This window comes from Juglans regia, chromosome 9, assembly GCF_001411555.2.
Source record: "Juglans regia cultivar Chandler chromosome 9, Walnut 2.0, whole genome shotgun sequence".
Taxonomy (NCBI): domain Eukaryota; kingdom Viridiplantae; phylum Streptophyta; class Magnoliopsida; order Fagales; family Juglandaceae; genus Juglans; species Juglans regia.
This window is the reverse complement of record NC_049909.1, coordinates 18,390,458-18,512,353: the sequence shown is the minus strand read 5'-3', so window position 1 is coordinate 18,512,353 and position 121,896 is coordinate 18,390,458. Positions and strand designations below refer to the sequence as shown.

At 34.7% G+C, this 121,896-nt stretch overlaps 9 protein-coding genes and 1 long non-coding RNA gene across 20 annotated transcripts; 4 read left to right on the top strand and 6 right to left on the bottom strand.

The window, feature by feature from the left end:
• The first annotated feature begins 423 nt into the window (after window positions 1-423).
• On the top strand, window positions 424-3,487 carry LOC108993733. Of its 3 annotated transcripts, XR_001996564.2 has the most exons (5): window positions 424-841; window positions 1,818-1,958; window positions 2,342-2,424; window positions 2,802-3,026; window positions 3,304-3,487. It is a non-coding gene; the product is annotated as an uncharacterized LOC108993733 (long non-coding RNA). The 3 variants fall into 3 exon arrangements; XR_001996565.2 differs by lacking the exon at window positions 2,802-3,026 and having other exon boundaries at window positions 430-841; XR_001996563.2 differs by lacking the exon at window positions 3,304-3,487 and having other exon boundaries at window positions 432-841; window positions 2,802-3,234.
• Window positions 3,488-11,437: 7,950 nt separating this feature from the next.
• LOC118349446 (probable lysophospholipase BODYGUARD 3) lies at window positions 11,438-15,324 on the bottom strand. Its single transcript, XM_035693899.1, has 4 exons — window positions 14,400-15,324; window positions 13,969-14,297; window positions 13,635-13,834; window positions 11,438-11,907 (listed from the first exon to the last, which is right to left on the bottom strand). The coding sequence occupies exons 1-4, from the start codon at window positions 14,971-14,973 to the stop codon at window positions 11,583-11,585; spliced, it is 1,428 nt and encodes a 475-aa protein (XP_035549792.1). The 5' UTR covers window positions 14,974-15,324; the 3' UTR covers window positions 11,438-11,582.
• A 12,790-nt stretch (window positions 15,325-28,114) lies between these two features.
• LOC108993810 (beta-carotene isomerase D27, chloroplastic) lies at window positions 28,115-30,692 on the top strand. The gene is made up of 6 exons (XM_018968847.2): window positions 28,115-28,676; window positions 28,852-28,944; window positions 29,696-29,757; window positions 29,911-30,017; window positions 30,199-30,294; window positions 30,365-30,692. The coding sequence occupies exons 1-6, from the start codon at window positions 28,299-28,301 to the stop codon at window positions 30,412-30,414; spliced, it is 786 nt and encodes a 261-aa protein (XP_018824392.1). The 5' UTR covers window positions 28,115-28,298; the 3' UTR covers window positions 30,415-30,692.
• Window positions 30,693-32,333: 1,641 nt separating this feature from the next.
• LOC118349447 (uncharacterized protein At5g39865-like) lies at window positions 32,334-33,698 on the top strand. Its single transcript, XM_035693903.1, has one exon. It carries the CDS (start codon window positions 32,399-32,401, stop codon window positions 33,365-33,367), a length of 969 nt encoding a protein of 322 aa, XP_035549796.1. The 5' UTR covers window positions 32,334-32,398; the 3' UTR covers window positions 33,368-33,698.
• Window positions 33,699-45,126: 11,428 nt separating this feature from the next.
• Window positions 45,127-47,288, bottom strand: LOC118349445 (NAC domain-containing protein 43-like). The gene is made up of 3 exons (XM_035693888.1): window positions 46,903-47,288; window positions 46,501-46,769; window positions 45,127-46,167 (listed from the first exon to the last, which is right to left on the bottom strand). The coding sequence occupies exons 1-3, from the start codon at window positions 47,087-47,089 to the stop codon at window positions 45,370-45,372; spliced, it is 1,254 nt and encodes a 417-aa protein (XP_035549781.1). The 5' UTR covers window positions 47,090-47,288; the 3' UTR covers window positions 45,127-45,369.
• Window positions 47,289-60,824: 13,536 nt separating this feature from the next.
• LOC108993748 lies at window positions 60,825-61,439 on the bottom strand. The gene has a single exon (XM_018968760.2). The coding sequence runs from the start codon at window positions 61,437-61,439 to the stop codon at window positions 60,825-60,827; it is 615 nt and encodes a 204-aa protein (XP_018824305.1).
• A 2,323-nt stretch (window positions 61,440-63,762) lies between these two features.
• On the bottom strand, window positions 63,763-68,763 carry LOC108993783 (polyadenylate-binding protein-interacting protein 12-like). Of its 5 annotated transcripts, none has more exons than XM_018968807.2 (11): window positions 68,502-68,763; window positions 67,791-68,360; window positions 67,417-67,530; window positions 67,258-67,302; window positions 67,104-67,176; window positions 66,898-67,010; window positions 66,747-66,806; window positions 66,606-66,653; window positions 66,428-66,496; window positions 64,629-64,690; window positions 63,763-64,502 (listed from the first exon to the last, which is right to left on the bottom strand). In XM_018968807.2, the coding sequence occupies exons 2-11, from the start codon at window positions 68,325-68,327 to the stop codon at window positions 64,445-64,447; spliced, it is 1,179 nt and encodes a 392-aa protein (XP_018824352.1). In that variant the 5' UTR covers window positions 68,328-68,360; window positions 68,502-68,763; the 3' UTR covers window positions 63,763-64,444. The 5 variants fall into 5 exon arrangements, with proteins under 5 accessions (XP_018824352.1, XP_018824355.1, XP_018824353.1 ...); XM_018968810.2 differs by having other exon boundaries at window positions 67,417-67,524; window positions 68,502-68,736; XM_018968808.2 differs by having other exon boundaries at window positions 67,791-68,355; window positions 68,502-68,736.
• Window positions 68,764-79,041: 10,278 nt separating this feature from the next.
• LOC108993760 (ubiquitin carboxyl-terminal hydrolase 9-like) lies at window positions 79,042-87,737 on the top strand. Its single transcript, XM_018968773.2, has 14 exons — window positions 79,042-79,392; window positions 79,498-79,664; window positions 80,332-80,586; window positions 81,374-81,521; window positions 81,848-81,907; window positions 82,002-82,097; window positions 82,824-83,222; window positions 83,341-83,481; window positions 84,057-84,227; window positions 84,671-84,928; window positions 85,032-85,180; window positions 85,926-86,483; window positions 86,588-86,858; window positions 87,003-87,737. The coding sequence occupies exons 2-14, from the start codon at window positions 79,513-79,515 to the stop codon at window positions 87,165-87,167; spliced, it is 2,823 nt and encodes a 940-aa protein (XP_018824318.1). The 5' UTR covers window positions 79,042-79,392; window positions 79,498-79,512; the 3' UTR covers window positions 87,168-87,737.
• LOC108993761 (glucan endo-1,3-beta-glucosidase 11-like) lies at window positions 87,694-91,736 on the bottom strand. 2 transcript variants are annotated; one of them, XM_018968774.2, is made up of 3 exons: window positions 91,211-91,736; window positions 89,955-91,084; window positions 87,694-88,316 (listed from the first exon to the last, which is right to left on the bottom strand). In XM_018968774.2, the coding sequence occupies exons 1-3, from the start codon at window positions 91,263-91,265 to the stop codon at window positions 88,230-88,232; spliced, it is 1,272 nt and encodes a 423-aa protein (XP_018824319.2). In that variant the 5' UTR covers window positions 91,266-91,736; the 3' UTR covers window positions 87,694-88,229. The 2 variants fall into 2 exon arrangements, with proteins under 2 accessions (XP_018824319.2, XP_035550135.1); XM_035694242.1 differs by having other exon boundaries at window positions 89,955-91,116; window positions 91,211-91,600.
• Window positions 91,737-92,964: 1,228 nt separating this feature from the next.
• On the bottom strand, window positions 92,965-97,873 carry LOC108993773 (granule-bound starch synthase 1, chloroplastic/amyloplastic-like). 4 transcript variants are annotated; one of them, XM_018968790.2, is made up of 14 exons: window positions 97,746-97,873; window positions 96,722-97,094; window positions 96,504-96,584; window positions 96,113-96,211; window positions 95,921-96,010; window positions 95,318-95,381; window positions 95,129-95,229; window positions 94,921-95,030; window positions 94,519-94,762; window positions 94,256-94,432; window positions 93,972-94,163; window positions 93,776-93,862; window positions 93,530-93,658; window positions 92,965-93,375 (listed from the first exon to the last, which is right to left on the bottom strand). In XM_018968790.2, exons 2-14 carry the CDS (start codon window positions 97,076-97,078, stop codon window positions 93,259-93,261), a joined length of 1,848 nt encoding a protein of 615 aa, XP_018824335.1. In that variant the 5' UTR covers window positions 97,079-97,094; window positions 97,746-97,873; the 3' UTR covers window positions 92,965-93,258. The 4 variants fall into 4 exon arrangements, with proteins under 4 accessions (XP_018824335.1, XP_035549829.1, XP_018824339.1 ...); XM_035693936.1 differs by lacking the exon at window positions 97,746-97,873 and adding an exon at window positions 97,359-97,697; XM_018968794.2 differs by lacking the exon at window positions 97,746-97,873 and adding an exon at window positions 97,549-97,697.
• Between the last annotated feature and the right edge of the window lie 24,023 nt (window positions 97,874-121,896).

Below are 121,896 nucleotides of genomic sequence, written 5' to 3'. Positions count from 1 at the left end.
AAAGGTATAAAGTTAAGTGCTCATTCCTAATTAATTATGTCGTTTTTAAAGTGGTTGCTAATTTTCGATCTAATTGGTGCCGAACAGTTATTCAAACAGTTATTATAGTTTTTGTGGCACAATTATAGATTTTTGTGTCTAAATTCGAGCGACACAAGAAAGAAAACTTATTGTGACACAATTTGAAATTTTGCGTCTAAATTTGAGCGACGCAAAAAGAAGACATTTGTGCCCTTTCTAAAGTGGTCGCTAATTTTTTAACGCAATTGGCGTTCGATTATTCGAATAGTTATTACAATTTTTGCAGCACAATTATAAATTTTTGCATCTAAATTCGATCAATGTAAAAAAGAAACTTATTGTGACGTAATTTAAATTTTTTGCATGTATATTCAAGCGATGAGAAAAAAGACATTTGCGTCATTTTAGAATGGTCGCTAATTTTCGATGAAACTGATGCCAAACTGAAATGATGTGTTTCCATTCCCATTCTTTGATTTGAATTCCTTCGCCTAAAAACGCCTCCATCTCTCTTGTTTCCCACGCCGAACAGCCCCCCTGGTCTTGTCTCTCACCAGCTCTTCTCTTCCCCCCCCTCTCTCTCTCTCTCTCTCCCCTTTCGACCTCCTCGAACTGCCTTATGCTTCCCAGCCCCAGCCAATCCCATCACCCATAGCCCTCGAACCCTGAGGTTTGAAGAGCCAAAATTTCTTTCTTTTCCTGTTTTTCTGAAAAAAGACAAAGATGCCAAGACTCTCACAAGGAGGAGCTGCTTGAAGCCATTGCACATCTGGATCGCAAAGCATATGCCACTTTCGAAGACCAGCAAACAGTTGGTCAGGTTGGACTGAATTATTTTTCTACACTTACCCTTTAGTTTGATCTCTGGGTTCTAGATGGTTATAGGTTGCCACAAATCTAATGTATGACTTGAACTGTAAGATTTGTTGTTGAATATTTGCTCGGATTTCTGCTTCTAGTAAGGGCTATCTACTAAATTCTTGAGTTAAGGAATATAATTTGTTGAATAATTATTTATTTGTTAATTTATTTTCCACTTTTACCCCTTCACGAGTTTATGAACTCTGAGAATTTGATTTCCATGTTTTTGTTTGTTTGCCATTGCTCTTTATGCCTGGGAAAATTTCGGAAAGGTAAATGAGGTCATGTTTTTTTATGTATGGAAAATATATAATTTGCTTGGTTCTTTGTTGGCGCGGTCCAGAAATAATGGCATTAGATTATACCATCTGTTCTTTGCTCTGCAAGGCAATACATTGAAAAGCAGTTCTTTCTTTTTCTTTTTTCTTTTTTTTTTTTTTTTTTTAAGTTGGATGCATAGAAAAGCAGGATGAAGTAGCAGTGGATGCTGCTACCTTCTGCAAAAACAACAACATCAAAGATTTTTGCCCTGGTCAGTGTTCCCATTAAAGGGACAAAATCTTGTGCTAGTTTTTGTGAATTTTCAATCTAAACTTGTTAGCTAGAGGGCAGGGATAAACTCTATCCTGGAATTATATTAGCAAATACAGAAAGGGAAGCCAAATTTGACAATTTTCAAAATACACATCGCTACTAAGTGCTTACTTTTTAGACAGCTTATGTATCAAAATAGTATCAAAATGGTATTTACGTGTAAGATAACAATGAGTTTTGTGTAGTTATATTAACATGAGCATTTTTGGACAGGTAACGTTAATTTGATGTAACAAGTCATTTCGGAATTGCTCAGAAATGATTCTCTTTCTTTTACTTTGGTTTTGGATTTTAGTTTTCATTTTTGGTGTTGTTGAGAGATGCTTGGGTATGCGTTTCAGTTGACAGAAGACTGAGGAGAGACACTATTTTCAGCATTGAGAAGGGTAGGAGGGAGTGCTTTCAGTAACATGGCGGTTGGTTACAACAACATTGATGTCAATGCTGCTAACAAGTATGTTGTTGCTGTTGGAAACACTCCTGTAAGTTCTTTTCTTGTCTGCTTGTTTGTTTTGTGTCTATGTCGTGCATTTTAATTTTTGTGCACGTGTTCATTGAGATATCTGATATTTATAGATATTTTACCATGCTATTGCTGGTATTACAATTCTTAACATGCTGTGGACCATAGCACATATACCCATTTAATTAATTATGTTGAAGCACCTCCATACATGTACAGGTACTTATTTGCCTTGTTTTAATTGTATTTTGTTCATATATAGTTCAATTTTGGGTTTAGTGTACTGGGAAAAAAATAGGCAAATATTGATTTCGGTTTCATTGCTAATATGGTTAGTGTACTGATTTGATACGTTTCAGATGATCAAGAACAAAGCATGATTTGGCTTTCTTTTTCTGGTAGGTTTATTCGAAACCTGCTTAAAGGACAGACTGTTGGGGGTGATTCGAGTTGGTCACATTGGATCTGCTTATGCCAAAAGGATGGTAAATCCTTATTATTTGAACTTCAAATTGAAATTTCTTGAAACTTGATCTAATTTGACCAAGTTAAGTTGAATTTGTTCGGTGCCTAGCTAGACTACTTAGTGGATTCATTATCAATTACCTGATGATTGTTAGAATTGATTGGCTTCAGTTGTGGGGTCATAAACTTAAAAATTTTTAAGATATATGATACTATTTTCAGCTTTTAACGGAAAACTGCCAGCGTATCCTAGATTTGCAATCTATTATGTAACTCAACACCAAGACAAGTGATATAATTTATGTTTGAAGTGTAGGGAATAAAGCATCCCTATTCAACTCTGGATTAGTGTGTAATTTATTATGTTGATGAAAGTGTGTTTGCTCTAATGTCATAGGTTGAAGGATTCAAGATGCACCTAATTTACTATGATCTTTACCAGGCCACACGCCTAGAAAAGTTTGTGACAGGCATGTCAAAGTGAACCATTGATGTTAAAAAGTTATGTGCTTCTTTTTCTCAGAATGAAAAGAAAAGGAGAGGGAAAACTTGTGCACGAGTTTATGCTCTTTTTCTCAGAAGTGGTCAAGGAACTGCTCCTTGTGTATGAGTTTATGCAGAGGTGAAACTTGGATCATCATCTTTGTAGAAGTATAACTTTTAGGAGAAAATCGAGAAAATAAAATCACTTGTGCATGGATTATATGTAAATGAGATTTTTTGTTAGTTTTTAGTCTTTTGCCATGTATGCATATTTATGCTATCAAGTGTTTTATGCTTCCTAAGTTTAGATGAACATTTGATATACGTGTTTCTTGCCTTCCTCCTTTCATTTCCTCTTATATCTTGAGCATTTTTGTTTTATAATGATTTTAGGGTGACATCGAATATTTTTGCAGGAACCCGATACAAAGATTTCTGCTAGTATGTTTTACTTGCTAATGTATACTTAGAGGTTTTGTACTTTGATATACCTTGAGAAGTCTAAAGTTGTACACTTAGAATATAATGTAATTGTTCTATGGATTGTAATTTAATATATATAAGAGCTTTTATGAATTGTAATATAATGCAATTGCTTAGAATATAAAGCGAGTACTTTGAGTAATTGCTTTATGGAATGTAGTTTAATGTAAGACGTGTACTGTTTTAATGTATGTTTTTCAATACTATTTTTTATTTTGTAACATACTATTTCCAATATATGTTCGTTGGAAATGATTTTTTTTTTGTCACAAATATTTATTTATGTCAATATTAATTGACTTAACCAAAACAAATTAGTGTGACTTTCATGACAGAACATATTTCTTGTGGCGATATAATCGTTCCTTAAAATTATTTGCCACAAAAAATTGTATTATGAATGACATTTTTTCAATGAGAAAAAATTATCGAAAAAAATTCTACCGGTAATGATTCATTATGGTTAGTTTTTTTTTTGTGACCACATTCAAGACTATTTGTGGTGATATATCGCCGCAAAATAGGGATTTTCTTACCATTTAGAATGTCTTTTGCGTCGCTTCTAGCCTCCATTAGCGTTGACCAATTTTGAATTTTTGTGATAATATTTCATTTCGACGCAAAAAACTTTTGGGGACTCAGTAGTAACGACCATCTTGTGTCAATTTGTAAGTGATGTTAAAAAGTAATTGGGACGCTAATCATGCTTTTTACGACGATTTTAAGAGCTACAAAAAAGTTATTTTTCTTGTAACGAGCAGCTTCTAAGATGAATGAAAATTGGCAACAACATAATGTGAGATGTCGGACGTCCGAACTTAATAAAGTCATATGTATATTGAATTTTAGTAATTTAAGAGTGTAAATAATGTATCAATTTTGGAAATTTGATTTGAAAAAATATATGAAACACGTAGTAGTTATAATAAGAGAGTAGAGTCACTGGAAAGTAGTTCCAGTTTTGATTCTGGGTTTCACTTTCTAAACTAAAGACAGGTCAGTTTTGATTCTAAAAATTCTTCACCTGAAGTGACTTGACTGATCACCTGATCAACCCTCCAGTACCCCTAGCCTGCCTCATCACCCAAACATTTATTGCCTAGTAAATCCTCCAATCTACAATAACTGAATTTAGAAACTGGTAGCCGTGAGCTCATGTCCAGTGGCAGAAAGTCGTTCACTGCATAGTACTTACAAGTTTTCGGTGGCCGATTAATTGATGAGCCTTAATTGTTCGGTGGCCGATTAATTGACGTGCACTAATTTTTCTTAGTGACAATATGGCATTATCAGTTGTTAGCATGCATTCTATATCTTATCTTATATTCGTCCATCTTTTTTTTCTGTTTTTACCCTTGATTTTGTACAAGAAGAAGCAGGTCGTTGAATAACTTTTTTTCCATTTTTGCCCTGCAATTGGTATGTCTCTGCCATTTCTGTCCCTGATAACTTTTTTTCCATTTTTGTCCTTGCCAATCTTAGTCAATTTACGATTTTGTCCTCTTGTCTTTTTTTTGTTCTTCTCGAATTCCTGTGTTATTATTTGATCAAATTTGTAAATTTTTCTTCTACAGTTTTCTACAGCCTTCTCGATTTCATTTATTTTTTTCATCTTAAGCGTTTCCCACTGCCTCCACCGTTTTTCTCTTATCAGATTCTTTTTTTTTTTACATTACTTCCACCGCCTGCTTCTTTATATAAGAATTATCACTTCAAAACATATTTGGAAAAAAAAATACAAGTAAGAAATAAAATGAGAGAATGAAATAAAATTAATCACTTCAAAACATGTAGTAGATCTGTGCATCTATAGATACTCATTAAACTCAAAAAAACTTATACCGAAAAAAAATCTCAACAACCGACGAACTACCCATGTTCAGATCACATCTAAACAAATATCAAACATAGTAAAGTATGCTAAAACAACATAAAAGCATATATAAAAAATAAACCACAAGATAAGAAAAGTAAAGATTTATAAGCATCCAAAAACCAAAAACTTGCGACCAAAATAATGATCACAACAGCCCAGAGACATGAGTATCCTAAAACCAGAGAGGATCATATATAAAAAATAAATCAAAAGATAAGAAACACAGAGATAAAGATTTGTAAGCATTCGGAAAAAAAAAAAACTCCAACCAAAATAATCATCACAACATTTGAACGCATAAAATAAAATGGAAAAAGAAAAAATAAATGAACATGTCATAAATATAATCACAGATTTGTATGTGTTGACAAAAAAAAATTTAGTAACATGCACAGAGATAGGGAGGAAATAGATTAGGAAGAGCAAATCAACATAGAGAAGGCGAGAAAAAAAAAAATCAGACTTGAAACATGAGGCTTAGATTCGTAAGATTTAAAAATTTCTTTATAAAAAATCAAAAAACAAGAAGGAAAAAAGAGCTGGTGCTTTTTACAGATCTAAGCAATCGAAAAAATAAAATCAACCAAAAAAATCATCACAACTATCTAACGCACAAGAATAAAAGGAAAAAAGAAACAATAAATGAAGGAACCTCAGGTAAACTATAAATTATCAACTTCTTGCATTTTTTTATGTTATAGTTATGAATATTTTCCAGATAACATGTGTGATCTTTTTTATGATCAGAGAAAAAATGTTAAAATATAAACTCTCATTTTTCTTGTTCATTGTGAATTGACAGGTAGCCAAGTAAAAATTAATTTATTATCATATATGTAAATTTGTCGAATATTACCATCTATTACATTTCATAACTATATTTTTTTACCGTATTTTACAAAATCGTGTCTAAAGCCCAAAGAGAAAAAAGAAAAGTTAGCCCAATTTACCCAGGCCTGAAGTCAGCCATAAAGCCCAACCACCCAAACTACAAAACGACGCCATTTTCAGCATAAAGTCTAATACTTCTCATCCCATTTGAAGAACGGTGCCGTTTGATTAAAATAAAATCTTAATTCTACATTCACCATTATAACTAAATCGTTATTCACATCTTACTTCATTTCGTCTATTCCAAGAGCAAAGCTTGTTGAATTCTTGTGTGAATAAGGACAACGAAGATCAGGAGCAAAACTCATTCAGTTACTTTGATACCTAGGTTGGAATGCTCAATGATTATAAAAGTTTCCTGTATACATTTTAAAGTTGTGACTTGTTTCTTGTAAGTCGTTGTATTATAATTATAAATATTATACAAATCCTGTGTATAATATGTATTGTAAATAAGAAAAAAATTCAAGAAATATAGACATAAATCTGTCCATTTATGGTTAAAATTTTTATATTATGGTTATCAGTATTTTGTACATAACATATATGATTTTTTTATGATAAGAAATAAAATCTTAAAATATAGATGGAACTTTATCATTGATATTTAAAATTAAGAAATTGTGTGAATTTAAATTATCATTTTGTTGTTCATTGTGGATTGACAAGTAACCAATTTTTCATATTTTTTCAATTGGGCACACGTGCAATGCACATGTTTGCCCTTACTAGTGTGTGTATATATATGTCATTTAACTTAAAAGTGGCTATAAACGTAAACAGTAATGAACAATGCTACATAAATGAACAGTGCTACATTGATGAACAATGCTACATGAACAGTATGAACAGTGCAACATGCATCTGTGTCCCTCTCTGCATCCTCACAGCAAAATCACTACACAAATCACAAAATTACCACATAAATCACCACAAAAAGCAACACACAAATCACAAAATGACCACATAAATCACAAAATCACCTCGCACGGGGAGAAACCCCTGGGTGCAGAGGAAGAGAGGGTTACGGGCTTCGACTTGTTGCAAGGGGAGAGAGAGAGGTCTGTCGGGACGAGATCGGTGTAGGGAAGGTTGTCAATGACTGGGCTTGGTGGTGGCGCGGTAGCGACAGCCGGTGGAGCTAGGAAGAGCCGAGGAGAAGAGAGATTGAGAGGGAGAAGGGCGTGCAGCTGGAGGGAGCCAGGAGAGAGAGGGAGGAGGGAAAAATGAGGGGAAAAGTTAGGGTTTTTAATTTTAAATCTCAACCCTACATATTCAATCTCCAGATTTAATCCAACAGTGGAGGTTAAACTAACTTAAAATAGATAATTAAAATATAAATTCAACTTTAATTTATAAAATACTAATATTTTATCATTAAATAAAAGATAGAGTTTTGTTAAATATTTTTAAGAGAGTAAAATTATATAAATAATTAGAGTTTTTAATCTAATTTAAATCTCATAATATTCTTAATTAACTAAAATCATTTAGATAAAATGATTTTCTACCATTATAATATTTTTAGAGTTTTCAAAATAGAAGAGACTTACTTTAATGATGAAAACATATGAGAGCAATATAGAAATAAAAGATTCTGTATTTTTTCAGTGCTCTCTGGGTCATTGAGTATTGACAAGGGGTGTAACGGATCTAATCCGGTCTGGTCCGGTCTGGTTTTGAACAAAATCTAGGACCGAACCGGTATGTACCGATTTTTCATTTTTCAAAACTGATTACGCCCTGGTTACCTTCTTAAACCAGTTTTACCGGTTTCTGGTCCGGTCCGGTCCGTTTTTTCGATTTTTTTAAAATGTAAAAAATATATAATAAAATGTTACTTCTTATGATAAAATATTATTAATAATTTAATATATATATTATGTTTAAAGCATATGATCAATTAAATTTTCAGTTTTAAGATTAAACTTTTATTTTATAAATTATAATAATATTATCATATATATAATTATATTAATAACATATGATCAAACAAATTACAAATATTCATATTTAATATTAACATTTTATATTATAATTTATAATATGAAATTATTTCATATATCATATATAATTATATATTATATATAAAAATTTAATATATTATTATATATTATATATAAAACTTATATATATATATATAAATATTTTGTATAATATATAAAATTAAATTTTATATATATATATATTTTCCAACCGGTCCAGTTTAGTCCGGTCCGGTTCCAGAAACTACAGAACCGAAACCGGACTAGTTATGGCCGGTTTTCGTAGTATAGGAACCGGTTATGGACTGGACCGGTTCAAAACAGGACCAACCGGTCCGGTCTGATTCAGTCCGGTCCGATTTTCCAGTTTTCTGATTTAAATTTACACCCTTAAGTATCGTGGTTGAATTCTGCACAATTCATATATTTTGCTAAGAAAACTATTGTTAAAATATCCAAAATCTTTTAATTTTCATATTACTCATATTACTATAACGTTTTGTTATCATTATTTAAAATTTATTTTCCTGCTCTGTGCATTAAATTATTAACTAATTAATTAAAAAAATATTATTTTTACACATCATATTATTTTTTTAAGCACATCATTTTCAATTAGACAAATGGGCAAACGTGCTTTGCACGTTATATAACTGCTAGTATATATATATTAGTGGCCGATTCATTGATCATAGTAGACATCAATAATTCTCGGAGGCAAAAAAATTGATGTTTTTTTATTATACTAGGTCAAAGTAACGTGCAAAGCACGTTTGTCTAGTTAGATTAAACAGTTATTTTACAAAAATAGTATATTTTTTTTATAAATTTTGTAAAAATAGTTGATGGCATATATAGTTTAGAAGACATTGCTTCAACTTTTATACAAGTAATATAATTAATAGAATATTACAAATGAACTTTAACAAACAAATTAACTACTACAATTAGTACTTTAACAGGATGATTGAGTTTGCATCATCAAGATGATGGTATTTAATGGCATGTTTTGGGTCAAATGAGATTTATTTCTCTTTTTTCCTATATATTTTGGCTTTGTATTATATTTTGCTAGATAACTATATAACCTCGTTGAGGATATTTCACTGTTGTGGTTCTGTTTATAAAATTTCGATACTTATGATTACTAAGTTGTGAAATTTATAATTTAGATAGTAAGATACTCCAATAATTTTATCTCATTTTATTTTATTGCAGTGCTTTAACCAAACGATCTTCAAAATGGTATGAAAAACTTTGAAAAGATATAAATATATATTAAAATATTTAAAAGTTTTAATTAATAATATTTCATTTTAAATGTTCAAAGAAATATATTCTGCACCTTGAAATTAGCATTTTTTTAATTAGAGTTATATATATATTTTTTTATTTTTTATGCTTTCCATGCAAAGCCATTATGTACACGCACGCACAATATATATTAATGCACAACAAGCCATTAATAGAGTTATATATATTGGCATTAACTTTAACGGAAAAACAAAAACGTTAAAATAAGAAATTTTGTCTCATACACAATTTATATATATAGATAGATATAAATCGACTAATGATAGATATAATTATTTACAAAAAGGAAAAACCTAGCTATCTGCCATGAGGTAGCTTTACGATAAGCATTTGGATGTAACCGTCATTTATTGTTTCAAAATTGATAGTTCTATTATACTATCATGATTGCAAATTGGCATTACGTACAATTGTATTAGTCAAAATTAGAAGAGTAATGTTAGATATAAGTTGTCTTAAATAAACAAGGTACATATATGTATTTTATAAAAGTTAGATCTCACTAATAAATAATAAATTTTTTTACACCATTTTTAAGTGGGACCTACTTTTTTATAAGGGATTATATATAGTTTGTCTATTTAAGATTTATACAAATCATTTCTCTAATCAGAAACAAAACCATAACAGGTTTTTAAGACACAAGTTCAACCCAATGTTCATGATGTTAATCTTAATGACCATCATCAAATTAACAATTTTTTTTTTTTATAAGCAAGCATAATTTCATAGATAAATTAAGTGATTACAAGATACTAGATTCAATAAGATAGGAGTCCCTAACAATCATTCCGAAACAAACAAATGCAATACAAGAGAAATAAAAAAGAGGGATCTGGAATAAAAAATTTGGTTCCCACCGCCGCTTGAAGCAGTTGTATAGTTTGATAAATAGACTATCAAACTACGACTAAAAATCACAGTAGAATGTTAATGTGTGCTGCATTTTATTGGTCTGGATTTGCTGAATGAAACTTTCACGATTACTTTATCTTGATTCTTGGTTAGAGAAAGCAGGAACATAAGAAAGTAACAATCAGAAGATGAGTCGATATGCCGACATAGGACCGTCACTTGCTATGGAGGTGCTTGTGGTTCACGCGCCACTCTTGGAAAGAAGGTAATAGTCGAATATAAGAGATTCGAAACAGCTGATCCCAATGGTGCCGCGCATGACAACAGCAGACTCTCTGGCCTAGTGTAGCGACGCATGAGTTTCACGTGCGGTGTGAGCTGCCGCGTGTGAGACATACACACCACTCTTTTGGACAGTTTTCTTCCACCTTTTGACAGATAGGCAACTAAGGAGTTTACTGGTGGGATGCATGGCAATCGTAGGACGTCGATAGGCAACAGGCGCATCTTAATGCTATTAACAGAAAACTACAAAAAAATCGAAAAAAATTTATAGATAATTTCAATATTGGCCAAACAGAAAGAGAGAGGAAGTAGCTGAAGCTCCACCCGACTAGGCAGAAAGAAGGGATTTTAGATTACTTTGATAGTGAGAAAAAGAAAACTCTGGAGAGAGAAACGATAACATACGTCTCGAGTTTTTGTGAGGGCGCCCCATCATCAAATTAACAGCTGTAGTACAAGAATTTGACAACTCAAGTAATAATGGATAATATTTTTTCAATTCATGGGGACCAAAATGAGTCTGCACATTTAGAAAAGTTGAAGAAATTACAAACAACTATATATTATATATTTCATTTTCACTTAAATTGAATAGTATCCAATTAATATAAAATATGCGATCTTTAAATAATCTCCCTTATCGATCTTAGAAACACAATGATCACTAAAATATTTTATATTTTACCCTGAATGAAACAATATCTATTTGGAGCGAGAATAGAGAGCAACCTTATATGATCCTTTACATATCCACTTATATTCATGCATTGGATTTGGATGGAATTAACTAGGTCTGTTTGGATTTAGAGATGAGTTGAGATAATTTATAAATAGTAGAATAAAATATTATAGAATATTATTTTTTAATATTATTATTGTTTAGAAATTTAAAAAAGTTAAATTATTTATTATATTTTGTGTAAAAATTTAAAAATATTATAACGATGAGATGAGATAAGTTGATATGAATTTTGTATCCAAACGGGCTAGCTTTAAAGTCTTGATATTAATCACTTGACTTCCTCCATATTTCCTCCAGTTCTCTGGCAAAGGACTTTTGTCTTCCAACAACGATGGTAATATGGTCTTTCTTCTCGATCACTTTGACCCGGGCACGAGGGATTTTTGCTTGCAAATTGTAGCTGCATTCAACTGGAATAAGCTCATCGTCTTGTCCATGGAACACAGTAACGTCGCACTTGAGGTGTTCACGGACTGCATCCATGTATGCGTCAAGTTTGCTGGCGGTGCCGCAGAAGATGTTGTGCAGCGTATGCCATGCAGCGTTGTGCGTATGCAAGAAGAAACCCTCAAGCAAGAATGTCCTAATCCTGCGTAAAAGACAACATGAATAATAAGTAGATGTAGAAGAAGAGGCCGAGAAGAGAATAGTTAAGTTTATGATCATGCATGATGAAAGTAGATAAATGTCTTGTCCAAAGGATCAGGTTGGAATGAATTATATCGATCATGGCCAACAACGCGCGCGCGCACATTGAATGAAAATCCCGAGTAATTCAACATCAGTGACCCCATTGTCGGTTGTGACTAAAAAGACTGAACAATATTTGAGAAACATCTGCCCCTCGAAAAATTAAGATCCGGGCAATACTGTTTTCAGATTAAAAAATCTATTAATTATTTTTTTTTATCATTTTTTTCATCATTTTATAATGTGATATTAAATAATAAATTTATAAATAAAATATAATAAATAATTTATAATCATCTAATATTATATTTTATATGATGAGAATAATAAAAATAAAAATAAAAATGATAAGTTGTATTACTGTTTCAGATTTCCCTATATATCCCTTTCTACTTTAGAATACTAACGTACAGCAGGCACGTATACGTTGCACTTTCGGTGGAATATGATTAATTCATAAAGAAAATAGTATATCCTACTAATATTGGAAAACATCACATCAATACAATGTGATAAAATTAATGTGATCATTAATTCCAACTCATTTACAACCGAAATATATAAGAAAATTTTTATTTATAAGTCGGTGCGGATAAAGCATGCATCATGTTATAATTTAATGGGACTTTCCTTCATCAAAATACTGATTCCCTTAGTCAGTAAAAAGATATTGGGATTTGAGTTAAATACTCAATTGACCTTATAATCATGATACGATCGAAGAATATATATAAAAAAAAAAAAATAGTTGTAATTTTTTATTTGCATTCAAAATTCATCTTAATTTATCATTGTAATTTTTTTAAATTTTTATATAAAATATAATAAATAATTTAATTTTTATTTTATTATTTACAAACTATCTCAATCTATTTCAACACATCTCTATATCCCATCCACGAGAGCACTGAATGCGAAACGACCAAAGCCATCACTATCTATACAAGACTTTGGTATAATATTGGTACTACTAATCTGACCGCCACAATGTTGAACGACTGATAAAAAACTGAGCGTACTGGGACTTTTCTAATTATACCTTTTAAAAAGTCTTTTATAGCCCCGTTTGATACATATTTCTTTTTCGTCGAATATTGTACGTATTTTGAATTAATTGGGTTTCATGTGGATACACAATGGGGAAAAGAGAAAAAAAACTCATAATTTTGCATGACAAGTTAAAATTTTAATTCCAAAATTAAGCTAAGATCCGTACGTGATACATATTGTAATTATGGGAGTAATTAATTGTAAGGGGACGGAATCATAGAAGATAATTAATTTCATCCAAATTATATAATCATCATGAATATGGCCCACAACTTTATAGTATTAATTCATGACGATGATCATCTTCTAGTCTTTTCAATTTGATTTTTTTCTAGCTATATCATGATCAAACGGTGGAGGTTTTGTGTTTGAATTTTGAACCAAAAAAAAATATCCAAATAATAAAAAGAAGAAGAAAGTTGGTATAATTATATTACTCGTTAAAATCTTATATATACATGCAAATAAATATCAGGAAATTAAAACCTTGTAGGTCATGAAAAAGGGGTATATCCATTAATATGACATTTATAGTCTATGGTGGTAGATAATGGAGTTGATCAATTGCGTACGTACCTGTTTCTAGTGACGAGTTTGGTGAGAAATTCCCACAGTCGATGGTTCTTGCAAATGAGCAAACAAATCGTCCGGGAAATGTGCTCGTACCAGCATGCAATTGACGCTCCAAAAGCAATCGGCGGCCAGACACACCTCGGAGCTACCCTTCTCATCACATATTGCGTACTTTGTTCACCCTTTGGCACCGCATAATATGGCTGCATCATGTATGCGAGGTTATCTCAAAAAAACAGTCAAGCAAACAAAATAAAGCAATTATAAATATGCTGTGATGCTTGGTTTATATGAATATTGGTGGTGTAGATAGATTATTGGACAAAAGGAAACTTACTGGTGCGATAAGGGTTAGAGATTTAACATATCCAGGGTGCTTAACTGCGAGAGCCAGAGCCAAAATGCAACCTAAAGAATGAGCCACAATATGGAGGGATTTGACTTTGTTTGGTTCGAGAACGGACCGTTCAATCATGTCTAAATGCTCTCTGAGCGTGTAAAGGGAGTCTGTTGGCTTAGGACTCCTTCCAAACCCAAGCAGATCAATGGCAAACAAGCGATAAGTTGACTTGGCTGCACTTGAGAAATTTGGAAATAATGTTTCCGTCCAAAATGCCGAAGTTGAAATGAAGCCATGAATGAACAAGACATCTTCTCGTGCTTTGTCTGACGTATTCATAAATACATGAGTACAAGAGCATTTGAGCTTAAAATGTTTAAGGAGTTAGTAATAATAATAAATGAAGAAATTGGGTTCAAGTAACTAACCCTTGGGTCCTTCGGCTTGAACAAAAAGAGTTTCTTTGCTAGACGAGGTCCACGAAGTGCAAATTTTACAATTACAGTCGGACCACCTCGGAATGGGATGCAATTGCTGTCTTCCAAACTTTCCTTGTAGCATTTCAGCAATGGTGGAGTTAACCTTGAATGTTGAGCGCACCGTGCCGTTCTTGATCTTCTCACAAGATTGTACATTAAATGTCCTGTCCTCCTTGAACCGTTTGAGCTCGGATACAGTGAAGTTCGAGACCTCGGACACCAGAGAAGGACGTGTATAGAGTGTGTCTGAGATCTCGTCCAGTTGTAGTTTGCTGGAACAAAGGCAAACAATCTTGGATTCGTCTCGTTCGGAGACCAATAACATTTTGCCACTACTAGTGATGGCTTCTTTGCCGGAGCAGCAGTAACATGGCTTCCATTCGTCTTCAATGAAGAAATCAACTAACTTGTAAACAAAACAAAGAAGGAAATCAACAAGATCTAGCACAGAGAAGACAATGAAGCTCACAGCCTTGTTTGTAACTCTCCCAGTCAGTACTAAAACCGATTTGGTTTTGCCCATGACAGCAATAGAATATTTCACAAGTCCACGAAATACAGAACCCGATGGTGGAATAGCCGCCGGCCGAGAGAGGACCGGAGAGAGCGAGATTGAGGGAATCACAATGAAAATGTGAATAAGACACGCATTGGCTTTATAAGATTTCAGAGAATCATTGGAAGGTACGTACCAACAGGCTCAGTACTGTACATATATAACTAGTATCTCTCTCTCTCTGATCTCCTCTCTTGACAAGTAAATCCTATGCTACCAAAAGGAGAGAGTCAAGCTAATGAAAAGTAGTACTCCCATGCATGATGTTTCACGTCGTGTAAGGAAAACTTAAATATGAGAGAGAGAGATCAGAGAGTTTCTTTTCCTCTCTCTCCTGTAGGGAACGAGTGAAAGAGATGCATATATAAGAATATCGGGGGGTATTTCATTTAACATGGTTTGCTGGCAAAGCAAAAGGGTTAGGTGGTAGTTGAACCCCCAGAAGGAGAAACAAATTCTGCTCAGCAAGCATGTACGTAGCTTCTTCTTCCAATACAATCTAGTTTGTAGTTATAAAAGATACAGACGTTTCTTCTCTCTTCAAACCCAACAAAAGGAAATTAAGGACGGACCTAATTTCTTGCTCGTAAAAAAAATTAATACTATTTATCGAATTCTTATGTTATTTGTAATATGTGATATATTTATTATCATTAAATAATAATAAAAAATATATAATAAGTAATTATTTAATGATAATAAATATATTACTTCTTATTAAATAAAATAATAATTGCTGTATAAATTTTTTTTTTTTTATTTTTCTCGTCCACTACGTTAGCCGCCTATTCTTAATTAGCAGTACATAGCCTATTTATTGCAGCCCACGTTAGCTGGGGCTGGGCACATCAGTCCCATCTCCCTGTACACATAGTCAAGGTTTAAACTTACTAGAATTAATAATGCTGGCTACAAACTTAAGTGTACAAGCATGCTTGTATTTGTAAAAAGGTGAATTCTATTATAATAAAATGATTTTTATCAACACCTTTTTTTAATGTATGGTGCAGGGCAGAATTCTCTCTCTCTCTGTCTCTCTTCTTTTTTTTTTTTTTTTACGTAAAATTTATATATTTAAAATTTGTAAAAATCAAGTGAATAATAGTGCAAAGGTAATAAAAAATAAAAAAAATATATTAAATAATAATAAAATAATAATAGAATATTTTGAAAATACCTCAAATATTCTTAATATACAAATGAAAGATTGTAGTTGAGATAAACGTACACCGAATTCGATTCATAAGTGATGGGAAAGGAAAGATTGGCAGATGCTGGAGGTTTGGGATGGGGTAATTGCAATAAATCAAAGCATATATATCTAATATCATGTCTGAGGATAGAACACAATTTTGGCTGACATTATACATTCATGGTCTCATTCATTTTCATAAAATTTCTCAATTCATCTTATTTTATCTTATTTAATTATTATAATTTTTTTAAATTTACACAAAAAATAAAATAAATAATTCAAATTTTTGAAATTTCAAAACAAAATTAATATTAAAAACATATTTTATAATAATATTTTATTCAACTTTTAATTTTTAATTTATATCATATAATCTCATCTGCAAACAAAAAAACCTAAATTCCCATACACACCTTTTATTTTCTTTTTGGGTTTTTTTTTCAAATATGAATTAATCATTAATACGTTTGGATGACATGATTATTTTTTTGGATAAAGATGACATGATTTTGATGTGCAGTTTAAATGCAAATTAGCCTGAATTAATTAATTTGTTGGTTTATCGACAAAGTCTGCGCGCGTCAACAATATTTGAACTACCCACTAGAAATCCGTCACTGCACAGGCGCTATTTGGAAATTAAAATCTTATAATCTTACGTCTTGGTAATTGATTATGCAATATATTAATTAATTTCTAATGGCACCACATGACATTAATATTCTGATGCCATATATATATATATAGTATTTAATTTCTTCGTTTAAATATATATATACAAGACACTACTTTCGTGAAGTCATAAAATCACTAAAAATTTACAAAATGTGCTAATTTATTACTGAATCCTGCATGCCAAACAAATATTAAAAAATAAGTACGAGTAATACTACATACAGTCGTGAAGTGCGCAGGTATCGTGCAGTCGTTTTAAAAAAGAGTAGAATCTACTATTAAAAAATTAATTTCTTTTCATGTAGATTCTATATTTATTCATTTTTTTTAAAACGACTACACGACACTTACACACTCATGATTAAAAATATCATATTTCATATATATAAATATATATATACACGATAAGTATAAAAAGAGTTTATAACATCAACTGCATTGGGCCCTTTAAATTAATGTATTTTATATACTTTCCAATGTTCCCATCAAGCTTGCTGGCTCGATCATTCAGGAGCCCACCTAGATCATGAAGAATTCCTAATATTGCGGTTATGGGTCATATTTATGTCATAGACATAAGTGTCCTAGCCAGAAGACTTGCTCACATTTGTTCTTACCTGCTTTTGTCAGGACATCCGAATTGTCTTAATTATTTCTCAATTAGCCTGCATCCAATTTTAAATAAGTTAAATTTATATTTCCTAAAGTTTGAATTCTAGAGTTTAGAGTACAAGAAAAACCTGACACATAAAATGTCTTATAATATTTATAGTTATTTGAGTGAATATCTCGTGTAGCATTTAATATACTCAATAAATAAATTTGTTAATCATCATCTTTACACACTATACATCATATTTTATTTATTTATTTATTTTTAAATTTTTTTTATAATTTTATTCTTTCTAAATTTATTAAATTATTATACTCATCATCAATATATCACATATTTAATTAAAAAAAATACATTGTGTGATGTATGAAGATGATAAATATATTTTTTTTTCTCAATAAATGACACAATATCCACTTCATTTATGTACGTATCTCGCTTGCTCTAAATCTCAAAATAAATTTTATTTTTACAACCTCCTTGCATATATCTTGCCTAGTCTTTCTTTAACTTCATCTCGTTTAATTAGAGAATTTTCCGTCATCAACTCACCAGCTCTTTATCGCGCCCATTAATGGTGAAAATTTTATTAAAATTCTATATCTTAATTGGTTTAGACTAGTGCAAATATTATTATTTAATTAACTAGTTATAGTAAGACAACAATACTTCTAAATTTAGTCATAGTGGGATACAAATATTTTTAGATTTTATGATGACTAGAAATCTATAAATAACATTAATTAAAAGATTCTTACCTACAATATTATTGTACCTCTAGCTATCATGAGACATTTGGAGGTAAAATATTTAGGATGATCATTCTCGCATAATCAAATTAAATTCTTCATCAAATTGAGATAAATGGAGATATATTTTCTAATTGTTGTTACTATAATATCGTGTATCATAGAAAATCAAATACCCTTATATTTATTAATATTTCATGTTAAAATATTTAACAATCTCCTCTCGCATGCATAATGACATATGTTCTGTCTAGGTGTGACAGAATATATATATATATATCGTTGTTTGTAAGTATGTGCTAGCTGGGAATCCTAGGACTGATTTCCTTTACAAAATCATTTGATTTTCTTCTTAATTAAGAAGGCAATCTTCTCTCGAACCACTGGGTCCTTTGAATTAAGCAGCAAGCACCGGCCGTCCATATTTAACTTTCCCGACCACATTTAAAGCCCAACGGCAACGCGCGTTATATTTATAACAGACAAATTAGGTCGATTCTAGCTACGGTTTCCGATACAGGAAATAGAATTAGGAAGAATTAACTTCCAACAGAAGTCAACCCCCCCGTCCACACTCTGTTATCTTTTGCCAGCTCCTCCGAGTCTGATCTATAAGATAATAGAGTTGACCACTGCTCCCTCCCACCGCTATTTTATTCTGTTTTTCAACTTCCACCAACATATGAATTAAGAAACGGTAGCTAGCAGCTAGCTAGGTTGATGGTCCAGCTCCAGTTTTTGTTAATTTCAATCACCGTTTGTCTTGATAGAGCTGTCTCTGTGACAGATAACTAGATTCGAGTACCCAATACAATGTTTTAAAAACAACAGAAATCATAGTACCGAGTTCCTTTATGGTACGAAAGAAACGTTTCCACGTAAAAGTTAGATTAGTTTATTTTCACAACTCTTCACAATTTATTTTATTTAATTATTATAATTTTTTTAAATTTTTATATAAAATAAAATAAATAATTCAATTTATTTAAATTCTAAAAACAAAAATAACATTAAAAAAAATATTCTAATAATATTTTATTTAATTCTTAATTTTAATTTTAACCTATCTCATATTATCTGTAAAAATAAAAGAGACCTTAAACCACACAGGCCCTCAATATCGTATCTTTCTATCCTCCATTTGATACTCATTAGGTTTATGTTGGCGTACATGGGTTTCGGCCCAGTACATGATAAAACCTCGGCCTTGTTTTTACTTGGGCCTATCCTAGCTTACTCAATTGGATCTATACACACAATCTGTTGAGTCTTGAGGCCCAATTTCCGAAGGACATTGTTGAGCGCTAGACATTTTCCCTCAGTCCCGAATCCCTACCACCAAAAAACTATTCGGTGCTGCTACATCCACCGAGGGGTGCCACCGAGAACCAAATGGATAAATTCTTTTTTATTTTTTAAAAATATTTTTAAATTCTTTAAGCATTTTTTTAAAAATTAAAAAATTAATTAAAAATATTTCTTTAATTATTAAGTAAAAAAACAAACTAATCGTTGGCTTTTCTCGGTGATATTCCTAGGTGAGAATATCATTTTCCTTTTTGTCTTGTATGTGTGTTGTTATAAAAATGAATGAATGAGATAAATTTTTATGAGCTAATTAATAGATATCGAGAGTTCATTTTTAACATGATATATCTAGTAAAAGAATTTAAACTCAACTTATTATAGATACTCTTGTGAAAATGGCTTCAATTTTTCATATGGTCTGCTGAAAATAATATCTAATCAATAATTTGATTTAATACTAATTTATTATATAATTATCAAATCAACTTATTTGATTTTCATAATTATCAAATCAAAAGATTTGGTTTTCAAATATATTTACCTTATTCATCCCAACGTAATTTTCTATAAATAAGAATAAAAACTCTAATCAACTTCCGGTTCATAAAAATACACAACATACTTGAGCAAGAGAACCAGACCAGTCAACCACATCAGGGTCGAATGAAGCCCCTCCCTCAACCCGACACTTCCCTTTCTCCCCTCCTTCAAATCCCTTTGTCCCCCTCTTGAAATCCTCAGGAAAATCCTCCCAATGAACATGTTAGGGACATCGATCTAGTCCCTAAACATTAGGGGTCTGCGACTCGCCTTATCCTTGTGTTGATTGAATGTGTCCTGCTAACTTGTTTGGCCTTGAACCAATAATGGCAATGTATGGTTCCTAGATTGATAAATGTATGTTGTTAGTGGTGAAATGATGATGATGGTGAGTTTGGATGATCTAAGTGATGATTTGGTGTGTTTGATGCAATGTGAAACGGCTTAAAGGTTGTCCTTGATGTTGGCACCACTTGGATGGTGCTTAGGGTTGGTAAGGTGGAGTTAGACTAGGGTTTTGGATGGTTGCTAAGGAGGATTTCGAAATTGGGATGAGGTGGCTTAGGGTTGGTGTGCAGGATAAGTTGCTAGGGCTTGAAAAGATAATTGAATGAGTCTAGAGTTATTCTTTGAGTTTAGGGATTGGCTAAGGTAAGATGAGGAAAGTCTTTGATGGGATTGAGTGATTCTAAAGATGCTCCTATAATTAAGAGATTGGAAATGGAAGATAGGATTTGGATTATGGTAAGAGGATGGGGATCCTTGGTAGGATTTGGAAAGATGGAGATGAGTGAGCTACAAATCACGATTCCTAAATTGTAGGAATTAGTATAGGGATTGATTGGGTTTTGGTCTTGGAAATTGTTGACTTGAGTGATTCTAGGAAACGAGTGATTTGAGGGATTGAGTGATTTTAGTGATTGGATTTAGAAGATGAGACGAATAATCTTAAAAGGTAGAAATTACCTTACTGGACTCTAGGGTTTCGGCTAGGGCTTAGTTGGATGAGGGAATGCTAACTTTAGAAAGTGGGGATTATGGGAAATATAAGATTTGAAGGATGGGGGTATAAGATATGTTTGATAGACAAGAAAATGTAAGAAAATATATGAACGAGCAAAACAATATAAGAACAATAATGTATTTTTGAATAGAGAATAAAAAATATGCAAAAGATTGATAAATGGATTATATGAATAGATTGAATGGAAAATAAACAAGAAATTGATAAAATGAATCATGGGCATGGCTGGCGTGGCTGCTGGCATGGCCAAGGCAAGGTGCTTGGGCTTTGGGCTGCGCGGGGCTACTGCATGCCTTGGTCAAGTCCCTAAACACTATGTTGTCCACGCCTTGGGTTCTCCTTGTGTTGACCGAATGCCTAATCATCTCTTGCTTGGTTATTGCGCAATAATGGCGATGATGACAATTTTGGTGAAGTGAGGTTAAGTGTTTAGGTTTGGTTTGGTGTATGGGAATGATGGAATAGATGAAAAGTAAAGGAACTCCAATGCATGAAAGGGGCGCATGGCTATAATAGGGGCACTAGGGTTGGTGCCACTTTGGTGTATGGAATTAGGGTTTGGAGTATGGTATGGCTAGGGTTGGTGAGATCTTTAGGGATTGGCTTGATTGGATAATTGAGAGATTTAAGGGATGTTCCTAAAATCTAGGATCTCAACATGGGAAGTGTATGGCCGGTTATATGGATGGATATGGAATGAAATTAGTGTTCCTAAAGTTTAGGAACACTAATATGGTAAGTAGGGTTTCGGCTAGAGCAAGTAAAGTATGGAAAGAATGGTGGTAACCGAATATGGTAAGTGAATTTCGGCTAGGGCAAAATGGATGGAAGAAGGAATTTATGGAAAATATGAATAGTAAGACAAACACAAGTGTTGGTTGAAATATGGTGTATGGATGGATCAAATGAAGAAATGGAATGGATGAACACAATGAACACACTATGAACACTCAAGAACTTGAATGAACAAAAGATAAATAATCAACTATGATTCACGAATTGCACAAAGTTGAAAGAAAATCTCATACTTTGATAACTTGAATCACACATATTCAATGAATTGTAAGGTAGTGATCATCTTTTTGGGATTCACGAATTACACCCAAAATGCCCAAGTGCAAAGGCATCGAATTATGATCTCTTAAACAAATAATCTTCTTCTAAGGTAATTGCCAAAAGATGTAAAGAAAATGACCAAGGGTCCTATCTATAAAGGTTACAAAGCGGAAACTCCTAAAAGGTCCATTGGAAAATAATTAAATAACTAAAATAAGAAATAACTAAAAAACAATAAGATAGTAGTGGACGGGCCATAGTGACTCATGGCGGCACGGCATGGTGCAGTGCATGGCTTGTTGGTGGGCACGACATGAGGTCGTGCATGGCTGGTTGATGGGCATGGCAAGATGCCACGCATAGGCTTGCTGGATGGCACGGCAGGTCGCCGTGCATGGCCTGTTGATGGGCATGGCAGGGTGCCACGCATAGGCTTGCTGGATGGCATGACACAGTGCCATGCATGGCTACTGCATGGCCTATGAAGGTGGCCTGGGCGTTGATTCTACACGGCCCAGACTGGAGGCCTCGGCATTGGTGTTGCAAGGCATGGGTTGGAGCTATGCACTGGATGGCATGCCACTAACCTCACTAAGAGGGCTGCATGGTTGGTAGCTTGGTTGTCAGCCACAAAACATGAGATTTTGACAGAACACCCCCTCACGCCATCACCCCTCGGCAGAGCCATCGTCACCCTCATTTTCACTCCTTTCTCCCCTCCCTTATATCCCTTTCTCCCTTTCTCGAAACCCTCAAGAAAATCATCCCAGCGAACACCCTTATTTTTCATTACTCCTCCCGTCTTCACCCTTTCTATTAGGCGGTGAGATAAGATGAAGAACATGACGAAAATGAGGGCTCCAACGGGGAGTAAGTAGACGATCGTAGATGGGTGGAACTGTGAGGGCTTGTCCTTTTTTCCACGCATTTGTCATGAAAGATAAATTCAAGGCTTTTCCAAGAAATTTTGAAGCTTTAACGAAAAAGTAAGACAATTTTTAACCTGTCAAAAATAAAAGAGACCTTAAACCACACAGGCCCTCAATATCGTATCTTTCTATCCTCCATTTGATACTCATTAGGTTTATGTTGGCGTACATGGGTTTCGGCCCAGTACATGATAAAACCTCGGCCTTGTTTTTACTTGGGCCTATCCTAGCTTACTCAATTGGATCTATACACACGATCTGTTGAGTCTTGAGGCCCAATTTCCGAAGGACATTGTTGAGCGCTAGACATTTTCCCTCAGTCCCGAATCCCTACCACCAAAAAACTATTCGGTGCTGCTACATCCACCGAGGGGTGCCACCGAGAACCAAATGGATAAATTCTTTTTTATTTTTTAAAAATATTTTTAAATTCTTTAAGCATTTTTTTAAAAATTAAAAAATTAATTAAAAATATTTCTTTAATTATTAAGTAAAAAAACAAACTAATCGTTGGCTTTTCTCGGTGATATTCCTAGGTGAGAATATCATTTTCCTTTTTTTCTTGTATGTGTGTTGTTATAAAAATGAATGAATGAGATAAATTTTTATGAGCTAATTAATAGATATCGAGAGTTCATTTTTAACATGATATATCTAGTAAAAGAATTTAAACTCAACTTATTATAGATACTCTTGTGAAAATGGCTTCAATTTTACATATGGTCTGCTGAAAATAATATCTAATCAATAATTTGATTTAATACTAATTTGTTATATAATTATCAAATCAACTTATTTGATTTTCATAATTATCAAATCAAAAGATTTGGTTTTCAAATATATTTACCTTATTCATCCCAACGTAATTTTCTATAAATAAGAATAAAAACTCTACTCAACTTCCGGTTCATAAAAATACACAACATACTTGAGCAAGAGAACCAGACCAGTCAACCACATCAGGGTCGAATGAAGCCCCTCCTTCAACCCGACACTTCCCTTTCTCCCCTCCTTCAAATCCCTTTGTCCCCCTCTTGAAATCCTCAGGAAAATCCTCCCAATGAACATGTTAGGGACATCGATCTAGTCCCTAAACATTAGGGGTCTGCGACTCGCCTTATCCTTGTGTTGATTGAATGTGTCCTGCTAACTTGTTTGGCCTTGAACCAATAATGGCAATGTATGGTTCCTAGATTGATAAATGTATGTTGTTAGTGGTGAAATGATGATGATGGTGAGTTTGGATGATCTAAGTGATGATTTGGTGTGTTTGATGCAATGTGAAACGGCTTGAAGGTTGCCCTTGATGTTGGCACCACTTGGATGGTGCTTAGGGTTGGTAAGGTGGAGTTAGACTAGGGTTTTGGATGGTTGCTAAGGAGGATTTCGAAATTGGGATGAGGTGGCTTAGGGTTGGTGTGTAGGATAAGTTGCTAGGGCTTGAAAAGATAATTGAATGAGTCTAGAGTTATTCTTTGAGTTTAGGGATTGGCTAAGGTAAGATGAGGAAGGTCTTTGATGGGATTGAGTGATTCTAAAGATGCTCCTATAATTAAGAGATTGGAAATGGAAGATAGGATTTGGATTATGGTAAGAGGATGGAGATCCTTGGTAGGATTTGGAAAGATGGAGATGAGTGAGCTACAAATCACGATTCCTAAATTGTAGGAATTAGTATAGGGATTGATTGGGTTTTGGTCTTGGAAATTGTTGACTTGAGTGATTCTAGGAAACGAGTGATTTGAGGGATTGAGTGATTTTAGTGATTGGATTTAGAAGATGAGACGAATAATCTTAAAAGGTAGAAATTACCTTACTGGACTCTAGGGTTTCGGCTAGGGCTTAGTTGGATGAGGGAATGCTAACTTTAGAAAGTGGGGATTATGGGAAATATAAGATTTGAAGGATGGAGGTATAAGATATGTTTGATAGACAAGAAAATGTAAGAAAATATATGAACGAGCAAAACAATATAAGAACAATAATGTATTTTTGAATAGAGAATAAAAAATATGCAAAAGATTGATAAATGGATGATATGAATAGATTGAATGGAAAATAAACAAGAAATTGATAAAATGAATCATGGGCATGGTTGGCGTGGCTGCTGGCATGGCCAAGGCAAGGTGCTTGGGCTTTGGGCTGCGCGGGGCTACTGCATGCCTTGGTCAAGTCCCTAAACATTATGTTGTCCACGCCTTGGGTTCTCCTTGTGTTGACCGAATGCCTAATCATCTCTTGCTTGGTTATTGCGCAATAATGGCGATGATGACAATTTTGGTGAAGTGAGGTTAAGTGTTTAGGGTTGGTTTGGTGTATGGGAATGATGGAATAGATGAAAAGTAAAGGAACTCCAATGCATGAAAGGGGCGCATGGCTATAATAGGGGCACTAGGGTTGGTGCCACTTTGGTGTATGGAATTAGGGTTTGGAGTATGGTATGGCTAGGGTTGGTGAGATCTTTGGGGATTGGCTTGATTGGATAATTGAGAGATTTAAGGGATGTTCCTAAAATCTAGGATCTCAACATGGGAAGTGTATGGCCGGTTAAATGGATGGATATGGAATGAAATTAGTGTTCCTAAAGTTTAGGAACACTAATATGGTAAGTAGGGTTTCGGCTAGAGCAAGTAAAGTATGGAAAGAATGGTGGTAACCGAATATGGTAAGTGAATTTTGGCTAGGGCAAAATGGATGGAAGAAGGAATTTATGGAAAATATGGATAGTAAGACAAACACAAGTGTTGGTTGAAATATGGTGTATGGATGGATCAAATGAAGAAATGGAATGGATGAACACAATGAACAAACTATGAACACTCAAGAACTTGAATGAACAAAAGATAAATAATCAACTATGATTCACGAATTGCACAAAGTTGAAAGAAAATCTCATACTTTGATAACTTGAATCACACATATTCAATGAATTGTAAGGTAGTGATCATCTTTTTGGGATTCACGAATTACACCCAAAATGCCCAAGTGCAAAGGCACCGAATTATGATCTCCTAAACAAATAATCTTCTTCTAGGGTAATTGCCAAAAGATGTAAAAAAAATGACCAAGGGTCCTATCTATAAAGGTTACAAAGCGGAAACTCCTAAAAGGTCCATTGGAAAATAATTAAATAAATAAAATAAGAAATAACTAAAAAACAATAAGATAGTAGTGGACGGGCCATGGTGACTCATGGTGGCACGGCATGGTGCAGTGCATGGCTTGTTGGTGGGCACGACATGAGGTCGTGCATGGCTGGTTGATGGGCATGGCAAGATGCCACGCATAGGCTTGCTGGATGGCACGGCAGGTCGCCGTGCATGGCCTGTTGATGGGCATGGCAGGGTGCCACGCATAGGCTTGCTAGATGGCATGACACAGTGCCATGCATGGCTACTGCATGGCCTATGAAGGTGGCCTGGGCGTTGATTCTACACGGCCCAGACTGGAGGCCTGGGCATTGGTGTTGCAAAGCATGGGTTGGAACTATGCACTGGATGGCATGCCACTAACCTCACTAACAGGGCTGCATGGTTGGTGGCTTGGTTGTCAGCCACAAAACATGAGATTTTGACAGAACACCCCCTCACGCCATCACCCCTCGGCAGAGCCATCGTCACCCTCATTTTCACTCCTTTCTCCCCTCCCTTAGATCCCTTTCTCCCCTTCTCGAAACCCTCAAGAAAATCATCCCAGCTTATTTTTCATCACTCCTCCCGTCTTCACCTTTTCTATTAGGCGGTGAGATAAGATGAAGAACATGACGAAAATGAGGGCTCCAACGGGGAGTAAGTAGACGATTGTAGATGGGTGGAACTGTGAGGGCTTGTCCTTTTTTCCACGCATTTGCCATGAAAGATAAATTCAAGGGTTTTCCAAGAAATTTTGAAGCTTTAACGAAAAAGTAAGACAATTTTTTTTTTTCTGTTGTTTTTGTTTTCTCTAAGAGGTGTGGGTTGAGAGCTGTGGAGGTAACGAGGGAATGTGAAGCAGAAAACACGATTTTTCCCAGAAATCGTGGGATTTACAAGAAAGAGAGAGAGAGTATTCACATCAAAAAAATTATCTTTTTAACAATAAACCATATTTTTAAAAAAATGGGAGTGCGAATTTACCCATTGTAGCAATACTTCTTAGGAAAAATGTGGGATTAGATGATCTGCGATAAAGTGGGGGATGAGTGTTTTATTGCTTTTGCTAGCTGTGTCGGTGGAGCACACGGTGCGCCAGAAGTAGATAACCACCTGTAAAAGGGTTGGGGGTGATGACCACAAGGGGAGGGAATTCACTTGTTTTACAGTACTCTTTTGTGAATTTTCGGTCTCTTCTACGAAGTTAATTTTATCCACAAATTCAAATGAATTTACTTTTTCAAGTACTAGGTTGAAAAGAAGAAGGAAAAAAAAAGAAGGAATATACAAACCATTTTTTTTTTTTTATACAGAAAATAATACACATTAAGATGTCCTACAATTATCTATTCCCAATATTTTTAACACATGAGAAAATTTTACAATATTTAATGTCATGAATAGAATGAGTTTTAAAATCAAATATTTTATCTATTTCTTAGTTATATAGCAGATCTGATTCAGGATATTCTCGAAACTCTCAAGTGTAGGTTCATGTAAACCTCGAAGTTATATAAATTTTATAATATTTTTTGTGAGAACCTAAATAAAAGTCTGGAATGTCACCTCATATACTCTATACACCTCACGAGTTTGTAGTTAAAAAATAAAAAACGAAGCGTGGCATCTATTTTGGCCTTAGAACCATTGCAATATTGATGCTGAAATCACTAAATTAACAGTCCTGAATATGAGTGCATATGATGTATTTATATTCAACATGGATAAAGACGAATGGGGCCACTTAAGTCATTCCACAAATAGAAGGTCCAATAATTAAAAAAAAATGGGGGAACAAAAAAGAAGTGGATATAATCTCCTCCAAAGGTGGCATGTATGGTCATAATCTTTCCCATGGAAACAAAGCAAACTCAACCAACCATATGCTGGTTACCCTCCCTGGGGCTGTCCTTTACTGTTCCTGCTGGAACCCCAGAAGCTACATACAATTTTGAGGTTAATGAAAGTGGTCTATCTTCTTACTTCAATGTGGTCTTTGTACTTAAACTCTGTTGAGAGTGCCTAGACTCGTACTCCCATTTATTTGGAGAAAACCAATACAGGAAAAATCCATGGTGGTCCTAAGCTTCCAACCTGTCCAGTTCAGGCCTCCTCAACATCTTCCATTGCATAGACCAAGCGCCGGAAATGTCATCCGGTGTGGGATTGCAGAGCCATCGGGAGAGCCGGCTCCTTTAGGACAAAAAACACGGTACAATGATGGGTTCTTTGACAGGGCATTCATGACACTCTTTGCTCGGAAGATGGAGAAGTTTGCAGCTTCGGCTAAAGCTGGGACAGACACGAAGAAGAAAGGGTGGTGGAATCTTGACTACGAGAGCTTTGTGGATGTGTCTAAGAGAGTAATGCAGGGAAGGTCTCGTATGCAGCAGCAGCAAGTTGTTCGTGAGGTGCTCTTGTCTATGCTCCCTCCAGGTGCGCCTGCTCAGGTGGATAATGCATAAAAATTATAAGTTTGGTCTTTTACTCTTTTTTTAATTGTTTGATGGTTAATACTTGGAAGAGAGGGTGTCAGTCAGGGACATGGTTTGTTCTGGCCGTCCATACGATGTGTAAATCCAGGTTCTAATAAAAGAGGGATTAACAGAGTTGTTGTGTCTGCAGTTCAGAAAACTATTTCCTCCAACGAAGTGGGCTGCAGAATTCAATGCTGCATTGACAGTGCCCTTCTTCGACTGGTTAGTTGGGCCTTCTGAGGTAATTATGCTGCCAACTTTGAGTGCGCGAGCATTGATTTCTCTATATGTGCATGCAAAATCATATTTTTTGAAGATTAATTTTGTATATCAAGAAAAACTCCTATATTAGATTATGCATCTTTGAGCCAAATAATAAAAAAATATTATCCAATAATTTATTTCTTTTCTAAAATTATTTTTTTCTTTCGAATTTCTTTCCATTGGTGTCGAGAGAGAGAAAGAGCAAGAAGAAAGAAATGTTTTGAGAGAGAGTTTGTTTCCGTTGGTGTCGAGAGAGAGAGGGGGGAGAAGAGAGAAAAACGTAGTAAAATAAGATTTGAGGAGTGAACAGTACATCTTCAAATTTATAGAAACATTGTTCATAACTATGCAAATTTTTTTATATGTATAATCCAATGCAATCCAATTTAAGGTCATATTATGCAAATATATAGATACATATGTAGATGCATAATCCAATACTAGTCCTCTTTATCCATAGTTTTGAATGTTTTGCTCAGAGGCTCTCCTAATAAAGTTTACAATGTGAAAATTGGAAAGATTTCTGAGTACAATCGAATGTCTACTTTCTAGTTCTACAATCCAAGTTCATCTACTTTTAAACTTGACATTGGGCATTAAGGAGGCTTGCTTTTCATTTTTCAGTTATATCCAGCGCTACATAGACTTCTATAATCTTTCATTTTGTGATTTATATTCTGCTTCCTTGGTGTTCTTTACGTAATATTAGTTTGATGGGTATTAACTAGGTTATTGAAGTTGAGGTAAATGGGGTGAAGCAGAGGAGTGGAGTTCATATAAAGAAGTGCAGGTAAAATCTGGATGGTGCCAAGACCCTTTCGATCCTTTGCCTTCCAGCTATGGCAGCAGCATGATAAAGAAGATGATTTTATAGCTTACAACAAATTTCTAACAATGTTTGTTCCAATTTTTTATTTTTTATTTTTAATTTCCTCCCACCAAGGTATCTGGAGAACAGCGGGTGTGTAGGAATGTGTGTGAATATGTGCAAGATTCCTACTCAAGACTTCTTCACCAATGAATTTGGGCTTCCATTAACCATGATTCCAAGTATGTCTCTCACTCTCACTTCCTTGTTTTTATCATCTTTGATCCAAAGCTGACATCGTTTTGCTGTGTGACAAACTAAATTTTCCTCTGATTTCAAAATTAAAAACTACATTCTACATGTTGCACGAAATTTTCAGTCTGCAGATTCGTAATGGATCATCTTGTCTGTGTTCATCCTCAGATTTTGAAGATATGAGTTGTGATATGGTGTATGGCCAAGTTCCGCCCCCTTTTGAAGAAGATCCAGTGTCCAAACAACCTTGTTTTCCAGATATTTGTAAGTTTATAGAATTTCCATCACAATCAGCGGACATTTTTCTGTTTTCTAACCAACGCATCATTTGCAGGCTCCATGGCAAATCCCAGCTCCAATGTTTGTCATAAACTACAGGCTTGAGAAGAGACAGATATTCCACAACCCCCCCTCCCTTTTCCCTCATTTTGGAGCATTAGAGAGAAACAATGGGGTAAACCTGTGGCAGACTGTACATATATCAGATTCTCGCTTTCTGTCCAAGAAACAAGCGAGGAAGACATGAGACATACACTGTATTGAACCCTTTAATAATTTTTTTCATACTTGTGCTTTTATACATGGTAAACTTTATCCCTCTTGGATGCAAATTTTATGTTGAGGCATTTTGCAAAATTAGTCCATATCAGATGTTAATTATCCACTTTCACACTTCATCTCCTGTAGTTTACTAGCTGTCTAGCTTATTCTATTGAGGATTTATATATGGAGAAATGATACTTGAAGTCGTGAGTGTGTAAGCGCCGTGCAGTCGTTTTGAAAAAAGTGAATAAATATTAGACTCACATGAAAATAAATTAATTTTTTAATAATGGACTTCACTCTTTTTCAAAACGACTGTATTACGTTTATGCATTCCACGACTGTATGTAGTATTACTCTTATATCTGTCCCATGTAAGTTTGATTTAGAGAAAGTGGAAACTTTCCTCTTCCTGCCATTTTGGGTTAAGAAGATGTGAAAGTGCCTTAACGGGTACATTCCAAGGCGTGAAGTGAGAGATAAGGGATTTGATAATTGGAATTCAAAAATTCTATTCATAAGCCTCATACACCACGTACTATTTTTTTTGTGATTTTTATAATTTTTTTTCTCTTACCAAATATGTGATATATGGATGATGAGTAGAAGAATTCAATTGTTTTTAAAAAATTAAAACCAAAAACAAATTTAAAAAAAAACTTTAAAAAATAAAAAAATTGTGGTGTGTGGTATGTGGGCTTATGAATAGCAATGCTCATTGAAATTTTGAATAAAATTGACTTTTTTATTTTTTATTTGAGAAAAAATATTTACAATCTTAAATTGTGCAATCGTTTTGAAAAATGTGAATAAAACATGATATCTACATGAAAAAAATTAATTTTTTAATAGTAGACTTCACTTTTTTTCAAAGCGATTATACGATATTTGCGTACTTCATGATTGTTTGTAAAATTATTCTTTTTATTTTTATCATCTTGATATCCAGCTATTTTTTTTTATGGAATTTTCCCTATTGTATCTTCACCGCAATAAAGTTTAACATCCAAATTTGGGATGGATTGGTGTTGTTCCTCTATCTCTAGGACACCAAAATATCAAACTATGAACGAATAAAAGTATGAGAGAAAAAGCATATTAGCCCGTGATTACGAGATTTCGTGAGAGACATGCTTTCATTTATACAAAACATTTGCAACAAAAGTGCTTAAGAGTTGAATCCTAAAACGCTATTATCTTGAAGCATGTTTGGCGTCTAATTCACGGTCATGTCATAAATAAATGGCACCCAACTGACAAAACTCAACCCTCATGGTTCAATAGATCTGATCAGTCCGTTCCTACCTACATGGTTCAATACCACCAAGCGCAACAATACATCGAACAATTAGAGATGCCTCCCTCGCACGCTCAGTGACTCGCATGTGCTGCGGGCTTTGCCTCCCTCCCATCAAGGAAATGGATCGTCAAACTTTGGGCTTTGCCCTTTGAAATAAACCGCATTTGTGGCAACCCAAATTGGCAAATTCCACGCTACGCCTACATTCTCATTGAATTTGAATTAAATTTTAGCGCTCAAAGTTCGTGCCCAAAATCCCCGCAACGCACGGTTTGAAAATTGAATCAAAGAGTGAAGTAAAAAAAAAAAGGAACTGTTCATTTCCTCGTGGCACAAAAAAAGGGAAAAAATAAAACCATTATTTTACTCGTTAAAGGTAAATAGTAATAATTTACACTCCCAAAAGTGTCGCCTTGTATCAATCAAAGCCTTTTGTTCTCTCTCGCTCGCTCTTAAACAACTCTCGGTCTTTTGATTTTCAAAACTCAAAACCAGAAAACTCAAAGGACCCAGAAGAGAAGAGACATGGGCTGTGTGTCTTCCAATCTGCTCAACCACGACGACGACTTTACCCAACTCGGAAGCTCTGCACTGAGTCACCACATCGTTTCTCTCACCTCCACCACTTATGGCCTCCTTACTCTTGACCCCCCACCACCTCAATCAACCGCCAGCCCCCCACCAACAACCCCTTTAACCCCACCTTCTCGGTTCACCCTCGGCTCCGTCTTCTCCGAACCCAAGTCCCTTTGGTCTGATCCCAGGCCCCCGCTACTACGCTCTGGCCCAACTGAGGTCATCAACTCTTGGGAACTCATGGCCGGCCTCGAGTACACCGCTGACAGTTTCCGCTTCTTCAAAGACCTTAACAACGCCAACAAAGAGAACTCAAACCCTAATCGTAATCACCGTACCCACTCCGAGTCAAACAGTTTTCTTAAGCCTTTGAACGGCAACGTTCCAAGACCTTCTTCGGTCCTGGACAAGTTCGAGAGAATATGCCCACCCAACGGAGAGAACAGAGTGGTGATCTACACGACGACATTGCGAGGCGTGAGGAAGACTTTCGAGGCTTGCAATGCAGTGAGGGCTGTTATGGAAGGGTTCGGCGTGTTGATCTCCGAGCGAGATATATCCATGGACCGTGGATTCAGAGAACAACTGAGGGAGCTGATGAGAGGGAAAGTAGAAGCAATGGTGCCTCCGAGAGTGTTTGTGAAGGGGCGGTATGTGGGTGGAGCTGAGGAGGTGTTGAAAATAGTAGAGGAAGGGTGGCTTGGCGAGCTTCTTGAAGGGCTGCCCAAGAAAAGAGGTCCGGGTGTGTGTGAAGGGTGTGGGGACGTGAGGTTCTTGCCGTGTTTCCGATGCAGCGGGAGCTGTAAGATGGTGATGGTGGAGAAGGAGGAAGTGGGCCAAAGACAAGGAAGGACTGTTGTGGTGAGGTGTCTTGATTGTAATGAAAATGGCTTGGTGCTCTGCCCTATCTGTAGCTGATCTGTTTGGATCTTGTATCTAAATCAAATCTACTCAGAGTAAGATTTCCCAATTTCGCAGATTCTAGTTTTGGTGCTGAAACGATGATCTTATATGTTGTATCTTGGTTTATCTGTAAGGCAGAGTATGTTCAATATGATGTCGAATAATAGAAAATAAAGCACAGTTATTGACAGGGAAGAAGGCTGGACTGCTAGTGTATGCTGCAGTGTTATAACTTTTAGTTGATGATCTTAATTGCATTTCCAAGTAGGTCTGATTCCATTGTTGTAAGCTATATCTAGTCAGTAGACATGTATAAATTTATGCAATTGGAAAAGAATTCAGGATTAAAAGTTCAGCATGGCACCAAATATGATTGCTGTCGAGACTTTCTACAGAAATATTTCTCCTAGGATGAGATGGTGCGTAACAATGCTTTTGGAGAATGCGTAAACTGGAAAATCATGGGTGTTAATGCTGTGTTTTGCATGCCTTTGGGTCGGGTTTCAACAACTCGAGTCTTTGGACTTCTATCTACACACTTAAGCAAATACAGAAAATAGGAGGCCTTGGTAGTGGTTGGAGAGTCTTTGATACTAAAGTTAATATATTTCCTTAGTGGTGGCTGATGGGCCTATGTAGGTTTAGGGGGTAAGGGTGTCCTCGGGGAGATGTCAGGGCAACGAATCCCATCTGACTCTATTGTCTACTTTCTCCATGCGTAGGTCGCTTCGTGGATCGGTTTTGTTTATGAGCCGGATACTCTGCAAAGACCTACTGACTCCTTTTAGGAGAGGGTCATTGGCACCGGTCGATCTCTCTGACTTACTTCCAAGTGACCTCTTATGGGGGAAAAAAACCCTTACAATGGGTATGAGTAGTTGTTGGCTAGCCCTGATTATGAGAGGCAGATATGAAAATTTCAAGTTTTGGAATTATGCTATAAATGAGGTTGGTGATGAGGCCAATCCTGTTTGGAAAGGTCATTTTGGTGCATCAAGATTCAATAGTAGAATGCCCTGGTTGATTTCTTAACAACATAGACATAATTCTTTTTTTTTTATAAGTAAGAAATTTCATTGATCGAATAAAAGTAGGCAAAGTCTATGTACACAAAAAATATACAAAAGAGACACCTAGTTATATTCTAGAAAGCTGAAAAGATAGCAAAAACTCATGAACATTCCCTCCCTTTAAAATTATAATAGAAAGCCATTGAATCAAAGAAAGTACCAAAAAATTTCATAATTCTCCCATAGCTCTCTTCTTGTTGTTGAAGTACCTCTCATTTCTTTCCATCCCTATACACCACAATAAGCACAAAGGAGCCATCCTCCATGTTGCAGCTAGTTGAGGGCTATGATGATGCATATTCCAACATGTTAGGAGCTCCACCACACTTTTGAGCATAACCTAAGTCAATCCAGCTCTACTAAATATGCCATCTCATAACTCTCTTGTCACTTCGTAATGTAGAAAAAGACGGTCAATTGATTTACCATTGTTCTTACACATATAATATCACTCCATTACGATTATCCCCCAATTCCTTAAATTGACAATCGTCAAAATCTTTCATAAATCTGCTGTCCAAGTAAAAAACGAAACTTTGGGAGGCACAAGAACACTCCAAATACATCTCCATGGAAACACAATGGGCTGATAATTTGTCAGCATCATATAGAAAAATTAAAAAAAAACTTTTTTACTTCTCGAAGGTTTCCATATCATTTTATCGCTCTCATTACCTCATATACTCTTGGAATAAAGCAAGCTGAAAAAACCTGTTATCTCGTCAACTTTTCAATCCTGCACATTCTAGAAAAAATCATATTCCAATGCACTGTACCATTGGCTCGACACAGCACATCTGAATTAGCGACTTGCTAATTTTCAACCAATCTGAAAACACCTTGAAAAATAGAAAATTGAGCTCTCTCACCACACCATTCATCAAACAGAACCTAATTCTTGTGCCCTCTCCAACCTCAAAATTGATGTGTATTGCAAACACCTTCTACCCATTTCTAATAAATTTCCAAAGACTCACACCATAAGACCCCTATCCTCTTTGGAACAACAACCTCCCCAATCACAACCATACTTCTGGCCCACAACCATTCTCCACAATGAAGTCTCATCCGATTGGAATCTGCACAACCACTTTCTAATAGAGCTTTATTGGAAGTGATTAAGTTACACACCCCCCAAACCTCCCAACTCCTTCAGACTGGACATTTTTTGTCAGTTCACTAGATGAAAGTTATTTTTCTCGCCCATGCCACCCAACAAAAAGGCTCTAAATAATTTTTCAATCCTATTAGCCAGCTCCACAGATAAAGGAAATAAGAAAAAAAAGTACGTGTGAAGATTGGAAATTGTACTTTTTATGAGACTTAATATCTCTCATTTTGAGAGATAGAGCTTCTTCCAGCCTGACAACCTTTTCTCTACCTTCTTCACACACCATCCCAAATAGTTTTCGCTTTAAAATAAGCTCCCAATGGGAGTCTAAGGTATTTCATTAGAAAATCAGTCACTTTGCATCCCAACAACTAGGCTAGAAGGTTGATATTCACCACCTCCCCTACCAGGACCAATTCCTACTTGCCCAAGTTCACCTTAAGTCTCGAAACATCTTCAAAACACAATAGAACAGCCTTTAAAGTTTGAATCTGTCCGCTTTCAGCATCACAAAAATTAAAGTATCATCCACAAATAATAAATGAGAGATGGATAAAGCCTCATTATTAATGTTACCCACTGAAAAACCAGCGAGAAAAACCCTCCCCTAACAACAGCCTCTACCATATAACTCAGGGCCTCCATTACTACAACAAAGAGGAAAGGAGATAACAGGTCCTCTTGTCTCGAATTCTAAAAAAATCCACAAGGTTGGCCATTAACTAAATCAGAAAATCGAGCGGTCGAAACACAATATTTGATCCATCCACACCACCTATCCCTGAAGCCACATCTTCTCAATATATATAGCAAAAAATCCCAGCACATGTGATCGTAAACTTTTTCCATATCCAACTTGCAAAGAACTTCCGGAATGAACATAGGTGGAATTCTAATCTGTCATGAAAGCCTTGGATGAATGTGCCACTAGCATTACTGATCTCTCTCTCTCTTTCTCTCTCTCAATCTCATACACACACCCCACTGTTGAGAGAATCACCACTACGGGTGTAAATTGGTCGGTCCGGGGGGTAATCTTCTATCCATCATTTTTTCCAAACTGGATTGAACCGAACTGAACATCCAATGGGACTGGACTGAACATCCATAGGGACCGGACCGATAGCTATCAGTTTGTTTGGTTCGGCCCAATTATTTTTTATTTTTTCTCAAATAAATTAATAAAAAAATTATTTAAATTACTAGATTAAAATTAATTGAATTATTAATGTGGATTATGTAACTAACTCATTAAAAAAATAATTAATTATAATTATATTGATGATATTAATTGCTAATTTGTTACTAACTTAGAGTATATCAATGTATTATGATAGTTAATGCATAATGAGCTATATTAAACTTTTTACATTTTATATATTAAGCATAAATAATTGAATTATCCATAGTTCCCCGTCCATACATGCTTTATATTTACTTGCAACTTAGATATTTTACAAAATAATTACCTAATAACTTTAATTAGATCATAGATGTAGATGTTACTAATTAGTTAATAGGGAATTGGTGATATATTAGTTAATTATAATTTACAATAATATTTGTAATTGCTTTATATTTACTTACAATTTAGATATTTTACAAAAAAATTATCTAATAACTTTAATTAGATTATAGATGTAAATGTTAGTAATTAGCTAATGGTGAATTGGTGATAGATTAGTTAATTGATATCATACATTAGTTAATTACAATTTATAATAATATTTGTAATGGCTTTATATTTACTAGGGGTGGGTAGCGGGGCCCCGCACCCCGCTGCACCGCCTAGGCCAGCGGAGGCGGGGGACAGAAGGGCCTAAGCCCCTCCCCGATCTGCTTTTCCCCCACCCCGCTTAATTATTAAATTATAATTAAAATTAAAATTATATATATATAAAAGCTCATAAGTAAGTGAAATGATGCCGTTTTGTCTCTCTCTCTCAGACTCATACTCTCTCTGTCTCTCACTCTCTCGCACTCTCTTAGTCTGTCTCTCTTGATCTATTCTCTCTTTCTCTCTCGCATGACTGCAAGAGCACCATCGTTGTTTGCAACTTTGCTGCTCCAAACTCCAAAGGTAAGACTCCTAGACCTAGATTTTTTTTTTTTTAAAGTTTTGGATTGGACATTGGAGGAAGAATGTGTTGATTCAGAGATAGAGGATGAGAATGATTGTAAATTTGTGTGATGTGGATTATGTTTTGTGCATGTGTTTGAAATTGATGTCACCTCTGTCACTCCGTTTGAATTTGGGTGATGTTGCCCAGTATGGGGCGGGAGGGTAGATGGATTGACCCCCCCCACCCGCACCCCATTATTCGAGACGGAGTACCCTGCCCCAACATGCCGAGGGTGGGGGACAGGAGACGGGAGCGGGGTGGGGGCTACTCCGCCCTGTAAGGGGCGGGTAGCACCCCTAATATTTACTTACAACTTAGGTAGTTTACAAAAGTAACTTTAATTAGATCATAAATATAGATGTTAGTAATTAGTTAATGATGAATTGGTGATAGGTTAATTGATAATATACATTAGTTAATTAATACAATATTAATTTGTAATTACATATTTAAAATTTTATATTATTAATAGTGATAGGTTAGATGAAAATTACATAATTATTATATAAAATAATGTCTATAAAATATATTTAAAAATTAAAAATATATATTTTCCTATTCGGTTGGTCCGGAAAAACCCCACCCCGGGATTGGACCAAAAACTAAAAAAATGAAATTTCTTAGATCGAGACCAATCGGTCCCAACTTCGGGTCAGTTTGGTCTGAATCAAACCAGTATGTTTCTCCGATCTTGATAAACCAATTTATAGCCAATGTTTTAAATAATGTTTCAGTCGAGGCTATTTCGATACCAGTACCATTTTGGATATCGTTTCGGAATAGTCTATATATGAATAAATTATATATAAATATATATAAACTATAAATAGTCTGGTATGAATTGAGAGGTTAAAAAATGAGCTTGCAGTTTGAAGAAATGAAAAAAAAAAAGTAAAGGTCAAAATCTTTATATCGGCCAAAATCCGATATATTGGCCTGTACCGGCCGAAATTATGTCTGGTACGAAACAAGGGTCTTTTATGTACCGGCTACCCGTCCAATACAGCATATTTCGGCCAGACCAGCCGATACGAAACAAAATTCACAACTTTACTTACAGCCCTAATCACCACCCAATTTCACAAATATTGAGTATCCTCTGTTCACTACTCAATTATTGGTCTCTTTCCCATGCACACAAGCAGAGAAGTTAGCAAAGTCAAAACAAATGCAACACCACGATCTGTAATGGACAAGACAGGGGTTATTAATCAACCATCAGCTGCAAATTGCGCCCTATTCAAGAGTTAATGATATGGGTTTGCGTTTCGTGTATGTGGTCATATATAGAATAAGGGATGCATTTCCTGTATTATATTATAGAACCTGATGATAACTATTGCTATAAGAACCTAATAACTCTAATAGATCAGAATATTATTCTACGGTATAACCTTTATACAGGTTAATTCTTGAATAATAAGGCGACAATGGAATGTCAATGGAGAGCAAAACACTTTATGGTTAATTTATCGTGTATATCCTGAAATTTTATGTGAAATTGAAAAATATTTTTCATGAATAGCTCAATGAATATCTAGAGATTGGCTCAAGTGGTAAAGACTTTGATTTTAGTGGTATGCTCTCTCTAAGGTCCAATATTCGAATCTCATTTGATGCAAAAAATCACTAGGTACTATCAGATTGGGGGGTTTTACCGTTGAATTATCGGATGTGTACTTGTGAGAAATTTTTTGTAGAGAGCTTGTGCAGTCCCGAGATTAATCGAGACACTATCTCTAGATACCTGGCGTCAATAAAGAAATGAATAGCTTAATGTATATTATCTCCGATTGACATATGCTTGATACAACCAATAGAACATGATGGGCATTTCCATTCTGTTGGGCACTCTTTGACATCACCAAATAATTGATAAAGCTTCCCTACTAACCTAAAAGTAGCTCAATTCAATCTTCTGGATCTTGATAAATTGGTTGAAAGGAAGTTATCATATGGGCAGGTCAGTTCAATGGTTAACTCTTCCATTCATGTTCGAATATATTCCATTTCCTTGTTTGCTTTAATAATGGCTATATTGAACCTCCCAAATCTTTCTGCCATTGGTCCCAAAAGGACCCAAACATGTTTTGTTTTGTTGCCAACATTATTTCTAGGAGATAAAGACCTCTCTACCCTTTGATCGCCAGGACTTAAATCAAACCTAAAGTTAAACCATTATTGTAGGGGATGGGGTCCCTTTTACCTTATCATCTTGTCTTTTATTTAACAAAATAATTATTTTATTTTTTTCTTAATCCTAAGCGTGTGTTATCTACACTACTTATAAATATAATTTTTTATATAGAATTATTATATTTTCGAATCGGTGTGTAGAGTAACCTTATCGACACTATTTAAATCGTAAGATTTAAATGTAAAATTTATATAATCACATAATCATATTTATAGTCTATCAGACATAAAATAAAAAATAAATCATGAAATACATTATTATGGAAAAGAGATTTTTGTCCATTAAAAAAAAAAATATTCAAGTTCTCTCATCAATAAGAGATTATGACGAAATTCAACAAAGTTACAAAATTAACCTTCAAGAGTTGCAAATATTAGGATATTTATCCCAAAAACTCTCACATGGATCCATTTCTAAAAAGATGATACAGGTAAAGCATTGGGGTATTGGTCCAAATAAAAATGATTAACGAGATTGCTAAAAATCTTTGCTACTATTAGAATCTGAGTACCCAGAGATTAGCTTAGGATATGAAAACAGGGGAGTGTCCGTCAATCCATGGTTTGGACTTTGGACCTTCAGCTTTTGGGCCTACAACTGCAACAGGGATGATTACACTCTCTGACACCATCCCTTCCCTTCCCTTCTGTGTGGGCCCATAAAAACATATCTTGCTAGATCCACACTTTTGTCGCATTCGAGCCCGGTTTCATCCCATGAATATGCACGTATTTCAACGAACGTGTCATTGAATTGTGGAAGTTGTCGGGGTGGTATTTTGAGGCACGTTTGGAAGTTGAGTGGAATTTTCTACGAATGCTAACGAGTTATAAAGATGATAAAATGAATTTTATGAAATTTATTTAAAATAAATTTATATATATTTAAATATTAAGATAAGTTTATATGTATTTATAAAAAGTTGAAAAAGATTATGAATTTTATATATAAAAAGATATTAAGTTAAAAAAAGTTATAAATCCTACGTTAAAAAAGATTTTGAATTGAGATAAATTTGATTTGAGAGTTAAATTTTGAGATATTAGACTGAACTGTCTAAATTCCAAACGGAGGCCTTAAACAATTTTTCTCATTATAGAACAGTCCAAATAATGTATAAGATCATATTTCAACACTCAAATATAGTACGTATGCCGCCCTTAATCACATTGCTAATTGAGATTTGGATCCTCTAACTAAGTTGATTCTCTATTAATCTATATATATGTCTTGATATATTATTTTAGACTACTTAAATATTATGACGATAAATATAATTAATCATTGTTTTAACTATATTATTTCATAGTCGTCATTTGACATCAAAATGAATAGTAAAAAATTGAAAAATGATAGATAATTTTATAATAATTTAATATTACTTAGAGGAATCATAAAAAGACTAGTTAAAAAAAACGATAAATACTATTTTTTAAGACTAACAACTTATTATTTTATTATTTTTTCTGATATAAAGTAGATAACGTATTTGCCGGGTGAGAATTGATAGGCTGACACGACGAGTTCATGATACATCCTCCCGGGTCAAGTCAACGGTGGTTACTCCAATCAATTACATTCGAATGTCCCAAAAACAAAACAAAACAAATTAAGCACCCTTCAAATTATTACTATGGTGAACAATTTGTTGAACTTCCTCAATTAATCTATGCTATATATATATATATATATATATATATATATATGATTCATCCAATTCTTAATTAAGATTTTGTTTAGATAATGAGATGAGATGAAATATTAATTTTAAATGAAAGTTAAAAGTTAAATAAAATATTATTAGAATATTATTTTTTAATATTATTATTATTTTAAAATTTGAAAAAATTGAATTAATGTTTATTATATTTTGTGTGAAAATTAAGAAAAAATTTAATAATGAGATGAAACCGTTTTTGTATCTAAATGGCTCCGTGCAATAAGGAAACTGATTTATTTTCTGAAAAATAAATTAATAAGGCTAGAAAACTACACCATTAGAACACCGTGCTGACATGATAATTACTTGTAATAATTTTTGTTTCGTTCTTCTTTTTCATTTTTATGAATTGTTATTTAGAAAACTTTCTATTTTATTAGAAAAAAATAATTATTTGTGGTGAGTTATTTGTGATAAAAATAACTATATTTTGCGATGAAAATATTTTCATCTTAGTAATACTACTAAATAACTACTACAAATAATTAAGCGTTCCAGATATTAAATGGCTCACGGAGCATTTAATATAACGATAATAATCAAATCAAAGGTGGAAACTAAAAGGAAATAAGTAGTACGATCGTGCAACTAGGAATGCTGTATAACGTGTATTGCTATAAAAACTGTAGAAAGTCGGAAATTAAACACGTAAAAGCTTCGTTTGGTAGTTGTAGGGCACAAAAGAAACCGATTAAGCAGATTATATAATATGATGATCATAATCGTGATATTGGGGTGGATCGATGAATAATGAGAGACGTCACTGTTAATTAAAGTATAATAATTGATTGAAAGTACCCTCTCATATATATATGGGTCATCATCTTCAATTGCAATTAAGAGACACATTCATTCCGATTAAGAAAATTCATCTGTTTTTTTTTTTTTTGGTTACGTGCATCTGATCATGATCTACGTACGTACATGCTAGCTAGGCCAGCCAGCAGGTCATCGATCGATCGATCATCTTCCAGGTAGTTGCGAAACCTAACACATGAATATATTGGTCAAACTAGCATTAATCCTAAGCAAAATCAGCCTTTTTTTGGAGAAGTGACGTACACTTCATTTAGTTATAGCTTTCAAAGCTTTGACGGATAGAGGATGGATGGCACATCGATCGGGGACTGCCGCCAACTGTTCCCTTGGAGTCTTGGAGACATTTTTTCTTTGCTTAATTAAGTACTTAATTTGTCCCTATTTTTTCTTTTTCCTATTACCGAAGTATTTTCTACGATATATAAGGCTGCTTTTTGTCGAGTTCATCATGTATATATTGTTACCAACTCCGAAGGAAGCATAATTAATCACTTTCATAAGGTCTAAAATGACGGCAATGGAAGTCGAAGAAGTAGTGCGTGCCTGCTATATATCATGAGTGGCTTTAGATTACGTCGTTACGATCCTTGGGCCAATGCACTGATTTGGGAATTGACCAGTTTGATGAGATGATCCTCAGGTGGAGACCGCAAGGATTCCCTCCCAGGCCAACTTTTACACTAGTCCTTTAATTTTATAACACGTACGTACGCATACATACATACATATATATATATATATATATGTTTATGCTGTGTGCGCGCGTACACGTGATCCTCTCAAGATCAAAATCATGTTTGCAAGCATCCAATATTATATACATGCAGATATAAAGCTGGGAGACATTTGGGTGCCAAAAAAATGTACGACCAACTTCACGCAAAACCGATAAGAGAAGCTAGATCTAATTCATGCGAGCCTCCCGTCTAGAGAACGACCGGCCCGCCACCACATTGATCTCTTCCGGAAGCCATTTTAATTTGTCGCACAGGCCGCCCGGGGCGGATGATCACCTCCCTGTCAGTCCTCGTATGAACCGACTTGATCAACACTCGATCGGGACTATATATCTATGTATATATATAATTAACTTACCATTTTATATATCATGTGGGTTATTCATATTTTCGATTTGTACACGTGTACATTAACAGTACTACATGCAATGCGCCTCGACAGGCGTGGTTCTTGTGTGCTGCATGCAATGCTCTAACCTCGTACGTACGTAGTTTTTCAGTTTTGTATATAATATGTGTCCATTTTTTGCTACGAGTAATTTCATACTTTTTCCACCTAAAACATTACGCCAAAGTTTAACAATAATAGTTTCAATTCAGAAATACTAGAGGGTGAGCTTTGCAACAACTGATCATGCATGTCTGAATTGTCTCGAAAATAGCGTGGTGGAAATTAATATTACATGAGTTCAGGGCCTACCCGACAATTAGCAATTTCTCAATTTATATCATTTTTATTTCTCAATCCAATATTAATATATAGTTGCATTGGGTGTTTGTGAAATCTTCCTGATTTTACCATCGATCTGTACATAATATTTATTTCAATATATTCCTATCTAGACAAAAATATGTAGATTTTCGATCTATACTAGGCTACTTCATTATGTTATAGATTCCAAAGTTTGTGAATTGTTATATTGATCTTACATGACTTGCAGATATTTTGCGAAGTCCTACAATATTATATATCAAATGTATACCCAAGTAAAACCAGATCATTTGAATCTCCTTAATTCTCATCCGAAGAGAGATATATATACACGGCTTGCATAATATTTATTAAACATTAATTAATGGTAATCGAGAAATTTATGCAGACAACATCGAATTAATACATAATATTGTAGTACTGGTAATTAGTTTATGTATGTATTTGGACAACAACTCTTAAAAATTTAAATCCAGTAATTAGGACAGTACAATATTCATCAACAATAGTATTAATCTTGCTAGCAGCTTGGATTATATGGACGTGATTTGCATGGTTTGGAATTTTCGATTAATGTTGTGACCTAGTTAGTAAACTGATCGTGTGCATAGCTATGTTTTTCTTCCTATATACTTAATTATATATATATATATATATGATCTTGACTTAATTATAAAGAGGGGGAAGAAAAGAAGGGCGAAAATAATGAGATATTAATAAATCATTCAAAAAAGTACTCGTACTGATCCATTCAGCTTGGACTCTTCCCCTCCTTTCCCCCGGCAAAAGAGAAAAATATGCTATGTTTTTTTATGATTCTCGTGCTATATATATATATATATATATATATATAATGTATATTTACTTAATTCGTAAAAGGCGATCGACTTTTGCTACAACATCTTTATTGCCTTATTGGTGCAAACGTTAGGTGCGACCCAAGAATTTCACTCAATTGTCGACGCCAGGGATAACAAATAATTCGATCATTAGAATGACCTCTGACCAATATATATATATTGTGACCATGCATGCCGGCCCCATCGATCAGCTATATATATATATATATATATATATATATATATATATTGGCGTTAATGTTAATTGTGTGCAGCGCAAGATATATCAGTACGTAGACCCCAAATTAAATTAACGTACCGATCGATCCGACTAAAAAGTCAGCATAACGGCATGATTAACTTGTCAAGATTTTCTTTGTTGTTAACGAATTGGGGTCAGGGATATGATGATCACAGGTAGAAATTAGTATATAAAAAATTATCAATAGCACCCAAAATATAGCTGGCTTTTCTAAGCCAATTGATTATAGTACTGGTGGACCGAAAACATAGTTATTTAGGCAAGAAAATTAAGATTGCCACCCCCACGTACGTACGTACATCTCGAATATATCATGATCACCTGATTATTCATGCAGTACGTGTTAAGTCCATGATCATGATGACTTATATATTATACCTAGCTAGAGTACATACCAGCTGACTTTATTAGATACTGAAGACTTGGGTTATACCGACAAGTGGGATAAAGGGTCGGATGATGATGATATTGGTGATGATGACGATTTGGTGAAGCTCCATATGTCATTCTCGCTAGTATTGTAGACATGTGAGATTTGACTTTGCCTACTCAAACGTATGTCCGAGAATTGTACATCGTCATGATCAGGAGGACAGAAAGCCATGTTGTTGGGGTCATTAAAGCAGGATAATTGCTGGGCTGTCTCCTCGGCCTCTTCGGTGCCATTAAGCTGCGACGCCACCATCCGATCGAAGGCAACCCAGTCACTAAGATTAGTTTTGGCCTGATCATGATCATGATCATCATCATCAACCAGCTGGGTCTTGTCCTCGTTGCCACCACTAGCATGATTTGTGAACGAAGATGGTTGAGTATCTGTGACCATCTCATCATGATGATCAAATGATTGATAAATGGGAAGCGAAGGAAGGGTTGGGCTCTCTAGCCGTGGGAGATGAAGGAATCTGTCATGGAGACCTTCATCGATATGCTTTGCAGTGAGAAACATCATGTTGCTAGTTGTAGTACTGTTGTCGGAGATACTGATGTTGTTGCCGCATGATTCGTTTTCCGGCTTGCAATTAATATTCCTTCCCATGTATAAGATTATTTGATCCAGGACCCCGTCATTTCTCGAAGCAAGTATTTGATGAGTGTTTGAATCCCTAGAGATCATAGACGAGGTTTTAGGACTCTCTAGGGCTTTCTGAAAGTTCTTCTTCTTGAATACACGGCAAACCACCCATCCGTCTTCCGCCATTGATTCTCCTACTGAATTACAAACCTAAATAATGCACATATATAACTGAATATTTCAGTACATTTTGTCAATTAATGATTCAATATTTGTCTTAAAGGCTTTAAACCGATTACAAATAATGAATTCTCATTTGACGATTATTCTAATGCATGCTAATCATCACCGAATTGAAGAAAACAAAAAAATTATATATCTTAAGCAAATAGTACACACCGTAAAGAAACATCTCTCATATACGTACGAACTTTAGATAAAAGACAACTTTTAGTTTGTCGCATTGAAGATAGAGATTAATTAGTTACTAGTGCTTGATTTTGAATGATTATACATTGAAAGGAATGGAGAAGAATGTCTTACGCTAGTTTCATGGATGCTTTCATCTAGCCTATATTCATGCATGATCCAGTCTGATTTTTGTCCATGTGGTGCTCGTCCTTTGTAGAACACTAGAGTTTTCCTCAATCCAATTCTTCTAAAGCTGCTATAGATGATCTTATCTCGGCCGGTGGCCTTCCAAAACCCAGCTGCTGTTGCACGATTTGTTCTAGTCCCAGTTGGATACTTTTTGTCTTTGTGACTAAAGAAGTACCAATCATTTTGAGGGGTGGATCCAATCTTGCATTTCTCTACAAGGCAGCAACATAATTAATATGATCAAAGCAAAAGAAAAGGAGAGAAAATATTTGCATATATATATATATATATATATGCTGCAATTAGTAAATGCGGGAAAAGTAGACGAACAGGCACCCTAGCTACCTTGAATATCCCATGGCTCGAGCTTATTAAGATCGACTTCGCGGATTACATCAAGGTCAATCTTCTCGTCGGCAACTTTCTTCCTCAGGTAGTAATGCAGAAGTTCCTCTTCTGTAGGGTGAAATCGGAAACCTGGAGGAACCTGAGATTTGCCATTTATGGACAGATTCATGATATCTTCTGTCATTAACAGGAAGATCTTGATAGTTCTAATGATCAGTGTCCAGGCGTTCGATCGATTCTGATCCTTAGCGATGCTTCTGTCCTTAAATCCCCTCAAAATCTTCTTTAGAATTAGTACCAAACAATGAATTAAACAAGAAAACAAAGCCGGTACTATAGAGTCTGGATTAGAGGAAAAGAAGAGAATAAAGAAAAAGGAGAAATAAAGGACAATAATAAGGTGTAGGGGTGTGCGTAAGGGGTAATGCAGTCATGATAATTTATAATGGTTGTAGGACATGGTCAATAGGTGCATCCAGCAAGTTTCTTGACATAATTTACGGTTAGTTTGTACATATAATTAAATAGTACAAAAGTATTATCATTTAATCTATTGACTTTGGCATATTATAAGACATAGACGTTGTGAATTAAATTAGGTGATGATCACAAATTACAAAATTACAGATTATTATGATGAAAGCTAGCTAGCTAGTGCGTTCCACATTTCATATATATATATAAAAGTTATGGATGTGGAGAAGACGAAAAACAAAAAGAAAAGGTGAGAAAAAATTTGGAAAATAGTTAAAAGCCACACGCATTCAGAAGAAAACCAGAAAATATATATTTTGAAGATAATTCAAGGAAATATACAAAACATGCACCACATATGATCAGTTTTTGTAAAGCAATTACCTTTTTTTTAACTTCTTAACTTTTTAATAGGAGGTCAAGTTGTTGGGGGGGGGGGGGGGTTTGGGGGTCAAGTTGCCGTCTTTGATAGCCCCCTTGAGGGGGACGGGGCGGGCACCGGAATCATCCGCAGGGTATGGAAATTGGGAAGGGTCCAAAAATGCTTGGAAAGCTTAGGTATCATGGCCATCAGTGTACTTGGTGTGGGGTCAGGGCCCGCGAGAAGAACCAACTACCTAAACCTAGAGACTAGGGAGACAGATAGAGATGAGGGTGGGGCCGGGTCTGTATTAATATAATAGGCAGTAAAAATAGGGCCCACCCAAAATGCGTTAATAGTTGAGAGAGAAAGGGAACAATATGTATAGCTAGTGAGAACGGAGGGCATGCCTCCATCTTAACTATGTCGACCCTCGACCTTAATATCTGAATGGAAAGCACCTCCAAAACCACCACTTTTCCCCCAAAGAATCTCTCTCTCTCTCTCTCTCTAACTCGTTTTACTTGTGCAACCAACTCAAAGGACTAGCTAGAGGGTAAAAGAGATAGATGATGAGGTCGGAGGCACTGAGCTTTCATGGTCCCATGGTGAAAGAAAATTAGACATGCTCGATGGGCCGGTTTATGGAGACTCCGAGAGTTTGGATCTCCTACTATCACTTATATCTGCCATCATTGCTCCCACCAACTGCAGGGCACTAAACTCAACGCATGTTGGTACCCAAAAATTCAAAAAAGATCAGAGGCCAGGTTAATCACTGCTAAAACTGTCATGCATGATCATGATACGATCAGTCAGGAAGAATATACGCATGCAAATTTCAAGTCCCACAAAAATGGAATGCGCACGTGTCAAAACCCTCAAGATCATCTGCTATGTCTGCAGTAATACTCTTGATCAGATGATCAGATGCCCTGATTAATGAAGGTACTGCCACTCTTTTTTCTTTTTCTTTTTTATATATGAAGGCCGTACTGCCACTCACTTCAAGAGCGGAGTCGCACCGCTCGTTTGTATTGCTAATTATTTTTTATATTATTTATATTTTTTTAATATATTTAAATATTTTTAAAAAATAAAAAAAATATACTAATACATTTAAAATTATTTTTTTAATTATTAAATAAAAAATAAAACGATATACTATAAGGGCCAAATATGGGGGGCGGCACACAAGCTTTTCTCCTCACTTAAATTCACACTAAAATTCATTAATTGTGAAAGTGCAGGTCCCAACCGTTGCATACATTTTTTCCAAGTAACTTCCTCATGTCCTGCATATTCTGGAGATCTTTCTTTCCATGACTGTGTCCACGTACAGCCTGCTAGCATTGCTTCTTTTGAATCTTTCATTCCATAATAGATGACATTTCGAGATCACTACTGCATAAGTCTTGGAGAGGCACCAACCTTTGCCATAATCAACCTCTCTTCTCTATCCATTTTTTTCTCTTTTTTTGAATTGTCTATCTCCAACGTCTGTTATTCCCCCGGCCGGCCTCGTCCATATTAATGAGCATTCAAGTCTGTGCACGACTATTAGCAAGTATAGACCCTACATGGCAATACTAAAGGCGTTTCATGTTTATGGCAACTTCCTTATTGTAGATGGAAAATTTTGGCTAGGATTAGATCACCAAAATCATAAGTCTCGATATGACTAGATGACTAATTAATTAAGATGATAGAATTCATCTTATGTTGAGTTTGGCTGTCATTTAGGGACGTTTTACCTTAAATAGTTTTGTAAAGGATTTCTCTTTGTTATTAATCTTGTTGTTATGTAATTTATTTATTTTTATGTTATTGTTTGATTATTAAATAATTACATGATTGACGACTAATCAATTTGTTAAATGAATTAATAGATGTTTGTGTTAATATATAGGGATACTTCGTAGGTAATCTGACTTATAAATGAAAGGGTTGAAAATAAAACCAAAGCAACCTTTTTTACACAGGATTTAATTATATAAATTGTGCTTTGAACTTTTGATAACCAGCCATCGTAATGGATGGGAATTGTTCACTGATTTTTCTCCAAAGCAACATCGAGCGTACGTGTTGTGACAATTAGTAAATATTTCATGCTAGCTGTATGAGCCTGAGCGCACCCTTAATGGTAATTTAGGCAATAATGAATTTTGGCTGCCGGGTCAGAAAGCAAGCTAGCTAGCTGCTAGAAGATCATCACATTAAAATTCCTTTTTTTGTTTTCCCTGTTTTGTATCATGCATATATATATATATATATATATATATATATATATATATGAATTCTGAACACCATGAGTTGTCTGTTAGTTACCTGAGAATCCAGGTTTAGTCAAGAGAGTCGGTTAATTAACGAGGATAACATATATAAATATATAGTACTGATCGATCAGGCGAACCCAAGAGGCGGCAATTAATAAATTAGATTAAGCAATCAATGATGACATCTTGCTGGCCTCTACTTCATATTATATATATATATATATATATATATATATATAATACATATAATTGAGAAATGATTTAACTAGAAAAGTAAATTTTCAAATTGATCTAATATGAAGTGATATGTTAAATTATACAATTATTTTTATTATAAAATAGATTTATCATATCACATAAAGTTATATTAATTTATAAATTTATTTTTATAAAATCTCTTTGTGATTGATGACTTTCCTAGCGAATTTTTGGCCTAGCATTCGGCATCAATGTGGCCAACACTAGCACTCATGTTATAACCGACGAGGTGGGTTATTTTCTTTGTCTAGCACGCTAATTAATATTATATATAGTTTCTCCGACATGATATATACTTTATTGCGTCTTGGCCAATTATAATTCTGCTGCTGGCCTGCCGGCTGCTAGCTGCTGTTCCTGATGATCATGATCGGCCTCCTTCCTCTTTCAAAAATATTCAAGTATGGTACCACCTAAGCACTACTACACATATAAATTCCGTTACGAGGGTCTCGTGTCTTAACCCAAATCATGATCCTTACTGCTCCAAATTCTCTTCTTAATCATGGTTTTTTGTGGGACAATTGATGGAACAACCACTTCTTACTGACCTGCACTGGACATCTCATCTCTCCTTATCATCTAACTTAATGTTTGTTGTAGTTGGTTGTCGTTGAAAAATGTTTTTATTCTAATATATATATATATACATATTTTTCTAATATCTAATTACCATTAATGCACAATATTTCTCCCAATTAGTTTCTTTTAGCTAGCTAGCTCTAGAAATAAAAAATAAATAAATAAAATCTTTCATACTTATATATATGGCTAATTTCGTGATGATCAAATGACGTATATTATGATGTAAGAGGATCCAACTCAGATGATGTTGAGTTGTCAGATTGTACGTTGACTGCATTGAAATACTTTGAAGTGGCAGATCAGCGCAAAGAGGGCAGGAAATAGTGATCTTTCCTTGATTGAGACAATTTTAAGTACGTTTCGGTATTTTGGTTATAACTTCAGCTACAAGTATCAGAATCGTGCATATGACCCCAATTCGAAAAATTCTTTTTGGCGCGCACGTCATGGGCATCAGCTATACTTGATGTGCATCATTTTCGATGTCAAATTCTACTGTTTTTCTCTCTGATTTATTGTTTTTAGTTATTTTTTACTTTTTATGATAATATTTTATTTACCATTTTAGAAGTGATTCTAAACTCGACAAGCCATAGCATGAGACAATCGAGCTGGTTTGAAGTTTTCGTGACAAGCAATCTCGAGGGATGTACGTACTAATCTGTCGCGCTGTTGTTAAAATGCTTCATTTTGGCGTAATACGTACTCATGTATGCAGCAACATATTGCAGACAATCCTAGCTAATTTTTAATTAATTTATTATTTCGTAGCTAGCTAAAAGAACAAAATAGAAACTGTTCTTTTACAATTGATCGACGAGCTTTCATTACCACTGGGTTTGTTTTTTGCTGATCTAATGCTATTTTGTACTCAATTTGAGTCATAAATATTATGGCTGCATGCGTGGATACTCATGCACGTCTGTTAAGCGGGCGTAAAAAGAAAACCGGAAATTAAATTGGTTAAATATCTGACCAGATCAAATTCATAATAGGTTCAGTAGTATGGTCCGCCGGTTTGGTTCGATTTGTAAGCGATCCGGTGTAAAATTGATTTTTAAAATATCAAAATTGATTCTAAATTAATGCAATATCGATTTTCATATTTTAAAAATCGATTTAAATCGAACTGGACTGGTATAATATTTATAATTTTTTATATTATATTATATGTTAAATTACTAATTAATATAACATGAAATTGTAATCTTATTATTCAAATCTATTAATCTTATAACATCTTATAATTTTTAATATAGCATTTGATATAATATATAAATTTTAATCTTATAATTTAAAATTAATATAACGTAAATGTTTAATCTTAAACATGAACATAAACATTAAGTTATTAATATAAACTTATAACTTTTGATATATATATATATATATATATATATATCAAGGATAACTACATGTTTTGCATAATAAATTATAATATATATTCTTTTTATAAATACATTTTTACACATTTGATCATATGTACTCATATAAAAAGTCTAAAACTTATATAGACTATAGTTAAATTCAACATTATAGTATTATGTGGTAATTATTATAAAATAATATATTTATACTATAACATAAATAGATTAATAGTTTGGTATAAGTAAACATCCTATTATTATAACTAACATAAATAATCTGTAAAATCGAAAACATTTGAAGTCTCAATTTTGGTAGTGAATCAATTCTTAAATTTTTAAAACTAGTATATATATATCGGTTCAGTTTTTAAAAAATGTATAAAATCGGATTGAACCGAACCAATTATATTCCTAGCAAGTAATATATATATATATATATATATTTATATAATAGATCATCGCGATCAATCAACTTGTAACAAAATGATAACAAAACTTAATTAGTAGGTACTAGTTTGCAGAGCTTTTTGTTGAAATTTTTTTCTACCTTTTTCTTATTGCTATTGAATAATTAATTAGCGTTTCAAGATACCAAAAAAAAAAAAAAAACTTTCAAAAGAATATTAATGTTATTTTTTTAATAATGCTAAATATAATCATAATGTGTACAAGTCTCACGCATTTTTTTTTTTTTTAAAATGAGGTTCATCATTAAAAAATAGTTTTTATGTGAATCTGGGTGCGTTTGGAACTTAAACCACTCTCAAGTCATCTCAACTCATCATTACAACTTTTTCAAATCTCAATACAAAATATAATAAATAATTCAACTTTTTCAAATTCTAAAATAATAATAATATTAAAAAATAATATTTTAACAATATTTTATCATCTCAACTCAACTCAACTCACTTCAACATCCAAACACAACCTTAAATTTATCTATTTTTTTTAAATGAGTGCACATAAAGACTCACACCTTAAGACTGTATATATCATTTCTCTTATTTTTAATCATAAACTTTATCAATCTCAATCACGCATCACTTTTCCAGTGATTTTTTATATTAACTATTTAAATTATATCAATTTAAAATATGTTACATCATCAAATATAAGTAGAAATCGTAGATTATAACGAAAAAGAGTATTATTCTTGTGAAAACATAAATATGGGGAGGAACCTGCAATCAGTTCCATTTAAAACTAATCAATGAAAGACTAAGCATGCGTTTTGATGTTAAGGTGATCTCTGACTTGATATGTAAATAATAATATTTTATGGATCTTAATAAAATATGTTTAAATGTAAATATATTGAAATATGTGTTTGAATGTATGAAATAGATTGAGATGAATATTAACATTTTATAGGAAATTAAAAAATAATAGATCTAATTAATTATTAATTTGAGATAAATTGAGGTAATTTATCTTCCAGTCTTGGCCCATGAATAATGAAGGGACAAATCCCATAAGTGATTATTTTCCAATTCGTTTTTTTTTCCTTTTCTTTTTTTTTTTTTTTTTGATAAACTGAATTCATTCATTGATAATTAATTTAAGTTGCTTTCATGATTAAAAAAAATAAGGGCTCCACCTTATAAATTCGACTCTCTATATGTAAATTACCCACTCCTATCTACTATTAAAATTAGGATTTTAAGTTTAACTCGACTCTCTACAAATTTATATTTAGTCTACAATTATTTTACAACTGTATTTAACATACATGAATTGTAGTTATGTAAAATTAAAATTATTTATTAATGAAGTGATAAATTACATTGGCTGATTTAAAATAGATTTTAAAATAGTTGTAAATATATATATCATTACTCTTTTTACGTTTCATGTATCGACTCCCTAATTCTAACCAATATATATATATATATATATATATATATAGTATTGTCGAGATGATCGATTGGATTTGGAACCTTCGAAACTTTAAGCAACATGCTGCATGATGGCCGCATTAATAAGATATAGGCCGTGCAGAGATCTAGAGCACTGCCTTAATTTGACCTTCCAAACGAACATAGGTGCGATTATATACATCTATCAAGTCAAATCTAATGCGTGGGAATTCAACATATATATATATATATATATGCATGTTACATGGCTACATGCATGTACATGCAGCTGATAGATCGGTTAATTAACATTGGAGACATCACATATACCTCTACATGATGACTAGCTAGTCACTAGGCAATTAGTTGCCATGCATTCTCCCGTCAAAGTTGGAAAACTTCGATCCAAGCTACGACGACGTTTTCTTCACAATTCACATTTTCAAACAGAAACAAAGTGCGTTTGTTGGTTTCTCTGACGGTAATGGAAACGACAGGCTAGCAGTCGTACTTCAGCCGATCGAATTCAAGTAGTAATGTTCAATCATCGTACGTGGAAAATTAATATATAGAGACTGCAAGAAATCAAAAAAGTGAGTAGAATTCGCACCATGTTAATTATATATATAAAGTGAGTAGAACTTTCGGCAATAGTTCACAAAAGGCAAAGTTAATTGGACAGCTATACATAGAACGTACATAGCTAGCTGCTAGGGATCAATTAGTAGCATTGACACACACACACAGAGATCAGTAGAGATCAGTATTATATATATATATATATATATATATATATATATATATATATATATATTAAAGTGTTGTACGTTGCAACAAAAGTTCCCTTTTGCTTTAAGTTGGCTTGGGTTGTTAATTCATCGATGATGACTATCGGAGGTTCCGATGGTAAAATGTAAAAACACCCATTATTTTATTTTACATACTAATTTCATGATATGTGAGGTCTCATGCGCATGCATGTGTATCCCTTATCTCAGAGTAAGTATTGTTTGAACAGTTAATTGAGTCAGCCCGCGTTAGGCCGGGCCAAGATGATCAGTCCAACCAATTTTAATCTGAACCTCACCTCACCTCACCTCTACAAGAACGAGACGTACATCTGCCAGTACGGCCTCCTCATTCCCTAACATTGGGACTCCTTGTGGGTGGGGCGAAGAATTAATGAGAATTTGGTAGAAAGTAAAATGATGATACAAAACAAAAGTATAAGGGAAAAGAGGGGTTCACGCACACTAATTTTCACTGTTCATTTACCGTAGAGTTCAATGGTACTGTATATCTGATCTTTACCGTAGAGTTCATTTACCGTATAGAAAATGGATATAAATCCTCGAAAGAATTAAATATTGGTGCCCAATCTTTACTTTGACCTGTAGTTGTCTGATCTAACTTTCTTTTTGTAAAATTACCGTTTATTTTAAAAGTTTAAACTAATAAAAATATGTTAAGATCATTTAATTATTTGTATTATATTCTCCAGTAAGTACTTTCTTAATTTGAATACGTGGTTTAATCTATATACACACCATGCACCTGGATTTTTTCATAGACCCAATACTAGCTAATATTGTATATAAGTTCAATTTACATTTGCGAATGCCTTAGGCCTGCGTGCCTGCCTCTGTGGCCTGCAGATAACCATGCATATTGCGCTAGTCCTAGGTCTCCTTTAATTAATTTGCCCATTCTGCAAGCTGGTCATGTAAGGCCCCATTTCACCAAATAATTAAAAAGATGATTAAAGCTGATTTAGCAACAGCTAGCTTCATGTTCTCTGGAAATTACTTAAATGCAATCAAACATTGGGTTTGTCTTAGCAGAATCTTGATAAAGCAGCTTTATTGTAAAGTAACAATGCCATGAGGAGAAATTATCAGCGAATGATTTAGTTTAGGTCGAGGTTTTGTATCAGTAGGGACACTTGTTGAAGATGTCGACAGGCCGGAGCTGTTTAATTAAGTTGCCCCCAATTAGGTTGGTACTGCCTAACAGGGAACACGTCGATCGATTAGCAAAGATAGGGCCTTTAATTTGCTCCAAGCAATGTTTTAAAGTTCGTGGAAATTCACGTGGCTGGGGCTGCTCCAGATCATGCCATGCAGTACTGGCTACTACATACAACTAGCTTGGAAACTTTGATGATGCTGCTATCTGCCTATTTCGTACCTTCTTTTTCTTTCTTCTCTTTCTTCATGTCTAGCTCATTGTGCTATTTTGATGAGCTTTAGAGAAAATAAATTAATTATCACAAAAAAAGCACGTGGGCGGCATCACTTCAATCTTCATCGAATATCAATTCAGATCAGAAACTACATCAACTAAAAGAGATTGCATATCCGGAAAAAGTTGAAAGTTTTGTTTCCCCAACTTAAGAAACATTTAATAGAAAATGAATGATGCTTTATAGCCAACATGTACGTTGATTGTTATGTGATGGTATATATTTAAACTCAAATGAATCAGATCAAACATGCTTAGAGCGTTCAAGGAATTCATGTTTCAGCCATCTTACACCAACCAAGCATGATAGCTAGAGCCTAGGTACATTTTAGGGAATTAGGTCGACCGATCAAAACTTAACTCTCCCAACTCCAACCCTTTGAATTGGCCATGCATATTGCGTTTTAATGTACGTTTGGTGCTTAATTAAAGCGAAAATGGCGTCTACTTGACATGAGTGTCATAACAACTAATTTGGACAGGGATTATATGTATGAAAGACAAGACTTATGCATTTATGAACTTCTTGCCACGAAAATCGCATGCTCGGACGTTGCAGTACTACTTGTACTCGATCTACCTGTCGCGCATGCATGCACTATATACTTTTTGTTTTATTTTTTCCCATCTCTTTAATTTCATAGGTCAAAAAGCTTCATTCTGCATATCTATTTTTCAGAGCAACTTTGATTTGGGTTTCTCTTTTTTATCTAAGTTGAAATATTTAAAGAATTTAATTACGGCTAAAGATTTATATATATCCACTTTTTTGCCACCATTTCTTATGATCATCTGCTAATTTCCTGATGAGAGATTCCGTCCATCATACCATATTATTACCAATCAAGCCTTGAAAATTAAAGTCCTAATTTGAGCTAGCGCTCTTAGCTAGCGGTCGATCGAGCACATGTTGAAGATGGCAAATAACTTTTTCATGCATTAATTATTTATGGAGAATTTCAGCAACCAACAATTAGTGGAAAAATAGAGAAATATACAGAAGATCAATCGCGATCCTTTGAGGTCTGTCTGGGCTATCTAGGATTCTAGAAGCCAAGCCTATAGATCGATGGTTGTGTCCAATCAATAAGTACTTCTTTTTTTCTTTTTTTTTTTCCTATATAATTAATGTAACAATTTTTAAAAAAAAAAAAATTAATATCTAACAATGATTTGATATGTCAACTGATGTTGAATATATAGTCGGGTTGGTGATTAGCTAGAAAAGAAAAGGCGGTCGGTTGTTAGTTTTTCAATGCTTGATATGTTATATCAAGCCAATTTTTTCAATTTCTTTCATGTTTTCCTTTTTCTTTTTTAATGTAAAGACATGTTTAAAGCTAGGTAAAGAAAAAGATCAAAGGATGATATATTTTATTTAATTACTACAACGTGACATTAATATTGAGTCAATAAATAAAGATAATAGTCACAAGTATCGTTGTTATACATGCATCATATATATAAATATATATATATATATATATAAATGTAAACTCGTGATTCCTTATCTACTGAACTATATTAGAGTAAATCTCTTGCCACTAAGTCGATATCCTTAGTGGTTAATTTTGAAATTAGAGAAAAATAGTTATATGCTAATTAAGGCCAAATTGATTCTAATATCAAGTGTGGTAAGAACAAATATGATTCAATAAACAAGAGGTTGCCTATAATTATAGACAAACTAAAGGAACATTTTGATATGAGAAATTCTATTTGCAGTCTCTACTTGAGGATTTTATTTTTAGACCCTTTATTAAATGAAAAAAGATATCATTTTAGGAGGGATATTTTTATAATTTTAAAAATTTTTAAAAATAAAATTATCTAAATTTGTATTGAGATTTCTAAATAAGGATGGTATGTAAAATTGCTCTTTTAATATATGATAATGGAAAAACAAAGGCACAGCCCAGGCCTAAAGAGGAAAAGCCCAAGAGCCATAGTCATGTACTTTTTTGCGGCCACTCCTTGTTTGGTGATAAAGCCAATGTCTGACTCGGCCGAGAGCTATGCTAAGCATGGGTTTAGTTCCAGAAAGAAGAGAAATTATTTGTACAATATTTAAATTTATAAGTCTCGTGCAAGTCTTTAAAAAAAAAAGTATATTAAAAGTATAAAAGGGATATTCCTTATTAGTATGATCTACTTTTTTACAAATAGTTTATATAGAATTTGTCTATTTGAGACTTGTACCTAATATTACTCTTTTATTATTATTCTAATTTCTAAAATAAATGAATGTGCTTACAAATCCACTTATAAATAGTAAAATATTATCCAATACGAAATGGTTAGTTTGTGATTTAATTTCATTCAAAAGGTTGAGATAATTGGCGGTCGAGCCAGATAACAAGGGGTTCAAGAGATCATGAATTATTGGAGAGCCCAGCAGGAAATGGCACTCCGTAGTCTACCCGGCTGTTTCAGGCTTCAGCACCTCGGAAATGGGCTCGTTTTTAATACTGCGAGCCTAGAGAATGTTGAATAACACCTATTAATTTCCTTCTTTACAAGTCTTTTTTTTTTTTTTATCCTCCTTTACAAGTCATTAATTTGAGCTTCATGTAATTAGATAAGATATATATGTATATATGTATATATAATATATACGATAAATGATATTTAAAGTTTGGACTCCTTTGGATAGTGAGATGAGATAAGATAAAATGGTTTTAGATGAGTTAAATAAAATATTATTAGAATATTATTTTTTAATATTATAATTATTTTGAGATTTGAAAAAATTGAATTGTTTATTATATTTTGTATGAAAATTTAAGAAATGTATAATGATGAAATAAGATGAGATAAAATACTTTCACTATGGGACGACTAAAATAAATAGTCAATTGAAATTTTGTAAGAACACCATCAACAAAATGATACAATAAATAAATAAAAATATAAAAAAGAGAAAATAAATTTCAAAATTTCATTTTTATAATAATTTTGAAAATTTTGCGTTTAAGATTTTCATAGGTTACAATTAAAAGAAAGAGTAGTCTAAACTTTAGAAAAGAGTTATATAAAAAATAGATAATTATATGTGAAGGATAAACTAAGCTTTGGGTTTTCTAAATAATCTATAATAGTAAATTATATTAAAAGAAAATATATTTGCAATCATGATTTGTGCAACCGTCGCGTAATCGCTTTGAAAAAAGTGAATAAAATATAAGATCCATATGAAAAAAAAAATTAATTTTTTAATAATAAACTACTCTTTTTCAAAACGATCACACGACGTTTACGCATTTCATATTTATATGTAGAATTACTCTTATATTAAAAAATTTTGAGTAGCACATGAATTACATACTGTACATATAGTTCTCTACCATCCAAATGTGAATTTTCTCGTTAGATATATTTCATTCAGATAATTATAAACTTTTAAAAAAATAATATGATATTAAATTATAAGTTTTTTCAAATTAAATACAATAGAAAAAATTTATTGGAGACCAAAAGCTAATTTAATGATGATAAAAAAAAAAGTATGACAATATACATCCCTTAATTTTTTACAAGAGATTAGTCATATTGTAAACTTATATGAGCTAAATTGTCAAAAGTTGGAAAGGACGATGCACACGGTACAACTGGTTTGGAATATAAGATAAAATATAAAATTTTCATATCATTTTATCTTATCATTATACATTTTTTAAATTTTCATATAAAATATAATAAACAATTCAATTTTTTCAAATACCAATTCAATTTTTTCAAATTCCAAAATAATAATAATATTAAAACATATATTTTAAACTTTCAAACAAAATATAAAATTCTCACGTCACCTCCCAAGTAAAAATATTTCGTCGGAACCTTGGGGCCTCCCTCGCCCCTGGCTTCATCTTTGGCAAAAATAAAAAATAAAAATAAAATAAAATTTTTATTGGTCACTATTTATCATCTCACATCTCACACCTCATAACAAAATACTCTCACATCTTATGAAAACACTTTCATATTCTATAAAAAAAAAAATATATATATATATATAGGTATGAGGGTGTGATGTGAATAGTTGCTAATTTGTAACAAAATTTATAAAAAAACGATTATTTGTGATATTTACAAAAATAATAATTATTTAAGATAAAAATTGACTCATTTTAATAGAAAATGATCATTTTCATTTGGAAGTGAAATTAGATGAGATGAGTTGAGATGGTTTGTAAATAGTAATGAAATTATTATTTAAAATTAGATAAGATGAGGCGATATGAGGTGAGGTGAGTTGAAATTATTCCATTTTTCTTATAATTAACGATGAAATAAACTATGAAAGTCTGACAACAAAATTAAATTAAATTCATATTGGAAGTTTGACAAAGCTAGCTGCATTAACTTACATACATACATATATATATATATATATATATAAAAGACTGGACATGAGCTAGTTTTCATATGGAAAGTGGAAACTTAAAACTAGAAGAAGAAGAAAAAAAAAAAGAGATATATTTAATTCTACTACCGCGTACTAAATCATGTCTACTAATGCTTCTTTCTTGGTGGAAGCATTCCAACTGCTCGAGAGGCTCCATTGATCTGAAAATTCCAGATCCGAAACACCACCCTTCCCACACTTTGCCACGGTCCTCACGTTCTCTATCAACTCTTGGGTGCGACCCTCCTGTGACAGTATCTCCACCAACTGCTCTGGGCTAATCACCAGCTTCACTTTCCAGAATCGACCATTGTTGTACTTGGAGAAAACATCCGTGTACGACCTCTTCAGCAACCCTTGGTAGTCGAGCGACATCCTATATGAGGCAGCCAACGACGCCGGTACGCTACTGTTGGATCGAACGTGTCCTCTCCGGACGATTTGGCCGTGTCGACTCATGTCGTCCTTGTCGACGTCGTCGTTGACTGGGAGCAGATAGTATGACTGTCCTGCCACGAGTTCTTCATGGGGAGAGAGCGGTTTCCAGAAAAGATCATGGCTGCGGAAAATCCCGTGGCCTGGGAATTCTTGGGTGATGTAGCCTACGGAAATTGGCGTGTAAAATTCCATGACACCTCCGTTGGACGTAACCACTTCGACTACTCCATGATCAACCTCTCCTAAGCCTCCAAACAGACAGTTTCCCATGTATGTTTGGATAGAATTATAAGATCGATGAAGCTGAGTTTTTATGGCTTCTAGATGGCTATATAGAAGCCATCTATGAATTGTGGTGGGGATTTTGAGGGTATAAAAGAGGAGGGAAAGCCATGGTGGGATAGGGGTAATCGTCGGTGGGATTCTTCTTGGGAGGTCTTATTTCAACCAACAAAGAAGACAAAAAGTTGCAAAAGACACAACAGAATGTGGCAAAGCCGACTGGTGGAATAAGTACTGTATGACTAAGAGCATACAAACATACATAATATATATATATAAATTTACGTGGATATAATTATTACGTATTTCTTATACATTTTATTGATACGATTGACTGTATTATTTTTTATAATATAAAATAATTATTTTAATCAATCACATTAATCAAATATATAAAAGTGATTGTATTAAAACTCAAAAATGATTATTTTGATTAATCACATTAATTATTTGTCATATAAAATAATTATTGTTCTGAAAAGTGGTTCACTTTGTTCATACTCGTAAAAAAAAGAAAAGAAAGAAAAGAAAAAGAGATATTTAATTTTGAGGACACGGTCGATGGGTGATGGATTGAGCTAACTGATCTTTTGGGCCCCATATTAAATAGGCAACAAAATCCTCGAGAGTGATTTATAAGATCTTTAGCGAGTTCACCGGTCAAATGAACAAGGGGACCGGGGGGGCATTAGGCTTCCTTTGTTCTTTTTTGCTTTATAAAAAGAAAAATATATTATGCGGCCTCAATTTGCTCCTTATTGTTCATATATTTTTAAAATTTTTTTATTTAATAATTAAGAAATTGAGTATTAGTATATTAATATTTTTTTAAAAATATTTTAAAATATTTTAAAAAAATAAATAAAAAATATAATTTACATCAGATGACACGCTAGTCAAATCTAGAGATATAATAGCACTACCCTAATAAAAATCGAAAAAATCTAATTGTAAGCGATTTTGTGCACTAATACGAGCACCCATTCAATATGATTGATCAGGAAGTAAATTTTATTAAAAACAGTACTAATTTAAATTTAAAATATAAAAACAATAACATTAATACGCAAATTGATACGCAAGCTTACTTATACATAGTAAAACTCATAAAAATCACTCCTCAGATAGTGGGAGTGTTGGACCCACGAGTGATATCTACAGCTATCAAAGTAATTGTCTTTTTGTTCCCCACCCCGCCATCTAAATGGGAAAAAAAAGAAGAAAAGAAATTCCCCCTCTAAATGGGCAAACTGCCAAACTAGTTCGAGAGTAATTCTGCAATTACAAAAGGAGCATGGGAGATTTAAGAATTAATCAATTTGGTTTTTACTTCTTAGGTTGTAGCTTTTTTTAATGTTCCATTTATCGTATATATAGAAAATAATTAGAAAGACTAAAAACATATTAAAACCCAAAACAAAGGAATTCAAAATTCATGGAATGGCTCGTGAGCTCAAACCAGTGAGGGGTTGTACCGCGCAAAGGTGCATGCATGGAGTATCTTCTCTTTTCATTGGAGCAGCTATTTTAGAACCCTTGCGCACTTATTTCGCTATCTTTATCAGGCTAACCCAATACTAAAGGCATCTTCTTTTACCCTTTTTTTTTCTTTCTGTCATGAATTGTGGTTTTTAATAAATTCCTTGAAGATTTTTCTTTTTCTTGGTGGGTATAGATCAATTTACCTTTATCCCTACACCTTTTCTCTAGCTTGTGTCAACACCACATTTTTTTTAATTTTTTTAATTTTATTCTTCCTAAACTAATTGAATTCTTCTACTCATCATCCATATACTACACATTTGATAAAAGAAAACAAATTAAAAATTAAAAAATTATGTGTGATGTATAGATCAGATGATGAATATAATTTTTTCATCCTTTTTATACCTTGAAGTGAAAGCTTTCGCAATTCGCAATTTGCAATTAGGGTTTTTTTTTTTTAGTTCTATTATCTGATTGATATGTTACATACACCATAAAATTATAAATCTTTATGAACTACTTGAGGTGCTCATCGATGGGAAAGTGGAAACCATGGAGATGGACCATACCATTAAGCCTTTCTTACACGCTGATATGAAGGGCAATAAGCTTCCATGTCACAGCTAAATCAACATGCATGTGGCAGAATTTGAAGGTTTGACTCATTCTACACTACCATCCCTAATAGACCTCATGTTATAAGGATGTATGATTTGACAGCATTCTCTCGTTGCCATTATGTTTTGGTTTAATAGCATGGGAAGTGGTCACATAATATCCCCAAGTCATCAAAATCCACTACCACTATGCTGGAAGACAGAATTAGCAGTAAAAATATGCATTGCATTTAGAAGAGAACTGGCGGTCTTTGATCAGCAAATTTTCTACAAAGAGTTAGTTACACACTGATTTGGCGGTCTTTGATCAGCAAAAAGTTTGGTAAAATGTTCAACTCATTAGAAAGTGTGCGACGCATTAACGACCACTCTTGCAGAAATCTTGGTGCAGATGAAATAATTCTCCATTCAGAATAGCTTGTTGCGTAAGATAAAAAAACGATAGACTAGCGACTAGTGTGTTCTGTGTTATCTGTGCTCGCAGCATGGACCCTCGCAAGCTATCTTTGAAATACCTGTGGTAGAAACTACAACTTTGCATAACAAAAGGACCGCTTCATTAGTGTCACAAAGACGCTATAGATGAGGGTCTACATGAGTCAGAAACCTCAGTGTAGTGATTAATCTTGGGAACAACCCAATCCATGAGTCAGAAACCTCAGTGCAGTATACATAACATCTTCCAAGAGACTCCAAGGTTCTGTCCAACTCTATATAAGCTAGGATAAACATGACATGATCCCTATGATGACAAAAGCTGGCACAGCATCGATGCACGGGGCGATATTTAAATAGACCAACCAGGGATGGAAAACATCTTTACATGTTGTGTGTGTGTGTTTAAATATAGATAAACTGGAATGGTTAATCAGTCTGGGGAGCCAAAGGAGTTCAATGTATTGGAGGACGAGGAGCACGCGGGCGGACAGGCGTCTTCGATGGGCTTACCCTGAATGTGCAAGACACCAAAAATCAATTCAATACATGAAGGAAAGAGTTATATACTACAAAACATCTCGAATAAAAAAAAAATTTTGAATTTCGGGTTTCGGAATGAAAGAGCAAACAACAAGACCTTATAGGCAGGGAACCCAGAATCACACCACTACAGTTGAGAGCAGCAATTGCACTTTCAGCCTGCAGGTGATATATTGAAGTTTATGTTGCCATACATTGCAGCTACCAACATAAGAGGTCAAGGAAAACTGAGATGAGACATTGAATGTGACCTAAACCCACTTAAATAATTAAATTTTATGGTCATCAGTCATACAGGGCAGACAATCTCGAAAATGTGCAACGTGACTTAAAACTATAAAGCTGAGCCTTTGTACGAACACTGTAACCAAGTGGTCTTGTTAAACAACCTTGGGCCCAAGTCCTCCACTATAAAGTTGAGCATGTTTACAATTATGTAGTCCTAGAAACCCCATCCTGGAACCCATTATGTCATCTTGACAATTCTCACAAGGCATTTGGTCTTCTCAAATAGGGCACCACTACAGCCAGCGCAACAGATCACATTTGCCTTGTAAATATCATAAAGACATTTTATATTACAGGGAGGTTAATATGAATGTTCTTTTGTTCCAGTAGAGAAATATAATTTTCATTGGTTTAATATTTACAAAAAAAATAATGTCACTCTAGACAAAAGTGCGCCACAATAGGGATCAATCCAGGGGTAGTATAGTCTTTTGTGGAAAAACAAAGTGAGCATATGAACTCATGTCAGCCAAAGTGGCTCATATCTTGCCAGCTCATAACTTGTTGTTTGTGCAACAAGCAATGATCAAGATGTTTCAATATTGGACACACCATTACATTTTACCTCCTGTCTACCTCATTTCTGAACCAATAGCACCAATTAGTTTTTCTTGTCAGTCCACCCAATTTATCAAATCTGAATACACTTTCTTGTCGGTACACTTTTCTTGGTCTGAATCTACACACCCTATAAATGGCGCAAAACTAGTCTCATATCTATATCTATGACCCACTAATAATGACTTATTGGCCTAATCAAATCCTTAGTTTTACCCTATATATGTGTGTCAAATATAATTTTTTTATGAGTAATATGCAATAAGTAAATTAGTAACAATACAATGCAAATCTGCTGAAGGGAAATATTCTATTGAATAAAGAGCATATCCTCATTGTCCTAGCTCTGGGAGTTCAATCAACACATCCTTCAACTGTTAGTACCTTAGCACGAGACCGTCTCATTAAGAGTTAAGAGTATCCTTTCAAGTTATATGATTTTGGATAATATCATCATGGCAGAAATTATCAATACAGACTACAGATTGAGACATTGATAGCATATGCCAAAAAACAAAAATTGTTAATCACCAATTTCTACTATTCCTTGATTTTACTAAATACAACTACATCCAATCCACGAAAGAGGTTTAAATCCATATAGAAGAATTTATCAATTCAATCCCAAATTACTCAAAAGATTTTTTTTATAAGTCCAAATTACTCAAAGATTATTATCATTAAAATATAAACACCAGCCTCAAAACCAGCAAAAGTTATACAGAATATAAAAAAAAAGGGCCCATGAACATAGTTTGAACTATCTCATTCCAATCTAACATAATCAGCATAAGGGAGTAGCAATCTCTGCTATTGAAGTAGCTCTTACGGATTTCTCAATTACATTAGCCGGTACAATCCTTACTGTCCACCGAAGAAATTTTTCTCGACATTAACAGGATTTGGCCTAGGATCTAACTTTCTTTCCAAGAACTGGTCATTTGAAAACTCCTCATTTCTTACAAATCTTGATGTTTTAAAGGAACAAAACTATGCATGAAAAACAAAAAAGATTCAGCATGCAGTAATAAAGAAAAAAGGAGCAATTACCATAAGAAACTCAACAAAAGCAATACGAGTGGAATGGTTGTAGTCCCCTAGTAGCCTTAGGCGAAAAACCTGCATTTAAAAAAAAAAGGTTATCGCCCCCATAGTGAATTTCTTGTAAATGGTAATCCATCAACAAGAAATAAAATTTCAGAATTATATCAGAGGGATGATCACAAACCTCTCCACAGACTGATTCAAAAAAGAGTTTGACATCAGCCTGAGAAACCTGTGCAAAATGAACCAAAAATAGTTCTGATAAAGATGATCTTGCAGGCACACCACGGACCATATTCAATGATAGACAACAAAAAAAGATAACCTTCTTGTCAATATTTGTACAATAGATAGTTCTTGCACATATCTCACGTTCATCTTCTGTCTGAAATCGTAAGAACCAATCAAATCAATACAAAATAAAGCAATTGCGGATAACAAAAAATGCAATCTTTAGAATAGGTAGGCTCCCTCACCCTAGGCAAAAAAGTTGGGTTAACTGGTGCAATAGCTGTTTTAGAAGGCAGCACCCTCACAGGGTAGAATCCAAGCATCGTCCCCGACAGATCTAAAGCAGCCCTTGCACTTTCTGAACAATGAACAGAGCCATTGATTGAGTAGTCGTCACAATTCATCACCACTTAGAGAACTTTTAACTATGCACAATATAACTACACATTACCTTCATCAGTAAACTCAATAAAGGCAAAACGAAGTACAGAATTAGGGTCACCACATATTCGGCAGTCAACAACCTTCAAGCATAAAAGCACTTGTTAAAGACCAAAATCTCAACCAACCTATGCCAAAACCGTAAGTAGAAAAAGTTCCATTACCATTCCACAGTTGATAAACAGAGCTGCAAGCTGTTCTTCTGTGACCTATGTCCCAAAAACCAACACATGAATTTTGTTACTCATAGACAGAGACTGAACACAGACATAAACCACGAACTACAGATAACAACTGGCAACCAAGAGAGCCTATTGTTATACCTGTTGATCAATGTCAGACACATAAACAGTCCTCCGAATGGACTCCTCTCGCTGAGCCAAACCTGTCCTGGTGTTCGGTCTCCTTTTCCCTTGATTATAATTCTTCCTCTGAGACTAACACCGACCATGAAACATTTAATTGCTAAAATCCGGAAACCTAAACCCTATTAGGGTTTTGAACCTGAGAAAAAAAATACTATGTACCCAACTAAACCCAAGAACAAACTTATCATGCTTCAAAGACCAAATTATCCTGCAAGAAAGCTAGAAAGCTATCATTTTTATGTTCTTTTTTCCATTATTATCTCGACCACCGAACAAAGGATCTACAAGACAAGAAAGAGAAATGATATTTATGTATATATAAGACATACCCGTCGGCCGGCGTTGCCATTAATAAACTCATTCCCGTTGTTGCCGTACATTGCCAAGTTGTTAGCGTGGAACCCATCATTCAAACCAATTAGCGACGGAGGCACAAACTCCTTGGCCATAGGGTTCAGCTTCGAGAACAGCTCCTGTAACTCCCTCAAGTCCCGATTGAAGCTCTCTCCGCCGCCGGTCATGGCGTCCCCATTCCTCGTGAAATCCCTTTCGTTGGATCGGTGGGCCACGATCTTCGCATCGAAGCTCGTCTGGGGCATCTGGCCGCCGCTCACGTGCACCGTGGGAGTAACGTAAAGCGGCTGATCGTGATGGTGCATCAGAATCGGGACTTCCCCGTTGTTTTGTAAGCTCTGGGGGTCCATAAGGTGTCGCACGTGGCCGTGGTTGATCTGATCGTAACCGTTCAATGATGACGTCGGTGCCGCAGCTGCACCCCCTGATTCCAGCAAAGGAATCTCCAAGTTTCGGCTCGAGGAGCCCACGCTCAACACCAACTCCACCGCAGCATTCTCAACGACGGCCATGAAGATCCACTCACGACGAATAAGTTCTCTAACCTTTCATAAAAAAAAAATCAAAACCAAAAGACAATAAGTCAAATTTTTTTTCGAAAACGCCGAAAAAAGGAAAAATGAACCGAGATAACACAGTAAAGGGACAATTTTTCTCAATATTTAATTCAACATTTAGTAATTTACCTACGGTATGTTAATGTTCTGTTGGGGGTAGAGTTTTCTGGGTATTATAGGGTTCGAGGTTGTTCGGTTCGGATAGCGATGCGGATCTGCTTCACATCGTCCTAACTGAGAACGACGAGCGGAGCCTGCTTCTTGTTCAACTCAGATTACTCCGCTCCGCTTTGCTATGCTCTGGCCTTTCGCACGCGTGCGCGGACATATACAGACAGCACAGAACGATGAAGTTTTTCTTTTCTTTTTCTTTTTCTTTACAAAAGAAGGGACCAAATTCTATAGGATCCGACCGATTTAAGTTGGACCTCATTCTGGGCCCTTCTTGGGCCGAAATAAACATCTCAAATCCAAAAGTAGAAGAAAGAACAAGAAGGGACCATCCTCCTCAAGCGGAAAAGCCCACTTACATGGTAAAATTTTATTTATAAGATTTAGATTTTAAAATTTCTTTTTTAAATTAAATTATGTCATATAAATATGCATTATCAAAAATTTTTGCTATAACAACTTATAAATATACCTTTTTTCAATAAAATTAGTACACTCCGAAGTAGGATCTAGGTCCCTTTAAACCCATATGATATGAATGGTTCGTGTAAGATCAATGCATTGTTCCACCTTATAATTGTTGATGACTTTTTATCACCAGCCTGATTGAGAGTGGGCTTTAAATGTTGCCCGAAAAATGTTGTGGTGTTGGGGTGCTACCCAAACCTCCAATCCACCGCCCACCTACAGCTTCACAATTGTAAAAAAATAAAAAAAATCACAAATAAAAAAAAAAAAAACAAATCACAAATCCACAAAAAATAAAAATCCACAACAAAATACTAAAATATACAATAAATTCACAGTAAAAAAAATCCTAAACTAGTAAGAAAAATCATTTGCAAAGAAATAGTCAGGAAGAAGGAGACAGAGAGAGAAGAACTCGGGAGAGAGGAAGAGATCAAAGGAGAGACTGTGGTGTCGTGGCAAGGTTGAGAGCAGAGAGGAATTAAGAGGAATTTGATGAGAGACATAGGGTGGGGGGAAGAGAGAGTCACAATGGGAGGAGGTGGCTAGGGTTAAATTAAGGGGATGTTTGGAAATATATTTAATCTCATATAATCTTATATCATTTCATCTAACCTTATCTCATTTCATTTCATTTTCAAATTTTATTTAAATATAAACACTTTCAAACTAGTCATTACGACTTTTTCAAGCTAATCATTACAACTTTTTTAAATTTTCAAACAAAAAATAATGCAATTTTTTCAAGTCCAAAAATAAAAATAATATTCTAATAATATTTTAATTTTATAATTTTTTTATTTAATTTTTTATCTCTCATTTCCCAAAATCCTTTAAATACTTAACTTAAATTATTTTATTACTATTCACAAAATTTTCATATCATTTCATTCCCCTAACATCCCCTAAACCCCCTCCAAAAAGACGTCGTTGCTTTTATAAAAAAAAAAATTGTTACTAAAGCAACATCATTTTGGTAACAATTTTTTTTTAATATATGTGTATGTATATATATATATATATATATCTATATATATGTTTTGGGCTGGACTTAATCCCAGCCTGAGGTGCGGATGGGGGTAGGTTTAGGCCTAGCTTGCCCCTACCCCTGCATTGTGTGAGTGGGATTGCCCACGCCACCCATGCGGGGTTGGGGTGGTGGACACAAGGCGATGCTCCACTGACCACCCCTACTGGAGTAGATTTCTTGGTGCTTACGTTTGATGTGAATTAACGTAATATTTTCTATATAGAGTTGTGTATTTTTGTGTACCAGTAGATTCGCTGATTTCTTACAAAAACAACGTGCCCAATGCTCAGATATTTCTTTATAAATTCTATGTTTAATCAAAGAGTCTTGCTACTCTACCACCTTAAATGTACCTTTGGAGTTGCTTTATTGATGTGACACTATTATTTGGTTCCACATGACTTATTTAAAAATTTAAAAAATAGAAAAAAAATTATATATATATATATATATCTAAAAGAAAATAGAGTTTGAAAACACCAAAAAAATGATTTTCTATCCTTTTTATGTTTATTTTTAATTTTTTTAATAAGTTATGTGACACCACATTCTAGCCGTGACACGTCATCGGGACAACTCTAACGATATACTTCACTCTGTATAGTAGCATTTCTCTTAATCAAATATTGCAAGAATTGCAAGATGTTAAATTATCTCAAATAGTAAAAAAATGTGAGTATCTTGAGATTGAGTAACGCTACCATGCCCCCTAATTTATATCACTTATTTTGTCCCATTAAAGTGATACCACAATGTGCTGCCATATGACTTAAAAAAAAATAAAAATAAAAACACAAACAGGTAGATATAATCTTAAGTTTTAGTCTTCATATTTTTATATTTTCGAATGATTGTTTTGAATATAAATTTTTTTAATAAGACATGTTGCACTACATCTTGGTGTCACATCAAGAGCAAGGCGAGTGATATAACTTATGGGCTATAGTAGCATTACTTATTGAGATTATACAATATTTACAACAAATATTATTTTCATCTTAAATTTTATCAATAGTTATTCACATAAGTTGATAAGTTTAAAGTATTTTTTTTTTTTTTGTAAATGATTGCTCAAATTTTAATCTGTATTGAAAGTAATATGAGGTACAAATCTTAGAAGTACAAGTTTCGCAAAGATCCTTTGTAGAAAATATGGTTCCACCAATAAAAAAAAATTTCTTAATTTATTTTTATTATAAATCCATTTTTTACAAAAGGCCTGCACAAAATTTATATGCTCGAAACTTTTTAAACCATTATTCTAAAAAAAATATCCAATATTATAAATGAGAAAATCTATATATATTGTTATGAGAAATGATATTTGTAATTTGAGTTTTGTTACTTATTATCCTCATATACTATATTTATTTTTATTTTTTTAATTTTGTTATTTTATTATTCTTAAACTAATTGATTTCTTCTACTCAGCATCCATACACTGTGTGAGGATAATGAGTATAATTTTTCTTGTACTTTTAGGGTGTGCAAGCACCGTTTCAAAGTAGGTAAATATGAGACCCACATTAAAAAATTACTTTTTAAATAGTGGACTCTATTTTTTTCTAAGAAAGTATACAGTATTTATATACCCTAAAATTGTATATAACATTCATGGTTTATATATACAATTTTCACACAACTCTTTAAGAAAGTGTGGTTATATTTTTAACTCAAATATATCAAGATCATAAGACTTTTAATACTAGATATAAGTATTAAAAGATATTAGTTTAGGGTGTGTAACTTCATGCAATTTCTTAAAAAAAAAAAAAGTAGAACTCACTATAAAAAAATATATGTTTTCATGTGAGTTATATATTTTTTTTCAAATAGTCTATACAGGGCTTGCAAGTCCGAATTAGGTTGAGTTTGGATGTTGAAGTGAGTTGAGTTGAGTTGAGTTGAGATGATAAAATATTGTTAGAATATTATTTTTTAATATTATTATTATTTTGGAATTTGAAAAAATTGAATTGTTTATTATATTTTGTGTTGGAATTTGAAAAAGTTATAATGATGAGTTGAGATAGGTTGATGATCCAAACGAAACCTAAGTCTGTATGACTTTGTTTTTTTTAAGAAATGATTTTTATTAAGTAATATCATAAAATATGCTCCGTCTATATTTTCAATGGGTGCTACAACTCAGCCCGAATATTTTGCCCTCTAAAACTTATGACTAGTTCAAATTAGTTTTTTGTGTTTTTTATTTTATAAATGTTAAACAAAATATACAAATATTTTAGTGATAACATTTTTAATAATTTAGAAAGATAAATTATACTCATCATCTCTACACACCACATTTATTTTTATTTTTTTCTCTTACTAAATATATAGTGGATGGATGATAAGTAGAATAATTCAATTAGTTTAAGAAGAATAAAAAAAAATAAGTATTATGTGTGGAAATGATAAGTAGCAAAATTCATTTAGAAAAAAATTCAAATACACTAATAATAACTTTGAGATGACAAAATGAGCGGATAACTAACATTATTCATTCTTGTCGAGAAAGAAAAAAAAAAGAACTAACATTATTCATTTAATACACTAATAATAACTTTGAGAGGACAAAATGAGGGGATAATTAACATTATTCATTCTTGCCGAAAAAAATAAAAAAAGAACTAACATTATTCATTTTCAAAATAAATAATAAAAAAACGTATCGTCACTTAAAGACATGAAATATGGTAAAGCAAACACAATAAAGTCTAAATTAATTAAAGTCCTTTCCTTATCAGGCAAGGACTAGGTCATTTCCTTCTGTAAAGGGTATGGTGGTGGGTAGGAGTTTTCTTTGAACTTTCAGTATAATTTCTAATCAGTCGAAGCTACAAACATGGCAGATGAATTAGCAAGGCTTTTAGAAGGATTCAAACTAACTAAAACAGAGAAAGAGGTGGTTGATTTAACAGAAGAGGAAACAAAAAGAGCTAATCTAAAGTCCAAGAGATGTCTTCTTCTATTTGTGTTGATGGAAAAAAAGCTAAACAAGGAAGCTTTTCAAACAACCATGACAAAGATATGGAACCCTAAGGGTTATCTGAGCTTCGATGCAATAAAGCATCATAGATTTTTAGTAGAATTTCATAAACCAGTGGACATGGAAAAAGTAATCAATGGAAGACCATGGACTTTTGACAAATACCTAGTATGTATACAACCTTTTGACGGCCGTAATCCTCAGAGTGAGGTAAGTTTTTCACATGAACCCTTCTGGATTCAACTTCATGATTTGCCCTTAATAGCGATGACATATGAATAGGGGAAAGAATAGGGTCTTCAATAGGGGAGGTCTTAACAGTAGATGTGAATGAGGATGGGGTAGGGTTGGGAAAATGTCTCAGGATCATAGTTAATTTGGATACTACCAAACCTTTACCTCGTGGGAAGTTAGTTAAAATAGAAGGGAAACATTTTGGATGGAGTTTAAATATGAAAGACTTCTTTTATTTTGCTTTCACTGTGCTGTAATTCAACATGTAAATAGGAGTTGTGTACTGGGAAGAAGTAGAACTAATTCAAGAAGTGAAGTTCAATCGCAGTATGGACAGTGGCTAAGGGCTACAGCTATCACAATGATGGGTAATGGGGACAAAATAATTGCAAGCAGGGGTAACAGAGGTCAGTATAAAGCTCAAGAAAGTGATGAGGAACAAAATAGTAGGGGCCTTCTCTATTATCATAATAACCAAATCCCTTAGAAGGAGGCAATCATGGACCCCTTTGAAAACTCTCAACAAGATTGTAATCAGTAAATTGAACTAAATGTGGATAAGGGTAAATAAAAAGTTCAGCTGGAGTGTAGCAGACATGTTGACCAACCTGTAGAACAAAAGAGAGTTTCATCAGCTGAGACAAACATCAGTAACAAAAATCAGTTGTTTATTGATAACATCAATCAAACCAATCAAACTCTCAATTTAGAAGGAGAAACCCAACTTGTTTACTTGAGACATCAATCATCAAATACAGTGGACTTATTACCAAAAAAATTGAGCTTGAAAAAAGGGGAAGAAATGGCAATCATCAAAATCTAGAAGAAATGGAGAGTGAAAAGACAGAAACAAGTGCTCAAAATGAAAGGAAAAGAGACAATGAAAATATTGATAAGGATGATGACCAAGGTGCAACCAAAACATTTAAAGAGGATCTCAATCCTGAAAGGAGAATAACTCAGGAACCTATGGTGGAGGCTGCTCAGCAGCCCCACCAGCAGTAATGAAGTGCCTTACTTGGAACTGTCGAGGGTTTGGGAACCCTCGAACAGTTAGAGAGCTTTACTTTATGGTAAAGCAAAAGAGCCCAAAAATCATTTTTCTCGTTGAAACAAAAAAGCACAAGGGAAATGATTGAAAGTATAAGGAACAAAATAGGTTTTGATAAAAGTTTTACATTGAATAATAAAGGAAATGGTGCAGGTTTGGCAATGATGTGGCATTCCACTGATGATATTGAGGTAGAATCTTACACTAAATCACATATCTCTCTTAGAATTTATGATTCTAATATTGGGAGGGTATGGACAGTAATAGGTTTTTATGGCAGCCTAGTAACAATAGAAAGATAAGGGAGTTGGCAGTTATTAAGGCTTTAAAACCTATGGATAATAGACCATGGTTATGCATGAGAGATTTCAATGAAATACTGCATTAACATGAAAAACATGGGGGTATCACCAGACCTTTGGCTCAAATGGAAGGCTTTAGAAAAGCATTGCAAGACAGTGAGTTAAATGATATGGGGTTTAGTGGGAATAAATTTATCTGGTTTAACAACAGAGAATGAGGTGAATTCACAAAAAAGAGATTAGATAAAGTGCTTGCTAACATTGCATTTATAAACATTTTTCAAGACATTAATGTTATGACTCTAGCAGCATGAACCTCAAATCATAGCCCCATACTAACAAATTTGATCTCTCAGTCTTATCCACAAAGAAGAAGAAGCAGACTTTTCAGATATGAAATGAGTTGGAGCCTAAATGAGGATTGTAAGGGCATGGTAAATAGAGCTTTGAAAAGGAATAACAACACTAAGAATACAGTGACTGAAGTCATAAAAAATTTAGACAGATGCAAAAGTCAATTCATCAACTAGAACAGAAGACAAGAGAGGCTATACAAAGAATCAATTGAACATCAGCTTAACAAGGTGAAACAACTTCAAGAAAGAACACGAGCTTATCAAGAGGAAATCAAACAAGTGCAAAGGAATGTGAATATTAAACTGGAGCAGGAAGATCTAAAGTGGAAGCAAAGATCAAAACAAAAATGGCTCAGAGAAAGGGATCGAAACACCAAATTTTTTCATATGTATGCCAATCAAAGGAAGAATAACAACACCATACACATGATCAGTGATGAAGAGGGGAATTCCTATTCTACAACACAAGACATCAATCACATTATTCAGAAGTTCTTCATTAATTTGTACGTTACATCTCATCCAATGGGCCAGTCATAGTGTGTTGAAGACATGCCAACGATGATTATTGAGGAAATGAATACAATATTGACTTTAGAATTTGTGTACTCAAAGGTAAAAGAAATAGTATTTAGCATGAACCCTTTCAATTCTCCTGATCCTGATAGATATTCAGCAGGTTTCTTTCAACAACATTGGGAAACTATAGGAAAATATCTATGTGAAGCAGTAACAAAGGCTTTGAACAGAAATAGGTGGGATTATTCTATCAATAAGACTTTCATAGTCTTAATTCCTTAAAAAAAAAAAAAATCCCTCAAATGTCACAGAATATAGACCTATTAGTTTGTGTAATGTATTATACAAAATTATGGCCAAAGTTCTGTCAAATAGGTTGAAGCAAATCCTACCTGACATCGTTTCTTCAAATTAGATAGCATTTGTTCTTGGGAGAATAATTACAGATAATACAGTACTTGCTTTCGAAGCTATGCATTCAATGCATTGCAAGATGAAAGGAAATACTGGGTTCATGGCACTCAAAATGGACATGAGCAAGGTCTATGATAGATTGTAGTGAAGTTTTCTAGAGACAATAATGGTAAAGATGGGGTTCAATAGAAGATTGATAGAATTGGTTCTTAAATGTGTTACCACTGTCACATACTCTTTACTGGTGAATGGCTTTCCTCAACCAGAATTTGCTCCTACTAGAGGAATTAGATAGGGAGACCCAATGTCACCCTATCTATTTATAATATGTTATGAAGCTCTAATTCAAATGCTAAACAAGGCTGAATAGAAGAGGATGATTACTAGGTTACTAATTGGTAGGGATCAATTTCACTTAAACCATCCGTTTTTTGCAGATGACAATGTACTATTTTGCAAAGCCTCATCACTAGAATGGAGTAGGCTTAGTTACATCATAAGTCAGTATGAAAGAGCATCATGCCAAAGAATAAACAAAGACAAAACTGCTCTATGTTTCAGCAACAATACAAAGGCTTCCATAAGGGACATTGTCATAAGGGTTGCAAGGGTAAGAATTATAAACTCTTATGATAAATCTATAGGCCTTACAACTTTAATAGGCAGATCGAGAATCATTAGTTTTAAGGTAATACTAGACAAAGTATGAGGGAAATTGACAAATTGGAAGTGGAAGTTTTTATCTCAAGCAGGCAGAGAAATATTGATAAAATCAGTGATTCAAGCTATTCCAACATATTCAATGGAAGATTTTAAACTTCCTAAGGGATTTCTGAAATAATTAAACAGTTTAATGAGCAACTATTGGTGGGGGCAGGTAAATAAAGAGAGAAAGACAAGCTGGATGAGTTGGTCAAAAATGGGGAAGGCTAGAGAAATAAGGGGTCTCGGATTTAGAGAATTTGAAAAGTTTAATCAAGCTTTGTTAGCAAAACAAGTTTGGAGAATGATTAAAAATCCAGATTCCCTAGCAGTAAGTGTTCTAAAGGTAAAATACTACCCTCACTCAAATTTTTTCAATGCAAAACTAGGAAGCAACCCTTTCTATATTTGGAGAAGTTTGTTATCAGTAAGAGAAGTAATTCAAGAAGGGTCAAATTGGAGATTTAGAAATGGTAAATCTGTTAGAATTTGGACAGATTTATGGCTACCTCAACCTATATTGTACAAACCTCAATCTGGTTATAACTTGTTGGAAAATGGTGCAAGAGTGGAAGACCTCATCCAACAATAAACAAAAGAATGGAACATCTCTTTAATTCAATCAATCTTCAATAGTACAAAAGATGGCTTGATAACTAAAATCCATATTAGCAAGTATAATCAGGAAGACAGATTGATTTGGAGAAGTAATACTAGGGGAGAATTCACAGTGAAAAGTGCTTATCATTTACTAAGGAAACTAACTACAAGAAAGGAAACAAGGAAAGACTTCAAAAAGAGTTACCAACAAAGAGGAGTGGACCAGTTTCTGGAAGCTGCCAATACCTCCAGTCGCCAAGAACTTTCTTTGGAGAGCATGTTCGAATATACTGCCAACCAGGGTCAACTTGTGCCAGAAGAAGATCATTCAAGATTCAAGTTGTCCAATATGCCTCAAGGAACAAGAAACAACTTAACATGTACCATGGGAGTGTATTTCAGGAACTGATATACTGAGTCAAAGTTCAAGAAAAATTCAAAAAACAAAGATAACATGTAGCAGTTTCAAGGTGTTTTATTCAGGACTTGTTCAAAAGACTCAACAAGCAGGAGATGATTGAGCTTATTCTAGTTTTATGGAACATTTGGTGGAGAATAAACTAATATGTATTGAAGAACACTATGATTGATCCTAATCTAGTCATGCATAGAGCAAGTGAATTGATGACAGAATGTGCAACAACAAGGTTAGAAGAGAATGATCAGATTGCAGCAATAGACAGAAGGGTCATATGGGTTAGTCCACCTCAAGGTTTTTGTAAGATAAATTGGGATGTGGTTGTAGATGAAAAAAAAAGGATGTAAAATAGGAATAAGAGCAACAGTAAGAGATGAAGAAGCGATTTTTTTGGCAAACTTGAAAAAGAAAGAAGATGCATTTCTAGATCCACTTATGCAGAGGCAACAACTGTATCAAAGGCAATCATTCTTGGACTTGAGTTAGGAATGAATAAGGTAATTCTAGTAGGTGACTCCAAGAATATAGTCGATACTATACAACAGAAGAAGAAGGATGAAAGCAATTTTGGTATGATCACCTCATATATCCAAGCAATAATGGATAGATTGGAGCAATGTTTTTGTAATCACACATCGTGAAGGTAGTTGCCCATAAATTAGGGAAGAATGCTCTTAATGTCAGAGACTGTATAGTGGACATTGAGGACATTACTAACTGTTTATTAACTTTGTTTTAGTAAAGGTTACGAATGAAAGAGATGATTTCAAAAAAAATTATTTAAAAAAAAAAAAAAAGGACGTGAAATATGGCATGCGACGACAAGACACAGGCCGCTCATGTTGGATCACAGGGTCTTTGCCACGTCAGAACATCTAGAGGCACCGTATTAAATGGTGCAGCCTGGTCTATTAGTTGTTTAATATTGTTTTTTACGTTTCATTTCTTCAATTTTACATCTTTATTAAATCAAATACAAGTTGTATGCATATATATATATGTATATATATACATTCGAATAATAAAAGAATAATTTGTAAAGTAAACACTGTACGCTGATTTAAAAAATATATATATATATATATAATTCATATATAAAAACCTATTTTTTAAATTTCGTTAATTTTTAAAAATAATCAGTCTTAAAATTATTTATATCGAGATGCTAATTTCAACCTGGCCATAATTATAGAAGATGTGATCACGAAAATATGAAGCAACTTTTCAGCTGAATATATGGATTAATCTGCGAAATCATTTGTCTTCATTGACACTGTCTAATGTCAAAGACATTGGCACAGATAATGCTGTTGGCAATCGGGTTTTAAGGACAAAATCTAGAGAGAGAGAGAGAGAGAGAGAGAGAGAGAGGAGGAGGAGGCAAGGCATTACACATTTCGATTGGTACACCGTCAGTGTGGTTCTGAGAAAATCCAGGAAAAAAGAAAATTTGAGAGAAAATGGACAGCCAAAATAAGTCATAATCAGCTCCAGGCATAGGAAAAGTAAAACAGTTGGCATTACTTTAAGGCCTTCTTTGCAAGTTCCTTTCTTGGAGGCTTTAAAAGCGTTTGTGTGTCTCAAGAAAAATATATAAAGGACAAGGTCGTTGGAGGACCGTAAAACAATTTTCTCTTGTTAGTTCTTTGCCTTTCCCAGATCATTTTTCCCTCAACCCCTGCAGGAGTAAATTTTCTCTTTTCCATCCTGAATATCCGTCCCAGCTCCCCGATCTCCTTCTTCCCTCGATATTTTAACCTAAGGTTCGTCCAGTTCGTGAATCTCGAACACCTTTTGGATAAAAAAAATCCTAAGTTTTAAGTTTTATGATTTGGATTTGAGATCTTCATCTGATTTTCAATTGGCAGGTTTTGTGATTGATCATGACGATTCCGGATTCGGGTTTCATGATGGAAAACGGGGCGAGTTGCTTGCCGCATCCGCCCGAGGAAGAGAATCGGATCGTAACGAATTTGATGAATACATCCGAAAATAATTTGAAAGAAGGCAACATCTACTACGTCATTTCCAACAGGTACTTTTTAGTTTTTGGTCATTTTTTTAAATATATATCACACACATTTACACATACATATACACCCAGTTGGGATTTTCTAAAGAAATGATCGTTTGCATGATGTTTATATGAAGAAACTATGGTGTGTTGCTCCAGGCATATCATTATCATGGGCAATAATTGTCATTGCGATATTTGTAGTTTTTCCCCTTCTTTTGCTTGCGAGTTTCGGTGTGCATTCGGAGGGAGAAGACGAGAATTTTATGAAGCAGTAGAATAGAAGATCACTCTGTTTTAGGTACTTGTGTAAAATACTTTAGTGGACGGAGTAAGGTATTAAATGTGGCTCTTTTGCTAGTTTTAGGGTTTTGGCTTGTTGCGGGCAGATTGTTCTTCTAGGAATTAGGAGAGAAAGCGTTGAAGGCTTTACATGGTAAATACCTCGAGTTTGGATTTTGTATAGTGGGCCAAGGACGGGTTTTTGGTTGCTTCTCTTTGTCTGAGGGCTGGTTTCAACTTTGAGTAATGGCTACTAATGTACTGAAATATAATTTCTTTCTCTATTTCTTTTTTCGCTGTTTTAAGTTGGTGCCGCTAATAATACTTGCTAAGTTGCTTTTTGATCCTGAACGTTTAATACTAAAAGGCTCACGTTTGTGATTGCAATTGGTCTAAATTTTTCTAGGTGGTTTACAAGCTGGCAGAGGTATGTTGGTCAGGGCAATGCTGAATCTCCAACTGATAAGCAGTTATCTGGTTCTTGGCACTCGAAAGTGGTTCCTTCAAAAATGGCAGATAGACCTGGACCAATTGATAATTCTGATATTGTTCTAGACATAAATGATCATGGGAGCAATGATTTAGAGGTTCGAAAATCTTTGCATGAAGGGGTGGACTATGTTTTAGTTCCTCAAGAAGTTTGGGAAAAGCTTTTTGATTGGTAATTTTTACGTACAATTTAAATTCTGTTCTTAAATAAATACTATCACTGTTTGATTTTTCCCATCTTTTTCAATTGTGAAGGCTGTTTGTTAATTTGAAGAAAATGTATTATTTTGTATGACATGGGGTCTCACTAAGGTAGGGCCTTTCAGAACCCCCCCTCCCCTGGGAAGCAACCCCCAGATACACAACTCCACTCGCTAAAACCATGTATCAGTTAATATAAGGGACCTCCTATTGCAGTATTGAACTCAAGATGTCTAAGTCTCTAGCTCATCCCCTGCCCTAACGCTAGGCTGCCTGCACTCTTGACGGGTGATTTGAAGAATATATGTGACATATTTAGTTTAAGGAATAATGTAAAGTTTGTACTTCGAGGCTGGAGTTACTTACATACATGTCTTTTGTTTGATTGTTGTGCATGTGGAATGTGCCTCCTTTGGTGCTATTTGTTGCAAATGTTAACTTATCAAATAGAATTAAAAAGGAGTCATATATAGATATGGCATCAGTTATCACTAGATATTCTTGTAATGAAATTCACCACCTGGCGTGCTTTTGGTAATTTAATGTGAAGATGCTCACCTTTAGGTCTCACATTCAATGGTGTTCGTGTGGCTTATTATTGTTGAATGTATTTCATTGGGATTGTGAAATTATGTCTTTGGTTGAGGTCCCATATGTTCAAAGCGCAGCCATGACTTGAACTCCATATTGGAGGGTGGGATGTACCACAGTAGTACAGTAGTTAGTGGGTGATAATTTTCTCATCTTGTTTTTTCAAGGTACAAAGGAGGACCGGCATTACCGAGGAAGTTGATTTTACAGGAAGGTGTCAAACACCAGCAATTTAATGTGGAGGTTTATCGACTTTGTCTTAATTTGATTGATTCAAGAGACAACAGCCAATCAGTTGTAAGGTTAAGCAAAAAGGTACTGGCTTCTTCTTCTTTTTTGCACGATATTTTCTCTAGATTATACATTCTTCTTAGTTCTCTCTTTTAATTCTACAATGCTTTTGAAGTGTTTGGAATGAGGATGGTATGTCTCCATGAATTTAATGCTTTGATGGTCTTCCCTTTTTTAGCTTTTTAGTTGTGCCAAAAACTTGTGGATTGTTAATTTGTCAAACTCAAGAACCACATTGCTTTTGGTTTTTTTTTCGCTTTTAAATTAGGATTTTCACATTTGTGAGTGCTTGTGAACCATACTGCTTTTACCTCATTTTTTTTCTTTTTGTTCTCACTCCTTTTTTTCAGGCTTCTATACGTGAACTTTATGATAGGGTGTGTGCACTTAAAGGAATAGCGCAAGGAAAGGTGCTTCTCTTTTTTTTTTTTTTTCATTGGACTATTGTTTTTGTTTTCTTTGAGGTAATATAAAGTTCCTTTCTTGTTGGTTATTGGTTTACAGGCTTGTATTTGGGACTACTTCAATGAGAAGAAGCATGCACCTTTAAATATTTCAAACCAAACCCTGGAGGAATCACACTTGCAGATGGATCAACATGTGGGTACTCTGTCAACTCATTCATCCTATACATGATGAAGCCTAAATAAAGCTTTTTTTGGGGCTTCAAATTTCAGTGGAGATGGCTGTTATAATTTTATTGCTCCTATTAACTGACTATAGTTGATACCTTCTGCAGCTTGGATGCTAATGAATAGTTTTATTGACTGCTAGTTTTTTTAGCATCTTGTTTCTGTCTGGACTTCAATTTGTTTAAGAATCTGGTCAGATTGCTGTGACTCTTAGGCAAGTTCTTTAGTGTCATGCTTTGTTCTAAACTTTTAGTTGGGTAGGAAGTAGAAACATTTCATGAGCCAAAGAAATGTTTTCTTCTATTGGTAACTCATAGGAACACCTAATTTCTTTTGAGCTCATGACTTTACCCTCCATCTGGTTCTTACTGGGGGAAGATGTTCCATTTTAGTTTGAGCTTGTTGGCGAAACAATATGAGGTGACTATAGTAACTGTGTCACAAAAGACGGAGAAAGTGATAAATGTGATTTTGTAAAGATATTAAGTGAAATTTTGGAAATGCCTATTTTTTTCAACTGACAATAGACTATTTTCTAGTAGAAATTTGCTGCCCTACTGTTAATAGAATGCATATTACTTGTTGGGATGTAAGTTCTATGTGTTCTTTTGAAGATGATCTACAAATTTGCGTTTTTGGTGATTCATGTAAATTAAACCACAGCTGCATTGTTGATGCATTCTTTTCTCCACAGATCCTTCTGGAGGTACAAGTTGATGAACATTATTCTTCTCAATTTGGCATGGATTCAACAGGAAATGAGTTAGCTCTGGTACCCCTAGAACCTTCAAGATCATCTTTGACAATTGCAGGGGGGCCAACCACATCAAATGGGCATTCAATTGGTTATAGTTTTAATTTGAATCGGGGAAGTGCATTGAGCACCGGATTTAGTGATATAGATGGTAGATATGATAGTTATAACTCTGGGAGAAAAGGAGAACATGGAGGATTAGCAGGACTGCAGAATCTGGGGAATACTTGTTTCATGAATAGTGCCATTCAGTGTTTAGTTCACACGCCCCCTCTTGTTGAGTATTTCTTGCAAGATTATTCCGAGGAGATCAACACAGAAAATCCACTAGGAATGAATGTAGGCTGTCTATTCTTCCCCTTCTGCTTGTTTCCTATGGATTGAGATAAATTATGGCTCATTGTGATAGCTGGTCTTTCGACCACCTAAAATTTAAAACTTCGTTGGCATTGTGCAGGGTGAGCTTGCACTTGCATTTGGTGAGCTACTGAGAAAATTGTGGTCTTCAGGGCGAACAACAATTGCTCCACGTGCATTTAAGGGGAAACTTGCTCGATTTGCTCCACAATTTAGTGGTTATAATCAGCATGATTCTCAGGTTAGTATTGCAAAATATCAAAGTGCTTGACTTCTCTGCTATTTTTATCAGTTGATATTAGCCATGCTATATTTTATAGAGACTGTTGTCTCATCATGCCTGTATATATTGTGGGAAGAAAGTCAATCTGAGGAAATCTTGGAAAAGCTTAAAAGAGTACATAGACTTTATTATGTGATTAATATCTCAAGAATTCCATTTTTGAATCCACTTCATATGATTATGTTTTAAAAACAGGTTGGTTGTTCCCTGTATAATCTTCATCCATTCCTTGAGTCTGATCTATTAGTTCTATGCTGCTCCCTTCCATCTGATAGTTATTTAGTAAATGATTGTGTAGGTAATTATATTTAGTAATTATATGTTGTATTATGTGCAACATCTGACTGCATAGATATTTGGACCTAGCGAACTGTATTTTTGTGCTTTAGTCTTGCTGCTTGTTTGTCAATTGTATGATTGCTCGTCATGATATTGAGTAGCCTTTTGGAGTTACTGCTGTTTATTCTCAGTTATAGTTTGTATTTTACATTACCTTTATGTATGTTCTAAATGATGATATTTCTTCTCTCTAGGAACTTCTTGCCTTCTTACTAGATGGACTGCATGAAGATCTGAATCGTGTCAAACAAAAACCTTACATTGAAACGAAGGATTCGGATGGTCGACCAGATGAGGAAGTTGCAGATGAGTGCTGGAAGTATCATAAGGCCCGGAATGATTCAGTAATTGTTGATGTTTGCCAAGTAAGCAATTCTTTTAATTTGTATCGGTTTTTCATAGGATTAAAATATTCAATACCTGTGATAAAGTTCGTTTCATAGCCAATATGGTCTACCACATTTGAAAATTTTGCTTTTATCAGTATGGCCTCACCATACTGTCAAGAGATTTTTAATCAAGTAGGAGCCTTCAAGCACCCCTATGAATACGGTTGCTCTATAATCTTCTAGCCTTCTATACTAAATTATTTTATTTATAACAAAATAAAGATCTTGTCAAAAAAATATTTTTAGTAAATAAATTAGTAGATTGGGTATTTTTCCTATTAATATTTTTTTACAAGTAATGGATTTTTTTTTTTTTAAATAAAGATGAAATCTTTACGCCATGCTGCAACCTTAGGATTAAATTTTGTTTCCTAGATACTGTTTTCTTTGACTCTAAATATCCTTATAATTTTTCCCAGGGTCAATACAAGTCCACGCTGGTTTGCCCGGTATGTGGCAAAATCTCAATTACTTTTGACCCATTCATGTACTTATCATTGCCACTTCCTTCAACTGTGACGCGGATAATGATGGTTACCATGTTTTATGGTGATGGAAGTCGTCTTCCTATGCCTTACACTGTCACTGTGTTTAAACATGGTTGCTGTAAAGATCTTAGCCAGGCATTGGGTACTGCGTGCTGCTTGAAGGGTGATGAAAGCCTTCTGCTTGCAGAGGTAAACATATCTTTCACTGCTTTTGAGGTCTTTTTGTTTCTCTCTAAAGTAACTTTTTCACTTCTGATAATTCTCGGAGATGGGAATTTTTTTTATTTTGTAGGTTTATGAACATCAGATCCATCGGTATTTTGAGAACCCTTTGGAACCGTTGGCTTCAATAAAGGATGATGAACATATTGTTGCCTACCGACTATCCAAAAGGGGAACAAGAAGAACAAAGCTAGAAATTATTCATCGACTGCAGGAAAAGTAAGTTTAATTCCTTCAATCTTTGGCTTCTTGCTTTCCATTTGGTAATTTTACATTATGTTAGAAATTTTCATAGTTACAGCCTGTTTTGGATGGCCCGTGGTCTTATGGTTGGGTTGAATGAGAGTGTTGACCCAGTCCAGCACAAGGCTTTTTGGTTCCTTATAGTTTGAGCCCCGTAAAGGAAAGGAAAATTGATTTACACTTGTGTGATAAGAAAATTGGAGGAAAGAATGCCATAGCGAGAAAAATAATTCAGAGCCTCTGCACCTTCCACAGCATCCCTAAAGGCCTCTCTATTTAGGGAGCTATAAGCCCTATCTATCAGCAAATAATATAAGATTGGAAGCTGAAAGCACCCTTCCCTATGTTTGATAATTGTAATAATATAAAATAGTAAAGGCTTGAAGGCTACTTATAAAATAGGTAGCTCCGCCCCCTTTTCTTTCTATAAAAATTAAGAAGCCTGTGAACAAGAGAGGGGGAGAGGAATGCTTCTTGCATTTGCTGTGCCTATGGTGCTAGCTCAGTTTTGATAAATAAATTTGTACTATAGTATGTGAGTCCTTTTGCAAAGTCTCTAACTGTGTGTCTGTGAGTGTTTAAAGAGAGAGGAGCAACTACCTTCTAGAGAGGACTAATGATCTAGTAATTGCCCACATATCGGTTAAGTTCTTCACTGTCCTTGTTTTTTTTTTCCTGGATCAAATTTTCTCACCAAATGCTTTTCATTTATTATATGTAGATGTACATCCGACAATCTAAAGGGTGGTGGTAGGAAGCTTTTCGGAACCCCTCTGGTGACTTACTTAGGAGAAGATGCTCTAAATGGAGCTGGTATTAGTATTGCTGTTTCTAGAATGCTATCACCTTTGAGGAGATATTCTTCTTCGACTAAGGCTCATAGCAGTATAGAAAATGGCTTTGTTTCAGAAGCTATGAACGAACCCTTGGACAGCTACAATGCTCAATCTGTACCGGGAGACAAATCAATAAAAAACACGGAAGTAGAGGAGACATCCAGCAGGGACTTATCCTTCCAGCTCTTTTTAACTAATGGAAGTGGTTTGAGTTGCAAGCCAATTGAGAAGGATTCTCTCATAAAATCAAGTCAACTTGTTAAGGTGTTTCTCGACTGGAGTGACAAAGAACGTGAATTATATGATTCCAGTTACCTCAAGGATCTCCCTGAGGTTCACAAGACTGGGTTCACTGTGAAGAAAACCCGGCAGGAAGCTGTTTCTTTGTTTTCATGCTTGGAGGCATTCCTGACTGAAGAACCTCTAGGGCCAGATGACATGTGGTAGAGTACTTTTTAGTCCTGACGATGGCTTATAGATTCACCAATATTCCTCTAATATTGGGCAATGTTCTTGCCTCATTCTATCTTTTAAATTTTAAATGCAGGTATTGCCCAAGGTGCAAGGAACATAGGCAAGCAACAAAAAAACTTGATTTGTGGATGTTGCCAGACATCCTTGTTGTTCACTTGAAACGGTTCTCCTACAGCAGATACCTGAAGAACAAACTAGACGCTTTTGTGAATTTCCCTATTCGCAACCTTGATTTGAGCAAATATGTGAAGGGCAAAGATGGGCAATCTCACGTGTATGAGCTATATGCTATCAGCAACCATTATGGTGGTCTTGGTGGTGGGCACTACACTGCATACGGCAAGGTAAAGGATATAATAACTAATCCAGTTTTTTTTATTCTTTGTTGTGTTAAATTTTAAGTGGGAGATACTCGTTGAGACTCCACAGTACATGATTGGATATTATTAGGCACTGGTTCTTATGGCTTGACTTTGCAACTTGTGCAGTTGATCAACGAGAATAGATGGTACCATTTTGATGACAGTCATGTTTCTCCAGTGAGTGAAACTGACATCAGGACTTCAGCCGCATATCTGTTATTCTATCAAAGAGTTAAAATCGAACCAAGGTCGGGAGGAGGAGAGTCATCCCAGTCTAACATGGAGTTTTGAAGGCAATGATTGGGTTCGTTTTGCTGTTTCATTGCCTTTGAGCTTCCCTTTACTATGTGTAGCCAACTTTGTTCAGGCATCAAGTCCATAGAATGACGAGTCCGCTTACCGGAAAAACATGGAACTCTCAGCTTCGAGATACATGTCACGAGAGTAAAAGCGGTTGCGGAACATCAGCTGGTGGGAGCAGGGATGGTGACTTCTAGTGGGAGCAGGGATGGTGACTTTTATCAATATAGTGAATTTTGGCCGGCTATTAGGTTGCTGATAGTTTCCTGCCTGTGATGTTCTATGCTGGGTTATGTAGGGCGGCCGTAGTCAATTCTCCTCATCACCTTGCCGTTTTACAAATTGTCCTTCCTCTGATCTTTTCAACACTTTATTCTATTGAACAATGATAACCAAACCATTATTTTTCATGTTCTAGAAGGTATGTTGTATGAGCAAAATGTAAGCCAGTGAAAAGTTTTTGTACGGGCATGTGCACTTGTAATAGCAAGTTTGAAGACAAAAATGCGAAGAAGAAACAAATCATAATAGCATATTCTATAGATTCACGAGGGTTTGTTATGCTATAGAGCATCTATCTCCTCACCATGTAACTTTACATCATAAATTATGCTAATATACTCAGATTTTAAAAAAATTGAAGATCCTCTTCAGTAATAACAGTAATATTCCCCTTAACAGCTGAAAGAGGAGCCACAACAAACATATCAAGCCAAGAATCTCCCCAATCTTTCACATACCCATTCTTAAAACCGGTGAGAAATATTTACTGTTCGTTGCCAACTGGAAAGTGAGAAAATATGTATGAACAAGCACCAAATCATCCAACTTCAATCCTCAATAAAACCCTACATGCCACACCAGCAATTATTAATCAAATGAAAGAGAACGCATAGATGGGGTAAAGGGTCCCATTAGTTTGGTTTGATGAATATAATTGACTCCCAGAACATAGTAATGTACACAGCATAGTAGCCTCTTTTTTCTCTTTTGATTGCAGTTTTTTTTTCACTTGGAGGCTGGTAAAAGTTTGAACGCTTAGCTCTCCCATCTTTAATGGTGGACCAATCCCATCATCATCATCATCATAGACATGAAGAAGAAAAGGAATGCTGGAGCAGCCATAGATTGGTACCTCTCCTGAAATCAACAGCACCACCATTAGTGTTGGGTTTGATGACAAAGATCTTATTGTTATTTTGAAGGGACCTCCACAATTTACCAACTCTATCCATCGGAGGGACCAGTTTTGAGGGCTCCCAAAACTTCAAAATACATGGAGTGTTGATAAAAATTTAGGATAATTCTACTCTTATCACTCTATTCTACCGCTCCATTCTACCGTTTTGATTTTTGATTTTGATTTTGATTTAATAATTAAGAAAATATTTTTTAATAATATTATAATATTTTTTATTTTTTAAAAAAATATTAAAAAATTATATGTATGAAAAAGAAAAAAAAAATTCCTACAACTAATGGTAGCTCCCAGCTACCGACTGTAGCATGGTCCAAAAATCTAACACTAGTGAATATCTTGTCAGGATTTTAATGGCAATTAAAATTTGGAAACTGGACCAGGCGACAGGTAGGTATCTTGTGCATTTATGTGCACAAGATCTATCATGTCGTATTTTCTGTTTGGGACTGTCCATCATCTTCTTTATTAGTTTTTTTTTTTTAATTTAATTATATATATATATATAGGAGGTTGGATTCGTGGAAGCAAGGTCTCGAATCATGGAATCCCTCGTTACAAGGCTAGAAATATGAAATAAAGTATTTTATTTATAGTTTAAGAAATAAATCAGAAAATATAAAATAAATTTTATTAGAAGTAAGATCCATGGAGGAGACCCATTACCGAATGCCAACAATGGGTTTTCCCAAGCAAAAAGTATCTTGGAATTCAAGTGAGAGCTGCATGATTGTTTTTATAGCATTTATTGTTGTTTATATAAATAATATTAAGGCTTGTTAAGAGTATTCAGATCATTTGTAAATAATAATAAAATAATTTATAAATAATGATAAATAATTTATAAATAATAATAAATTATTTATAAATAATTGTGAAATAATTTGAGAATATATGAAATAATTGTGTTCGCAAACACAACTTGAGTAGTAGCAAGATACAACTATTTTATAGTTTTTTTTACAACTCACTTTTAATTGAGTGACATTTTTGTAAAATAATAATATTATTATTATTATTATATTTTATAAAAATATCATTCATTTAAAACAGGATTATAAAATAATTGTACAAAAGGTTGTATCTTAGCAGTTAGCACTACTTTTTTCAGACATTAGATTTTTATATGATTAATGATACATTATCAATAAAATAAATATTATTTTTATTTATATTTGAGTAATGTTAGATATATTTTTAAAGTTTACAAGTCTTGAATTTCAAAACAATGACCAAAATTTAAAAGTAATTTTATGAGTGTCATATTTATCTATTTTGTTTAAACGGAATGCGTAAAGTTTGTACAAATTTATAAAATTTAGATTTATATTTTAAATTTTAGCTAAAGGCATAAATTTATAAAGCCTATGAAATAAGATTTACAGTACTTTTTTGTTGAGATAATACATCTCTCCTTATCATGGTTTGAATTAGGATTTGAATTTAAGATATGCATGTCGTTTTCTTTCTACCTTTGAACAGTTGACCTGAAGCATTATCCACAGTACCATTATCATACGCTAAAAACGGCAAAGATTTTTTTTTTTCTTTGAAAAAATTATTAACAAAAATTTACTCACCGGAGCAGCAGAGGTAATGGACAAATAACCAGTGGGCGGCGTCAGGGGAGTATCAGAGCTGCCAGGAGTAGAGCTGTTAGGAGTAGAGCCGCCAGGAGTAGAGCCCCCGAAGTTCGTAGTGTTACTAACGCCGTCGTTTGTGGCAATGCAAAGGGCGTACGCGGGAGTCCCGTCCGGCTTGAACAGCCCGTAATTCCTCTCCGAAGTCGGTCCGGGCTTCATGTTCTCGTTGAACAAAGCAAAGACGTAGATGTTCAGGTCCGAGCTCGGTCTCATCGGCGTACCCTTCTTCTTCATCAGCTTAAACAGATTCCCGTTGTACTTCTTGGCGTTCTCCGGGGTCGCGCCGACCTCGTCCTCGTCCCCTCTCGACGGCCAACCCGTCTCGGAGATGTGAACCGGCAGCTTCTTGTAGCCAGCTGAAGCGAGTGCGGCGTACACGGCGTCGATCTGCGCGAACAGCATGTTGTCGTAGCGGAGGTTCGTAACAGGGTCTACGACCCCTGGGTTCGGCTGGAAGAGAACGAAGTCCAGCGTGACATGCTTCGGGCTCGCCTTGTACGCGAAGTAAGGGTACGCGTTGATTAAGAATGGCGAGCCCGTCTTGGCGTGGAAGCTCAAAATCTGGGTGATACAGCCCGACAGATCGCGGCGAAAAGCCCCGGCCGAAGGTGGGTACGAGGTTTCGAGAATGGCCAGGGAGTGAGCGGTGGTCACAGCCACCTGCTTGTCTAACCCAAGATTCACGAGCGCCGTGTGCACGTTCTGCATTGCCGGTAGGAGACAACCTGCGAGAGCGGTGTCGTTGAAGGTTAAAACTTCGTTGCCAACGAAGATGGAGGTGATTTTCGTTGCCGGAAGGTAGGCCTGGACGTTGGTCTTGACCCAGGCTTGGGCATTTTCTGGGTCCTTCATCTTCGCCAAGTACTCGTTTCCCAGCCCGACAACGAATTCCACGCCGGTGTTGGCGAATGCTTTGAGCACTCGTGGATCTGCGTCGTAGAGCTTCACCTTAGTGGCACCGATGGTTTTGACAAGAGGTACCACGCTCTCTGGCGAAGGTAGATTGTTCGCTATTTGGCCGTAGTTTATCCCAATTGAAGCAACCATTACAGGAAACAACAAAATTCCTAGTAATGCACATTGAAACCCGAAAATGGAACTTCTTCCAACTCAGCGAATTTAGAAACCAATTTACCAAACGAAGCCAAAAGCTACAAAATACATCAGAAAAACGAGATGACTGTGTAGCATACCTGAGATAAAAAGTAGTATTAGCGAAGAGCAGTCGCGAAATGTGCTCAACTCCATGGGATCGGGGATCTCTCTCAAGCAGAAGATGAGATAAACTTGGTTGATCAGTACTAGGGGTGAGCAAACTGAAAAGTTATGCAGCTGCGGCTCTTAAAAAAGAGTAAAGCTGTAAGGATACGAGCGAGAAATGGATAGCAAGCAGCCAATGCGAGTCTGAGACCGTACGTGTGGACTGCAACCGGGAACGCTGTAGACTACTAGACCGAGAGAGAGAGAGAGAGAGACGGGTAACTTGCAAGTGTGATTATGGAGCAGGATGTGTAAGTGCGCGAGGCTCTTGACTGTGAGACAGTAGCCGTCTTGTCATTTTCTTAAAGAAGCATAGAGGAACGTAATTTGTTTGATTCTGATTGATTCTCTCTGCGGGGATGGTTATGACGCAGGATTGAGGCGGGGCCCAAGGCTTGTTCTCCGACACCCTTCACATGGTCACCATTTCCAGACCAGGAAAAGCTTTTTATGCGGTAAAGGGTAACTACGTTTTCTTTTATTTGTATTTATGTTTCTTCCTTTCTCTGGCTGAAAGGGAAACCAGCGCAGAATACGTGGCCTACATGCAACAAAAAAAAAAACAAAACGACTACCTTTCGGTGACTCTGCGTTTTATGCGGTAAAAAAGCTAGAAAATTTTTTATGAATAGTGAAGAACAGAGCTAGAAATGAAATTTTTTGAAACATCTTCGGGGTGGCCCAGCGTGCCAAACATAAAGCTTAATCATTCGTATGATTACTCCCAGGCTCCAGCTGTTTATCATGTAGGGAACACACAGTCTGCGATATCTCCAAGTATTGATCCTAACCGTTCATTGAATTCCACTGACTTCGAGAATTATTTCAGGGGCAACTTGAGTTTGAACAAGGTCGAGTCCGTTTGAGAAGTTTTAGGACCCAACCCATTTGATCTGAAACCAATTATAGGATCCAATCCTTTGGAATGAATATAAAAGCAAGGAAAACACTATATATATAAAGGAATTTCACAAAAAAATTTCACACACTAATGTGGCAACCAGTGTGCCACATTTCTCCTTATTTTTTTTTTCTTTTCCCCACTCTCCCCCCCCAACCCCGCGCGTGAGCGTTCCCACACCCTTCCATCTCCCCATGGCCACTCCCCTTGCTGGCCAGGGGTGGTCGGACATAAGACACTAGCGGTCCAAGCGGAACCGCCAGCTTGCAGCATCGCTAAGGAGGTTATTGAGAGAGGCAACGCTTTTATCGAGAGAGGAAGGAGTTGCTCAAGGAGAAATGAGAGAGAAAGAGGGGTTTCGGTAGTTGGGAGAGAAGCTTATGTTTGATGAGGAACTGGGTGCAGTGGCCCAGTTGGGCTACGATGATGGCGTTTACAGTGGCTAGAGGGAGAAGCCGTATGAGAAGGGTTCGATTTCTAGAGGAGGAGAGGGAGAGGGGCTGCACTGTGAAGGGACTGGGTTCAGTCGGGAGGTCACTGGTGAGGGGGAACGACCACTAGTGGTGGTTGGCGACAAGCTAGGGTGGCGCTGCTGTGGCTGGGAGATCGAGTTGTGTGAGGCGCACGACTAAAGGGGGAAAGAGGAGAGAGAGGGAAAGTGAAGAATGATTAGGAAAAATAGACACGTGGCACACTAATTATATGCCACATCAATGTATGAGATCCCTTTGTATCTCTAACAGCCATCTAAGAGCAACCAATTAACTGTGATGAAGATTGTGAATATGCAGGAGAAAGAGGCACTTCACTTGCCAGCACAAAAACTAGATTTATTTACTTACATATTGCTTAAAAGCATTTTTAAGCACTAACTTCCAAAACAAGATCTTATTAAATCACTTTTATACACACACAGCTTTAAAGACCATTAACCCTCAAAATACTGCAAAACAGCGGTGAGTTCTTCATCAGGCATGTTGCTTTTGCTCATGGATTGATACTTGAATGAGGTGAAAGCGTCGTGGCCAGACTTGTTAGTGTACTTAATACTGGTAGATTACAGGATATTGGATGTGGTGCTCAAGGAGCGGCAACATTTTCCTTGGCAAGAGGAGCAATTTCCTCTCCTTCATTTCCAGGTTCACCGCCTGCAACCCCCAGGCTCAGCAGCATCTTTTCCCATAGTCTGGCTGGTCCCTGCATCGTACGATTCAAACCAGTGAGATAGAGAAATGTTTTCTTTAATTCAAGCTTTAACAAGCTAACTTGAGCAATAGAAAACTTTCTTGATAGAATGCAAGTAAACTTTACATATGGAACAAGCATCCCAAAGGGCGAATATTATACTGACCTTCCATGAAAGATCTTGGGCCATGCAATTCTGGATGATCTCTTTCAAGCCAGGGGTACCATAGGTTGCAAGAGCTCTCTTGACAGTTGCTGCTATTGCATTCACATCAGCTGGATCAAGAACGTCACACTGTAAAGCATACCGGCAACACGGATTCATTAGTTTCCATATGAAGTAGAACAGAGAAATAGAGAGGAATTGATGCACTTTGGTGTCACGGAGAAGCAGGAAAATTCATTAGCTTACTTCAACATTGAAAGCTCCCATCTGAAATCCTGTAAAACCTTCTTTGACAGTGTCTACAAGCCCCCCGGTCGAGGCACAAATAGGCACCTGTGGACAAGTTATACAATAAGTGATTGATTAAAGCTATGCAGAGTTTGTCAAGTGAGCTCACGTGGTAGAGAGAGAGAGAGAGAGCGAGAGAGGGTAAGGGCTCTACCGTTCCATATCGCATAGCATGCAACTGAATGAGACCACATGGTTCAAATCTACTTGGGAGAAGTACAAAATCAGCCCCAGCAATAATCATATGAGCCAAGGGGACATTAAATTTTGCCACTCCCCTGGCCTTGTCGGGATACATTATCTCCAGCATTTCAATTTGCTTCTCCATGGGTTTTTTGCCGGTTCCCTGATAGAAACAAAAGATTCCATTGTCAAACTCGATATGGTGCCTGTTGCAGCAGCTACACTTTAGGAGAGAGAACATCCTAAATGACTTACAAGGACTACGACTTGAACATCCTCCCCAATAAACTTTGGAATAGCCGCTGCCAGAATATCTGAACCTTTCTGCTCTTCCAATCTTCCAATGAAGCCTATCAAAGGAATATTTCTGTCAACAGGCAACCCAACTTCTGCTTGAAGGGCTTCCTTTAATAAAGGCTTTGCATCCATAACCTATAAATCATATATAATACCCATAAGTAATGATTTTTACAGGCAGATTTCCAAAGGAGCTCATGAGTTTTTTGCAAGTTACTTACAGTTGTGGCATCATACTTCACATCTACGTATTTGTCAGTGGCCGGATTCCATTCTTGAACATCCATCCCATTCACAATACCAGTGATGCCAGTCTTACGAATGATGTTATCCAATTCAACACCTTTTTCAACGCCAGAAAGAAGTTCCTGGGCATAGTATGGGCTCACAGTTACGACCCTGTCTGATTCTAATATTCCGGCCTTCATCCAATTGATTTTCCTTCCCTTGACTGGCTTTTCATGCCTGCACCACAGAAATATTAACAACACATTTAGCAAGAGGATAATTCCCCAAATAGACAACAGAAATATTAGCACCACATTTAGCAAGAGGATAATTCCCCAAATCTTGTCTATTTGAAACTCGTTCTAATACAAACAAGAATCATTTAAGAGACTTACCCATCAATAAAGTCAAAAGAACCCTTGAATTGATCAGGCAAATTGAGAAGCGAGAAGTCTGGAAAGGCAAATCTGCCCTGGTAGGCTATGTTGTGGATACAGAAAACAACCTGCCATCATTTATCAAGCTGCGTTAGCCCCTAAGTAATGAAGAGTCAAGTTTAAGCACCATTTCATTAGATGGCACTTCGAAGCAATAGCACCTTACCTTGGCAGTTTGGTAAATTCCCCTTGGTTTGTACATGGTTTCCAGGTAGCACGGAAGAAGAGCAGTGTGCCAATCATTAGCAATAAAGACAACATCCTCCCCTGCAAGGGGCAGAAAGGAAGATCCTTAATGAAGCTATTTATCGACAGAAATATCAAATTTTTTAAGAAATGAAGAAGGGGTCCGCACCATATGGTCCAGAGAAATATTCACTGCTGTTTAGGTTCAGAACCCTTGGTGCCTCCAGAGCAGCCTGAAAGGTAAGAAATTAGGAGGTGGGGGGAAGTTTATTTGAGTTATCCTAGATGCCAAAGTTGAGAACTATGAGATAGATCAGCTACCAGACTACAACTGCATACTGAATGCATGATGAGATGGGAACCAACATGAGTAGGCTGAATCATTTTTCGGTTTAAAAATGTCATACTAAAGACTTCAAACATTGTGTTACAAATTAATCACTAGTAGATGAGCACTTTAAAGTTGGCAGAGCATGGGTTGAAAGTCTGGCTTAATTGAATCATCAAGCAAAAACTTGTAGGCAATAACACGGTACATAGGAGCTCTTTGCCAGTGTATTGCAAGTAACACAAAAAAAAATCACAGTTTAAAGTAATGAAACAAAAATTTTTTTCACCTTAAGAGATGACAGATAATTGGGAAAAATTCACATTTGTTGTGTGCCATCACCATCAGCAAAGTCAATTTTATGCTTTCTTCAATTTTCATCCCAATTCAATGGCTGAAGTTTGAAAATGGTAAATAAAATAAAGGGAGCAATGGATAAGTTACCTGGCACAACAAGCTGAAACGAAGTTGGTTATCTTGGTAATCCAGCCCAGCTCTGGGGCCATAGATTTTGGATCCAGTTTTACCCCATACCTGGAGTATTCAGAAAGTCAAACATCAGATGAATATTCCACTATTTTAAGTGTGGCTCATACCCAAGATTTTGGTGCTAAAAAAACAAAAAGAAAAGAAAACCTTCTCAAGGAACATTGGGTGATCCACAAATACACGATCAACTCCTCGTTTGTAGCAGTGGAAGAAGCGAACAGTTTCCAGTCTATCCCCAACTTTTATCTGCAAATGAGAGAAGTTAGAGAACAATCAGGGGGAAGTCATAAGCCTAGAAAATTGAGCAAGACATGATCCCCGCAAAAAGGAAGAATCTCCATAAACATAAAAAGAATCCTAGATACTAGATAGGCTGTGAAGTTCTGTGGACTTTCTTTAGAAAAAGTAGTCTACCATGAAAAAGTTACTTTTTTCATTTGATTCACATTTCTCATTCTTTTTTCAAAAAAAGTGTACCAAGCTTGTATATTCTAGGAGTGTATAAATCATTTTCGAAAACATAACCCTGGATATTTACCTCAACTAGAACTTCAGTGTCCCATGCATCTTTGTACTGGTCATAGCGTGGAGAGATTGTCATAACTCGGTGCCCCTTAGCCTAGACATTAATTGCCATAATAAATCATCAAACATATCCAACCATATACCCCAACTTATACCAGAACAGCTACAAATTACAATTGCAAATCAAGCAATGAGAATAACTAAACAGTGAAAGAGAACTCCGCTTATTACCGCCATTGCGGGTGGCAGTCCTCCGAGAACATCACCAAGTCCACCGGTTTTGCTCCATGGACCTACTTCAGCTCCCACAAAGACCAAATTCATTCCTTGTTCACATATAATTTTCCCAGCAGGCCTATCCTTCTGAGTGTTTCCTACTCTGCTTTTTGCTTGCCCGGCAATTGCTTTTGCATTGGTTCTCATCTGTAGCATATCCAACTTGTTCAAAGATCTTAACCCATTATGGGTCATTGCTTGGCTCCTGAGCCCCATTTGTGCCAAGTTTGCTTTAGTTTCTGATCCTGAACTTCCATGACTGCTGGCATGTGAAGTTCTTGATACAAAGTGGGAGGCGGTCACCGTGGCCATCAATAATGCCCTTGGTCTGACATGAATAACAAAAGTAGTTCACAAAATGCTCAACATATATAATAATTAAAAATCACGATGCTGATCATGAAATGGAAAATTACTGTGAAATTCAGGTAGGTATCGAGCTTTCAATTAAGAAACTGACGACAAATGTTATCAAGACAAGCAACACGCCCTTAGATGATCAGGATTGTTTTTGTGGAGTAATCAGATAATCAAATCGCTTGTAACAAATAAATTTAAGTTTTTTAGTAGTGAAATTAAGGTTGATTCGGACCTGACATGTCTCAAAGATGACAACAAAGCAGAGCCCACTAAGCAAGAGTTCTACGAAAACAGATATAATTTTCAGACTCTAAAACCAACACTTCAGCGTATGGCACAAAAATAGCTAAGGAAAGCAAATTTAACACTTGCTCATGACAACAAACATAACCCAGACGAGAAAATGAGAAACACAGTCAGACCCAGGATCAGTAAGCCTAATTCTCCATTTTTTTTCCTTGTCACTTTCAAAATCACATCAAACTGAGAAAATCTCTCAACTTGATTTCTGATAACATCAAGGAACTGAAAGCATCATAGGAAACCGAACATCCCAGAAATTTTCTAGCAAAGTTTGGTTACAAAATCGTAGATCATCTGGGTACTTAAAAGTTGCAACCTTAAACCTCAAAGAGTGAGGGAGTGTTCTTCTAATCACTTCTCAGTCTCAGAATAGAGCAGCTGACAATCGTCTGTCAACTGTCAGGTTGGCTTTCCGACTTTCCGTGACTGTGAGAGGGCGAGCACCGAAGAGCTATTATTTGTACTTGCGCACAAAGATTTAGTGCCATGACACGTGGCGACATAGGGATGGTTTATTTATCTCCGGTTTCCTAGGTTTGGTAGGCGGGCACGTGGGTGGGCCCGCTTGTCAGCTCAGCCCACCTCCAGAGGTAGATAGTTTTGCTTTTGTTTTGAAATAAAACGACACAAGTGGAAGAAAACGACACCGTGGAGGCTTGCATAATTGCATTGCATTTGCGGTTCAGGTTGATTGAAGACGACTCGGGGGGCCCCCGTTTGAGGAAACCAACAAACTCAACATGTCAGAGCGATCGGGATTCCATTCCCGTCAATGCTTTTCCATAGGTGTCGTGAGAAGCGAGATGGAATGAAAATTTTATGAATAAAATAATAATAAAATTGATTAAATTGAGTATTTTTTAAATTTTAAAAAATTAAAAATTAAATAAAAAATATTTTAAAATTAAAATATTATTAAAATATTATTTTATAATATTATTTTTGTTTAAAAATTAAAAAATAATAATTTTTTAAAATTTAAAAAATTTATAATGATTAATTTGAAAAAATTGTAATGATTAATTTGAAAATATTTGAATTGGATTGTGTTTGGAAATAAAAAAATGATATTTGCAGTCATAAAAAGTGTAACCGTTGTACACATTTTTTGAAAAGAAATGAATAAATATATGATTTATTTGTAAAAATTTATTTTTTAATAGTGAATTATACTCTTTTTCAAAAGATGTGTGTGGTGCTAGTATAACTTATGACTGTATCGAACATTACACATGAAAATAAGATGAGATAAAATTAATTAAGAATTTTGAGATGAGATCTATTTAGAAAGAGTTGATACATTTTCTAATGATGTAAAAATCGTATATAAAAATTATAATGGACGATGGAGAAGTTAGCAAATGGAATTTGTTTAGTTAACGAAATTTTGAGGATTTTTTTTTAAAATAAAAACACGTATTATGATGCTGCATATTTATAGAGTTTTGTGTAGATAAATAAATATTTTTAAAAAAAATAAACTTAAAAATTATTCGAATTATTTTAAAAAATGATTTGAATATAATTATTTTAATTTTTTGTAAAACTTGTTTTAATTTTTAATTTTTAACTTCTCAGTAAAAATCTAGGTAGACGACCAAAAAAAAGTTTGTAATTATTTTTTTCTTTTAAGTTTAAAAGATGTTTGTACTAAAATTAGATTTTTAAAATTGAATAATTCTACTTATCATCCTTACACACTATACAGTACACTTATTTTATTTTATTTTTTATTTTTTCTATAATAAGTATGTAGTGTATAGATGATGAGTAGAATAACTCGATTAGATTAATAAGAATAAAATAAAAATAATTTTAAAATATATAACGTGTGTGGCGTAGAATGATAAGTAGCATCCCTCTTTAAAATTTAAGCAAACCAAACAGGGCCTCCACTCTCATTTGCTATGAAATAATGTATAGTTCTTCTATGATCAGTCATTATAACAGTGCACACATTGCAAACCTTGCGTGGCTACTGAACCAAAACGTGCATTTTGATTCTAAACAAAATGTCAGTTTTGAATTTTCATCTCCATTCAAATTTGTCTAGTGAAACCCTCCTCCCTCGACAACAATCCGCTTCAGCTTCCTCTGCCTAGCACCTCCCGGCGACGTTGTGAGATTCCTAATTTTCTTGTGTTTCAAATCCATAGTTTTTACTTAATTGTATTTGTTTTATTTTATTTGTGTATTTATTTATTTTATTTATGTTTAATCTGGTGTATTTTTTTGGTTGGACTTTTTAATTTGTCGTTGGGCTGTGTGTGTGTTTTAATTAAGCCCAACCCGTGTGCAAGAAGACCAGCCTGTGTGTGTGTGTGTTGTGTAATACCCAGCTCCTTCTTCTTACGTACGCTTCTCTCTTTTTGACGTATGTTTCATCTTGATGACGTAAGCAAACCCTAATGGCAGAGATTATGTGATCATCTGCCTTTCTCACTACCGATTGCGAGTCACGTTATGCGTGTCGAACCATGATAGCGTGTCTCGAAAGATATCGTGTGACTTCTAGGGCACGCCCGGTGTTTTAAATATGCTGGAAATATTTATAAGGAGTATTTCCATCATTGTTGAATTAATATTTGATCTTAAATACGACAATCATAATATTATTAAAGAGCTCCAAAAATATTATAATTGCCGGAAATCATTTTAATATTATTATTAAAATGATTTCAATTATTTAAGATATTATGGGATTTAAATTATGTTGAGAACTTTTATTAATTAAATGGTTCAACCCTTTTAAATATGTTAAGTGAGACTTCATCATTTTATTAATGATGAAGAATACTATTTTATAAACTAAAGTTAGTTTAAAATAATATCTACCTTAATTCCTCTAAGTACTTTTAATTAAGTTAATGTTTTACGCATCTTCAAATCAGTGTTTTAATTATTTGTCGTTAGATCGTCGTGTAGACCCCCAGACGAAAGGACTGGGTTAAATACCCAGACCCCTCTCTTTTCCTCTCATTTCCCCGTAACCCTCTCTCTCCACCCTCTCTCCTTCGGCGTACGCTGTAGGCAGACCACCTCACGCCGAACGGCTTAAGGCCTCAGCCCGGCGCCGCCGTGCGTCGGCCTAAGTTGTCGCAGGACGACGACAGGAACGGACGAGACGGTAACGTTCTCGTACCGATTCCGTGACCTTTTGGCTAGCGAGGTTAGAGAATACTTAGCCATGTACGGGCTGGGTGAGGAACTGGGCATCGCTCGTTACGAAGTCTCATGCACGGACGTTACCCGTAGTGTGACGATGAGAGTCAGGGCGTGCGGAAGGTCCATAGGGAAGACCGTGGTGCATGCATAATTTCATAATAAAGGTTATGACAGGGTTAGATGGGATTTTTGGCGTGAGTGATTAAAAGTGTATTTTTAGAAAAAATGAATCAGGTTTTGTTTTTCTGCATATTTGTCCGTATGGGACGCGTGATTATATTAATGTGTTTTAAATCTCTTGGATGTTTTTTTGATTAATTTCTTGCTGAGATGTCATAATTTTATTGTGGTGTTTTACCCTACGGTTCCGTCTTATGGTACCGTAGAATCTGACGCAGAGCCCGAGTATGAACCCGAGAGATCAGCTCCGCCGAAAGTTTGAGTTGATGAGATATTGTTCAGTGTTATGGGATTTGTTTCCCTTATGTTATTTTCTGTCTTTAATTTATCTGTCGGATGACTGTATAATTCTTGTAAAGTTATTTTACTGTTTTGGAACAATTCTGGTACTTAATAAAGAAATACCTTATTATTTATCCGCTGTGAATATTATTTTATACACTTATTGCATATTGTACACACTCTGAGCACTGGTCGTTAGGGTGCGTGATCCGTGTAGTCAACATCCCCGAGTCACGAACTCCACAAAAATAACACGTGGGGGTCGAGGGCGCCATAGATGTCGTGTCTCTCTTCAGCACCACTGAGCAACACTCCTCCGTCTGCCCAGCGCCACCCTCCCTGCGAGCTCATTGAACGGAGCAAACCATATTTGAATCTAGCGAAACCCACTCTCCCTCGCCATGAACCCGCGTCGCCTTCCTCTTCCCAGCACCACCTTACGATGACGTCTCTCTGTTCAGCGCCACCTTGCGACGCTCCTCTATCTACCCAACGCCACCACTCCCCGCGAGCTGATTGAACAGATCTACCAAGCGACAAGTTTCAAACAACTCTGTTTCGCCATCGCCGCCACCCCTGCTTAGCTTCATAGGTAAATGATGTACCATTTTTCCTTCCATATAATTACATTCTTCTTGTTTAATGAGAGAGGTGAATTTTGGGTTTTGTGGGATGGGTTTCGAAAGACTTAGGGCGGAGAAAAAACCTTGTTTTCTGCTTTTGACGACCTCTACTTTCGTAAAGTTTTTGACCTCATCTTTTTTCTTCTACTGGAGAGAAACTTTCATTTGCAATATCCTTTATAGCATTACTAAATACATATAAGTTAACTCATTGCTTGTTGCCTTCCTTTGTGTGCATTGGAAAAGTACTAATTACTTCGATTTGTTTGGCTTGGAGCATCCAAGTCCCAAAGAGTGCACTGATGTTACTATTTTAAAAACTAGAAAATTTAGAAATGACAAACAATGCACTGATGTTATTATTTCATCTTTCTTAGTTGGGAATTAGTTTAAATCAGGAAATAGCAAGTATTAAATTAAGAGACACAGACAGATAAAATACTAAACAATATTAGGAAAGTTTGAGAACATTATGATAACAGTGATGCTTAAGAAATAAGCAATGTACGATTTTTTTTTTTGTAATTTATAAAGAAATAACTATAATTTTTTGGATTGCAATTGGACTCTCATAGTGGTCACTAGTGCATGCAACATTCTAGATCAGGATAAATCACTTCGAAATTTATATTGGTCGGCTCTTTTTTCACTTTTCAGTGCTGCCATGGCCTACTACTAATTGATCTTAGAAAACGTTTCAAGTATATACATAATGATGTTGGTCTTTTATACTGAATTAAACAACGCTTAGCTTGTAATTAGTATGAGTATGCTAGAATAAGTACAAGCCTTGGGTTGATTGCCAATCCAATTATGAACTTTTGTGGTGTTGTTGGAAGAATGTTGTTTCCTTTGAGACAGATCTTTCATTCGACACTACCTCTGGAAACTTTACTAAACTGAATGCTGGATTGAGTTACACCCAGTCTAACCTCATTGTTGCACTGACAGTATGAGTATTTGTGTAAAATGACTTCCTTTTCTCTTTAACTATAATTCCTTTTTTGTTGTAATTGAGTGCTATATGCTCTGCTTGCATGTATGTCCTGTTATGCTTTTCCTGAAAAATAACATGATGATGTTAGTGAATGCAGGAATGATAAAGGGGACGACCGGAAATCTCAGTGTATGTAATGCTTGGTTTTCTTAAAAATCTAGAAAAAATTTATGTTTTTTAATCGAGAAAACGGACTCTAGTCCATTCTCATATCATTTTCCCCTTTAAATGTGACCATTTTCAGTCTCTATTGAGTAGATGCTACTATCTTTTTTATAATCAAGGGGTATATTCTGAATTCTCTTACAATCAACGTATTGAGTCTAATGCTTACCAAGAAAATGAAGAACCATTAGCATATAAATGACACAGGGGGCAGCCGCATGATGGGGTCCAGAAATAATATTCGAAAATAAAAAGCAAATGAACGGCTCTACTAGAAATCGGTGACCGGCCTATTCTTCTAAGTCCAAGCTCTTTTTAATGGTTTATCTCTAGCCAAATTTTCCTCATTATGGCTTTCAGTATATTTAGTTACATTATGTTTTTGTGACTAAGAAGATATGACTGTTTAGTTACGTTCTGTTTTTCATCTCACACAAGTAGTTGCAGTTAAGCAACTCGACAGGAATGGTTCCTTGGAGGATCATCTTCTTGGTATGCTCCAAATTACTTAATTTACATCATTTATAGACAGCATTACAAGCTGGTCAAGGGCTTGTGTAATGCTGGTCAAGGGCTTGTGATGAGATTCTAATGATACTACAACTTAGTAAAGGGTTGATGATCACTTGAAATGTTGCAAAGTCAAACAAACTAAATCTGAGAGTGAGAGTTTATTTTCATTTTCAAAGTTTTAAAACTTGGCACAACCAGTTACAAATCTCATGCTATCTTTATTTTATAGTGTCATTTTTTCAGACAAACCATGTACAAACCATTTTTTCAGACAAGCAGTTTCAAATCTCATGCTCTTCACAATTGATGGTATTTGATTTCTCTTTGTCATGGCTTTGCAATGTGCCCATAGCTCTTTTTAATGAAATCTTTAATATCTACTTATCAAAAAAGTTGTTGATAACTTGATTGTAATTGTGTATGAGGTTGATTTTTTCCTGCTATGATATAAGAAGCATCTTATTTCGTGTAAAATGACTTCTTTCCACAGGTTGGATGACTTGGATTCTACATTCTCATTATCTTCAAATACTGGAGTAACTAAATGTGGGCTTGATATTGATGGATTTCGCCATGCTGCTCATCCAAGAGATGGAACATCTAGATCGTTTAAGAGGGGAATGAGAAATAGTTATGACAGTGTTATTACAATGTTAATACAATATATTTTACAGTGTTAAGACTGTTATATTTCACTTCATAGAAAATGTATGTGAATTTATTGTTTCACAATTTCTCATTGAAAGAGTAGTCCTCTTTATTTGCTTTTCTTTTATTTTTCCTTTCTCATATTATTCCAAAACCAAATACAGCCTGTATTATGTTGTTATTATTATGTTTGCATGAAATCGAAAACCAGATACAGTCTCTGTTGCAATCTTGATGTAGCCAATTCTTCTAGTTTTATTATGTTGGGTAACTAAATATGTTTTGATTGGGTGCCAAGATTATGAGGTAAAAGGAAACAAATTCAAGCTATGATTAATTGCATATTTTTTTAAAAATGGGTACTATCAACCTGAGAATGCAAGTGAAGTTAGGTTCATGTTGCACCATTAGCAACAATGGAATCAAAACTGAAAACATTCATGAGATGTGCACAAGCTATTTTCATTACAAAGGTTAATTTAATGAACCTACAGATACCCTTTTTATACATTATGACCAAAACATAGGAGGAGTACCATTACAGTTGATCTATTCAATAATGATATATTCCATACAACGTGTTATTTACATACAGTTTATCCAACCAAACCAAAAGTTTTACAATTGCGACAACCCAATTTGAGAAACTTGTCTGCTATAGCGGTGAGAATATTTTTCATCTGTATGTCTTGCTTGCATTTTTCTTCTGCAACCAATCATTCCTTAACTTTTGTATCAAATGGAAGATTCATAATCTAGCTAGAAATGCTAGACTGCAAAGACTTTTCTTTCACCTGGCTCTTCTATATCTTATGCGAGGTCTGCTACGTAGAAACCACTGTAGTAGTGCACTCGTTGCACACACTATGTGGCACATTTTTTTTTTTTTTTTTTAAAACCAAAACGTGCGATTCAATAATTTCATCCCCATTCAAATTCCTCCCGCGGAACACCTTCTCCCTCGACAGAAACCTGCGTTAGGTTCCTCTACCCAGTACCTCCCGGCGACACTGTCTCTCTCGTCAGCGCCACCGAGCAGCGCTCCTCCGTCTGCCCAACGCCGCCACTTCTAGCGAGCTCGTTGAACGGAGCAAACCCGAAACCAGATTTCAATTCGCGAAATCCACCCTCCTTCCTCGCCACGAACCCACGTCGGCTTCCTCTTCCCAGTGCCACCTCGCAACGGCGTCTCTCTGTTCAGTGCCACCTCGCGACGCTCCTACTTCTCCCGAGCGCCGCCACTCCCCTCTGTAATAACTAACTCTCTCTCTCTCTCTCTCTCTCTCTCTCTCTATTTCCGTTGCATTTTCTCGTTCATTCACTCTCTGTAATACTTATTTATGTATGCTTGGGTTGATTTCAAATTAATGCCTTTGTAAATGTGAGATTCTCCTCCCTCCCCCTTATCGTCAATGGCTTTTTTTTCTTTTTTCTTTATTAATTTGATTTGAGTTTTTTGGGCTTCAATATACCTTTGTATGTTCATATACTTGAGTTTTCAGAGAATTGTTATATAGCATTTCCATTGTTTCTCTTCTTTTAGTGATTTACAACGCTTAAATATTAGTCAACGACTCGAAGTCCTGCCGCTAGTTTTCCCTTTTTTGCTTATTTTATTTCTTTGTTTTTTGCATCTCTCATTGTTTCTCTTCTAAAATCCCTCTTGAAAACGAGGGTAATCCGAGTAATCCGAGAGATATAGAGAGAGAAACATGGAAAGCATAGCAGCATACCCATATAATCCCCGAAGTTCTTAATGTCTAGCATTATCTCGCTTTTTTTTATATTGCTTCGGGTGGCAAATATATGTTTATCCAAAAGGTGAATTTATCTGGAATATCTCTTATAAATGTTTTGGAGCCATTCCTTGGTTCTCCAGATATGATTAATGGCCAAGATTATGGATGCTTTCTCCTTTGTGATTGTATTTTGGGAAAAAATTGGTGGTGTTGATTAGAGGATTCTTAAGTTATTGCCATTAATATTGATATGAGATTCAAAATTTTCAACATAATATTGGAATTTTATTCACTTTAGCCTTTTCTTTATTTTAAATTTTATTTGTTCTTTGAATTGTTTTTTTTTTCCTTGATTTTTCATTGGTAGATAGTCAACAACGCTGCTTATTTGATCAATTTCTTTTCTTTTTCTTGTTAGATTTACCATTAGATGAGACTTGCCATTGAGTTCTTCAAGTGAGAAATTAAATGAAGTTTGACAATTGATGTGGTGAAAAACCAAATCCACTCAGCAATGTTCATTTTTGGTTGGTATAGTTGGATCATGTGAATATTTATATTGTAAAATTGGGAATTACTCATTTCTAGAGGAAAGCATACATACCTGACCTATATATTCATGCCTGCAACAATTATATTCTACCTTTCTCTCTTCACCAACAGTGAGCTGCTTCTCCATGTCAGATTGGTACTCTTTCCAGGTGGTTTTAACGGTGGGGTTATCTTGCTTGTTTGGTTTATCTATCTCTTTCTTTGGATTTTCTTGCCGGAGGGCCATTTCAGTAACAAGATTTACTGTTCTTGGGATAGTGGACAAGCTATTAACGGTTGTGATTAGTTTGGTTGTTTGGGACATGCATTCGACATTTGTGGGAACAATGGAGCTTTTAATTTGTATGCTTGGTGGGGTTATGTATCGGCAATCTACAAGCAAAAAGCCTAAAGATGTAAAAGAAGTAAATGCACGAGAGACTGATGAGGATCAACAAAAGTTGCTTGAAATGCAACGCAACACAGAAGGCAATGGCAATCAGAAGGAAGTTGCAGAATCAGAAGTGGGAAAATGAAAGGGTTTATGATAAGTACTGTTTCTTATTGCTGCAAAATTTATTTCTTAGGTCCAACTTTAATGATCGGCCAATTCTTGGAGCACTCTTTTCTCAAAGGTGCATTTGCAAATACTCAGCACTTAAAACATTTGTTCTTCATGATGCAAAATGCAGGGTTATGATACTATAGTAGGAGAACGAGGACTGCAATTGTCCGGCGAGCAGAAGCAATTGTGGAGAAAGGAAAGCATGAGACTTTGATTAATATCCAGGATGGGTCTTATGCCTCCCTTGTTGTGCTTCACACAAGTGCTGCAACTGCTTGAGCTTCTTGAAACTCTTTTTGTTTCTCTAAAATTTTGGAGGGTGGGACTGCTCTCTCTTTTCCAAAGAGAAGAGAGACATGTTGTATTAATGGTTGTAACTCCTTTTTTTTGCATTTTTTTTTTTTTTTTGTAATCAGTTGTGGTTATAACTTAATTGTATATTCGGGTGGAGGAATGAGAAAAACTACAGAAATAAAGAAAAGATTTTCGAATTCGTGGTATAGCATGTATTTCCTATTTGAATCATCAGCTTTCGTTGTTCACAGGGGAGAAGTTATTATTGAGTTGCTTGTAATATAGATAAATGCTCATAGTGCTCTGTTTTCGCTTGTCCACACCAACCATGAGCACATTGAGCAGTCTGCATCAATCATCCAATTCTAATGGAGGTCTTTCTCTTTAAATCACGTAACATACGCTGAATCATGGCCCTAACACCATATCTATTAGTCATTCAAATGCCATGCTATCCTGGAAATAAAACACAATATCACCAACCACAGTGGCCAACCATAAATCCTGGGATCCAAATACACTTAATTAATACATATCTATAGCTCAAATGTTTTAATGTTTGGTAACTACCCACTTTACTGTAAGTTTTTAATCTGAGAGTCAATTTTCCAACAACGGAAAGATAGTTGTTTCCATTCATGAAACTGCACAGAAGCTACCCATACAGATGACTTCATGCATATTTTTACAATGAGACCTTACATAGGTTGATTTAGCTTCTTTCATTACATGTTCATCAAAACATGATGTTAACAAGCTGTTTCCATTCATGAGCTACCAATCTAATCCATACAACGTGCTTTTTACATGGAATTCATCCGAACCAAACCAACACTATTACAAATGTGAGAACCCAGTACAAATAGAACAATTTGCACTTTTCACTTTTCAGATTCTTCCCCATCTCTCTCAGTTTATCTTCTCTTTTCCGAACATCATACTCACGCTGTAGTACATCATCATTATTCTCTCTTACACAAAAATTATCCTCTAGCAGATGAAGTATATCCGCCCATACGAACAATTCACACCTCGCATCTCCCTGCACACAGTGCGCACTCCCACAATTAACATGATAAAATATACCCTGCTGATCAACAAATTGATATGCAAATATGACAAATATCAAAGTTTGTTTTACCGTATTATAGTTTGGGTAGACAAACAAATAAGAATCATGATCTCTAGCATTATTTATTTGTTGTCAATGAATTCTTATTTTTCTTTAGTAAGTAATGAGTTCTGATTTCTAGAAAGTAGATAGATGTGATTTTCAGTAGGTTTGAAGCTACCTTCAATGCACTTAAACAAATGGTGTAGGTTCTGATTCATATATAGATTTTTCTAATTCTTTTCTAGTTACCTTCAATGCACTTAAATAAAGCTCTACAGGTCTTGCTCCTTGGTGAGGTTCCACATCATCACAAAATGCATATAAATAATGGTTCTACCAAATCTTTGAATCTTCAATCCTAAAGGCAACTGTCCCAGGCTAAATATTCAACCAATTTTTAAGTGTAGATTAAATTTATACTTGAAAATCCACTAAGTGATGATAAAGACATTATTCTATATACTTCGAAAATTTATACTAAGTTGTTCCAATTTTGAAGTGCAGATTAAATTTATACTTGAAAACCTGTATGCTAAATCTACTAAGTGATGAAAATCGATTAAGTGATGATACAGATATGGAGTAAACAGAGGGAAAAAAAAATGTATGCTAACCCTTCTCAGTCAAAGTAAAATGAATGTTAAAATGTCAGAAGGTCCCAATATAAATTTTGTGATAAAATGTATGCTACACAGTATAAATTTTGTGTATACATTTTTTAATCTGTATACACAAAATGTATGCTAAACAGAGGGGCAGAGGGGAAATAAAATGTATGCTAACCCTCGTTGGTGGACTGAGGGCGGCTTTGGTGGACTGAGATGGGACCTTCTGGCTTGGGGCTGAGGTCGTGGTGGCGAGGGCTTCGTTGGTGGACAGAGATGCTCCGAACGGACTGAAATGACACCGAGGGCTAGGGAACCGAGTTTGTAGTATGGTGGGGCTTTGGGGCGAAATGGTGTTGTGGTGGGGTCTTGGTGGGTTAGGGCTGAGGTCGGTCGGTGGCCACGAGCTCGATGGCTCTGAGGTTCGGGCTTAGGGCTTGGGGTCGAGGGGGCTCTGAGGGTCGTGGTGGCTTAGGGCTGAGGTCGGTGGCCGCGAGCTCGCTCGATGACTCTAAGGGTCGTGGTGGCTTAGGGCTGAGGTCGATGGCCGCGAATCTTGAAGACGAAAGGGCAATCTCAAGTTTTTTTGGGGGGGGGGCTCGGGGAAACGCGGGAGGTTGGGGGAGAGGAACGAATGTTGAAGACGAAAGGGGAAATTCAAAATGAAACCGAAAACGTGCGTTTGGGAGGGGAGGTGGGGCTCTGGACACGTCATGTGTGTAAATGAGTGCAGCAAACAGTGGATGTCAAGTAGAGTTTTCCATCTTATGCATATGTTCATTAATTTTAAGCATAGCCTGAGCATAAGAAAATAAAAATTAACATAACTTACTCCGTGTGTGTTCAAGAATACTATAGTCAGATGCCATATCTTCAATAGACCATATAGAATGCATGAATGATGATCATCGTAGTTGGATCAGGTGATGTGAAAACATAAACAAAAGCTCACCTCATGAAAGTGATACCTTCTTCGATGTTTAATTAACAATTCCATCAGTGGCACTATAAAACATATCCATAAGCATTGTCTTCCCTACAAAAACCATAATAGTTATTAGTTACTTCAGTTAATTGTATTATTTTCAGTAAACTATTTTGAAACAAGTTAAATGGATTGAGAAACTCAAAATGACTGTGAAGGCAAGAGGCTTAAATCCACAGCAACATATTTTGTCGTGACGAATGATTCTGAAAAACCAAAGACAAGTTCAAACACAAAAGTCTGTCTCATTTACAGAATTGAATACATAGTAATAAAGCCTAGTGAATGTCTTTGTTATAACATAACATATGCATGATGAAAGGGATAAAATTAGGAAAATGCTTGGGTGCCCACCAAATGTGCCCACTAAAAGTGCTTCCTAGTTTTTTTTTCTTAAATGTTTAAAAAAGTTACCGCTAATAAATTTATGTCATGCACTTCTTAACACTATAAGAACAAAAAAATCAAAACACACTAGAGGGCACTTTGGGGGGCATATTTGGAGGGCATCTTCGAAACAAGCATAAAATTACCCTCCCCCTCCCCCTCCCCAGCAAGACACTTGCTTATCTATGATGAGCCATAGCTTTCTTTTTTTCCAACTTGCTTCTTTATTTATTTTTTAGGATTGCAACTTGAAGAAAGAGAAACTTGCCTCTTACCTTAGACAGTAGCTGAATAAATTGTAGGCGTAATCCAAAATAGTTTCAATTTTATAATCATGCTATAATCATGCAGCAATTATCAACTTATCACCATACCCCTAGCCATACCATTAACAAATTTCAATTTATTCTAACATGGTACTTTCCTTTTGGTAATAACATTTATTGAATTTCAACTAAATTAACTCGGACTCTTTAGAGTTCAAGAATTGGCACAAGAGTCAAATTCGTAATTGAATGACTTGAAAAGTCATAAAATACTTGGTCAATTTACATGCATGAATTTCATAGACTCGGTTACACCAAATATTACTAAAGAAAGTAGTATACAATTACATAATCTTCATCAATCTATTAACATGAAGTTAGAAACTTTCTTCATCGTATACAAACAAGTTTAGTTTCAATATCTAGCACTCATCTAAGCCTACAAGTTAGCATAGGTTATGTGAGATTGACATTTAGGAGTATGAGTACCTGATGGAAGTTTTCATGAAATGGTTTTCTAACTGAACCAGATTAATACAGCACATGCTTGAAAGCTGAAAAATCCATAATCCAAAACATGAGAAAAGAGTCATTATCTATCTATCACTAGACAAAGACAATGGGGGTAACATGGGTAACTAGGGCAGAGGCTAAACGTAATAAACATTTCTCTAACAATGGTGGTAAAGCAATATTAAACGTAAGCTATCATACAATTAAACCCTAGAATTTTATATAACATAATCGTAGAATTTCATATAATCCTTTTTTAAAGCATTTTATATGAATAAATAACTTGGCCCATCGGATGGGGTGCTAGGTAGAGGGAAATTTGACAACAACGGAGGTGCTAGGCAAAGGGAGGGTTGGGGGAGAGAATATAAGGTGTTGGGCAGAGGGAGGGTTGTAGTGTTAGAGCAGAGGGAGGGTTGGGGGAGACAATGGGTGACGCGGTGGTGGGTGGGGGGAGAGGATGCCGCCGTGGGGGTTGAGTGGGAGGGGTGGGGAGAGGATGGTCCAAACTCGGGGATAGGGGTGGGAGAGAGGATAAACGAGACGATGGGGGTGGGGGTTGGGGTTGGGGGAGAGTGCAGACAGAAGGAAGCGAGGGATGGGAGAGAGGAGGTCTACTAGGAAGAATTTGAGAGACGCGTGAGTTTTGTTGCACAAAGAAAATGGTAATTGTGATATAGTGTGTAGTGGTTGATGCCGCATAGCGGATGCTCTTAAGAATTTTTCAATAATGTAATATCATTATTTATATGGATAATTTTAATTAATAAAAATATGTAAATTTAATTATTAGTATTATATTTTTAATGTTGCATATTTTGTTTCCTGTTTTATCTTAAATTCTCACTTGTTACATAATTTAAAATAAGAACTGGACACGACATTTAAAAATGAGAAAATTCAAAAATAAATGTCGCATTAATCATTCGGGAGATTGATATGATTAAGGTCGAGTACTGCAAGAGAGTGATGCAACTTTCACTCGTGGCTCACGTGTCTTTCCACCAAAATGCAAGCAGCTGTCATACTTTTTGGAAGTGACAGATTTCCGCCTGTGGATGATATTTTTTTGCCAAAAGCACCCGTTGTGGCTGTGGCTGTAATCCCATTCAAATTTCGAAGCAAAAAAGCCAAAGAGCCAGGCTGATCTTGTGGCCGAAAGCAATTTGATTTGAAATGGGTGGATCCTTTGCTTGCAAATTGCAATCATGCAAATTGCTGTTTCTTCACGGCCATGGTATCATGGGTCCTGCGGTCGCGCTGATCGCTCTGGACGAACCTTCTGCTACAGAAACATAGCATTTTTTAACGTAAGCGCGCAAGCATTCATCAAATTTTGAAAATAGCTTGATAAAGTCAATGCCAATATAAGTAATTTTGTGAACACATCTATGCCGTGGCTTTGAAGAAAACGAAACAGAAAGGATTTTACACATGTTTTGTCGCATACACTTGTTATAGGTATAAAAATAAATTTATAAATTTTCATAATTTTATGAGATTTGTTATATATATTTTATGATAAAAATAATTTTATAATTTGACTAACCACATCAACTCAAAATTTATAAATTTATTTTTATATAATCATTTTATGATTAAGTATTTGGACAATGATAGGGATTCCGTTGGAGCTTCCCACTCTACTTTTTTATTTTTAAGTTTTTTTAGTAATTAAGAAAATATTATTTAATAATATTGTAAATTTTAAAAAGAAAAATATTTTAAAATGTTAAAAAAATATCTGAAAAAACATAAGTTTTTTGTTTTCTTTTTTAATTTTTTTCATATAATTTTTTTAACAGTTTTAAATATTTTTTTTAAAAAAGAAACAAATTCACAATATTATTAAATAACACATTCTTAATCACATCATTAAAAAAAAAAAAAATTTGGAGCGGGAAGCTCCAGCGGCATCCCGAGCATTTTCCTAAGGTATTTTCTTTGTCACATGGCCATTGTTGATACAAGTTACAGTGTACTGAAGAACCAAAAACCTTCGGCCTGATTAAAAAAAAAAAAAAAAAAACCTTCGGCCTTACGTCGAACGTTATTAAGATGGAAAATGCTGGGGACCTGAATTGGACCCCCAAATCCGCCGATAATTTTTTTAAAAAAAAAATTAATGCTTAATGAAGTATTTATTAGTGAATTAATATTTTTTTAAAATATTTAAAGAAAATTTTTTGAAAATTTTTTATTTTTTGAAAAATTTCTTAAATATTTTTTTTTCAAACATCATTCCAATGTAAAACATTTTTCAATTTTAAATCTTGAAAATTTTCATTTAGTCATTATAAATTTTCTAAACTTTTAAATAAAACATAAAAAACAATATAATTTTTTTATTCAATTTTCTTTCTTTTTTCTAAAGTTAATAAAACGTCGTAGCTTAAATTATTTCATTATTATTTACATATATTTTAAAATATTTTAAACGTCTAAACAAGCCTATAAGTGAATAGAATTCGAAATTAAATAGTACTAGCAACCGCAAACATGAACTGATCTTCTTGGTTTTTTTTTTTTATCACAACTGCTACATACAAGCAAAATTTATGCTTGTATGTGCATGCTTATGACGTGTCTAATGTCACATCATCATTTATATTAAATTTAAAAAAAAAACAAAACAAAATGAAAAAGGCTTGAAAAGGTAAGGAAAGAGACGTCTTTTGCAATTTTTCAACAAGAAGTTTTAATTCAAAATCGACCCCGCGCGTTCTACCTCTCGATGTCAAACTAGGTAAGATTCAAGATCAAAACTTTTGATTTTGTTTATCTGATTAGTTTTATGTGAAAAACTCTATGAAACTTGGCTTCTTATCGAGAGAGATGTGTTAGGAGGTTAGATGTGAAAAACTCTATGAAAAAATTTCTTACCGAGAGAAAGATGTATTAGGAGGTTAGTTTTACGTGAAAGGATAGGCACGTCTGGCAAATGGTATTGCAAATGCTTGGCAAAGTCTTATTTCTAAGCTTGAAGCCTGTTCCTCTTATAAAATAATTCCAAAAGTAGAGCATAGCTGCATAGTCAATATCCAAGAAAATAATTGCTAGGAAACAGACCAAGGTACTCGTACACTTGGATCTTTTTTCTTTTGCTTTTTTTTTTCCCTTAAAAAGAAATGTACAAATTCAAATCTAAATAGGAAAGCAGGTCAATCTTATCGAGTACATGAAAAAACTTTCCAGTTTTTTGTGTTTCTTTCCCAAAAAAAAAAAGTTTATGAAAAAGTCTATAAGATTAATAAAATGCCCAGATTATAAAGTCCATAAAAATTTATTCTTGTCTTTGATTTTGGGTTTTGTGTTAAATATATTGGCTTTGTTTTATAGATTTGGTTTTTTTGTATTTCTTTCAAAAAAAAAAAAAAAAGGTCTATGAAATGTTTAGATATAAACGCCTATTGAAAATTTGTTATGAGATAATAATAAATGCAGCATCATGCGATGGGTATATTGAGGATGTGGTCTCAAAGTTGTATGCAATGAATGAGGTATACCGCACCTTGAATCCCCACAACGTAATTTCAAATGTTGGATTAATTATTGTTCATGCAACCATGGAAGAAACTTCTAAAAAAGTACTAAGTCTTCATATTGTCAGAGACAAGGAAAGACCCCCGACTAAGAGGAAGATGTCGATGATGGAGGAAAAGGTGAAGAAAATAAAAACTAAGGCTGCTAAAAACCGCAATGACAAGGGAAAAAGCAAACCAGTGAGCGCATGGAATGTAAATTATGTTAGTTGTTACCTGATAATAGATATATAGTGCCATATGTTGCTTATATAGTACTTGATATATATATATATATATGCTTATTTTTGGATTGTCAGCGGCGGCGTAAATTAGACATTGAATTATTGGAAAGTAGTGGGAAACAAATCAACACATCGATGATGGGTACACAAGAAATTGTACAAACATCTGTGATGGCCAACCAAGAAAATGTACAACAATCAGTGGTACAAGATAGTGTACAAATCCCAGTGATGGGGACACAAGAAGTGTATAATTACCTGATTTTCTTATTTAACGTATTTATATGTTGTTATGCGTGTCTTATTTTCTCTACTATTACATGTACAGATGCAACTGGAAATGGATGGAACACAACCTTCGACGGCAGAAGGAACACAACCAGAAAGTAGTTTGAATGATGCTAGTGAAATATGTTGTTGCTTGATGATAGTTTGATATTGTGTATTGTGGTGATTTAAGAAGTTGTACAAACATGTAATTTAAGTTATTTTCTCGTATTAGGTACAAGAAAAACTTGCTTTGGATGACATGAATGCATAGCACTGCTAATGGGAAGATTTACTTGTATAAAGATTATTGTTGTTTATGTATTAAAATGTCCGAAACTTGTAGTTTATGAGGAACTTCATGTATGCAACAAACTTGTATTTGAACCGTCATTTTATATTCAAATACAAGTTTTATGTAAATTTGATTGAATTTGATTAGTATAAATTAAATACGGATTCTATATATACGTAGTTGCAATGGATGCTTTGCATATTGCTTGCCATGTCAAGGGAAAAAGTCACTTTAAGCATACCAATTATTTACTCATGAATCAACATATCCAATCTATGTAAGTTGGATTTTTGACATGTTCATTTCAGAAAATATTGCAACTATCGTAAGCAAAAATGACACTTCAAAACTAAATACATTCTCAAATATACAACAATTTCCAATGATGGATTCGAATATCACTAAAGCTAAATAAAGCCTTTAAGTACATGTCGGAATTCCCAATGATGGGTTTGAAGATCACTAAAGCTAAATAAAGTCATAAGTACATGTCTTAAGTACATATGCGGTACCTTACTCAAGTTACAAATGCTAAGACCCTAACACTAGTTCTTCATCATTACAAAAGTCTCTATGTATTTGATCATCAAATACAATGAAATACATATGATGAACAACCAAGACACATGTAGTAGTGTGTGTGCATGCCGCATATCAACCAAGACACATCGTTGTGGAGTGCAAGCTCCTTATTCCCAATCTCTTCTTCTTTGCTTTTAAGTGCTTCCTCTTTCCTTAATAATTCTACTTCTCTAGTGACAATGGATTTCTCTCTGACATCTCGATTATATGCTTCATAAGAGGGATGCGATTTTCAGTTCTCTTGATAAGAGGAAACTGAAAGTTTTTACATATATGGAAGAGGGCAATATATGATCTTGCAGAGAGTCAAATAATCAAATTATAGCTGCAAAATGCAATCAAAATTCATTATATATCACAAGATACAAACCAGAACCATATGCACTATATCATGCAAAAGCATAAAGCATACGCACTATTTCAAAATAGGAAGCCTTTGACTAAACGAACCCCATATACGCATGTAATCTGCTGCTACCTTTAATTGAGAGTAGAATCTCCAAACATTAGGAAGCATTAGGGAATTTCCAAATCATGCAAGTCAATGGTTGCCATGCTATTCCCAACAGCCCTAATATTTTTCTGCTGACCTTATTTTTTACCCTAGCAGCCTCTTAATCATATTAATTAGCAAGGCAAAAATAGGAGAACCCCATCCACTCCCCACAATGTCACCTAGTAGCACAAAAGCCCTTTGGCTCTTGATTTTAGTAAGCCATCCAAGAGAGAGGGCCACAACCTCTTGCATCTAGTGTGCCACCAATCCTTCTTGCTACTGCACAAGGATTTGTTGTGCCAAACCACCAGCAGCAAATCAAGAATGAAGTCACTGCCAGTCGGTTGCCTGAGAAGTAAAGTAATACACGACCAAGTTCCAGAATTAGCCACTAAGACAGTAAGTCTAGCACCAAAAAGAAGACACCAACTCTAGCACCAGAATTAATATATGATCTTTAACGATCTTTAACCTTGGACAAACTCAAAGCAATGCCTTCAATGATCTTTAACCTTCTTCTCCCATACACTTAGAAGCCCCCCAACACATATCAAAATCCGAACCAAATTTTGCATCTATATTAAAACATACAAATTTTCATATGCCATAAGATCACACTGGAAGAGTCAACCAGTTTCTTCATGCACAACCATTTCATCTTCATACAATCGGGTTCACATAACAATCTGTCACGGACCTCCTTGCTACTTGCCTTCGAACTCAAACCAGATTCACAAGAACTTCCACACAGAGTACACAAACAATGGAATACCAAATGCTAATGGAATAATCAAGAACCAGGACACAAGAATGAATCACAGTGTTACTGAACTAATGGAGAGATTTTCGAGCAATCTCCAAACTCCTTACAATGGCAGTTCATCAAGATGTTCAATATCCCCCATTTACATGATTTCCCATTTTTTATAGAAAACAAAAATAGAACTTAACTAATAGACTCATGGAGAGCTTCCTAATTCCATCAAGAAAGCAAAACAACACCGTCCCAACTTATTCTTTATAACTGAAGAGCTATTCCTCGATTCCTCAAGCCAAACTCCACACAACCTTCAACCCAGACCCCACATAACAATCATCCACAAAATTTGAACTCATCCATAATATTAGGCTGAAAATTCACAAATTTACCAAAAGAAACAAATAAAAATAATTTATGAAGCCAAAATGGACTTCGATTGGAGTCGTTACCTAGGGTTAGGGTTCGGGTGAAATCAAGTTGGTGGGAGAAAGAAAATGAAGTCGTTACCTAGGTTTATGTCAGGGATGAAGTCACACTTCGATAGCTGGGAGAGAGGTCGAGTTGGTAGAGAGAAATGGCTTGGGATGCTCGAGAAACAGGTACGATGCTCTGGGGATGAAATCGCGTAGAGAGATATGGGAGAGCAGTTGAGCGGGTTGAGAGAAAGAAAATGCAAAACGCACCATTTTGCAGCATTAACATCAAAGCCACACTCCCTCATCAGAAGCATCTAAACGCACCATTTTACTTACTTAAAAACGGTGTATTTCGCTCCACGTCAGATACCATGCGCACGCAAGCCCGAGCTGCGCCTGCATCTAGACTTTTTCTTTTTTTATTGCATCATGTGTTGGAGAAAGTTAGTAAACAATAGAAATAACCTTGTTTGAATTAAAAATCTACCTCAACTAATCTTATCTCATCATTACAATTTTTTCAAATTCTCACACAAAATATAATAAATAATTCAAAAATTTCAAATCTCAAAAAAACTTTTACAAATTTTTACATAAAATATAATAAACAATGTAACTTTTATTTTACTATTCACAGATCATTTCAACTCATCTATAAATTTAAATCACTCCAAATTAAACTGGGAAGGGTCTCACAATTTCGAGGTTTGAACGTTAGAAGTTTAGACTATTCTAATTAAAGAGGAAGTCTATTTCAATTAAAACCTGTTAGAAAATATAATAAAATAGAAAATGAAATCGAGAGAAAATGAGAAAGATAGATTTTGAGACCTACATGTTTATTATTTTTAATTATTTTGGAATACATAATATTTGTCCATATTTATAGATGAACGAGATTAGAGAAATAATAGAAATATAATTAATTAATTAATCGAATTATCCAATAAATTATATGATAGAAATAATTTAGATTACTGTACATATTAAAATCTTATAAATATATTCAATAATAACAGAACCAATCACAACGTGGGACAAACCAAACCCAACTAGTCTGGGAAAACTAACGAGGTTGCGTGGAAGTTCAAAATTAAGAAAATTCTTGAAGCTTTACTTGTAAACCAAGAAAGGGCACTGTTAAAGAGCTCATTTTTACTTTGTCCCCATCGATCCATTGCCACTAAACTACTAAGATCCCCTGCATTTAATTGAGGAGAAATTACATTTAAGCCTCAGTTGTCTTTACCGTCTCATTTTATTTAATTATTATAAATTTTTTAAATTTTAATATAAAATAAAATAAAATAAATTATTTTTTTTAAATCTCAAATTAAAATAATATTAAAATATATTCTAATAATATTTTATTTAATTTTTAACTTTTATCTTAACTCATATAATTTTATTTTATTTACAAAAACAAACGAGATAAAATATGCAAGTGTTGCGTTATGTTTTTAAAAAGAGTGAACAAATATAAAATTTACATAAATAATTAATTTTTTAATGATAAATCTTACTTTTTATTTAAAATGAGTACATTTAACAATATTTTATTAAACTTTTAACTTTCATTTAAAACTATTTCATTTTATCTCACTATCCAAACCTTACCTTAACCTTACTCATGCTACAAGCACTCTCAATGGCTTTTGTATTATACAAAAAATATAAATTATTAAAAAAATTATTCTAAAAAGGAGGTCCATCCAATTATATAAAAAGAATTGTAAAATATAATTAGTTACAGTAATCCGCTACATATAACAGATAGGAAAATGCTAGAGCTCCCGCTGGGGGCTCCCGCTGGGAGCCCCCGCTGGAGCTCTAGTGTATTTTTTTATGTGTATTTTTTAATTCTTTTTTTTTATGTAGATGTTTTTAATGATTTTAAATATTTTTAAAAAATAAAAAAAATTATAATATTATTAAATAATACTTGCTTAATCACGAAGTAAAATATAAAATATTTTTATATGATTTTTTATTTTACTTCGTGATTAAGGAAGTATTTTTTAATAATTTTTTTTTTACTTCTTGATTAAGAAAGTGTTTTTAATAATGTTCTCAATTTATTTTATTTTTTAAAAAATATTAAAAAATATTAAAAAAATTATATAAAAAACAACTTAAAAAAAACACATACAAAAATACACTACAGCCCCAGCGGGAGCCCCCAGCGGGGGCTGTAGCACGATCCTAACAGATATTGTTCATCCTGTAAATTTTTTTATTATTATTATTGATATTTTATTTATTCTCTTATTTTCTTTTTGTTTAATTTTTATCATGTAAGTAAATTTTTTTATCGTTCATCATTTTCTTCTAAAAAAATATATTGAAAATATTTTTAAACCAATTTTTTCATATTTTGATTTTATTTTTAATTTTGATTTAGTTTATATATTTTTCTTTTTCGTGTATAAGATTGAATTATTTTGCATTGTATCTAAAAAAAAATTGCAAATATAAAAATAATAGAATAAAGAATCCTGCCCTGTTACGTTACTCATGCTGCAAGTGCAAGCCAACTAGCCCAGCAGATAAGCTCAAAAAGGGTGAAGTTTAATAAATAAATGAAGTTGAGGGATAATGAATGCAGTCCGTCAAAGGTACGTCGTGTCCTAATCCCCAGACACATTCAAGATGCAACTGCGCCTCGCCTCGTTTGTTTTCAGAGATGAGATGAGATGAGATGAGATTAAAGTTAAAAAGTTGAATAAAATATTGTTAGAATATATTTTTTAATATTATTTTTGTTTTGAGATTTGAAAAAGTTGAATTGTTTATTTTATTTTGTATTGGAAGTTGGGAAAGTTGTAATAATTAGATGAGATGAGATGAGATGAGATGAAAAGTTTTTCCAAAACAAACGAGGCTGCGTTCCCATCTATGTATCTATCTATTATAGCATTATTTGCATTGGGTTTTGTAAAATATTAGGTAGCTAAAGTTTATACAATATGGTTCAAGTTTCACTACCATTGCCCATGCCCTCTTCTGTCTCTCCCAATAAATAGATGAATAAATAATAAAATAAAAAAAGAATTAATAATTTATTATAATAGAAAAAAGTCAGCTAATCAAATATGGGGAGAAATACATTAAGGTCTCGTTTATATTTACAGTTCATTTTAATTTATTTTATTATTATTTAATAATTTTAATTTATAAATTTTATTATTATTTACAATTCATCTTATTACTATTCATAATTTATTTTAATTTATCTTTAAATCTAAACAACACATGAGTTAATTTAAAAGTACAAAATCAATTATGATATACGAGATCGAAATTTATTATAAAATATTAAAATAGAAAATATTATAAAGTTAAAATATTATTTTATAATATAATTTTTATTAAAGGATTTAAAAAAATTAAATTATTTTTATTTTTTTATTTAAAAATTTATAATTATTAAATAAAAAATAAGATAAGATGAAATGTAACGAAATAAATAGATATTTGTAAAGAAAGACCTCACCGAATAAATCAGTGCTGACCGTCGGTTACGATATATTGGAATCCTAGGCATGCACAGTGGGGCATGGGGTCCAGTTGCCGTCGGTCTTTAGCTTTACACGCCATTTGAGTTTTAAAAGGACTACTTCCACGCTTTTTCGAGACTCACGCTTCCTAGAATTCCCCCACCCAACACGGAAATTAAACTGCTTTCCCGTTTCCCTATTTTTTCCCCTCTTCCTATATATAACCTTCGTCTGCTGATCCTCATAATCAACGCAACCAAGAACCAACATCAATCTCTATACAGCTTTCTCTAGACACAAACCCTTTTCTCTCGTGGTTTGTCGTGCGAGGAGTAAAGACTCAAAGAAAGAGAAAAAAAATCATGAATTCCATGTTCAGTTCCTTTGACGCCGTGTGCGCGGAGTTGTTGGGCCAAACGGTGAGGGCTTCCTTCCCTTCTATCGCCAAGGGGAGTAGTAATAACGCCAACGCCGCCGCCGCCGCCAGCATCGACGTGAGCAAAAAGCAGCAACAAGGGGACTCGCTTCCACCGTCGGCGCTTTTTAAGAAAGACAAGCAGAAGCAGCAACGGAGGGCACCGAGGTTCGCTCCTGAGTTGGATGGACTGAATTGCTTCGAGACCCTCGTTTCTCACTAGTTTTTGCTCCGTTTTTCATGTTGCGCCATATGAATATGTTGTGCGGCTGATAGAGATCGGAATATACGGATATAGCAGATGATAGAGATTAGCGTTACCGAAAATTTGATAACTTTTCATCCATTCTTTGATGAATCGATCTTGATTCTGACGGTTATGTAAACTACTGGTTCTCTAA

Bases quoted from the DNA above. Each gene is read 5' to 3' on its own strand.
- LOC118349446 (XM_035693899.1), bottom strand. From the start codon at position 14,973: ATGGGCAAAACCAAATCGGTTTTAGTACTGACTGGGAGAGTTACAAAC. The intron at 13,835-13,968 runs GTAAGTTTCCTT...TACATGATGCAG, and splicing joins CTCTAACCCTTATCGCACCA to CCATATTATGCGGTGCCAAA. The intron at 11,908-13,634 runs GTACGTACGCAA...TCTTTTACGCAG, and splicing joins AAACTCGTCACTAGAAACAG to GATTAGGACATTCTTGCTTG.
- LOC108993810 (XM_018968847.2), top strand. From the start codon at position 28,299: ATGGTGGTCCTAAGCTTCCAACCTGTCCAGTTCAGGCCTCCTCAACAT. The intron at 28,945-29,695 runs GTAATTATGCTG...GGTATTAACTAG, and splicing joins GGTTAGTTGGGCCTTCTGAG to GTTATTGAAGTTGAGGTAAA. The intron at 30,018-30,198 runs GTATGTCTCTCA...GTTCATCCTCAG, and splicing joins TCCATTAACCATGATTCCAA to ATTTTGAAGATATGAGTTGT.
- LOC118349447 (XM_035693903.1), top strand. From the start codon at position 32,399: ATGGGCTGTGTGTCTTCCAATCTGCTCAACCACGACGACGACTTTACC.
- LOC118349445 (XM_035693888.1), bottom strand. From the start codon at position 47,089: ATGACAGAAGATATCATGAATCTGTCCATAAATGGCAAATCTCAGGTT. The intron at 46,770-46,902 runs GTAGCTAGGGTG...GCTGCCTTGTAG, and splicing joins CGAGCCATGGGATATTCAAG to AGAAATGCAAGATTGGATCC. The intron at 46,168-46,500 runs GTAAGACATTCT...TGCATTATTTAG, and splicing joins AAAGCATCCATGAAACTAGC to GTTTGTAATTCAGTAGGAGA.
- LOC108993748 (XM_018968760.2), bottom strand. From the start codon at position 61,439: ATGGGAAACTGTCTGTTTGGAGGCTTAGGAGAGGTTGATCATGGAGTA.
- LOC108993783 (XM_018968807.2), bottom strand. From the start codon at position 68,327: ATGGCCGTCGTTGAGAATGCTGCGGTGGAGTTGGTGTTGAGCGTGGGC. The intron at 67,177-67,257 runs GTAATGGAACTT...TTATGCTTGAAG, and splicing joins TGTTTATCAACTGTGGAATG to GTTGTTGACTGCCGAATATG. The intron at 67,011-67,103 runs GTAATGTGTAGT...TTCATTGTTCAG, and splicing joins TATTGAGTTTACTGATGAAG to AAAGTGCAAGGGCTGCTTTA.
- LOC108993760 (XM_018968773.2), top strand. From the start codon at position 79,513: ATGACGATTCCGGATTCGGGTTTCATGATGGAAAACGGGGCGAGTTGC. The intron at 80,587-81,373 runs GTAATTTTTACG...TGTTTTTTCAAG, and splicing joins TGGGAAAAGCTTTTTGATTG to GTACAAAGGAGGACCGGCAT. The intron at 84,929-85,031 runs GTAAACATATCT...TTTATTTTGTAG, and splicing joins AAAGCCTTCTGCTTGCAGAG to GTTTATGAACATCAGATCCA.
- LOC108993761 (XM_018968774.2), bottom strand. From the start codon at position 91,265: ATGGAGTTGAGCACATTTCGCGACTGCTCTTCGCTAATACTACTTTTT. The intron at 91,085-91,210 runs GTATGCTACACA...GTGCATTACTAG, and splicing joins AATACTACTTTTTATCTCAG to GAATTTTGTTGTTTCCTGTA. The intron at 88,317-89,954 runs GTGAGTAAATTT...TGTTGATTTCAG, and splicing joins CCATTACCTCTGCTGCTCCG to GAGAGGTACCAATCTATGGC.
- LOC108993773 (XM_018968790.2), bottom strand. From the start codon at position 97,078: ATGGCCACGGTGACCGCCTCCCACTTTGTATCAAGAACTTCACATGCC. The intron at 94,164-94,255 runs GTAAGTCATTTA...TGTTTCTATCAG, and splicing joins ATGTTCAAGTCGTAGTCCTT to GGAACCGGCAAAAAACCCAT. The intron at 93,659-93,775 runs GTAAGCTAATGA...TATGCTTTACAG, and splicing joins TGGGAGCTTTCAATGTTGAA to TGTGACGTTCTTGATCCAGC.